Here is a 136,905-nt window from a genome sequence, read left to right as displayed (position 1 = left end):
TCATTTCAATTCAAAGTCTAGAAATGATACTTAAAATGTTTGAATGGATTGTGTGATGTTTCTTGATAAGTACTGATGCACCTTTGGGATAATGTATCAGGTACCAGTGCTTGAGCCTCACTAGAGATGTTTCTGGTCATTTCCTAGCTTCTTTAAGATGGCTGTGAAGTCTGTTGAGAGGGGGAGATCCAAACCAGTTCTATGAAGAGGGCAAGCATAGTTTGAAGTCTTGGAAAGCCTCACTGATGCTTAAATATGATCCGGTCGCATCCTTGCCTTTCTAAGAAGGCTATGAAGCTTGTTGAGAGGGGGAGTCCCAAACCGGTTCCATGAAGAGGTGAAGCTGAGGTGTGAAGTGTGCGCAAAGCTGTGAAGTGTTGCTGCACCTATTAGGCCGTGATCCAGAGCTTCTTGTGTCCAACCACACTGGTTCTAAGGCACAAGAGCTCACTGGCCAATCCCTAGGCTTTGGAGAGCTCTACTCTTTTTCCCTTGCAAGGTTTTGTCCCAATGGGTTTTCCTTGTAAGGTTTTTAATGAGGGAGACTCTTCAGAGTTCCAAGCTTGGCTTAGGATCTCCTAAAGTCAAGCTTGAGGGGGAGTGTTGAACTGAAGAGAAGACATCTAGAAGATGTTCAGAAGAGTTCAATCAAGCTTCAGAAGTGTTCTGAAGTAGTTATCTTGTGAAGTTAAGTCTAGGAAAGACTTAGACTGATCATGTGAAGGCTTTGGAGGAGTTAGAGAGAAGATGGCCATGAGGTGCAAAGCTAGGGCGAGTTGTACGGCCTAGGGTGATCCAAGAAGGTGTATGGGTCGACCATAGAAGATGTTTGGATGAAGGTGCAAATATAGGGCGAGTGTAGGGACCTCAATGCCGTACATCGACCGTACATCCCATCCGGTTCGACCAGATACTCGGATAAGCTTTGTTTGGTGATGTGCAATGTGTGGGCGTGGATTATCCTTCCTTATGTGACCGTTGGAGTGTTGGAGGCAAGGAGAATATACCAAAGGGATAAGATGAGCTGTTGGTATGAGCTGGAAAGGTAAAGATGCTTTACCTTTACAGCCAGGACACATCTCATCCATTCAATTCAAATGAGGCAATCTGAGCCATCTATTTGAATCAATCACGACCAGCTAGCACCAGGACATCAAAGACCAGCTTCCTCTCATCCTAGCCATCCATTCTATCTTTTATTTACAGACTTAGGATCTAGGTTTATGATATGAGTTGTGAAAGGCATATATAAGCCATTTGTATGCATTTTGTAATCTTCAAGAGAGTTAGGGGGATTTCCCCTTCTCCTTCATAGTCTTTGGTTATTTTGAATCTCTCAATCTCTATTCTCTGGTTACTTAATCTCTCAGTCTCTTTAATCTCTCAATCTCTCACTCAAAGTCTCTTAATCTCACGCCATTCTTATTCTTCCATCAGTCTCTTTGATTATTCTCTTCCATTGTTGAACAAGACTCAGTCCCAACCTGTGGAGGTTGATTCACCATGCCCACAAACAGCCTGTGCTCTGAAAACCTCACAACTTGTCTTGTCTGATCCCCCTTTGCGGTGTGAATCTCCCAAGAACAGAGTCATTTATCAAGAAGGAGTATTCCACTATTGTTGGACCCAATTTCGGTCAAACATTAATGAGCCGCGATTAAAGTTATGGGCCTTAAGGAACCGAAGCCCATAGCAAGCAATCGAGCTCGAAAGCGAAGGAGTCGAGGTCCCGGAGATCGCGGAGTAGTCCCGGAGATAGCAGAGCAGTTACAGAGATCACAAAGTTTTGTATCACTCGATCTAATTCAACTCATTGTATTCGATCTTATTCATCAATAAAGTCCATTTTTACCTACTGGAAACTGTTTAACATCGTTGTGTTCTAAAGATATCGTTGCCTACATCATTTGTCTTCCCTAAATCAAATCCCGATCAATATCAAATACTTAGTGTAGATTTTAGGTTCTACAACTATGGAGACGCACTGCATAATCTAGGTAACGAACAGCTCATGAAATCCAAAGGTAGATAGAACGCATTCAATAAATTCTCACTCTAATTTGTCATAAGCTTTGCTCATGTCAGATTTAACTGCTATGGAGCAATACTTTTTGGCCTTTGAAGTCTTCAGATAATGGAAAGTCTCATGGGTGATTAATACGTTGTCTGAGATGGCTCGATCAGGTATAAACGCTGATTGGTTCCGATATTACCACTTTAGTGGCTTTAGCCTCAAAGATATTGCGATACATTTTTGGAGTAGTCCAATGCAATGCTATATGCATTTTTTTAGAGCCGACAGGACAACTTATATGATTTATTAAAAATTAAAATAAATAGATAAATAAAGTTTCGTATACAAATGGATAGTTGTAGGAATATTACAATCTGGTGATCCACACAATAGAATATTGGTGGGATATTCGTTTTCTACACGTAAAAGGTCATTTTTGCTTGTGTACATCGCGATCCAAAACTATAGGACACTCTTAAAAGGCAAAATATAATAATATATTCATGCCATTTTTTTCCTAGACACATAGAGACATGCAAGTGTTTAATCATTGAACTATATAGTATAGTATGATTCGTTTGCTGAAGAAAAAAAGAACATATGCTTTGTTTTTTTTTGTATAAGCATCAAACGTTTCAGTTTATGATTGTGTCTATTACTAATATAGCACTATAGCAGGGGGAAAAGCTTTTAGAAGAATTTTACCAAAAAAAAGCTTTTAGAAGAAAATTATTATTACATCGGAAGAAGAAAAGTTATTATTACATCGAAATTATATGGATAAAATGATTAAAACAACTTAATCTTTAGATTAGGGATCGGAAAGCTATTGTAAGAAGGATTACCTCGGTACGGTTTGAAACGGATTACTCGGACTTAGTGGAAATGACTAAAAACTCGAGGGATTGACCAGCGTTCGCGACAGAGATCAATGCTTTACAGAGATTACAAGAGGACTCCGAAGATGTGAGGATATCTCATATTCCTCGGAGCCGGAACGGCTGAACAGACGCTTTAGCAAATGATGCAAGGACCAGATGCTATCTTTTTTCTCATATAGAACAGATCCAGACATATGAAGATGCTCTTAGGAAAATCGGCTCGTCTGTTCTCCACTTGAACTAGTTTAGATGGATAGACGGCAAGAAAAAAAAAAGAGAAGAGTCGTAAATGTAAACAATAAGCATCCTTCACGAGTATCCTAACGTGATTACATTCTCACCTAACTCGTTTCATTACAACACAAAACATATTTTTCTTTATGAACGAACACAAAACATTTTTCATCAAAGTTAACCTATACTTCTATGCGGAAATATCCTTTTTAGCACACATATATAACAAGCTACAGTGATATTTTACTATGAATAGTTGTATATTCGTTCACTTCTTCCATTTTTTCTCTTTAGCTAAAAAAAAATGGTACAGAGACTAATTAAAGAAGACAGTACAACACACGTTTAACACATTCTCGTTTCTTACCAAAGACCAACCATTTTTTCTCGTTGACATGTTATTATTGTACGTCGATTAGTGAGGCCCAGTGAGCTTCGGCTACAGTCGGATTAATCAATCTCAATAGAAAGACTAAAAGCCGTGAGGAAGTTTGCTTTTTCTTCTTCTAATTGTTTTGTTGTTACTTCAAAGGGAAGAATAGCTGTGTGCAGTGCTCTGTTATATTGTAAAGGCTTTGTTTGTCCGTATAAGGCTTATTTGCTTGCAAGAAGACTAGTGCATCTGGTATTCAGTGCGTGTATTGCGACCTTAACTTAGTCTCTTTGCCCGACACCAGGTTATATTGGTTATATTAAGAGTTTGTTGGGTTTTTCTGAACATTTCGGTTTGCTTAGTGATTGTACGTAAGCGCAGTTTTTTTTTGTTTATTATGGCAAATTTCTAAGTGAAAGCAAAAAGTGGGATGTTAACAGCGTTGTTTCGCCCAATCACCATCATGTAAGTTAAGAGGGAAACCGTTCAAAAATAATAATCGTCGACAGCAGGGTTCGAACCTGCGCGGGCGAAGCCCAACAGATTTCAAGTCTGTCTCCTTAACCACTCGGACATATCGACTTCATGTTGAAACCATATTATTACGAACATATTGTAATCCCGTCAAGAGGCAAATACTAATTGTGGAGATGGATCCTTAATTTGGTTTTATTTGAGTTAATTACAAATTGAAGTGTCATGTTTGAAATATTATTCTATTTTGGATTTATATGGCATTTGGCAATATAAATAAAAAAAGCACGACCATACACTTTCATGAAAACGAACACTGCAGCAAGTCCCCACGTGATTTAGCTTGAGCCTCTAAATCAAGAAGTGACAGCAACAAAATAAAATAGTAATAAAAAAATAAATGGATGGTGTAGGATCAAGGCCAAACCCACTCCACATAATTTTACACACAAGACCACCAACTTTTTGCCCGCCATGTGGACTTTTATCTTTTCCCTCTCTCTCTCTAAACACTGTCGCTATCTGAACTAAAAACCGATGAGCTCATCATTGTCAAGGAATCCGACGTCCGCCGAAGCACCACCATCGACGGATGCCGTGGCGGAAGGTTCGTCGAAGAAGGTGAGGAAACCTTATACCATCACCAAGTCCAGGGAGAGCTGGACAGAGGAAGAGCACGACAAGTTTCTTGAAGCGCTTCAACTGTACTAATCTATTGCTCTGTTTCTCCTTGGCATGATATATTTACGTGTGTCCTTAGAGTCTTGAAGCTTTCTAATCTTGCTTGATCATTTCTAAGCTAAGTTACTTATAGACCGAACCAAAGACAAAAGTATGTTAGGTCTGCTTCGTTGAGTTAAACTGATATGTATATATATAGTCTGATGTTTTAAGTTATTTTCTGTAGTAAGTAGAGTTAAACTTGTGTAGCAGCTCATGTTGAACTTTAATTCATGTTAAATGATAGTTGATATTTTATTGGAGTAGAAGCATGGTTGTCCTCTTTGTGTAAGAACTTTTCATTATTTTATTTTCTTAAATTCATTATTTTTAATGTAATGCTCAAACTGCTGAATGATATATAGTCTTATTGATCTGAGGCTGACACTACAAGAAAACACATACTTAGCGAGGAAATTTAACGAGGAAAAACAATCCTCGTAAATTTACGTCAATTTTACGAGAAACTTACGTGGAAAACTAAAGTCATCGTTATTTCCTCGTAACGTAACGACAAAAGTGTTTCGTCGTAAAGTGGATGTAATTTAACGAGTATTTTACGAGGAAAAACAATTTCCTCGTAAATACGACGTAAACTTTGCTTGTTATTTACGAGGAAATAGTTTACGTGTATTTAGTGAGGAAATTTTGAATCCACCAAATTAGCTTCCTTCCATACCCTCGGATGAGAGATTCAGGTATAAATTGGTTAGGAGTGATCAAAGTTACACCTCGAGGACGAATCATCAGTGGAGAAGAACCACCATTGCAAGAAGAACAGATAAATGAAGTCGAGGAACCTGAACAAGAAATTGATGACATCCTTCTCATTGATCCGCATAATCACGAGTACGAAGATCTTATCGATGATGCCACAAACGAAGCTGTTGAAGACGAGTTTAATGAAAATGATGATGTTTCTAGTGATGACGAGAATGTCGATGTATCTGATTGATGTATTTGTTTTATGAATAAGATGAGGGAGTTTGTTTTATGGATAAGATAACGTGGGGTTTGTTTTATGAATAAGGTAATGTGGGAGTTTGTTTTATGAATAAGCAAATGTGGGAATTGTGGTTTGGAATAGAAATAAAGATGGGGTTTGGAATATATGAAGTAGAAAATAAGGAATATGGGGTTTGGGGTTTCGGATTCTAGAGATTTAAACATAACACTTATTTTGGAATATATGAAAATAAGGAATATGGAGTTTGGGGTTTGGAATACGGGGTTTGGGGTTTCGGGTTTCGGGTTTGGGGTTTAGAGGTTTCGGGGTTTGAGGTTTGGGGTTTGGGGTTTCAGGTTTGGGGTTTGGGGTTTGGGGTTTGGAGGTTTTGGGGTTTGAGGTTTGGGGTTTGGGGTTTGGGGTTTGGAGGTTTCGGATTTTAGGGATTTAAACATAATACTCGTTAATTCCACGTAAGCACAAATCGTCGTAAAGACCACGTATAAGAAATCGTCGTAAATTCCACGTAGGCAGAAATCGTCGTAAAGACCACGTATAAGAAATCGTCGTAAATTCCACGTAGGCAGAAATCGTCGTAAATACCTCGTAAGCCAACGAGGAAATAACGACGAAATTTAAAAATAAAGATGGAGTTTGGAATATATGAAAATAAGGAATATGGAGTTTGGGGTTTGGAATATGGGGTTGGGGTTTGGGGTTTAGAGGTTTCGGGGTTTGAGGTTTGGGGTTTGGGGTTTCAGGTTTGGGGTTTGGGGTTTGGGGTTTGGGGTTTGGGGTTTGGAGGTTTCGAGGTTTGAAGTCTGGGGTTTGGGGTTTCAGGTTTGGGGTTTGGGGTTTGGGGTTTGAGGTTTGGAGGTTTCGGATTTTAGGGATTTAAACATAATACTCGTTAATTCCACGTAAGCACAAATCGTCGTAAAGACCACGTATAAGAAATCGTCGTAAATTCCACGTAGGCAGAAATCGTCGTAAAGACCACGTATAAGAAATCGTCGTAAATTCCACGTAGGCAGAAATCGTCGTAAATACCTCGTAAGCCAACGAGGAAATAACGACGAAATTTAAAAATAAAGATGGAGTTTGGAATATATGAAAATAAGGAATATGGAGTTTGGGGTTTGGAATATGGGGTTTTGGGTTTCGGGTTTGGGGTTTAGAGGTTTCGGGGTTTGAGGTTTGGGGTTTGGGGTCTCAGGTTTGGGGTTTGGGGTTTGGGGTTTGGGGTTTGGAGGTTTCGGGGTTGAGGTTTGGGGTTTAGGGTTTGGGGTTTGGAAGTTTCGGATTTTAGGGATTTAAACATAATACTCATTAATTCCACGTAAGCACAAATCGTCGTAAAGACCACGTATAAGAAATCGTCGTAAATTCCACGTAGGCAGAAATCGTCGTAAAGACCACGTATAAGAAATCGTCGTAAATTCCACGTAGGCAGAAATCGTCGTAAATACCTCGTAAGCCAACGAGGAAATAACGACGAAATTTAAAAATAAAGATAGAGTTTGGAATATATGAAAATAAGGAATATGGAGTTTGGGGTTTGGAATATGGGGTTGGGGTTTGGGGTTTAGAGGTTTCGAGGTTTGAGGTTTGGGGTTTGGGGTTTCAGGTTTGGGGTTTGGGGTTTGGGGTTTGGGGTTTGGAGGTTTCGGGGTTTGAAGTCTGGGGTTTGGGGTTTCAGGTTTGGGGTTTGGGGTTTGGGGTTTGGGGTTTGAGGTTTGGAGGTTTCGGATTTTAGGGATTTAAACACGTAAGCAGAAATCGTCGTAAAGACCACGTTGGATGAAATCGTCGTAAATACCTTGTAAAAGGATTTAAACATAACACTCGTTAATTCCACGTAAGCAGAAATCGTCGTAAATACCTCGTAGTGTAAAAACTAGAAAAAAAAGGGAAAAGGATAAAAATACCAGATTAACATGTGGCAAGACTTCCAGCAATTATAATACGTAAGTCTCGCCCACATGAATTCTAATATCTTATCATTTTCCTATTTTTTTCAAATATTTATAATTTGAATAGGATTTTACTCAGGAATGTGATTTCAGATAGGATGTGATTTGGGAGTTTGTGTGTGGTTTGAGAATGAGAGTTGTGGGTATATTTATAGGAAAGCAAGGCTCGTTAATTCCACGTTAGCAAAATCGTCGTTAATACCTTGTATATAAAAACACGGGCCTTTGCGATTCCTCGTAATTTCCTCTTATTGAAAAACACGGGCCTTTGTAACTGCTCGCTATTTCATCGTAATTTTACGACGAATTTGCGACGATATGTAATCTTATATATACCCCTGAGCGCTCACTCTTTCTTTCCTCTCTACTTCCTCTCCACCTCCTTTCCATTTCGTAGCAATGGTAAGTCTCTCTAATTCCTCTCTAATTTGGTTAGTTTAGGATAGATTAGGTGGTTAGTATAGGGAATTTAGATAGGTTTACGGATTTTATGTTATTTAGTGTTCATTAGGTGGATAATGTTGGGAAATATACTATTAATGTTAATTTTAAAAATTTAATTGGGCCTTGGGGATCACTGAGAGGGTGAGGAAGAAGTTTAACGCGAAGGCGGAAGTTCGCTTGTTGGACACGGTCTCCAACTGGAAGGGTGACTGGATCGTGAAGGGGTATGAGCGTGGCAAACCCGCTGAGCTCACCACGGATGTGTGGGATGGCCTCATCCGTTATTGGCGCCTTCCTGATTCCATTAGAATCGCCCAGGCTTGCTCTAACTCCCGTAACACGGTCGATGAGCACGGGAACGGGCCGATGCTTCACACTACGGGCCAAAAACCCCACGCCGGTGTCCGTTTGGAAATGGTAATTAAATATTTTATTAAATAATTTTTTAATATATATATTAATTTATTCTAACTTTCTTAACTGTTTTTTAGGCCAAAGAGACGGGACATCTCCCTTCTCTTATGGAACTTTACGAGAGGACCCACAAGAACAAGGCGGGCGTATTTGTAGATGGCAAGTCCGAGCAAATCTACAACGACGTAGTTGCTCGGGTTGAAGACCGCCAGACTCAGCTGACCCAGCAGTCTACCGACGGATTACCCGTCACCTTATCCACACTTGACGTGGATAAAATTTACGAGGAGGTAAATTTTCAAAAAAATTAATTTTTTATTATTCATTTAATTTAACTTTAAATTTTTACTTACAATATTTATTTTTTGTTTTTAAGGTTGTTCCTAAAAAAAAGGGACGGACGTTGGGTATTCGTTCTGTCAACGATGTTCCGAGAGCGACATCGTCTTATGATCAGCGACGGGATGATGAAGTCACTGAGCTGCATAGAGAGTCCGCTCAGTTGCGTAACGAGTTGACCGCGACAAAATCTCGTATGGGTGGAGTCGAGGGTTTCTTGGACGTTATTGCGGCCACAAATCCGGAATGGGAGTCCATGTTGAGGAACATGCGACAACAACATTCCATTCAAGGCGAGTCATCCGACGTACATAACGAGGCGGATGTTACGAGGAGGAGTGATGAATTCTACCGGGCGATGAACGACCCTTAGTTTTTTTTTTGGTTGTTGTATTATATAAATTCAAAACTTATTTATATATAAAATATTTTCATTTTGATTTATTTTTATTTTAAATTTTAATTTATTATTAAATTAAATAATTTTAATTATTTTTAATTATATTTTTAAATTCTGTAAAATTAATAAAAACGAAGTAAATTCGTAGCTAATGTACGACCTCTTTACTTGGAAACCTTACGAGGAAATGACGAGAAACAATTAACGACTATTTTACGAGGAAACATTTGCGAGGAAATAACGAGGAAAAGTTTACGAGTATTTTACGAGGAAATCGTTTCGTGGTTGTTACGTGTATTTTGCGAGGAAACTCTTTCAAGGTATTTACGTGTAGGTTACGAGGAACTCATTTCGAGGTATTTACGAGGAATTGTAGCGACGTCTTTGCGTGGAATATTGACGTGGTCTTTACGACGAATCGCCCTACTTCGTCTTTACGACGAAATATATTCCTCGCTAAGTTACGACGAATTAGCGAGGAAATATGTGTTACGACGGACGAGTAACGAGCAAACGCGCTTCCTCGCTATTTCGTCGTAAAGCCTCTTTTACGACGAAATAACGAGGAAAACCGCCCTCGTTAAGGTGATGTTTTCTTGTAGTGTGATAGTACTGGCCACTGTTCCTTAGGTTTGGTCGTGACTGGAAGAAGATAGAAGATTTCGTGGGTTCCAAGACTGTGATTCAGGTCTGAAGGAATAGCTTACCCTAAGTTTTGGTTGAATTTACTTTGACACGTTTTCAACTTATTATTCCTATGCTGCCTTCTTGATTTTACTATAGATAAGGAGCCATGCTCAAAAATACTTTCTAAAGGTTCAGAAAAACGGGACACTAGCACATGTACCACCCCCTCGGCCAAAACGCAAAGCAGCTCATCCCTATCCTCAAAAGGCATCTAAGAACGGTTAGATAGTTTTTGCAATACTCATTTTTAATTAACCTCAGTTTTGAGTCCATTTTTTCACACAGCTCAAATGCAACTTCAAGTTTCAACTTCTTGGGATGACGCATCAATGCTGCTAAACAGAGTAATTTCACCACATCAGGAACATGCTACCTTTCGTGGAGCACAAGGCACGCTCTTTAGTCTGTGTTTTTCAATTTGTTTCTTCTCTCTTCTTTTTTTGTAGTAGAATAGGCTTCATTTTTAGGACGTTTCATGTGCTTATTTATGGCATATAACGCCATCTGATTCAGCTGATATAGGACCATTAAATGTTAGTAGCCCTTCCACATCCGGTATGGGAAGCTCAAGCCGAACTATATCAGGTTCTGAGATTGTAGCAAAACAGCCTATGGTGGTGCTTCAAGGTAATCATTTGTGAACAGTTGTATGTTCTGTTCTTTTTTTTCAAACTATATTTTTACTGATGATTTCTATGCAGGTGTTCCTGATTTTGCTGAAGTTTATAGCTTCATCGGGAGTGTCTTCGATCCTGAAACGAGACTGGATCACGTTGAAAAGCTCAAGGAAATGGATCCTATAAATTTTGAAACTGTGAGCCAGAGCTTATAAAACTTTCAGTTTACTTGATGTACAAGCTTCACTAACTGTAGAATTGTTTGGCAGGTTCTGTTATTGACGAGAAACCTCACAGTTAACTTATCAAACCCTGAGTTCGAATCCGCTGTAAGTGTTACATTTATGATGACTTTGTCACAGTCTGAACCATTAGACTTCTCTAAGTCAATAGTTGGTGTCACTTCTTTTATATCGTTGGTGCGCTATTACCCTACCCTTGCGTGATCAAATACAATCTAACCTTAGCTAGTCCGACTATAATGATGCTGCAGAGGAAAGCACTCTCATTGTATGTGGTGAACACCGAGCTCCCAAGCGTTACCACTGGCTCATTTTTCCAGAACTCAACAAGCGATCTTAACAAAGGTATCAGCCATTAGTTACCAAGTAAGTCTTCTCTTCATCCTTCTCATGCATTTCAAATACAATGCATGAAAATATTAGAACTAGATATCTGCGTAGATGTACACGTCTATTAGCATCGGGCTGATTCAAAGGTCTGCATTAAGAGTTATAGAGTTCTCACTGGTAGTCTCAGTCAGTAGCTAGAGCTAGATAGATTTGTTGCTAAGTCTTTCGTAAAGAGTTTACATGTGATTCCCACCGTATCTTGCAGGTTTACTCGTCGGTTTTCCATGTTTAATAAACTTTTGAGTTATACGTCGTCACTCGGAATCACTATCTTGTCAATGAGTCAGGTCAGGTGGGGGATTGTCGATAGAGTGTTTAATACGGTTTGTTGTTTTGAGGAGAAGATACATGGGTGAAGTTTTTGAGCTTCCGGTTTTTGACGTGGACTAGTTCAGTGAATGGTTTAGGCTTAATATATATATATATATATATATATACAAGGGTTTCCCATTTTCTACTAGTTCTTGGTCTTCAAGCTGTGGTTGCTGGTTAGCGGTTGCAAGGCAGCCATATCCTCAGCAGCCGGTTAACTCGTGTACAAAAGATCTCTTTCTATTTTTGTTGTTGTTGTGTTTATATGTTCATCTGTTTGGTATATCGCTAGTTTGATTTTTGTTCTTCTAATCAGATTATATACTACATGTATGCTGCTGACAAGTCATCCTCAACAAAGTACTAAAAAAGCATTCAAATCCGGCAAAATAAATGATCTAAGAATTCTTGAATCACACATCTCATGGTTATAGGACAGAGTTATTGCCGGGTTGTGATCTTCCAGTAAATGACAAGGCCTGATTAGTAACACGCCTGAGTTCAGCTTTCACTGCTATAACAGGTTCCTGTCCAAGCCCTTCAATGAACAACAGAACAAGTAGGCGTGAGCTCTCCAGGCCCTGGTATATGTCCTCGTGTAAGAAACTGACCTTTAGTAGTGATGGCTGCTCCAGACCAGTGATATTGGTCCCTTATCAAACTGCTTCTGACCATCCTATTCTTCTTCTTCCCTGGTTCTCTTTTCACCATTGTCATCTCCATGCCGCCTACATTTACCAACATCCTCTTATCTTGTACGTTTCAAGTCACACTTGACATCATTATCGCTCTCTTGGTTGTCATCATCTCTTGACCTCTCCCATTTACACGGTAAGAACTAGGCCTGGAAAAAAAAAAAAACATAGCCGAAGATCCAAACCAAAACCAAACCTACATAGCCGAAACCGAATTTGGACCAAAACCTTCGAATACCCAAACACTTTTTATATTTCAATATCTGAATAACCAGACTGAATCCAAAATGAGAACTATATGTATAAAATATTAATTATCTACATATAACATAGCCAAGTATATATACTTTAAATGTCTATTAAAATATCAAAGTATTTTAAAAAAAAATATTTAAAAAGTATCTGAATTACCCGAAATTATCCAAAAATATTCAAAAGTATCCGGATATTTTATTTGAAATACTCAAAATAATGCCGAATCATCTAATTATTCGATAATCTCTCAAAATACCCGATAATTTACTCAAATTTTCTAAAATAACCAAACTGAAACTAGAACCAAATTTTGTTCTGGATGTTTTCCGGTACCTAATTTTATTATCTGAACCGAATCAAACCAAATCCGAAACTACTTGAACCGAACCCAAACTTAACCCCAACCGAAACAGATCATGAAGTAAATGGATTTTCTGGCTCTTTATCCAAACTATCTGGACTATGAAGTAACCTGAAAGACCCGAACCGAACCGAAACCGTAACAGTGAAATACCGAGACATAGTAGGAACTATGAATCCTTATCAAGTAAAAAATAAACTCGTAGGAATAATTGGGCTTTGTAAGGCCTATTAATTGGCCAATAAAGTAGTTGGGCTATATGGGCAATGGGCTTTATAATGCCCATTAATCAGTCCCTACTCAGTAGTTAGCTGAAACCCTAGTATATATGTGTTATATTAAGGCGCAGCTGCGAAAACCCTAGAAAGTCTCCAAAGAGTCTAGAGACTGTGAGTGAAGAGAGAAAATAACTCAATAGATCAAAAATGGCCGCCGCCGCCGCCGCACGTCCCCTCGTCACCGTCCAAGGCCTAGACGGCGACATGACCACCGATCAATCCTCCACCGTCGTCCTCCCCGACGTCATGACCGCCCCCGTCCGCCCCGACATCGTCAACTTCGTCCACGCCCAAATCTCCAACAACAGCCGCCAGCCCTACGCCGTCTCCAAGAAAGCCGGCCACCAGACCTCCGCCGAGTCCTGGGGAACCGGTCGCGCCGTCTCCCGTATCCCCCGCGTTCCCGGAGGCGGAACTCACCGCGCCGGCCAAGCTGCGTTCGGAAACATGTGTCGCGGCGGACGCATGTTCGCCCCGACGAAGATCTGGCGCCGCTGGCACCGCCGCGTCAACGTCAACATGAAGAGGCACGCGATCGTGTCCGCCATCGCCGCCACGGCTGTTCCCGCGCTCGTGATGGCTCGCGGTCACAAGATCGAGAACGTCCCCGAGATGCCTCTTGTGGTTAGCGACTCCGCCGAGGCCGTTGAGAAGACGGCGGCGGCGATCAAGGTGTTGAAACAGGTTGGAGCTTATGATGATGCTGAGAAGGCGAAGGATAGTATTGGGATTAGGTCTGGTGTAGGTAAGATGAGGAACCGTCGTTACATCTCTAGGAAAGGTCCTCTTGTGGTTTACGGAACCGAAGGGGCCAAGATTGTTAAGGCCTTTAGGAACCTTCCCGGTGTTGAGCTTTGCCACGTGGAGAGGCTTAACTTGTTGAAGCTTGCACCTGGTGGTCACCTTGGGAGGTTTGTGATTTGGACTAAGTCTGCTTTCGAGAAGCTTGAGGGGATTTATGGGTCTTTTGAGAAGCCCTCGGAGAAGAAGAAAGGGTATGTGCTTCCTAGGGCGAAGATGGTGAATGCTGACTTGGCGAGGATTATTAACTCTGATGAGGTGCAGAGTGTGGTGAAGCCGATTAAGAAGGATGCGAAGAGGGCTGTGATGAAGAAGAATCCTTTGAAGAATTTGAATGTGATGCTCAAGTTGAACCCGTATGCGAAGACTGCTAAGAGGATGTCTTTGTTGGCTGAGGCGCAGAGGGTTAAGGCTAAGAAGGAGAAGCTCACCAAGAAGAGGAAGACTGTCACCAAGGTAACTTCATTTTCATTTGTTCAGTTTGGGTTTGTCAAGTCGATTTATTGCAATTGTCTGTTGTTAGTTTGTGAGATTGGTGTTTACATTATATTGCTAAGATGTTAGATAATCTTTGCCACTCTGGTTTGTGATCATATGGGTCACTTGCATTAGAGATCTCATTTTTGGTATGAGTAACTAAGTGTCTTTGCTTTATGGTCTGAGTTCGTGTGGTTTGTGTCTGTTGAACTATAGCTTGTATTTGCCATACTTCAACAGTTGTGATGATATTCAAGTTTAGATATCATTTACGGTCTTAAATGTGTTCTAGCGGTGTAGTCTCATAAATTGCTAGTTATGAATTCGAGATGATCATACGTGTCATTTGCAATGGAGATCATTTGGGGGTGATTAACAAAATGTCTTTGCTTTCATGGATTGAGTTCGTGTGTTTCGTGTCTGTAGAAGTATGGCCTGTTCGTAGTTTATAACTCTGGTTTGAATATGTTAATCTGACAGGAGGAGGCATTGGCAATCAAGGCAGCAGGAAAGTCGTGGTACCAGACAATGATTTCCGACAGTGACTACACCGAGTTTGACAACTTCACCAAGTGGCTCGGTGCTAGCCAGTAATAATATCATCTGCTTGAAAACACTATCATGTTTAGGGAATGTTTTTGGTTTTATATCTGTTTTGTCTTGAGTTGTTGGATTATTAAGCTCAGCTATGAACAAGTTTCATTTCTCTTTTTACTCTTATCCTTGTGCTACCTTGTTTTTATCAGACAAATGTTTGAATTTAAGACAATGCTCAAGTTTTTATTGTCTGTTTAAATCTTGTTTAAATTTGGAAGCTTCGTTATGTTTTTGCTTTTAATGAAACATTAACCGTTCCATTATTATTCTAGTGAGAAATTCAAAATAATAAACAGTACGAAAGGACTTTTGAGTAAAGAAGACAGGATGTAACGTGGCATGGAATCTCCTGGAAAAAGGTTTGTATCGTTGTCTTCCACATGGTTTCCAGAAAGCGCGCCAAGGAAGAGTTAATATCGACCGTACATCTCACGTCTTCTCTAAAAGTTAACTGACACTAGAAGCTTCATTTCGAATCATCTCCCAGTTCTATAAATTGAATTGCAAAACGTAATGCAACGATCACAGTCTGTTCTAGTTATACATACAAGTCTTTCTTGGTTCGAAGAGAAGAGAAAATGGTGAAGAAGAGTTACCCGGAAGTGAAGGAAGAGTACAAGAAAGCTGTTCAGAGGTGCAAGAGAAAGCTCCGTGGTCTTATCGCCGAGAAGCACTGTGCTCCCATCGTTCTCCGTCTTGCGTATGATCCATCCCCTCTCTTACTCGTTCCAATCCATTCTCTGTCTTTTTTTTTTTCATTTATTTTTGCTTAGGAGTGATGATGTGTGTATCAGATGGCACTCGGCTGGGACATATGACTTGAAGACGAAGACGGGAGGACCGTTTGGGACGATGAGGCTTCCACAAGAGCTAGCTGATGATGCTAACAATGGTCTTGATATTGCTGTCAGGCTTCTTGAGCCTATCAAGGACTTGTTCCCCATCTTGTCCTACGCTGATTTTTACCAGGTAACATTTCAATTAATTTCTGAGTTTATTTCCCTTAGCTCTAATATCTAGCAAGGGATCCATCAAGTTGTGTTAATTAGGAGTTTTTAAGGTATGTTTAAGGGCTTGATCAACATATGTTTATTGGTTACTGTAGCTAGCTGGAGTTGTTGCTGTTGAGATCACTGGAGGACCCGAGATTCCTTTTCATCCTGGTAGATTGGTGAGTCATCAGTGTTCTACTTCTTTGTGATAAAACGATCAGATGTTTTGTCAAATACACCATCAAAGTGAAAATCCGCCTCTCTTTTGAATTCTTCTAAGCTTTGATTTAACTGATATGCAAACTTTTTATTTCAGGACAAAGTTGAGCCACCTCCTGAAGGTCGTCTACCTCAAGCCACCAAAGGTAAAGCTGTTGTAAAGAAAATTATAACAATATAGTCTGAATAATAGTGGCATATCAGATCATATTTACATAGTCATTGTCTCTTTTTATGTAATTCAGGGGTGGATCATCTGAGAGAGGTATTTGGTCGGATGGGACTCAGTGACAAAGATATTGTTGCATTGTCTGGTGGACACACCTTGGTATGTCTGTCTGCTGGATCAATAAATAACAAAAGACCTATGTCCTCTTTCTAAGTTTTGGCGCTTACTATTGTTTTACACTTTCAGGGTCGGTGCCACAAGGAACGCTCCGGATTCGAAGGACCATGGACACAAAACCCTCTCATTTTTGACAACTCTTATTTCAAGTAAGACAAGTTTCTCTCCTTAGGTTTCTTCATGCTCTGGATTTGCTGAATCAGATGCTCTTTGATGGTTGTTAAAACAGAGAGTTACTAAGCGGAGAGAAAGAAGGACTTCTTCAACTTCCAACCGACAAGGCTCTCCTTGAGGATCCCATCTTTCGTCCTCTCGTTGAGAGATATGCTGCAGTAAGTTATACAATTCATCATAGTATATATATATTGCAGTTTGGCCTTATCATTAATGGAAAATCTCCAAAATAGCATCTTTCTAAGTTTATATCACAAAAATAGCACTCAAAAACTAAAATGACCAAAATAGCACCTTTCTAAGTTTATCCTTCGAAAATTTTAATTTTTTTATTTTTCAAAATTTGAAATCTTATCCCAAAACCTCATTTCTCAACTCTAAACCCTAAACCCTAAACCCTAAACTCTAAACCCTAAACCTTAAATCCTAAACTCCACCCTTTAACTCTAAACCCTAAGTTTGTGACTTTTGATAAAACATTAAGTGCTATTTTTGTGACTTTTGACCTTAAGTGCTAGTTTACGAACAAAAACTTAATTTAATGCTATTTTTGTCTTTTTCTCTATCATTAATCATATTATAAAATATCAGGATGAAGATGCCTTCTTCGAAGACTATACTAAAGCTCATCTCAAGTTGTCGGAACTCGGGTAAGTAGTAACTCATGGAACCATTCTTTGATTGTCCTAATATAACGTCCTGCTCTTTGATTGTTCCTCATAAACTTTTTACTTACAAACACATGTTTTTGTTGTCAAAATCTGACCACAATGGCTCCAATGATTTTGGCATGTTCATGTGTGCTTGGCAGGTTTGCTGACAAGGAGTAATCTGGAAGCTGGTGGTGACCAGGTCCTATCTCGTAAATCTTGTTCCATTGTTATTGTAATCACATAAAAAAGTAAAACATAAATAAAAAAGGACTATGTATTGCTGCACTGGTATGCATTGGGCTATGAAATAATACACAATTCAGTTGATGGACACTTGTGTTAACACACCTTGAAGTACTATATTAATCAGTACTATACTAACATGATATATAGTATCTAGTTTTTCAAGATGTCAATAGAATCAAATGAGTATTCAATGGTAAAAACAGAGAAATTGAGAACGCAGGGAGAGAGAATACTCAAAAGTGTAAACTGAATCCAAACAGATTATCTTTGAGCAGAACAGAGGAATGTCTTAAGATATATCAAAATCCATTAACAAAATAAGCGTGAGAAGCAGTAGTAGAGACTCTAAGACCTAGGCTTCTCCTTCTTCTCCTTGAAAAGAGCCAAGAGTGAGACACCAGAGACCTTCACCACCTTGAATCTAACACCGGGAATATCTCCGACGGCATGACCTTTACGCCCAAACCCAGCAATCAACACTTCGTCCTACACACATTATTCAACGAGTCAAGAGACTGTAGGCATATATAAATTACCAATGAAATAACTGATCGCTGAGATCAAAACTTACATTCTCTTCAATGTAGTTCAAGCAACCATCGTTAGGAACGAAAGCAGCAATCTTTTTGCCGTTCTTGATCAGCTGAACTCTAGCACATTTACGAATGGCAGAGTTAGGCTGCTTGGCCTCAATACCACTGCATTGGTTAACACAAAACATGTCACGATCAATATTAATCAAACAAAAGGGAAGTAAGATGCATTGGGTAATTAGAGAGAGAAAGTGCAAAAGTCTTACATCTTCTCAAGGACGATTCCCTTGGCATGAGAAGATCCAGCAAATGGCTTCTTCCACTCATTGCCTTGGTGAGACTTCTTGTACTGCTTGTCCGCCCACCTCTGGTTTATCCTAAGCCTCTTCAGCTTTCGCCCAGCTCCCATACCACGTGTCTTACTGAAGATATTCAAAGACAAGACAACAACAGATTCAGACCAAACATATTAAGAGCTTTCAATAACACAAAGTCATAAAAAATTTCAGCTTTTGATCCCCAAGAAAAGAGAAATGCTATACACTGGTGCAAATCAACATTTCTATCAAGCTTAAAGACCAAAGAAGCGTCAACGATGTTAATAATCAAATCTCAAAATCTAACAGTTACAGTTCCATCACTAGAAGACGAATCAGAAGACAAAGAAACAACAATCCTAAACCCAACAACACATATAACATAATCACTGGACGAGATTGAGCAGAAGGGATCTAAGTGATGAAACGGTACCCCATGTTGACGACGGCGAGATAGACGGAGAAGCTGCAACTGCGAAAGGCTCGAGCTTTGAGTTCCTGAGAGAGAGAGAAACCCTAAAGCTAAGAGATAACTATATACGGTTGTCAATCAATTTCAGACCCGGTTTGGTCTATACCGGTCTGCTATTAATAATTCAATTCTACAGCCCAAATACTTAATTTCTAAAAATTGGCCCATTAAGCCCAATATACGAGAGAGAGAGAGAAGAAACATTCCTGTCCGAGTCACGTGCACCGACTACCCCACTACGACTATACCACTATCCGCCACGTCAGCAAAACGTCAAACTTTCTGAACAACACACCGGCCGTAGCAGGTAAAAGGCACACAAAGCAAAAAGCAAAGAGAGATCGCACGACACGCAACCGGTTCAGCCGGTCCTCTCCGTCGAAAACACGACATGCACGTCTGTCCATTTTTTTATTAAAGGCGATGTTTAATCTAACGGTCCATATTAGTTTATTACAACCAATTAAAAGAACAAAACAAAGATGAAAGAGATGAAGAGGTTCGTCAATGGCGGACTTGGTTAACTTCCGGTTACAACATTATTTTAATTAAAAGTAATATTATTTAATTATTATATTTAAATATAGTTAGAGAGAAAAAAAAATTGAGCTTGAAGTTCACGCTTGTAAAAGGTGTCAGTTTGCAGCTCACTCTCGCCATGTTCTCTCCTCTCCTCGCCCTCTTTGTGTGATTGTTGATGGAGGAGATGCGGAGAGGAGTGCCTACGTGGCAAGAAGAGTTAGCGAGTCTCATGGACGGGGGACTACAATACGACGACGGATCTCCCATCGGTCAAGATTCCAGGTCGGGTTTCGAGTCGTCGGTGGATGGATCCGGGTCCGGATCCGAATCGGCCGAGAGTTTGAAGGATCAGGTCACGGGGTTTATGAAGTCGTGGGGAGAGATGCTTATGGATCTCGCCGTGGGATGCAAGGACGTTGTGCAGCAGACTCTGGTCAGCGAAGACTCGGTCGTCGTGCGTAAGCTCCGTAAACCAGTTGCTAAGTTAAACTTCCTCAACGAGTACTTGCCTGAGGATCGTGATCCCGCTCATGCCTGGCCTGTCATCTTCTTCGTCTTCCTCATTGCTCTCGCAGGTACTGTCACATTTGGGGGTCTCGTTATCAGTGATTACTTTAAAGGTGTCTTTTTGCAATGTGATTTTAAAGCTGTGTTCTTGCAATGCCACTTTAAAGCTGTCTTCTTGCAATGCCATAGTCATACACTGAATAGTTATTCAAATGTCTCCTAGAAACAGTGTATTGGGAGTGAATCTTATAGAAGTTGCTGAGTTTGTGCTGTGTGCCGAGTGGGTTCAAAGCCTAGTGAAACATTGGCCTTAGGTCCCCAAATTTTTTAAAAAAATAACATAAAAATAGTTCTCCAAAAAATAGTAGACCTCCAAATTTGTAAAAAAAAAATTATTATATTGAAATATTTAATAAATCGCCTAGGGTCTTCTAAATCTCAGGGTCGGCCCTGTGTGTAGCTGACTTGCTTCTATGTATATGTCGTGGAATAGATTATGTTTAGTGGAAAGGCTTGTTTGTATGCTTTATCTGAAATTATCCAATTTTGAAATGCAGCATTAAGTTTTGGTTCTGACAATTCAACATCCGTCCCCGTGTTAAAGAAACTCCGTCTGCATCCTCCCGGTGCAAGCCGTGTAGAGCTTCCTGACGGTAGATATTTAGCTTACCAGGAGCTTGGTGTTTCATCCGACAGAGCTAGATACTCTTTAATCGTTCCTCATTCTTTTCTGTCCTCTCGTCTTGCAGGTAATGTTAAAAAATAACTTCTTTTTATCAGTTTCTGCTTCTTTACTAAATCTGATTTTACCTCTGATGAAGGTATACCTGGAGTAAAAGATTCGTTGCTCAAGGACTATGGTGTACGTCTAGTGTCGTATGATCTACCAGGGTTTGGAGAGAGTGATCCTCATCGTGCTCGTAACCTTAGCTCATCGGCTTCGGATATGATTGATCTAGCGTCTGCTCTTGGGATCGTTGAGAAGTTCTGGTTACTCGGCTATTCTAGTGGCAGTATGCATGCTTGGGCTGCGATGAGATACTTTCCTGAGAGAATAGCTGGTAACATTCCATTTTTAGAAATAACATTTGAATAGCCGGCAAGACTATATAGTGATCACTGCATAAAATGTACAGGAGTTGCAATGATAGCTCCTATGATCAGTCCATATGAGGCGAGCATGAGTAAGGAAGAGACGGCGAAGACGTGGGAGCAGTGGCTAAGAAAGAGGAAATTTAAATACTTTTTGGCTCGTAGGTGGCCGAGTCTTCTTCCTTTCTTCTACCGTAGGTCCTTCCTCTCCGGTTATCTTCAACCGCTGGATCAGTGGATGTCAATCTCATTAGGTGAAAAGGTAAGCCAGGGTCTTTTCCCCCGTTTTAGTATCACCAAATAGAGGCTATGAATGGTAATGTGCTGTTATTATTAATTGTTGTAACTAAACGCTTTTTATTTCAGGACAAACATGTGATGAGAGATCCAGTCTTTGAAGAACATTACCAAAGGAACGTGGAAGAGTCTACACGCCAAGGAACGGCTAAACCATTTGTGGAAGAAGCCGTGTTACACGTGTCAAACTGGGGGTTTAACCTTCCTGACTTCCGCTTGCAGAAAAAGTGTAAAGCCAACGGGGTACTCTCTTGGCTAATGTCGATGTACAGCGAGTCAGAATGTGAGCTTGTTGGGTTTGGGAAACCCATACACATATGGCAGGTTTGTCTCTAAAAGTATCCATTTTAATGATCTTTTTTTTCCGAGTTGTGAGTTTTTCTTTATTTTTGCTTTAGGGTATGGAGGACCGAGTGGCACCACCTTCAGTGACGGATTACATAAGCAGGGTTATACCAGAAGCAACGGTGCATAGACTACCAAGCGAAGGGCATTTCTCGTACTTCTTTTTCTGTGATGAGTGTCACAAGGAGATATTCTCTGCTCTATATGGAGAACCGCAGGGTCCAGTAGAGTTAACAGAAGAAAGAACAGAAACTCATAAACCGGATCAACCGGAGACAGGTTCATCCAACATTAGTACTACCTAAGGGTAAGTGAACAGAGTTATAGAACTATAGAAACACGTTGTTCTGGAACTTTCTTGCCTCATAAAGAACTGTGTAAATAACACCAAGAGGATGCTTTCTTGCTTTTTTCATTTCTTGGTTGAAACTTTCAAATTTGATATATAGGTTAAAGAACCATACTTCATTTTATGATCACATGTAGCACACTACAAAGAGTGCAAGTGAATAACTTATTTTTGAAGCGGCTATTTCAATTTCCTCTTTGTTTAGTTTTCTGTTGAACTAAGTGAAACAGTTGATACAATTCGAACAATCAAAATCTAGAGAATTTTTGATCCATGGACAATACAAAATCTCGGATTGGACCAGGAAAGCTAATACTAGAACAAAGACATGTTTCATTTTGTCTGAAACAAGACGTTTGTCTGAATTTATGTAAAGCCTACTTATTCACAGAAACCGCTTTGTAATCTGGCTGCTTCGCCTCAGTCAAGAGCACTGACCAAAGACAGCTTGGTGGCCAAGTAATGCATGAGCGCCCCATATGTATTATGGATATTACTGCGCGTTAGCTTGTTTCAATCGGTTCCAAAACCTTGAGTATTTTGCTTGACCAGCTTGGAAGACAATGAAGAATCAGTCTCTCTGGATGTTCCACAAGAATAGATAAACACCTCATTCATCGCAAGGGTACCTTGCAGTGGTAGTCCAACCTCTAGACCTAATAGGTGCTCCAAGATTAGCAATCAAAGATTCAAACATACATCCAGCGTTCCTTGACGGTTTGGCTGCAGCGCATGTCCGTACTTTCTTGAATGGTCTTTCCCGTTACCTGCAGAAACAAACCAGTGATCTATAATTTTATAACTATTACAGTTGATCCTGATTATAGAATTATTCGCCTAAAGCTTACCCGCAAACGCTTCCTACTTCTCCTTGCCTCTGCACTGCTCTTTCCAAACTCTTCAGCAGTAACCATGTTGCTTTTATCAGCTTCACAAACATTACTACTAAGTTGTTTGTCCGAAAAACAAACCTCAGAGAGTTGTACTCCACATCCTTTAATTTCGCAACAAGAGTCACTAGTGAATTTAATCTCTACATCCACTGGATCGTAGTTCAGTTCAGCTAGAGAATCATTGTCTTCGTTTAGAGGGAAACAACAGTCGAAGATAACCAGATGATTATCCATCTGACGCGGCAACTCTATGTCAAGCTGACAATCAGAGGAACGAAAGGAGCTCCTGTCTTTTCCTGTGAGGTGACAACTTATAATCCAGCTAGAAATTTTGGATTTAGGCTCGTTGGCATCAACCACAAGGCAAGCTCTAAACCCCAAGAGCTGTTTAGAGAGAGAGCTCTGAAGTAGACGGATGACCAGAGAGCTTCCGGTAGCTTGGTTGGTGAAATGTGAAGGCACTTTTCCACCTGGCAAGATCAGGTACTTGAAAACTGATTGTTGAATGAGAGCTTCTTGATCTAATTTGAAGCAGTTGATGAAACTGAGCGCTGGTAACTTAGTGTGAGTTTCCGCATTTGGGCGGTCAAGCCAGCTAGCATCAGTCAATGCGCCACAGTTTGAAAAGTCAACCTTCTCAAGCAGTTTCAGTTTGGAAATGTTTGGTGATATATAGTTTAACCTTTTGCATTCCCACATCTCTAGGCATACAAGCCTAGAGAAGTTCTCTATCCACCAAGGAACTTCTTTGATATCGGTTTGGTTTAGAATAAGAAATGAGATGTTGGTTGAGATATAAGGAAAACTCCTAAACCTTGAGGATCCACTAAGATCAAGCCGATACAGAGATTCCAGGTTGATGCCGGTAGGAAGAATTGTGAGCAGCGATTCACAATCATTCATATATAATTCATTGAGCATCTGAACAGAATCAGGAACTCCCACCATATCCTCAGGACATGTAGGTGACTGCACAAAAACAAAACAAAAACTTAAGTACCTATTGAGTTCTTTTATTTTGGATCCGCGGGTATCGGTTCGGGTACGGTCTCCTATCCGATACTCGATCGTGTACCCGAAGTACCCAAAATATTTTGTATATATTAAGTATATTTGGATATTTTGGATATATTTTCAGCATTACGGGTATTTTCCAAGTTTCGAGTTTGGTTTTCAGATAGATTTTCATATTTTTAAAAAATATTGTTTGGCTATTCGATTTTTTGGTTCAAGTTTTGGATAAAATTTCGGGTATTTTCCAGTATTTGAATATTTTTTGGGTTTTTAACTTTTCGGTACTTTTCGGGCGGTCTTCGGATATTTTTCGGGTATTAAGATCTTTTTCGGGTCTTAAATACCTGAACCGATCCGAACCGGCTACGTACTTGAAAACAATATGTATTTTAAATATGAATCCGAGTTTCCAAATATCTAGTTGAGTCTAAATCAGTGGTGAACCCATGATTGAATTTAACTTGGGTCAAAACTATGTACCTAATAAGGAAAAACATGTAAAAAGATGTCACCATGGGGATTTGATCCATGGTTCAGGGATGTCAGGTGCTGAACTTTGACACCCCATTTGTCAACATAGGTCCGCCATTGGTCTAAATGTCTAGGACTCGAACCAGATAGAAACTGACTCGAACTCAACCCGAATGCCTATGCAGCATTGTCAATTATTATTCTCACAATTTACCTCAACTTCTTCCCACAGTTTCTCGAGCTTGCTGCTCCGCATTCTGAGCACAATAAGATGTTCAGCATGAAAGCTCGAAGGCAAACATGGCAATGGAAATCCATCCCAACAAAGCAACTTAAGCTTAGGGGACAAATAATCGAGGCCTCCTGGTAAATGCAATCTGATTTGTTTATGCAAGTCTAGTGAATCCTTGTATATTCTCAAGAAACGGAGATTACGTAATCTTCTGAAGGCCTTCTTATCGATGCGTAACAGCTCATACAACTCTTCTAGATTCAACGATATACCAATAACCTTTTTACTATCCTGAAAAAGATGAAAACATAGAAGATCTCATACAACTATGCTACAGTTTTGTCACTAAACTAAGACTTTAATAGTATATAGAGTGTGTTATGAAAGGAGCACTTACAGAGTTACCATTAAATAGATCACAAACATCCTTAGAATCCACCAAGAACTCCCTTTCTCTAGGCTTCTTGGACTGTGTACGGACGATTTCTTTACCCATTTCTTGTACCAAACAATGTGTATGCACACAACTTCCTCTCTCATGTATGAGCGAGTTATCGATTAAGTTTTTAAGCCCAATATTAACATCCAAGCCACTATCAGCAAGTAACATCTTGATGTCATTGGCTTCCATACCACTGAAAAGACATGCAATGTGACGAAACAGTGCTTTATCTTCTTTGCAGCCTAACCCATCATAGCTAACTCTGAGTGCTTTCTCGATTTTCCCATCTGGTCCTTTCCGAAGCCTAGGCAACATATCTAACCAATCCTCTTTGTCCCTCCCTCGCAAGTACAACCCCAAAACGTTAAGAGCCAAAGGAAGATTACCCGCGAATTTGGCCACTTCAAAAGCAAGCTCGTTAAATCCATCGCGTTGGGAGTTCTCCCTGAAAGCATATGCGCAAAACATATCTAGAGCTAGTTCATCAGATGGGAGACCAACCTCGTAAATACGATCAATCCCATGAGCTCTCAGAACATGCTTGTCTTTTGTAACGACGAGAATTCTACTCCCACATCCAAACCATTGAGTTCCACCAACCAAGGAATCTAGCACTAGTTGATCACTCAAATCATCAAGAACTACAAGAACTCTCTTGTGCCTTAGCCTCTCTCCGACCACGCCTAAATGATGTATCTTTATATCCTTTTTGTTTAAAACCTCGGACAGGAAACATTCTTGCAAACGCAACTTCATGTTGTAGTCGTCTGGATTAGCTGTCCTGAAGATTTCCATAGTCTTCGATATGAAAGTCCTGTCTATGAAAATGCTACTTTGGAAGTGACGAGAGATTCGACCAAACAGAGCTCTTGCAATGGTAGTCTTCCCAATCCCAACGGGACCCCATATCCCAACCATCCTCACTTCCTCTAATTCCAACTGCAACAATACACTCATCTTAGCTATATGATCTTCGATTCCAGCAAAGTCAGCAAACTCCATTGACGGTGTTAAACTAACAAGTCTACCCAAAACATCATTGGTGATGTCGTCAATCAGATGTGCTTCGTTACTCCTGATAAAGACAAGGATGATGGTTCAAACCAGAAACAAGACAAAGACAAGTAGGCCTTGAAGTTCAGATTTTCGATTTGGATTCGGATCGGTTTTCATGGGATCCAAGTCCTTCGTATCTTAGAGATTTGGACCCATCTATGTACTTCTAAGTTTTAGTTTTTTTTTTTCAGCTTCGTGTTGGTTCAGTTTAAATATTTTATATCTATAAATGCCTGTCAAATTTTGGATATAATTTGGTCCCCTTTTTTACTAATCGAAAATTCGTCGACATTTAGGCAAAATCCGTTATATTTATCTAAAATTTTACAAAACAACGAAAATAAACTATTAATAATTGAAATTCAATATTTTTTAACTCTAAACTTAACATTTGAATTTTGCATAGTACTTGCAAATGTTATAAAAAAATTAAGGTTGCAAACAAAATTCATTTCAATTATATATCATAAATAAAATATCTAAAATAGAACACATCGAGTCATAATATGGGATATTCATGTTTGTAGGTGAGGTATGAAACAGTTCTTATCGAGTTGGGTCTACTCGAGTCTATTTTTCGGATCTAGGTTTATTCGGGTCACAAGTTCTTTTCGATTCCAGTTCTTTCAGATAGTGGAAATATGGATGCATCTAAATACTTGTAATTTTTTTGTTCAATTTCATGTCAGATAGGTTCGGATTTTCGGGTTCCAATAAAATGTCCAAGCCTTAAGACAAGTATCAAGAAGTGCAGAAGTATGTACCAGTTGTCAGAGTGATATCCATGGATATTTGCTACATGTGTCAAAGCTCCTTTCCATAGATCAGGCAACTCATCTGATCTGTTCTTGCAAATCATTTGAAACGTCTCTCCGAACTCGCCTGTCTGTTTCCTGACATGCGATGGTTCCAAACCGTAGAACACTGGAATCACCATTTGCCCTTTCTCTTCCTTGCATTTAACGATCTCCAGCAACTCGTTCAAGCACCAGGTGGAAGAGGCGTACGTCTTGGATAAGATAACGATAGCGATCCTCGAATCTCTGATCGCGTGTACTAGCTCCAGGCCGATGGACTGGCTTCTCTCGATCTCGTTGTCTTTGAAACAAGTGATTAGTTTGTGATCGAGGGATAAGAGAAGGTGGCTGAGGAATGTCCTACGGACATCTTCTCCGCTGAAGCTAGGGAAGACGTCGAATACCCAATTGCAAGAGGAAGAAGTGGCCATGAATGGGAGAGAATCAGAACTGAGATTTTGAGACGAGAACCATCAGCGTAGAACTGGAGTGTTAGATTTCACCATGAACGAACGATCTCCTCACTGGAATCACTCTCTTTCTGTCTCGTTTGTTTCGATTGTAGAATCAAGAAAGTATGAATGAAAGAATAAAAGACGCAAAGATTTGTTTACCCAGTGTTAGACTCCGATTTGGAGATCTTACTCACTGGGACCAGATCAGATCTAGCAATCCACTCATCAAAGAAGAATCAGCTCAAGAAACGAGCAGGAAGATCATCACGAGTTATATACTCTCGAATGATTCCGTTAGTTCTTTTACAGCTGAAGATAATAAGCCTTTAAAGGCATTAGCTACAACTTTGGAAACCTCTTTCGCGACTAGAGTCTTTCCAATAGCTTCAACCGGTTAATCTTCAATTCACCTTAACCAATCTATCTTCAACTCCTGCTTTAACCAAACACTTTAGAAGATTGTAATCACCTTCATTAACTTCAACATGGAGCTCACAGGCTTCGTCATGATTGTTTGTCTCTTTACCACTTGCGAGTAACAGAGTCGTGAGTGGTGGTAATTTCACGAGAGTTTCTCTGGGTCGAGTAACGACAATCTTGAGTCATGCCTATGACTTTAAAGAGTTTTCTCCGTACACAACTCTAATAAAATTGGGCCGCTCACGAGATGACAGTTGTGTGGTGTTATTGGACTGCCTCTTGAATCAATCAAGTTCAACACAAATAATTTTATATCCTTCATTTCGAAAAGGGAAATTTGACAGCTATGAAAAAAAACACTAATCACCTAGATGGTCATTTTCCCTAATACACCTGGTTTTTATATAATACTAGGGGCATGTCCGTGCGGAATATTGTTTTATTGTTGTTAATTATTATTTTTCGGATGATAAAGTTAGCTAATTATGTGATCGTCTTTATTTGCTAAGAACATTATTTGGTATTTTTATTATGTTATGTAGTAATACGTGATATGCTAACATATTATGTGTTTGTTTTTTTAATAGTGTGTTGGTGTGGGTATAATAGTACCTTATTAGTGGTGGAGTGAGTTTGTGATTTAATGCATATTGAATTTCAATAATTTTACATTTAGGCATTTGTTGAATTTAAGGCTAATAGTTTCAGGGTAAAAATTAATATTTTTTCTAATTATTTGAACATTACGTACCTTTTAAAGATGTTTTGTGCTCTCTCCCTATATTTTTACATTGAGCCGTCACCATCTATGCATTTCGTTTACCTTTCCGTTATGTTGTGATTCTCGCCATCACCGAAAAAGACTCACATATGTCCTCTTGTTTTTCCTCACCTTTTTCTCCTCTTTTTCCTTAGATTTCGGCTCATGTTAGGAACTGCATCTCCTTGGATTGGGTCAGAGTTTAATCGTCTTTGAAGTTGTTTTCCTCGTCGTTGGCTTACCATCGATAATCCCTTCTCGTCTTAGTTTTCAAGATATGGTTTTTGGTGATCTGACTTCTATAGCTCGAGGATGGCTCCGCGATTGAATGATTTCGTTTTGTCTACTCTTCCATCTATGTTCCCCCATCTCGTTGCAACTTTCATGGCTGCTTGCATCTCTGTGACTCTCCCTTTCGTCATGTTTGCCACTCCAAATTTGGATAGTGTTCTCCTCCGAATATGCTTTGTAGATTTGGAAGATTGTTTCTGGTCTCAAGTCTGGGCTCTGGTTTCTCGGGGGTTGGCTTCCGTTCTCCCTCACTCAGGTTGTTCTCTTCTTCCCTTGCTTCCCTTAGTATAAGTGTGTGGTATTAGTCTCTTGGAGCTTTGGTCCCTTTTATCCAGAGTTTTGTGGTTCTTCACTTGCATAGACGTCTTGTTTGTGCTTGTTTAGTTTGTAAGATGATTCTTACCTCTTAGCTGGTGGTTGTCCTTATTGTTCGTCATGTATGTTTCTTCCTGCTTTTTGGTGATTTTAGCCTTCTGTTGATTATTTTTCATCTAACCCGCTTTCTTGGTTCTTTGCATTGGTCTTTGATCACGCTCCTTTGTGTTCGAGCGATTGCTTTATCTCAAGATTATCTTTCGATATTTTTCTGACTTTTGATTGTTTTGGCCAAGACACTCAATGATAAAGTGGGGTAAGTTAATTTTCGTTCTTGATCGCCTTTGAGCTCTGGACCTTTATTGAATTAGTGTTATTTTGTTATTTTTTTTTTCTCTATGATTATTGAGGTTTTATGTTTAGATTATGTGTTTTGCTTTAGTTTGGTTAATATTAAGATAAATATATAGTTGTAAATGAAATAATAGAAAATAATAAAAAATAATAAAATAGCGAAAGTTTATGTTATTTTTAGCAGTGAATAAATTAAATATTAAAATACATTTATATTTTTTACTTATTTCTTAATTCGTTTTGCAATTTTTTGAACAATAAAATAGATTATCAAACTTCAAATGATGATAGTTAGTGTGAGAAAGATTAGATAGTGCATAATTAGAAAATAATGAACCAAATTGCAATGGTCTAAAAGAAGAAGGATCTAAAATGTAAAAAGACAAAAAAAAAGGACACATGTCAACAAACCCCCTTCCACATGTCATAAGAAGAGAGAAAAGTCTACTTTATATATATAGATAGATTGTCATTTTGTCTTTCTATCCTACCGGCAAAACCTGCAAACAAAAACAGTTTTCATTATTAATTATTAACAACAAAAATATTTCGTAGCCTTCCAACATTCACGTACCTTTTGCGAATTATTTTTTATTTGGTAAATCCATAAAAGTTTTGGGAAGAAGAAGTCTATTTTTGCAAAGGTTTTAGCGGTGATGGACAGGAAGCATCGGAGATTCGAAAATCTACATATGCGACGAGCAATTCTAGGCACAATACCAATATGACTGAACTCTTACCGACTTTCCATGTACGTTTTGTAGAAAATACTTTTAACTACTGTAAGTCACGGTTGCAATACTGTTCCATTCCATTTGACAATTTTATTATGTTCCATTCTATTTGACAATACTATTTTAGCATGTCCCATTCCACTTGACAATTACTAAAGAGTGTTGTATTTTGTTTAAAAATATAGTTTGTAATTTTCTTAAGTTAATATTTGGGTTTATGGTATATGGGTTTAGGGTTTACTGATTAGGGTTTAAGTTTTAGTATTTAGAAGGTGAATGATTATAGTTGGGGTCAGCATTAACGTATTTCATACATTAACGTATTCCATGGAATCATAGACATTTCACAATTTAATCAAAATATACTATGCTATTTATTTTGTTCTATTCTATTTGAGTTTAGGGTTTATATATGGGTTTATAGTTTAGTAATTAGAGTTTAGAGTTTATATATGGGTTGATGGCTTATATTAGGATTTAGGGTTTAGGGTTTAGGGTTCATAATTTCATCAATATATACTATGCTATTTATTTTGTTTCATTCTATTTGGGTTTAGGGTTTATACGTGGGTTTATGGTTTATATTTGGGTTTATGGTTTATATTTGGGTTTAGGGTTCATTGATTAGGGTTTTAGATTTAATATTTAGTATTTAGGGGTTGGGGTTGGGTTGGGATAAAATTTAGTATATAGAGATTAGATTCATATACTATTTGAGTGATATGAAATACACTATTTATTAACTTTTTATTTATTTATATGAGGTAAAGAAGTGTTTGGCGTAGCTGATTTACGTGAGGTGAAAATAATTGTGTTTCTCTTATCTATAACACCAAGTGACAACATCATGTACTCTTTTTTTTTTTTTTTTTTAACAGCAAGACATTCACAGATTCATATTGACTCTGTAAACCAAATCGGTAACTCCGCATCCATATGAACGACGAAAGACGGTTGTTTCCTAGCACTACGTGGCAAGCTATCCGCCCTTAGGTTCTCCGTTCGGGGTACATGGATGATGTCTGAGTTGAGAAAGCTTCTTCGTAAAAGCTTGATATCTTCCATGTATCTTTCAAATGCTGGTCATTCTTCTGGTTCTGAAACTATCTTCACCAATTGAGAATAATCCGTTGCAAACGTAACCTGAAATTGTCGTAAGTTCTTCATACATTCTATTACTCTCTGTTTCTTTCACCGGAAACTTGCTAATGAAGAGGATATAACCGGAAAAAATATGAGACAAAAGCTAATTAATTAATAACGTCAAAATCAATGCTATTTTCTTAATTTTCGTTCAAACTTTGGGTGCCGAGCAAATTCTCCCTTTCAAAAATAGCATTAATACATACACTTTTTTTTTGTGGACAACACATACACTTATTAGATTTCGTTTCCGAATCGAAATTAGAAATGTGTCTGTTATATATAAAATAAATTAAATAAATTATTTTAACTATTCGTGCGATATTGCAAATGATTAATTTGAGATTTTCATTCACATAACTTAATAACTTATATATCTTTAATTCTTTATTATTCAATACTAGTAAATTATGTTCAGATCAAATTCTATTGAATTTTATGATTGAATAACACTCTAATTTGCTAACAATTATTCAATCTGAAAGGATAAAATTTGTCCAGAAAAAAAACATAATTAGATAATCGAACTAGAATGACTTATAATTTGATTCCTACAATCTAATCTAGCTAAGAAACATAAATCAATGTCTGATCACCTTGTTCTTGATCCAGACCGATAACTCAGAAAACCACATTTGCTTTTGTCGATGGGATCAACCAATCTGACCAAAAAGGTTTCAAAAGGGAGAACCAGAGCTCTCGGATTTGCCAAGCATCATGTCTTTGGCTTCGTTGATCTTAGACGCAAGGTAATGGCTTCCTCCTGCGTCTGGATGATTAGCCACCATCACCCTCCGGTGCGCTTCCTTCACCTTCTCTGCCGCTACACTCTCCCTGTTTCATACCACCATGACACAATCTCAAACCACAATAATATCGCAAATGACCAAAAGAACCATATGCAAAACATAACAGTAAACCTTTTGAGTAAGAAAATAGCTAATAGTTAAGACTAAACGAACTTCTTAAAAACTAGTTTTGGCATAGCTACAAGAGTTCTAAGCCAAGATTGCTCGTACCATAATCAACACTGAGACTCTCAAAGTCAGCTCTTTTAATTACCAGAGTTAATAAGTGAGAGGCAAAGAGACCAAGAAACAAACCTAACGCCGAGAATGAGAGCAGCTTCTCTCCGAGTCATAGCAGCTTGGAAACCACCTTCGTAGAACTTGCGGAGTTTAGGCCTAGGTGGTCTTGCCTTGAACGCTTGCCACGCCTCGATTCCGTATTTACCAGCGTAAGCAGCAGCCGCGACAGCAACACCTGCAAGTATCGGTGCAACCTGGAAAGTACACAAGCACATAGAAGCAAGCATCTCTTAGTGATGAACCACACACAGAGAACACTATATGAAGACACTGTTTAGTAGTGAGTGACATAACAGAGCAAGCACAAGAACTAAACTTATCATTGTCAAAAAAAAAAAACAAAGGGAGATTCTTTTAGACACTCTAATCGAATCAAAAGGTGGATGCTTTCAGTATCATCAAATGATTTTTCCAGAATCAATCGATAAAGAGCTGAAGAAAACACAAAATAAGAAGAGAAGCATGTCAATTTACCATTGTAGGGGAGAGTTTTGAGAATTGATCTGTGAGATAGTGACACAGCTCTTCAACGTTGGATGATCTCGATCGATTTGAGTGAGGATTTAGGGTTTCGGCTACTTACTTCTTTGTGTTACCTGGACTTTGCGGTTGGTTATAAACCGTATGTCGAAACCTTCCAACTCTTTTAAGTAGGTTTTTCAGTTAACCGAACCGAAACCACTTGCGGTTATGTTGTCGTTTGGTTTTTCAGACGGTTTAATAGATAGTGAACCGATCAGCAACTTTATAAAATCCATCCGGTTTGACTTCGATTTTACACAAAATTTATTAATTTATATATTAATCTTTTTTTATTTCTCGGATATTGACGTTTTATTCATTTAATTTCATAACGAAAAGAAAAGAGGGAAAAAAAAAACAGAACCGGTTTGTATTCGGTTTTCAAATTTCTTTGTATGGTTTAATTCGAATCAACAATACTGAAGTGGTTTAACTCTTAAAGTGAAGTATGGTTTATGGAGCCCGTCTCAAAACTTTCATCAAAAGTATTACAATGCACAAATAAATCATCGTGACAGAATCTTGAAACCAACATTGCTTCACTTGCATATAGTTTCTTGATACAAATCTTAGAAAACCATCCTTGGCGCAAGAATATATACTATGGTCAACAAAAAAAAAAAATACCTCGGTTAGTCACTCGGCGTTCTCACTTTCTTTAGATTACTGTTTTCAACCTTGGGCGGGGCTGAGGATCGTCTAGCTTTGGGTGCAGGAGTAACCCGTTTCTTTGCTGGTGCTTTCTCAGGTACAACACCATTCTTTTCCTCTGTGGTTGCCGTGGTGGTGGCAGCAGCGACGCCTGATGAGCTCTGTGCCTTGACCTTCCCTCGTGTTGGTTTCGTTGGAACCATGTTGCGACGTCTAGCCGTTGAGCTAGATAACCCCTCGTCATCACTAACCGCTGACCTTGCAATGTTGTGTTTACGGTTCTTCTCGGAGCTTTTCGTGATTTCATCGGTGGTTTTGGATTTCATGGACGGTGGGATTGGTTTGCTCTTTCTCGGGTTTTTTATGGTAGATGTTGATGATGATGGTGGCACATTGGGTTGAGTCAAGCTATTGATCTTCTTACGGGTTGAAGGTTTTGTGGTTTCTAGTCCATGAGAGTTACGGTTGGTCAAGGTCTTAACCGATGACTTTTCGTTCTTGCTTTGTACTTTCTCCGAGCTCTCCCATGGCTTGTCAGCCATCCACCTTTCCAACCAGCTCCAACCCCAAGTTGGGTTGCTAGGATCCATGAACATCGTGTTTCCAGATCTCATGTTGCCCTTCAAGTGTTGCTACAAATATAAGCCGTATCTTTATTAGTTACTAGGCCGTAACCCGAAATAAAATGATATTAATCTACAGTTGTGATCATAGGCCTCAAGACTTTTAAAGCGAGAATGTGTGTACACATGAGAGTATGTACCTGATGTGTGAATGCATAGGCCAATGCCCTTTCTCTTCTCATCGTCGCCTCATACTTATTCAACAAACCTGCTTCGATTTGTTCCTTGGACTGATTGCTATCATTCCAATTACCCCCACTCTGGAGAAGAATGAACAAAGTCTTAGGATTAGGAATATACAAAAAAAAAAAGTGTAACCAGCCAACTCTTGGGATATATACAATAGTGAGACCTTCAAGCCTCCTAGCTCTTTGGCATGTTTATGAAGAAGTTGCTTATGGCGAGCCTGATTCTCTTCTGACATCCTGATTCTCCTAGACCGGATCTGCGACTGTACACGAGTGAGAGTCTGCATACATTTTAGTGTATGTGCAGCTTGCCGTTGTACAACCGGTCCTTCCATCAGTAACTTAAGTCTGGCGAACCTCCTAATCCCCTGGGACTCTCTTCTTGCCTAGCATTGTAGAAATCATAAAAGCTAAGGTCATATACTTTCCTCAAATTGTAACTCAAAAGAAAAATCAAACAACACATCTTGATTTTATCCATTTTTAAAACAGATGAATAGCATACTAACTAAGCACCATAATTTCTAATCAAAGCCAAAACTAGGAGTATGAATAAAACAAACATACCAAATGACCCCTAAATGTAGACTGGATAAAGATGGCAGCTGCTTCTTCCCTTGACTTCCCTGGAAACCTATCAGGTTTAGCTGCTGGAGGAACAAACTCAGGAGAAGATGGAGGCGAATCTACAATAACATCTTCTTCTTCTTCTTCTTCTGGAGGAGGAGGGAGAGGAGGAGGAGGAGGGAAGAGATTCTTCTTACGTTTGACCTTATCAACTCTGACCTCAAACTGTGGAGGAGAACTTCTGGATGAAGCTACCAATACAGGATAAGAGATCTCACTATTCTGATACTCAACCGATTTATGTTTCAGTTTCTGTAATCACAACATTTAAAAAAAAAAATTGATAATGGCACAAGAATATGAATCTGTTACATCTAACTCATTGGTACCTTTAAATCTTGGCTAAAAGCCTTCTTAACATTCTTCAGCCATTTCGCTTTCTTGACCATCTCTTCCTTCTCTTTCTGATCAGATGAAGATCACAGATTGAAACGGATTCTCAAAGTCAAAAACACTTAAAACTGGATTTGAAAAGGAACTTTCTATAGCCTGCAAACGGGAGAAGAAGTTGATCTCGGAGTTCAACTTAAAACCTTTAATGGTTATGTGCGACTTTCTTGGAAATTAAAATGCTAATAAGAATTTGAATCGGTCGACATTTTTTGATCTTTGCTAAATTGAAAAGAGATCCTCCTCACGTTGTTATCACTCTCTCTTTTCAAGCAGATAGTATTATTTGTTTGAGACCCCACTAACAGCTTGCCGCTCTTTTTTTTTTTATATCTACTTCTAACGACTTTTTATTATATGAGCGTAAACAAAACAAATTCAAGGAAAGAACTCAGTTTAAACATTGGTAATGATCATTATTGGTCTGAATTTTTTGCTTTGTCACAATATTATTGTATCAATGATTCAAATCCTTCACCTGCTAAAAGTTCTATGCCTACTACAATTTTGTTAAGTCTTCTTTGAAAATTGCATATTAGATTTTGTTGATAACTCCAAAAACACACATGTATGTATGAGAGAACGTGATTGTATCTTTTTCTGTATTTCTGAATCTATAATACATCGCGGAATCGTCAATAATCTCAAAAGCCTTTCTTAATCATTTAGCAGCGTATATCTACCCCATGATCGTTAGTTAATGGAATAATAATATCAGTTTTCTATCACATACGTGATACATACCAGCCGTGTGGTCGTTGTGGTATATGCTTCGATATATATATTTTTATAAAGGAAAAATCTCCAAAATAGCACATTTCTAAGTTTATATCACAAAAATAGCACTCAAAAACTAAAATGACCAAAATAGCACCTTTCTAAGTTTATCCTTTGAAAATTTTAATTTTTTATTTTTCAAAATTTGAAATCTTATCCCAAAACCTCATCTAAACCCTAAATTTGTGACTTTTGATAAAACATTAAGTGCTATTTTTGTGACTTTTGACCTTGAGTGCTAGTTTGGAAACAAAAACTTGATTTAGTGCTATTTTTCTCTTTTTCTCTTTTATAAAGTCCATTGAGCTATAATATCTTACACTTTTGATTAATATATTCATTTATATCTTGCTAATGCAAAATTGAGTATTTATTTTGAGAAAAGACCTTTACATAATGCACTAACAGGTTGTTTGATATGTATATACAAAATTGTATAAAACAGAAAAGATGAATCCAAAATCCAAACTAGTTTCATAATTTAAGAATTTCAAAATTCAAGATATAATATAAAAAGTCTTAGAATTCACACATTTTATCAGAAATTTGAGACTTGAAATTATAAAAATACAAAACTGACTTAAAAAAAAGTCATTGTGTCAATGTAGCAACCAAGAAACTTGAAGTTTACTCTTCTTGTTCGATTTTACTGTCTTTGGGTCGAGTGGATATAGAATCACGCTTTGGCCTATGCTTCTTCCACTTCTTCTTCTTCAAAGTCATGATCCACGACGGAACCTCACATCCCGATGATGTCATGGTGTTGGCTATGTTCCTTAAGAAAGGCACATCTTCTTCCGTGTAGAACGTTATCGCTTCACCGCTTCTTCCCGCTCTCCCTGATCGACCTATAACAACGGTTTAATAAACAATGATTACTTACCAAGATGCATTCACAAGAAGAGCATCAAAGTAACACAAGAAGTGGATACATACCAATCCTGTGGATGTACGCAGAAGCAGAATCCGGGAAGTCATAGTTGATCACGCAGTTGATCCCTTTGAAATCCATACCTCTAGCGATCACATCAGTGGCTATCAGAACCCATGTCTCGCCTGCTCTGAAGCTATCAACCGCGTTTTCTCGCTGCAGCATCCAATGGTTTAGTTCTTATTAGGTTCCAATCATCTCATACAATCTATATATGTGGAGAGAGAGAGAGATGATGTGTTACCTCTCCAGGAGGGAGATCGGAATGGATGACACCGACTCTGATGTCTTCACATTTCAGTTCATCGTAGAGTTGCTTTGCTCGTTCTTTGCTTTGCATAAAGATTAGTACCGGTGGATTCAGACTCTACAGCCATGTAGAAAAAAAAATTGTTTCACAAAAATTGATTTTTTTTTTTTGTGTTTCATGAAAAATAGTAAACTTAACGAAAATTAATTGACTTTATTAAATTACTATTGATTAAAACTTATTGCAAAATTGATAATTACAAAAGCGATACATAATAATTTATTATAGTGATTTAATGTGTACTGTTTAAGTAACTGAGCTTACCTGTGCAAAGCTTTGGCGAAGAGCGAGAAGCTTCCCTTCTTCAGTTCCAGCAAAAACCAGCTTTTGCTTGACGGTTTCAGATGCTGTGTTCCTGTATAAATGCTCAAATGTAAAGATCTTTTCGATGCAGGACATGTTGTGAAGTATACAATATTATATGTACTCACTTTCGGCCAATGATCACACGAACAGCATCGTGCATTATGGAACGTGCGAGCTCCTCAACGGAATCTGGCAAAGTAGCACTGAACAATGACCGTATGATCGAAGGGTTTGAACAAGCCTTAACCACACCATCTATTTGTTTCAACATGCTCTGCTCAAACAGCTTGTCAGATTCATCAAGGACAAGATACTCCACCCTGCATTCAACAGAGATTAAGGTAAAATAGGCAGTAGAAACTACACGTAGTTCAAATTCTAAATATATATGGTATTGACTTACTTGCTTAAGTCGATTTTTTTAGCCTTGATGGCTCGTTTAAGCCGCATGGGTGTTGATATGAGAACATCACACTGCAGCTTCGAGAAATCAGCGGTTTTGACGAGGGGTTTAGTCATTAACCTGATGTTGAACTTGCTTCCTTTGATAAGTTTTTTCCCTTCTCTAGCTGTTTGGGCGGCTAGTTCTCGTGCAGGAGAGAGGATGACTGCTCTAATACCATCTGTTGAATGGCGCTGAAACAACAAAAAAAGCATGGTTCAAGAATCAGAAACTGCGAAATCTATAGAGTAAAGAGAGTTGCATACCTTGAGTTTTATAAGCATGGGGCAAATAAAAGCAAAGGTTTTTCCTGACCCAGTTGGAGCACAGGCAAAGCACTCACGACCCTGGGATTAATCAAAAAAACACAACTCAAAACTGGAACAGATACTTTCTGAAAGGATTCCATCTCTACCGTAATGAATAAAGAAAACGAGTGAATAAAGAGCATACCGACAAGAGAATTGGAATAGCCTGCCTCTGGATAGGTGTAGGCTCTTTAAATCCTAGTTCAGCTAAATTGCGTAATATGTATTTCTTACAACCATACCTGTAACAAGACATCAAACACACCATAGCTAAAGCATGTCAATGGACAAAAGAGTTACAGTTTTACTTTCAAACTACTAATCCTATCTATAAGTATAATAAATCAAAAACTGTCAACGCACCTCGATGCCAACTCTGTGAAGCTTTTAAGCGGGGATGGAATGTTGTTACCAGAGACATGAATGTTGTACTGTTTCCTCGACAAAGCATCTTGCTGCCATTATCAAACAGAAACCATGTTACTTACACTCACTCTATCACTCTTTGCCTTTTTTAAATGAAACTCAATACGTACCTCCATCCGCCTGTAAAGCTCCTTCTTGGGATTCTCCAAAGTCTCATCCTTTGTGTCGTGCTCAACCTCTTTCCCTTTAGACCGCGACTTCTTCGAGCTCTTGAACACATCAAACCCTTCAACAGGCTCTATTTTTTTTTCCGACATGACAAAAAAAAAGTTGGATCAGAGTCAGACAATGTTAGCACAACAAACCAAGTCGTTTAATTTTTTTTTCAAGACTTTACCAGAATTAGCAGATTTTCGTTTCCTCTTCTTAGAGGAGGAGGAGGAGGAAGCTATCTTCTCTTGCTCAGGCTCCTCCTCTGATTCTTCTTCTTGCTCAAAGAAGCTCAGTTTCTTGTTGCGATCATCATCCTCCACCGTGCGATTCTAAAACACACAGCACTGTTGATTTCTAAAATAAGAAGAAAGAGCTGATGATTATTATACACGAGGTAGAACTAACCTTGAACTTGGCGAAATCTGGAGCGAACTTTTTCCGATTGAAGTTTGTTCCACCGAACAGAAAATTCGCGCTTTTCTCCATCTGCAAAGAACGGAAAAGGACCTGGCGACGGCGGCGACTCGGTGTCGAGAAGAAGACTCCTTCAGGTTTATTGGGGTTTAACAGTTAGGGTTTGGTATCTTCGTCGTTTTCAAATACTGTCGAGGGCAAATTCGTCATTTCGTGTTTTAAAAGCAAAAATAGGCCGAACCATTACTAAATTAAATGGGCCTTAAAGCCCAATTAAAACAAAAGCCCTAATATTTTTTTGGGTGGGGGGGAGGGGGGGGACGAACATAGGATACGACAGAAGCCCTAATTTAATTGTCCCACCGCTTGGAAATTCCAAGGGCAATATTTACGTGGTTCCGGAAAACCCACAATTGTTTTAGAAGCGGTTGCTTCTTTTGATCTTTGGATATGGCATGCGTTTTTTGGACCGCCGGGTACTTTAAATGATATCAATGTTCTTGACCGCTCACCTGTTTTTGATGATATAATACAAGGTCACGCTCCGGCAGTCACTTACTATGTCAATGGAAGGGAGTATCATTTGGCTTACTATCTCACCGACGGTATTTATCCGAAATGGGCTACTTTTATCCAATCAATTCGGGAGCCACAAGGGCCGAAAGCGGTTTTATTTGCTAAACACCAAGAAGCTATCCGAAAAGATGTCGAGCGTGCTTTTGGAGTCTTGCAAGCTCGCTTTGCAATTGTTAAAAACCCGGCACTTTTTTGGGACAAAGGCAAAATTGGGAATATTATGAGAGCATCTATCATACTCCATAATATGATAGTGGAAGATGAACGAGATGGATATACTCTGTCTAATCTTTCGGAGTTCCAACACGGAGACGATCCCGGAAGTTCACATGTCGATCTCGATTTCCAAACGGATATCCCTTCAAATATCGCCAATATGATGGGTGCTCGAAGTAGAATTCGTGATCAACATAAGCATCAACAACTGAAAGCGGATTTGGTTGAACATATATGACATAAATTTGGACATGATGAAGACATCAACTGAGTTCGGAAGTTTGTTTTCGAATTATTCTCGATTATTGTACTAATCTATATTTTCATGTTTTTTTTTAAATCTATGTTTTAAATGTTATCTTTTAATATATTTTATTTAATAAATAAATTTTATTAAAAAAAATATTAATTTTTTTAAGAACCTCGAATTAAGAAACCTCCATTGGACCGCTAAAAATGAAAGTTTCTTAACAGAGATCCTTAACCCCACTTAAAGTTTAATTTATTATTAAAATTTTTTTAAGGATCTCAAAAAGGGTTTTAGGGTTAAAGATGATCTAATGAGTTTGGTAAGAAAAAGATTAAATTTGGAAACTGGTCTGAAAAGCGGGAAACATGTGATGGTCTGACCCACCGCCGCTCAAGGACAAAAAAAATCTCCATTTCTTCTTCATTCTTCTCTCTCTCTCTGTGTCTCCTCGGGACTTTCTCCGACTCTGTTGTGTCGTTTTATACACTTCAAACTCAAGCTCTTTCTTGATCTACTTCGCTATTCCCCTTCTCCTATTTGGCAGAGATGTGGCAAGTTGTACTAGGAGCAGCCATTGCTGCTGGATCCACTGGTCTTGTAGCCAAACGCTTCTTCAACCCTTTCTCTCCACATCATCCCTTTCCCGAGGATCACAGCGAAGAAGAGCAGGAGCACGTCACTACTCCTGTAGGTATCGGGTTTCTCGGCTCTCCTTGCGAGAAAACCAATGGCGTTTTCCGGTTTAAAAGTTCCGGGTCTGCAGGGTCCGGATCCGGGTCTTCTCCCGGGTTTAGGAAGTGTACAGGGGTTACATGCAAGGTTAAGGTTCGTGGCTTGATGAAGCAGAAGAAGAATAAAAACAATGGTGGTGGCTCTGAGATCGAGAAGCGATCTGGAAATGTTTCCTTGAAAAAGCCGAGAACTTTGAGTGCTGACTCTGCTTCAAAACGTGGTGTGTCATGTTATAATAACAATCAAGGTTTGCGCTGTTTGAAACTCTGATGATTTATCTTGTTGTAATATCTGGATTTGTAACGTGCATGACGTGAACATTTGAATTTACATCTTAGTTAATAGCTCATAGCTGCGTTAATTTTGGGGGAAAATGTTTCAGGGGCATTGTTAGGTTTCGTTTCATAGACTCGTAGAGATTTGAGTGGCGATAATACTCTGGATGGGTAAACTTTTTTACTTCTAAGACTGCTATAGACTTTGTGACTATATTGACAGTAGATTGAATAAGATGGGCAATCATTAACTTCCTAGGCTTCCATAGTGAGGAATAAGCATGTATGTGTGCTTCCAAGGTGCTACTTCTCTTGCTAAAATTCTCGTAAAGACTTTGACTCGTTGGTTCAATTGATTTGAGGTTTGGTTGCGTCGAAATGTTATCCTTGCGGTAACTTTGTGCTTAATCAAATATTTTAGTTGGTTCCAACAAAATAGAAGATAATTAAATCATCACTTTCTCTTTTCAGATCATTCCACTTTCAGCTCGGCACTTGGTGTCTGCATGATGTACATGATGTCAGCAGAGAAAAATGAAATGAGTAAGCTGCATACAGCGACGGAAGAAACTGTCAAAGCCATCCAGGAGCTTAAAGATGAACTTTCTAGGATCAAATCTTTACAGGGTTTCAAATCCAGTGGCAAATCTGATCTCACTACTAAACCAGAGATTGCGAGTGGAGAAGAATCTGTCGACACTAAGTCAGGCAAGGATGGGGAATATGCTAGCAGCGTCCTAACTGAGGAACCGGAACACGAGGCGGTGGAAATGGAACAGTTGGAGATGGAACTTGAATCTGAGCTTCAGAAACTAAACTTGGCTGAGGTTAGTGTGTGTTTCTACTGGTACAAACGTTTGAAAGCTAATACTAAACTTTTATATTTTTATATTAGACAAGTGAACTTATGGAGGAATGTAAGGGGCTGATGAATGGATCCGAGTCATACCAGTGTGGTGGAATTTCAGCATCTGAGCTGGACAAGAAACTATGCCGCCTTCTTATTGAGCAACAAGAAGGACAGATCAATGAGCTTGAAGCTGAACTGCAGACTACTCAGTCCAAACTCCAAGAGAAGGAAGCTGAACTCCAAGCGCTTAAGGTATGCGTTAGACGCCTTACCGAGTTTCCCCTCTTGGACCGTTCAGGTACATTTGGTCTCCAATAATCGCTTGCTTGAATTGCTATTGGTCAAACTCACAGCGTAACAAATTTGTTGGTGTTTCCTCAGATGATGAGCATGAACAAGACATGAACCAGGAGCTCTCAGTTTCATGGAGCCAAGATAACCAAACTGATAAAGAGGAAAGGAAGCCGATCATTGGGATGAAAAGACCTATGGAGTCATGTACTCATGTTTAATTAGAGTGGCAACTTTATATAATCAGAAAACGTGCACAGTAAGTTCCTGTATAGACTTCATCTTGCAACACCAAAAGGATCCAGGTCTCTGAAGAATCCCATACTACCAGAAGTCTTCTTAGCCATGACTTGACTAGAGATTTAGATTGCTAGGTTTGTAGACTAGCTAGTTATTGCGGATGCGTGAACTTCTCTAAATGTCGTGTGTATCCTCAAGCTGTTTAGTGTGTGTCACTGTAGGCTTTTCTAAGTTAAATGTAAAAGATAATCTCAGTTTAATATTACAGTTTGTTATATATTGATTTGTGTTCCGGCCAAACACATCCCAACATGACGTTTAGTTTTCAAACAGCTATATCAAACTCGACATTACATTACCAAGCAAAGCTTATAGAGATGAGAAGCCATTGTCAATTCAAGAAACATCATATGCTAATTATCGGAACATTCAAAACTAAAAGAGTGTGTAAAGGTCTAGCCGTGCAAAGTGCGTAATAAGCAAAAGGATCGCATCCCAACTAAAGATGACAAAAGAAACTCTACTCGCCGGGAACTTGAACGCCTTTCTTCAGCTTCTCCTTCTTCATCTTCTTCTTGGAAAGCGGCTTCTTCTTCCTCGGAGGCAGATTCTTCTGCGCGTATGTGTAGAGTATGAAGTTTCCCACAAGGAAGGTCACTAGCAACCCTCCAATCACAAGAAGGACGATCAGTCCTGGGTTGAGCCCTTTGCTCTCTATTTTTCCCTGTTTCATTGTTTTTTTTTTCTTAGCAACTTCAAAATAAAATCCAATATGCAAGAAGAACACAACAAGATCAAGCCAAAGGACAGAACACAAAACAGATGCTTACTCTTGACACAATGTTCTCTTTTTTTTTTAATGCATGTGAAAAAATATATTTCAACCCAAAAAAAAGAGACATTTTTACAATGACTGCCTCTTTGTTTTAGGAGTCTTTAACTATCAAAAGTATTTTGAAAACAGAGCATTATCTCTCTAGCTTCTTCTCAAGACCAAACCAATGTTCAGAGGTTTCATGCTGTAAGAAAATGAGAAAAGTTGCAGACTTTGCAACATATAGACACAGATGATGAAACCAATACAGGTTTAATCCAAAGATGACAACTTTGGCACGATCAATCATACGAATGGATCCAAAATGATCGCAAATGATCTCGATTTAAGAAGCGGAACATCATATGTGCATTAGACCAAGAAGATCAGATTCTAAGCATGCAACATGTAAGATTGAAATGCCAGATCTAGCGATTCAGAATCACCGTGAGTAATTCACTAGAGATTTGATGATCTCAAGGAAACGAACAAGTAGAGAAACAAATTAACAGAGAGAAGGGAGAATAGATCTTACAGAGAATTCATCAGCCATAGCTGCGTTTCGGAGCTTCCGGAGATCAGCACCAGTCGCCGGAGACAATTGAAAGACTAGTTTTTTTTTTCTTCTAAGATTCAGCAAATAAATAAATAGAGATCACCGCAGCAGGATTATTTTTGTAATAAATAAAGTTAGAGGCCGAATTGTAAAATAATCTAAAATAGGAGTGATGATACATAAATAAACCACCGCTGCTGAATTGTTTCAATTTGCACGATGTTTTGAAATTTTCTATACAAATTTAGGCTGCAACTGGAATGGAGTTTTTTGGAATAAAAACTTCCAGAATGCTTGATTCATGTGCTTTCCAAAAAAAATTCACCAGTTACAACTAAAAAATGGAATGTGTATTCCATATCATTCCATAACATTCCAGAAAAAAAATAACTATCATTTGAAAAATCATTCCAAATCAAAAACGTTTTGGAATAAGTGGAATGCTGATTCCATTCCATTAAATTCCAGAAATTATAATTCCTATCATTCCATATATTCCTTTTAGTTGTTACCAGTTACACCCTTATTAAAATAATTGATTAAAATGTTAAAAGTTAATGTATAATTTTTGTTTTATTTGTTCAGAACCCTGTTCGGAAACTCGTTCGGTGTAACGCATACGGTTGGGGTAGGGCCTAGCACCGAATCATAAGTCGGAGATAAAGCGGCCGATTAATCGGCGCGTTGTTTTTGTTATAGACAACGTATTTCAACGATTATGTAGTAAAGTAAACATGGCGTAGTGGTTTAGTGTCTCTAAAAGAATGTGACAACCCAGGTTCGAAGTTCGGAGGGTGCGTCATTTTTCTTTTTTTAATATTTTTTCTTTAATGAAGGGCAAACATGTCATTTACCGTTCGTCTTCCTCTTTCTGTTTCTGGTTTTCTGCAGTTTCAGACGCAAAAGCTCGGTACTTTAACGGTTTTAGAAGCAATTTTCATAGGTTTTCTTCTTGTTTTTGCTAAAATTTCATTGATATTAGAGATATTATTCGATTTCTAGGTCAAAATGAACAAAAGTTCATTTTTTTTTTCAGATCCGATTTTTTGACCGCATAGCTTCAAACCGCTACGCTTGGTCACCGTTGAGCGTTTACTCGGCCGTTGAATCGGCTAGACGCGGCCGAGTTTTAGAATAGAAGTTCAGAATAACAATAATTAACTACTTTTAGTTATTATTTTTTTTGCTGTAAGCAAGTGATTTTGTTAAAAGTAAAAAAAAAAGTTAATTTATAGGTTATGCTAGTTTGGTAATATATTAAAATTAGAGGCCAAATTATAAAATAAAGAAAAGTATGGGTGGTGATAAATAAAAGGCAAATTTCCAAAATAGCACATTTCTAAGTTTATATCACAAAAATAGCACTCAAAAACTAAAATGACCAAAATAGCATCATTCTAAGTTTATCCTTTGAAAATTTTAATTTTCTTATTTTTCAAAATTTGAAATCTTATCCCCAAAACCTCATTTCTCAACTCTAAACCCTAAACCCTAAACTCTAAACCCTAAACCCTAAACTCTAAACCCTAAACCCTAAATCCTAAACTCTAAACCCTAAACCCTAAACCCTAAATCCTAAACCCCACCCTTTAACTCTAAACCCTAAGTTTGTGACTTTTGATAAAACACCCCCTATATATTAATTGAGAAGCATTTGAAAAATTAGAACCTTAATTTTGTATTAATTAAAAAAAACCCCAAATCCTAGGTGGCACTCTAAATGCCTTCTAAATTTCATTTCAAAGAATTCTAGAGCATTTAATATAAAGTATAGTTTAATCTAATGGTGTCACATTATTCCATAATTATATAACACTAAAGAACATTATATTAACCTAAAATATATGAAGTGTGTATTATTTCCTTAAATAAAAGCTACGGAATTACCTAATATGATTTACATATATACGGGAATTAATGATTATGAATAATAAAGATTTGATAACAATTTTTGCATCCTTCTTCATTTTTGTTTAAATTTATATTATTAAAAAAACTTAAACAATCACATTAACCATATAATAAAAAAATTAGATTTTTTCTTATATGTTATATTTTGAATTTTTTAAAATGACTTTAAATTACAAAAATGTGGAAACCTTTATATGTTACATTTTTTTTTAAACGACTTTAAAATACAAAAATGAGGACACCATATATGTTATATTTTTCTTATATGTTAGAATTTTCTTATATGTTATATTTTGAATTTTTTTAAAAAGACTTTAAATTACAAAAATGTAAGTTTTCCTTAAGTATACGACTAAAAACATTAAAATGACATGTATCAATTCGATGGTTGATTTGAAAGCTTTCAAAACCATATGGAAGATAAAAGTCAAAATAATTCAACTGTGAAAACAATACTGTTCACTTTGTTCAAGAATGTGTTCGCTGGAAAAAATAAAGTTTTTATGTCATATTTTGTTTAATGTCCACTAGAGAACATTATATTAACCTAAAATATAAGAAGTGTGTATTCTTTCCTTAAATAAAAGCTACAGAATTACCTAATATGATTTACATATATATGACAATTAATGATTATAAATAATAAAGATTTGATAACAATTTTTGCATCCTTCTTCATTTTTGTTTAATTTTATATTATTAAAAAAATAACCAATCACATTAACCATATAATAAAAAATTAGATTTTTTCTTATATGTTATATTTTGAATTTTTTAAAATGACTTTAAATTACAAAAATGAGGAAACCTTATATGTTATTTTTTTTTAAAACGACTTTAAAATACAAAAATGAGGACACCTTATATGTTAGATTTTTTCTTATATGTTATATTTTGAATTTTTTAAAACAACTTTAAATTACAAAATGTAAGTTTTCCTTAAGTATACGACTAAAAACATTAAAATGACATGTATCATTTCGATGGTTGATTTGAAAGCTTTCAAAACCATATGTAAGTTAAAAGTCAAAATAATTCAACTGTGAAAACAATACTATTCACTTTTTTCAAGAATGTGTTCGATGAAAAAAAATAAGGTTTTTATGTCATAATTTGTTTAATGTCCACTAGAGAACATTATATTAACCTAAAATATAAGAAGTGTGTATTCGTTCTCTAAATAAAAGCTACGAAATTACCTAATATGATTTACATATATATGGCAATTAATGATTATGAATAATAAAGATTTGATAACAATTTTTGCATCCTCCTTCATTTTGTTTAATTTTATATTATTAAAAAAATAAACAATCACATTAACCATATAATAAAAAATTAGATTTTTTCTTATATGTAATATTTTGAATTTTTTAAAATGACTTTAAATTACAAAAATGAGGAAACCTTATATGTTATTTTTTAAAAAAACGACTTTAAAATACAAAAATAAGGACACCTTATATGTTAGATTTTTCTTATATGTTAGATTTTTTCTTAGATGTTATATTTTGAATTTTTTAAAACGACATTAAATTACAAAAATGTAAGTTTTCCTTAAGTATACGACTAAAAACATTAAAATGACATGTATCAATTCGATGGTTGATTTGAAAGCTTTCAAAACCATATGGAAGATAAAAGTCAAAATAATTCAACTGTGAAAACAATATTGTTCATTTTTTTCAAAAATGTGTTCGATGAAAAAAATAAGGTTTTTATGTGATAATTTGTTTAATGTCCAATCCGATCAACCCATGATGGATTAATTATAGTTTTGTTCTATTATTTTTAATAAAAATTGATCCGATCTATCGGAAAAAAATTATATAATAACAACAAAAAATATTTTATATATATAAATAAAATGATCACATATATAAAAAAAACTATCGATAATATATATATAAATAAATTCACCTTGCGCAAGACGCATGTCTTATCCTAGTTAAGTACTATTTTTGTGACTTTTGACCTTGAGTGCTAGTTTGGAAACAAAAACCTGATTTACTGCTATTTTTATCTTTTTTTCGTAAATAAATATTCCACGAGGCTGTTATGCAATTCTCTTGCCGACTCTTTTGTCCGCCGAAGCACTTCTTCTCCAGCATTCATCAGGACACAAACAAGGGAAAGAGATACAAAAATTTCACAAAACGAATCAGAGATTATTATACCTGCTAGATCCGGAAGAAGAAGAAGATGACAGTGATCGACATTCTGACTAGAGTTGACTCGATCTGTAAGAAGTACGACAAGTACGATGTCGACAAACAGCGTGAGGCCAATGTCTCCGGTGATGACGCTTTCGCTCGTCTCTATGGAGCTTTCGATACTCAAATCGAGACAGCTCTCGAGGTTGATTACCCCTCTCTCCCTCTCTCTCTCTCTCTCTCTCTCTCTCTCTCTCTCTCTTATGTTTTGCATAATTGGATTCAAAGATGTGTGCTTTATACAATGTTGGCACATAAAGTTTATTATTTTTGGTGTGTGGACTTTAAAGGTGGAAACTTTGCATGAGTCTAATGAAAAATCTCGAAACTTTTTTATGCTGTGATCTTGATGAGAACGTTAAGTTTTTTTTTTTTTTTTGAATGTGGTTTTTGTTTGATTTTGCAGAAAGCTGAGCTTGTTACCAAGGAGAAGAACAGAGCTTCTGCTGTTGCAATGAACGCTGAGATCCGCAGGACCAAGGCTAGATTGTCTGAGGAAGTTCCCAAGTTGCAGAGACTTGCTGTTAAGCGGGTAAGTGTCCTTTCTCATACATTGATTCTACGTAGCTTGGTTGAACTTATATGATTCTTATTCTTAGGATGATATTTGTTAATGTGTGACTGTTTGTCATTAAAGCTTGTATACATAGCTGTAAACTCTGTTAAACAAAGTGTGTTTTATGGTAAATTAATCACATTCAGATGGTAGTCCATTGGCTGGAGAATTAACATGTGGTTGCAATCTTTAGGTTAAGGGCCTTACAACCGAAGAGCTTGCTGCTAGAAACGATTTGGTGCTTGCGCTTCCGGCCAGGATTGAAGCCATACCTGATGGAACAGCGGGTGGTCCTAAAGCCACCAGTGCTTGGGCTCCCTCAACAGCATCTCGTCCTGATATCAAATTTGATTCAGGTGATTCATTAACACAACTAGCTTTGTTCCTTATTGTATAGTGCTTGCACTAACTCACCTCTATTGTGGATATTAGATGGGCGTTTTGATGATGATTACTTTCAAGAATCACATGAATCTAGCCAATTCAGACAGGAGTTTGAGATGCGGAAAATCAAGCAGGCAAGTGATGTTCCATCTACTCTTTTGGTCGCTTAAGCTCTGGTGGTGTGTATATATTATATATGACTTTGTCTACTTGAGTATATATCAGGAACAAGGTCTGGACATGATCTCTGAAGGTTTAGATGCTTTGAAGAATATGGCGTCTGATATGAACGAGGTGCGTTTGTTAAACTCACTTCTCTTATTCAGTACTTGAGCTGATGATCCATGTCACGAACACTCTATACATGCAGGAGCTGGATCGCCAAGTTCCTCTGATGGATGAAATCGACTCCAAGGTAGGAGACATCGACCTTTTCTCTTAAACCATTAGTTGTATAATCTGAGTAACTTACTTAGCTCGTTTACAGGTGGACAGAGCAACCTCGGATCTTAAGAACACCAATGTTAGACTTAAAGATACTGTGAACCAGGTGATCTTTGAGCCTTGAAACTTTTTTTCTCAAACTCTCAGAGCCACATTGTCCTGTTGTTGATTCCTTTTTTATTAATACTGCAGCTGAGGTCAAGCCGGAACTTTTGCATCGATATTGTTTTGTTGTGTATTGTTCTTGGTATCGCTGCATACTTATACAAGTAAGTTTCTTATACATACAAAAAGGATGCATTAGATAGAGTGAAAAAAAGAGTTTCTTTAACGGAACGAACCTTCGTCCTTTGCAGTGTACTGAAGTAATGAGATGAACATGAACGGACCCTCTCTTGCCCTCTGCTATTACCGCTTCTTACCCGAGTCTGTGTGTGTGAGTGCTTGTTTCTTGCTGTATTTGTGTGATCGATCTTTAAGTGTCAAGACTATTGAAGTTGTTTTCTTCCTGCAACTGAGTTATTTCCATGTTGTTCAAGTCCATACATGGTGAATACATATCTTATTAAGTTTACCAAATTATGTAATTATATTCATTCATGTCCCTGTCAATGCCCCGTCAATCTTATTGTTTGGTCTGTGTTTGAGCTTTTCCGCCACTGTTCCAATAAAAGCCATACTGCATGAACATACTCCAAAGTCTAAGAAGCAGATTGTCTTCTTCTATGTGTGACTCTCTCATGTCGCCCATTGTAATTGCTTCAAAATTATTTGGTTGCTGCTAATTCTTTTGCCATTGCTGCTTCGGAAACTGGATATACGTCAATGTTCCAAGAAATCTTTAGACATAAATTAGGTGTTTTATACAAAATTATTGATTAGGCGGACGTCTAAACTGATTTATTAAAAAAAATTGGTATAGAAAAATCGTTTTGTTTAGTTCCTATTTTTGTGAATCGAAATGACTTTGAAATTTCTATATTATAAATTGGCAATCAGGACATTTATTGTTAACATGTTACACATGGATCAAACATGCATATACATGTATATCGATGGCCCATTCTATCCGTGATTGGCTACTCTTGTTTCAGCTGTTCCTCCTCCTTGCTCAGCATCATTCCCACTCCCACTATTACCATGAACTTGTATCTCCAAAAGCCTCTCAACAGGCTGCCTACAAATCGGGCATCGATTCGTCTGAAACCTCAACACCTTAGCACATCCACTGCACATACACTACACCACAAAGCACATTCACATCAGTCCACAAGAGAAACACAGTTCATCAATCAGCATTCTTAAAAAAAGAAACATTGAATCTTACTTACCATATGTCGACAAGGAAGAACAGTCGTGTCTGACGGCTCAGACAAACAAATAACACACTCTTTCCCCTGATCATCCCCATACTCATCCCCATCATCGTCCCCACCAACCGTATTCCCAATCCCATAAATCTCCTGCAACTCATACCTAGTCCCGTTGACCCATAGTATCTGCTTCACCACTCTTATCTTAACCTCTCCTTTGTCCTTCTCGTAAACCGCTTGCGTAATCTGCGCGTTCTTAGACAGACTCTCTTCACCCGAACTAACTGCTTCCGCCTTAACCGCCAACGGATAGACATCAGTCTCTAACGCTGCCGCCTTAAACAGCTCGGAGTCTTCGAATAACGACAAATCTATACCCGAACCGGGAGGCTGTTTGAACTTCTGACCAAGCCCTCTCTCGAAGTCCATTGTGATCGGTGGTAAAGTGTCTTCCTTTGTAGCTGTGAGGACGCATTGTTCGGTTTCTTTAGCAAAGAATATAACACTGATTCTGTTTTTAAGACAACACAAGTGGAGTTTTTGATCTAAAGGTTCGGCTTTTTTTTTTTTTTTATAATATAGTAAAGGTTGGGTTTTTATATACCTGCCGGAGACAGTTGCATCAAACGTGAAGGAGACGAGGACCCGACCCGGGTTATCCGGGTCGGGTTCGAGCTTTAAAGACTCTTTCTTTAGATTGACGTCGTTACGAATGGTCACGGCTTTCTGATGCTCGACGCAAGGAAGCTGTGGAGGCATCATGGGTCCGTAATAAGGATGCTGCGGAGGAGGAGGGTAGTGGATGTGATGGTGCTGATCGTAAGGCCCCGGAGGAGGAGGAGGGTAGTAGCCTGGATACTGGTAATTAGGGTTTGGGTACGGTGTAGCGGCGGCGAAGACGATGCGATTAGGTGGAGGAAGAGAAGGAGGCGGTGGTGGTGGAGAAGGAGAAGGAGAAGATGTTGGAAGGGTGTTGCTCCGCCGTTGTTGTCTGCGGCGTCTACCGTCGCCTCCGGTGCTGCTGCTGATGTTGCCCATGAGGAGAATGATCAGAAAAGGTGAGATTTTTATGGATCAAATCGAAGAAAGTTTGTGTTTTGATGGGTGGATCGGTGATTAAAAGGAAAAGCAGAGAGGTTTTCGATGAATTGAGAGAGAGAGAGAGAGAATATAAATTGGGGGAGAAAAGTGGGTAAAGGAGATGATGATGATGGGGTCCGTTGGCCAAGAAACTCCACCCATGAACCTACTTTGAACACCTTTCCATGGTGTTTTTATGTTACCAAGAGAGAGTTTTTTTGTTGTTTCTATTATTACTCTTTTGTTAATAATAAGGCGACGTTGAATTTATGGACTTTAGCTATAGAAAACATTTATTGATTCTTAATCATACTTTAGTTGCTTGACAAAATGTAAATGTATTTTTGATTTATCTGATCGCATTACCATTACGTATAGATTAGTTTGATCTAGTAACCTTTTTTGTCAGTACACACTACCAAATGTATTTGATCGCATCAACTTTTTTTGTCCACTTGTTCATTTTTAGAGTTAGCTTACGAGCGAAGAAGTTATCATTGCATAGTTTGCATGATTTGAGTTCTTTGTGATTTTCTACATAATGTCTAGTAGTAGACGTTGTCAACTTTCCCATTCAAGATTCATATTGCCTGAGTTTATAGCAATTGATTGGTTTATTCTTAGCAAAGTAAACTACGGTTTAGTTTATTGGTATTTTAAAGTTATCATGATATCACTTTGCGGCAACATAATAGCCCAACATAATATTCTTGTGGGTATTCGTATTTAGTCCGAAAATGAACGAACGGTTTGGAGCTCATATCAAACCTTTTTTTGTTGTCTTTGAATAATGGTGTATATACTGCTTTATCAAGAAAGAAAGAAAAACAATTGGTGTACATTTTGATTTGCTAAAATCTTATGCTTTTAAGAAAAGTAAAAGCTCTTAGAATGTATAATTTCTAGACCGATAAGCTAAACTTCGAATTTTTCAGATTATAACCACGATTCATTTACAGGTATGTATCAATTTTTTAATCAAAATATATCAGTTTAAAACATTTCATCTTCAGAGTAGTGCGATTCGAAATGAAAAATGAAGAAAAAAAGAGAGATATAAAATCGTATACCTACCCCCACTCGCATACACTTTCATTAAGAAAATCTCATATATGAATATGTACTATATCCTAATAAAGATGTTGTTATCATTACAAAATATATAGTGGGGAGATGGAACAAGTTGTGCATGTAAACCTTTTCCTAACTAGTTGTGAAAGAGAATATTTTTTCATTAAACTATAGCTAAACATTTTCTTAACTAGTTCTCTGACGATGCATGCATCTTTGAAGATAATTTGCAGAATAACATCTTCTTGGAATGGACCTATATGTTGTACTTATGTCAAACACACCTGAGTTATTGTCGATTCCTCATATATAAATAACAAGTTATCTTTTGTTTACTCGAAAGATATCCTTAGAGAGGGAGAGAGAGATGAAAAATTATATGTTTAGACCTATGCAATGTTTTAATTTTGATTTTGATTTGACTTATTGTTGTTTGATGGCACTAGCCGATAATTTCATCTGTAAGTCCTCAATAAGGTGTCACGTGCCATCAATGAATCCATATGAAGCCAAACGCTATCATTAGTATTTCATTAGAGTTTGTCGTGTGTCTGAGAGATGATGTTTTTAACATAACTATATTCTTAGAACATGCGCATTAAAGGTTTAAAGAAAAGAATCACACGTTTTACGAAAAAAAATATTAAAAAAAGCAAAAGCGATGAACTTGATTCGTTTCGCTTTTCCTGCGTGATACCTTTTTTCTTAAAGTTCATCACTGTAATGCGGATCCCACGACACGTGGCGGTCTGCGATTGGTCAATTTTTTTTAAAAAAAAAATCAGAAAAAAAAGAAAAAAAATTAATAAAAAAAAATTAAAAAGATGAACCCCAAAAGTGGTTCACTGATACTCTTGCTCTTAGCATTAACTTCGGAACGATGAACGTGAAAATGATTGATCAATCAGCGATGTGCACTTTATGCAAGCATGGAAAAAAATAGATGGTTTTAAATTTTGCATGTGGAACTAAACGAAGATCGATTCCAAAATTGATATAGATCAACAATTCCATAACATCTAGTCAATATACAGAAAACATTTGATTTAAAGATTTTGACTGGGCTGATGGGTTCACAAAAAGAAAACTACAAAACTATTATTATTTATAGAACAGTAATTGTTATGAGAGTTTTGTAATTGTTGATTCTCAACAACAATTACTTTCCGATCTATCACTACAAGAAAACATATTTATTACAAGGGTCATATTCCTTGTTAATTCGTTGTAATAGAAGGGTTACAACGAATTAACAAGGAATAGCGTTTCGTTGTAAAACGCCCGTCGTAATGCAAGATTCGTCGTAACTTCCATGTAACATTTACGACGAAATAAATTCGTTGTAAAAGCGAAAGAGAGTATTTCATCGTAGTTTCGTAGTTACGTTTCATCGTAAAAGACTCGTATATTTTCCTTGTAAAGTCGTCTTTAAGTACTTGTACAATTTACGACGAATTTACAAGTCTTTTAATGTAAAGTCCTTGTAATATTTACGAGGAATTTACAAGTATTTCCTAGTAAATTTCTCGTAAAGATTACGAGGATTTTACAAGGAAGTACTTGTAAAATCCTCGTAATCTTTACGAGAAATTTACATCTCATTGTCATATTATTATATTATTATGAAATATTCAAAATCAAAATATATAATTTATAAAATAAAATATTGAAAATTAAAATATTTTTTTAAAAAATATATAAATGTCATAAAATAATATTCAAATTAATAATAGAAAACAAAAAAATTGAAAAATAAAAAGCTAAGGGAGAACGCCATCGAAGTAGTTGTTAGAGGTGTTTCTTCCTGGAGAGTCTCGTACTTCATCTATGGGCTCCGTCTCGAAGAGTAGGATGAAGTCGTCCTTGTGGCTTCATTGATGAAGCTTATTCATACCGTCAGTTCCATCTTTTTAGGAGCCACCTTGAAAAAAGAAACATATTAATATAATTAATTACATAAAATTATAAGAAAATAAAATATATTTAATTTTTTTTTAAAAAATATCTAATCAGTCGTTTAAATGCCTCAACCTAATATTTGAATATAGTTTTGTTACCTAAAATTACCACCTAAACTAACCACCTAATCTAATTAACTAAACTAATCACCTAAACTAATTACCTAAACTAACCACCTAAACTAACCACCTAAACCTAAATTAATATTAAAAACAACATACCTTTGAGAGAAGGAGAGAAGTGGTTTGAGATGAATGAAGGAGGCATTCCTCATTCATGTTTCGAGTTTATATAAGAAAACAACATTCCTCGTAAAGTCGTCGTAATTTTACGAGGAATCTACCAGGCCCGCGTTTTTAGTGTTACGAGGAATCTACCAGGTCCGCGTTTTTAGAATTACAACGAATTTACAAGGAATATTTACGACGAATTTACAAGGAAAATTTTACAACGACTTTACAAGGAAAGCTTTACAATGAAATTACAAGGAAAGCATTACAACGAATTTAAAAGGACACATGTATTACGAGGAATCTACCAGGCCCGTGTGTTTTCTATTACGACGAATTTACTAGGACTATATCTGAAACCCCGAAAATCAAATCCCTAAACCCCAAAATCACTTATCTATTTACACCATACCCTTTTACCACATCATCCCCTTTATCATATTTTTTCTTAAACCCTAAACTCCAATTGAATCCTTAAAACGCAAGTTATAAGTACTATAATCAAACAACCACTTGATAGCAAATAATCAAATTATTCTGTAATCTCTAAACCGAGGGTGTGAAATGAAGTTAACTTGCTTGGCTTGAGAATGCTTACAACAAAATCAGTTTGGTAAATTTTCACCAAAAATAATGGTAACATGTTTCGTGAAAAAAATCCTTGTAAAGTTACAACGAATTCACAAGGAAAGCATTACAACGAATTTACAAAGAAAGAATTACAACGAATTTACAAAGACACATGTTTACGACAAATCTACCAGGCCCGCGTTTTTAGAGTTACAACGAATTTACAAGGGAGCATTACAACGAATTTACAAGGAAATCTTTACAACGAATTTACAAGGAAATGATTACAACGAATTTACAAGGACACATGTATTACAAGGAATATACCAGACCCGTGTTTTCCATTACGACGAATTTACTACGACTATATCTGAATCCCTGAAAATCAAATCCCTAACCCCCAAAGTCTCTTACCTATAACCTCATATCCCTTTTACCCCATTCCCCCATTCTCCCATTTATCCTATTTTCTCTTAAACCCTAAACTCCAATTAAATCCTTAAAAGCCAACAAATAATTATTATAACCAAACAATATACACTTGCATTAAGTCTTAAACTGATATATATATATTTTTTAAAATATTTAAAACATATATTACATCATTCTGAATCATTCGAGTTTTCAACAATATCAGTACAATGATTATCATCGCTTGCATCGAACTCTTCTTCACTTTCTTCATCCGTCATATCGTCGAAAAGATCTTCATATTGACGGTTATCCACATCAATTAGAAGGATGTCATCAGTTTGTTGTTCAGATACTTCCACTTCAGTGATACACACTTCTTCTTGCAAAAGTGATTATTCTCTAGCAACTATTCGTTCACGAGGTGTAACTTTGATAGCAGCTAATCAAGTTATTCCAAAATCTCTAAACCGAGGGTATCAGTTTGGTAAAGCATGCTTAAAACACGTTTTCACAAAAATTAATGGTAACATGTTTCGTCGTAAAAGCCTTGTAAAGTTACAAGGACTTTACAATGAATTTTCTCTTTCCTCGTAAAATCGACGTAAATTTACATGTAAATTACCTCGAAACATTTTCCTTGTAACTTTACTACGACTTTACGACGAAATTCAGTTTTGTCGTAAAATCGTAGTAATTTTCTCGTAAATTTACGAGGAATATATTTCCTCGTAATTTTTCCTCGTTATAGGCATGTTTTCTTGTAGTGTATGTCTTCTAGTCTATTTGATCCCTTGCTTTTATTTGATTGCTTATGTTATAAATCATGGAGTAGATTGCCATTAACCAAGACAAGAAGAGAAAGCCTTTCGGCCACATCAAGCCCAACCGCGGCCGCAAGGAGGAGAGAGAGTCGGCCAAAGCCTTAGCCGACTTAGGATATAGATAGTTTCCTTTTCCTATGTTTTAGTAGTTTTCCTATTTCCTCTTGGATAATGATATGTACACTTTTCTTTTATCTTTATCTTGAAATCCTTATATAAGGAACCCCCTCTTGATCATTAATAATAACATAGAAATATTCAGTCTCTAAACTCTCTAATTACAATACGTTATCAGCACGATAGATTTCCAAAACCCTGAGAAAGAAAAACCCCTAACCCTAACCTAAAATCCGTCACACATAAACCTTAAATCAGGCGCAACTTAAAATCGATCGGTCTCTCCAACCCTGAGGAACCAGACGACGATCCACATATCATCTTGAAGCTCTTGAGGATACGAATCCATCAGCGCAAACCGTTCGTCGATCCGATCTCAGACGCGCCCTCACTCGCAGAAACAATACATGGCGCCGTCTTGGTCTTTGGAACCCTAATCCGAACCAACAAGATTTTCTAGTCAAATTCAAATCCTTTGAAAGATAAGTTTATCATACCTTAGTTGTTTGATGATACCTTGTTTAGATTATGGTATTAATGTGATCTAATACTCCTTGTTTTTATTTCATGAGCTAAGAGGAGTTGGTGCAAAGATCTAATCCCGAAGAACCCTAACTTGTTCTTGTTTCCGTTCCGGCTCGCAAACACCTGATCAGCTAAAGCCCTTAAGCGTTCCTGATCTTAGACATTCGCAGCTTCGTGTACACAACAGAGCCAGCTCACGTTCGCATCACAGCCAGCTCGCAACACTGCTCAGCCGCTCGCGAACTCGATAAGAAGAAGATGCGTCTGTTCCAGCTCAGATCGCGTCCGACTACCTCAGCGCACATCCGCGACCATACGCCAAACCGTCCGAGATAACTCGCGACCCGATAAGGAGCCAGCATCCGTCCGCGTGCAAGATAGAGGTTCATCTGACTTTGGTGGTCCGGTTCAACCCTACAAAATAAAGGTAATTCGAAATCTGAAAACAAGAATCGAATTTGGTTGTTTTGTAAAGATTGAAACCTTAAAATATAATCTGTAAAACTAAAAGCCATAGGTTAAATAGATCAATCCCCTATGAGTAAATCGAAGCTCTATAAGCTCGATCTAAAACCTAAAAACGAGATTGATCCATTGATCAATTGAAATCAAAGTCTTAATGATTTTGAATCTCAAATCAAACTCCCTTGATCAAAGATCAAAGTTTTTGAAATCCCCTAAAACCTTAATTTTGTAAAATCGGTTTTAATTATGATTTGAAACTTGAGTGTTTGATTGATCACCTAGAGCTAAGATTAGGATTGTTTTAAAACTTGAATCTGAATCTTGTTTAAACTAAAACCCTAATCTGGAATTTTAAAATTCCTAAAGGCCTTGAAACCTTAAATCTCTCATTACTTAAAGCTTGAAAGATTGATTTAAAGAATTTACATATTGAATGAGAGTTAGGTTGCTAAATTATTTAATTCTAAAACCTAATAGATATGCAACTAAGAAATAGGATTGAATGCATTTAGATCTCGTTTTGTATATGGCCGTGTGGCCTAATACATTGTTCATACTTGCGGCCTTGTGCCCTTGATTGATTAAAAGCCGTGTGGCTTAGTGCATATTTAAGTGACCGTGTGGCCTAGTATCCGGATGGTTATATAAACCAGATTGCATCATGAACCGATCCTTAAGATCGTTGTATCACACCAAGATGGCCGTGAGGCCTAAGCATCACAATACTTGACCGTGTAGTCCAAGTATCATAAATAGACTTATGAAATCATATGCACTGATTATTTGAATTGGTTGCAAGAATTCTAAATCAAAGAATTGATTGATAATAAGATTTCAGATGCCGAGATTTGAACTCATGGATTATGCCATTCTAAATCTCTCTGGAGATAATTATCTAGAATGGGAAATGAACACTTCAATTGCCCTGAAGTCTAGAGGACTCGGGAAATGTATCATTGAAAGAAATGATGAAATTGAAAGTGAAAAATTAAGAGCCATAACTATTATGAGCCATCATCTCACTGAGGAACTGAGAAATTAGTATCTACATATTGAGAATCCTCGTGACCTTTGGACAAAATTAAAGTCCAGATACACTATGGTATTATTACCAAAGGTCAAACATGAATGAATGAGTCTCAGATTCCAAGACTTTGAGACAGTGGCCGAGTTTCACTTTGCCTTGTCCAGGGTCGTGTACCAACTGAGATTATGTGGAGAAGAGGTAACAAATAATGATTGTCTATTCAAGACATACTCCACATTCCATCCAGAACATTTGTTGTCAAAACATATCCACATAGAAAGAGGTTCTACCACTTACAATGACCTGATCTCTTGCCTAACGGTGATTGAGAATGACAAGGTACTAAAGAGGAGCAGTGAGATGAGATACCCTGATACAAATAAGACCGATATAGATCAGAATGAATCCAAGGGAGCCGTTTCCAATATAACTCAAGGAGTGGCCGGCATGTCTATTGACTAAGAGGGATCTCAACATTTTATTTTAAAGTCCTTGATTTGTGATTTGCTTTAACCTAATTGTCATTCACGATTTTATATATACAATGGAATTGGTTTTGAATTCATTATCTTGTCTGGTCTTACTTGAACGTATGAATGATTTTATTTTTGCCTAAAGGGCATAATACCAAGTAAGAAATCATGAAAGGGGTATAGTAAGCCTAGTAAAGAAACTATGGCTAAGACATTGCCTATAAGGCATTACACACACCCAATAATATGTGACCCATTGAGTTATGATAATATGGTTTCTAAATAGAAACAATGGGCAAACAAAAGGAAACAAGTTCCTTCAGATTTTGAAAGAAAAATTGCCTAAGACCTTATAAGAAAATGGTCAAAACTATACCTTATGATCTCTACTGATTTTAAACTATGCTACAAGATGAGTATGATAAGAGGCAAGAGAAGTGGTGACTATACTGATATATCCCACGAAATTTTACACTATATGGCATGATAGGATTAGCCATCCTAAAGTCTAAACTTGATGCAAAGATTGGAAAGGCACAGAGTTATCCCGTAAAAGATCTCACGTTGTGAAACATATACACAAAGGGAAACTCATTAGGCTTAATTGTCCCAAGCACCACGACCTTATAGTATGGTCATGAGGGGGAGAGAGAACAAACCCATGATCAATACTAAAAGTTCGTATACCACTATGGTCTAAGACCATGTTATATGGCTCGGTCATTACTCGGCCATAAAGGACCATTCCTCGGCCGTAGAGGCCATGATACAAACGGCCAAACCAAAGAGGCCATTACCCGGCTGAAGAGACCATGAAAATAAACGGCTCGACCGTGACTTGGCCGTGACTTGGCCGCATAGTGCAGGCTTGGCCGCACACAATCCATTACCTATAAAGGTTCGGCCAAGTAAGCCATTACCTATAAAAGGTTCGGCCATGTAAGCCATTATCTATAAGACTAAGATTCTAAAGTCTATAAGCTTGGGGACATTATGTTTTACATGTATAGAATGATCATATGCATCAGGCCATATAAGTGAGCATAGATATTCCCATCTCAGATTGAAAACGGGTCATAAACCAGACATACACCATCTTAAGAGATTTTGAATAAACCACCACATACATACATGTGTCGTCTAAGATGGAACCTCAGAAGAGGATTGGGAATATATAAGAATAAGATCTTCTCCATGAATTCAAAGGACCGTGAGCCAAAACATGGGTGATTAAAATAGTGGCCAGGTACGGATTGCATGAAACAAATGAATCCGAATATTAAAAGAGAAATATTATAAGCTGGATAAAGAATGTTAAAAGTACGAATGGTTTTAACCATCATTGTCTTGGAAAAGATCCTCGGACTAGAGATTATAATTTAAGACATCCAAAGAAAGATTATATAAAGCTAGCTAATTGAGAAGCTAATCGAAATACCAGACACTGACCCGAGAAATGACTAACCAGCTTAGCACCAAATGAATGTCCTAGAAGAGACATAATCTAGTTGCTATAGAGTCTGTACAAGATAGACCAAGTGTTCCATAAGATAAAGGAATCTCGGATAGAAAAGAATGGTGCATAGAAAACAAATCCGAGATTCATAAGGGAAACAAGACCAGACATAAAGATAAGGCTGGCCAGCTAAACATCTAAGGTACCAGACCATGTAACTTGGGGCGCCAAGCTACTAGGTAACAAAGGTCCTAGATAACGAAATCTCAAAGTGATTAGATCATGTCTGGAACATAATGGAACCATATGAAAGTATCGACACACATATGAATATTATAAAGATACATAAAGTTATAGCACTTGAACATAAAGAGATAAGCGAGGATCATGAACCCACGAATGAGTACTCATACAATCATAAAAGATCATAAAGAATAAAGATTAGATAAACGTGGAGGTTCAAAGTATCTAAAAGAGAGATGGGCGTATTGGCCATATACATACACAGAAACGCCATCTGATCAACCAGTGAAATAGATGGATCTTGTGAGAAGTAAAGAACCCGTGAGAGATGTACATGATCTAAGAGTGTTCATGCCTTCCTACTTAACAGCATTAGATTATAGCTTGTTACACAAGGTACTCACATAGATCAAAGGAACAGATTATAAGGAGAAAAACTCCTATGTGGTGGATGCTGCTACAGATTTTCGAAATTGAAAATGGTCTGGTCATAAGAAAGAAATTAGATACAAATGATGTAGTAAGCAACATATGGATCACTGGATAAGATGAAAGAACAGCTTCGTTCCTAAGCTGATTCATGGACTGAAACATAAGGCAGCTGCATATAGTATGTAAAAGAAATTGATCACGCATGATCATTGATCTTGGAGTCGTATAAAAGACAATCCAATACAGTCCATATATTTGAAATTCCTTGTGATTATACTAAACCTAAAAGAGGTTAGTAGGCATAGAATAAATCTATGTGGGTGTCCGTCTAAGGGCGTCCGGCTCTTCAGCAAAGAACGTCTGGCTCTTCTACTAGACACATCCGGCTTTTAAGACTAAAAGGCGTCGAGCCCTTCTTCATGATCACGGGCTAGTAGAGACAAAAGATCAATCGGATACAAATGTATTGTAGTCCATAAGCTTGTGAGAGCCGAGATCTATGACCTAATAATATATATTTCAGTGTGTGATATAATCCACAGCAACATAGGTCATGAGACACCATCAAAAGATGGATAAAGAAACTGCAATGTCCGAGATAAATACATATGGTATAGCCTAAAGCAAAGAAAGATCGATGACCATATGATGGATCATGAATATGTTCTGGCCAATAAGCCATAGTACGGTAAAATTATAAAAGCCATTGATATACATCTGTGTATAGAAGATACACCGAGACATAGGTTCATGATAACCATGTTTAGTACATTGTCCATGAGTACTTGGTTTATCCGACCATAGTAAAGAGTTAAGAGTAGACAATCACGTCTAGACTATGGACATATGCAAACACGATTTTCAAAGACCCAATAGTGATCTCCGAGGGCAATGTGATTCACATTGCTTAACACATATGCTTTACCGGGACACTCGATGTCAAAAGACATGAGAAACGACCTAAGAGGTCGAAGTGGTCTAGTTACGGCTTAGTAATGAAACTGGCCGATTACTTCCCATCCTATACATACAGGAAATATCTCGCACAAGATGCGTAGAATGTAAAACCTACACTGAGGTTCACATCAGGGGGAGTAGTGCGTGTTGTACTCTTTTTCCTTCATCATAGTTTTGTCCCATTGGGTTTTCCTGATAAGGTTTTAATGAGGCAACATGAAGCGTACTACAAATCATGTATAGTTATGGCATCCAAGGGGGAGTGTTATAAATCATGCAGTGGATTGCCATTAACCAAGACAAGAGGAGAAAGCCCGTCGGCCACATCAAGCCCAACTGCGGCCACAAAGAGGAGAGAGAGTCGGCCAAAGTCTTAGCCGACTTAGGATATAGATAGTTTCATTTTCCTATGTTTTAGTAGTTTTCATATTTCCTCTTGGATAAGGATATGTACACTTTCCTTTTATCTTTATTTTGTAATCCTTATATAAGGAACCTAATCTTGATCATTAATAATAGCATAGAAACATTCAGTCTCTAAACTCTCTAATTACAACAGCTTACGACTTTTGCAAGAGTACTTGAATTGTTAATACCCTCCCAAATAATGTAAACTGGGTAGCTGTCCGCGAATTCACGGATATAAATATTGTATGAATATATATATATATATATATATATATATTATGTATGCAATATCATAAATTTTGAATAATAATTAGAAACAAGCAGCAAAATATACCTTAACCCCCACAGACACAATTTCTCGGACAGCCTCTTAATCAATCCACCTCAAGACAAAACAGAGAGAAACAAATCAAAAAACATTCTGATTTTTTTAATTATAAATGATAATTAACAGAAAGAGAACCCGTGTGATGCCGCTTGATCAATTCCACTAAAAACACAACAAATCATAGCAAATAAGATGATTTATTAAGATTGAGGATGAAGAATCTAAAGACATGCATGCAGCTTTACCTTTCGATTCGCCTCAGCCGCAACAGTCGCCAGTATAGATCGTCTCAGAGAGCCACCGATAGAAAGAGATGTCGCCGTTTCTTGCCGTCTTCCAACGACGACAAGAGCCACCGATAGAAAGGTCGCGGTTTCCCTTCGTCGTCGAGACCCACCGATAGAGCTGTCGCCGTTCCATCGAGGAGAGCCACGGAAAGGGAGAGAATCACCATCGATTCGCCTTTCGCCGAGAGAGAATAGAAACCGAAAGAAAGAAAGAAGAAAAGAAAAAAAGATGAAACGGTTTAAGCGTGTTTTTTCCTTTCCCCAGTAGAATCGCGACACCTGGCTCCAAGGACCCGTGCCTTTACGCTCGTAATTTAGGGACGCCCCTTGCTTTAGTCACATATTTCTTTTAATTAAATAACCTATTTATGTTAACAACCCCACTTAAAAACACACCTATAAACATGCTCTAAGAACCTACTTGCAAGAGATTTCATTTCCATTAGGGCATCATTAGTTTTTGTTTGTACTTCAGCCCTAATTTCATGAAAACGATAATAATATTTTTGTTACAAAAATAATTACTTGATTCCCGGAAATTAATGGGAAGAAATATAGGGTTTGGAACATGCATGGTCCCCTCTACGATCCGAGCTTTATATTCAGTCTGTCATATGTAATTCGCTATTTACACCTTACACTGTATATATAGACCTTACACTGTATATATAGTGCATCTATTGAATTTTTTATTAGTTCGACGTACCATAGTTAGACATTTTTTTTACTGTATATATAGACCTTACCAGTCATATATGATTTTATATAACTATTTTTATAAATAAAATAATGAAATGACATACTATATGAACTTCAACTTTTATGGACATATTAGGATAGGATAAGAACTGCACCTTGCGCAGACGCATGGTGAGTTTATTTGTATATATTATCGATAGTTTCTTTTATATATTTGATCATTTTATTTATATATATATAATATTTTTTGTTGTGATTATATAATTTCTTTCCGATTGATCAGATCAATTTTTATTAAAAATAATGGAACAAAACTATAATTAATACATCATGATTGATCGGATTGGACATTAAACAAATTATGACATAAAAACCTTATTTTTTCCATCGAACACATTCTTGAAAAAAATGAACAGTATTGTTTTCACAGTTGAATTATTTTGACTTTGATATTCTATATGGTTTTGAAAGCTTTCAAATCAACCATCGAATTGATACATGTCATTTTAATGTTTTTAGTCGTATACTTAAGGAAAACTTACATTTTTGTAATTTAAAGTCGTTTTAAAAAATTCAAAATATAACATATAAGAAAAAAAGCTAACATATAAGAAAAATATAACATATAAGGTGTCCTCATTTTTGTATTTTAAAATCGTTTTAAAAAAATATATAACATATAAGGTTTCCTCATTTTTGTAATTTAAAGTCATTTTAAAAAATTCAAAATATAACATATAAGAAAAACATCTAACTTTTTTATTATATGATTAATGTGATTGTTTATTTTTTTAATACTATAAAATTAAACAAAATGAAGAAGGATGCAAAAATTGTTATCAAATCTTTATTATTCATAATCATTAATTGTCATATATATGTAAATCATATTAGGTAATTCCGTAGCTTTTATTTAAGGAAAGAATACACACTTCCTATATTTTAGGTTAATATAATGTTCTCTAGTGTTATATAATTATGGAATAATGTGACACCATTAGATTAAACTATACTTTATATTAGATGCTCTAGAATTCTTTGAAATGAAATTTAGAAGGCATTTAGAGTACCACCTAGGATTTGGAGTTTTTTTTAATTAATACAAAATTAATGTTCTAATTTTTCAAATGCTTCTCAATTAATATATAGGGGTTATTAAAAATATAATTTATAACTTCAGATATTTTGAAATCAGTAATAAGGTTTCCATAAATTTGATGTAAAAATAACCGATGAATATTTAATAATAACAAATGCTTGTGGAATTATATATGTAATCATCACATTAACTTTTCTAACACATGTTATTCATCTTCTTCGGACTCTTTTGTTTTTCTCGTCATCATTTCATTTTTTTAATTAAAATTTTGCTAATTGTTTCCTATTAATGTTTTACATATTTTTTTTCCAAATATTTATTTCTCTCTCTAAATAATAATACAAAACATACAATCAATGAACCAAAAATCTATTTTAAAATTTTTTTCAATCATAACATTACATTATTCAGTATATTATTTGACTTAAATGCAAAACATTTTTTAAATCAAAGTCCTCACATGTTCCGTTAAATATAATCTGTCAAATCTTCAAAACCTAATTATTATTAAGTATATATGGACATTATAAGAGATTAATCATAATTATAGATGCTACAATATTTTTATAAGAATATGAAATCATTATATCAATTTCTATAAATTGTTTTATATTTATTATTATATGTTGTATATAAATATAAAAAGAATTGATCAAATATTATTACACTTTTTATAATTTTGAAATTAGCTATCACTAATATTTGTAATATCATTTAGGTTATTTGGCAAATGATAATAATTAGCTTCAGATTTATTTTTTATTTTATATATAATTAAATCATTTAAATTATAAAGAGTTGTGCTCATTATATTATGTAGTTTATAAATATATATAAAAAAAATTATCAAACGGTATTATACTTTATATAATTTTAAAATTAGTTAACATAAATCATTATTTATAATATAATTTGGATTATTTGGCAAGTGATGTTAATTATTTCTAGGGCAAATCTCCAAAATAGCACATTTCTAAGTTTATATCACAAAACTAGCACTCAAAAACTAAAATAACCAAAATAGCACCTTTCTAAGTTTATCCTTTGAAAATTTTAATTTTTTTATTTTTCAAAATTTGAAATCTTATCTACAAAACCTCATTTCTCAACTCTAAACCCTAAACCCTAAACTCTAAACCCTAAACCATAAACCCTAAACCCTAAACTCTAAACTCTAAACCCTAAACTCTAAACCCTAAACCCTAAATCCTAAATCCTAAACCCCACCCTTTAACTCTAAACCCTAAGTTTGTGACTTTTGATAAAACATCAAGTGCTATTTTTGTGACTTTTGACCTTGAGTGCTAGTTTGGGAACAAAAACTTGATTTAGTGCTATTTTTGTTTTTTTCTCTTATTTCTATTCTAGAATTATTTTTTATTTAAAATCTAAATTAAAATAATAAAATTAAAAATTATGGACCAAGAAAATTATGAGAGTTCACAAAATGATGGATTTAAATCAAAAGAGTAATATGGGTCCAAAGGATAAAGCACACATGGACTATAATTGATTCAAATCAAAAGGGTAAGAGGCCCATTTACGAGCCCAACAAAATTCGCACATGTGACCGCCATAGTTCTTGTTCATAAGCTTCTGATTATGATTAGGTGTGGGCATGCATATGAGAGAACTCATGTAAGCAGACTTCTTGCCAGATGCTCCCGAGCTGTTGCCAGTGCTTGAGTTAATGTCTGCAATCCCAAAACGTAAAAGGGATGCGACGTTTTAAGTTAAGCAAACACACAAAACCCAAGTGATCCAAAACTAAATCAAAGACTATAAAGAAGATGCTCTGGTCACAATGTCATCACCTGTTCAGAGAGCGAACCGCTAGCTTCTGTGCTCTGCATTGCTACTTTCCCCGCAATGACGTTAGGGTCCGTTTCAAGTACCACCCTTAAACACATATTCCACAAGCCATAAACAATCAATAAGCTTAAGACTGAGCATATCAAAGCCGTGGAGGGATAAGATATTAGACTTGCTGCATACCCCTGATCGACCATTTCATCCAGGCAGAGAAAGATGAGATCCAAGTTCTCAAGAGCTTCCATCTTTTCCACATTGTTCCTGGTAAGGAAAAGAGGATGCAGCAAACATCAACTGTTGAGATCGTTTATTACTAAATAAAGGAAATATTCGATTATTATTTTATAAGGTCTAGCTAATACCTCAGAAGAAGTGCAACAGCATCGAAAAAGCCTTGAAGAACAGAAGACAAGACGAGCTCGTTCTCATCTTCGCCACCAGTAACAAAAAAGTGAAGGTCTTGGGCGAACTTATACACAATAACATTACTGTCCAACAGTGTGATCTCAGCTGCACATAAATGTTAAACCCAAGCTTAACAAACATCTATAAGCGACTAGAACATACAGTATGTATCTACACAGACCATGAAAGAAAAATTGCTTAAATGAATCATACGTGTGTGTGGTGTTTACCTTCAGTGCGAGCATTGGTCTTAGAGGTCTTGGAGAAGACAAGTTTCTCGAAACTCAACTTGGCAGCATGAGTTGACCAGTCATCGGAGTAGTACTTGACAGCCACACGCTTCCCTTCAGAGTCTAGAAGAAGAATGTTCTTCACCAAAGGACATGAATCCTTATTCAAATGTAATACGCACAGTCAGTAGATCCACAGATCATGCTAAAGATTGCGGCTTTAGCAGATAGAGTCACATGCTAAGAATGTTCAATGAGGATATGCACTTACATTAGTCCCGTGAAAGCCTGACATTTGTTGATAGATCTGAGTTATCGTCACTGCAAACACAAAAAAAGCAGATGACTTTGAGTGATTACACCAATCAAAATCTCAGATTCAAATCAAAGAAAACACGAATTGATCGATACAAAGCTCCATACAAACCCTAATACAGATCTCTACAATGCACTGAATCACAATAACGAAATTTCGAAGTACGATTGAAGATCTGAGGAAGCGATCGTAATCGAAGAGTCAAGGTGAGCAACGATCACCGGAATACAAGATCGGAGTCGGATTGCCTTTTTCGAGAGAGCGAACACTGTGCAACCTTTCGTCCTCTTCGTCGTTTGTTAGTTAGATCTGAATTTGAGAATTTTGAATCTGGCCGGTTATGATAACTTGAATGGTTCGACCGGATCCGGTTTTTTATGAATTTTGAAATGTTATACTTAATAACCGAGACTGCGCGGCGTTTATTGTTTTTGGATTTGAACTACGTGCCGTTTTGGAGTTTTGACGAATATAAACAGTCTCGCACTCTCTCCACTGTCTGAACCGAACCCCACTCGAAGAAGTGTCCTCCCTTTACCAGATCTGAATCTCTTTCCTTCACAACATCATCATCATCATCCATGGCGTCCTCTGATTTCGATGGAATCCTCTTGGGAATGGGAAACCCGCTCCTCGACGTCTCCGCCGTCGTAGACCAAGAGTTTCTCAACAAGTAAGCTCAGATCAGATCCATCTCTTCCAGATTGTTCTCGTTCCGATCTTGATTGTTTACGTAGAGATACTCCTCTGATCTCTAATGTTTTTTCCTCTGTAATGGTTGACAGATACGACATCAAGTTGAACAATGCGATTCTCGCCGAAGACAAACATTTGCCCATGTAAGTAAAAATAAAGATGAACACTTTTTTTTATTACAATCAAAGAGTAAATTTTGTAGCCTTTTGATAAATGGAATCTTGATTTAAGTCAAGAATAGAATTTGGATTTTTTTTTTATGTGACAAGTTTATAATGCTGTCACAAAAGTCTGATGATTGTTATGACTGTGATTTTTTTTTCTTAGGTACGATGAGATGAGCGAGAAGTTCACTGTCGAATACATTGCTGGAGGTAATTATTAGTTTTTTTTTTTTTTTTTGAAACTTGGTGTTTGTTTGATTATGATATATATTCGTTTTGATTATTTTCAGGTGCTACACAGAACTCAATCAAAGTGGCCCAGGTAAAGTGATGGTTACGTCCTTATTCTCATAGAGTTACTACTTCTTTGCTAAATGAATTATACCACACTACAGTGGATGCTTCAAATCACTGGGGCAACCAGTTACATGGGATCCATTGGTAAGGACAAGTACGGTGAGGCAATGAAGAAGGATGCCACAGCAGCTGGTGTCAATGTGAGTCAGTCTTTGCTTTCTGTTTATCAATGCTAAGTGTTAGCTTGTTTCTGCTTTTAATTTGCTGCTGTTTTGTATGCAGGTCCACTATCATGAAGATGAGTCAGCAGGTACAGGAACTTGCGGTGTCTGCGTTGTTGGTGGAGAAAGGTCGCTCTCTTTCTCTTGCTTATCATTATTAGCTTCAAAAGATTTTCTTCTAGGGAGTTGTATTGATGTATGTTTCCTTTTTTTCTCAGGTCTCTTATTGCGAATCTTTCTGCTGCTAATTGCTACAAGGTTGAACACCTAAAGAAGCCTGAGAACTGGGCTCTCGGTAATAATAAACTCATCTTTTCCTACCTTGAGTTTGCACTCTGAGATTGGATAGTTTCACATTTGTTTTCCTTTCCTTGGCAGTTGAGAAGGCCAAGTTCTACTACATTGCTGGATTCTTCCTCACGGTGTCACCAGAATCTATTCAGTTGGTTCGTGAGCACGCCGCTGCAAACAACAAGGTACACAAAGATATAATCCCTTCACCAAAACGTCATCTTCTATATGAAAGATCTCTGATGATGGATTCTTACTTAACTGACAGGTGTTCACCATGAACCTTTCTGCTCCATTCATTTGTGAATTCTTCAAAGACGTTCAAGTGAAGTGCCTGCCGTAAGCATTACCCTAATCTTATTCCATCTTATAGTTTCCTAAAGCAAGACTCATGCATGCGATTCTAACCAGGTACATGGACTATGTCTTCGGCAATGAGACGGAGGCAAGAACCTTCTCCAGGGTTCACGGATGGGAGGTAAACATCCATGGTTTGTTTCACCCTGTTTTTTTTTTTTTTATTGTTTTAACAAAGACAGCTTTGTTGCTAATCTTTGTGGTTGTGTTTATACAGACCGATGATGTTGAGCAAATAGCAATCAAGATCTCTCAGTTGCCTAAAGCCACCGGAACATACAAGAGGACTACTGTGATCACACAAGGCGCAGATCCAGTGGTTGTCGCCGAGGATGGAAAGGTGAAGAAGTACCCAGTCATCCCTCTCCCCAAGGAGAAGCTCGTTGACACAAACGGTGCAGGTACATGATAAGACCATATCTCTCACACGAGCTCTAGTTTGGTACCCTTCAGTCCTAGGCTGCCGCTAGATACAGTGGAAGCTAAGACTTTAAACACCACAAACCCTAGTCAAGTTGTAATAACCAGATCATGGTTTGACCACTTTTTATTTGTGGTTCATATAGGTGATGCGTTTGTGGGAGGGTTTCTTTCGCAGCTGGTGCATGGTAAGGCGATCGAGGAGTGTGTCAGGGCGGGATGCTACGCTTCAAACGTAATGATTCAGAGGTCTGGCTGCACTTACCCTGAGAAACCAGACTTCAACTAAAGCTGAAACTCTCTCCAAGCATACTACTATTATCCCAAATAAACGTCAGTAGTATCACATTTTGAGGCTTTGATCTATTAAGTGTACGGTTTTCTTTTTTCACAAAAACTATGAAGTGAAGTGTGTTTTGGCTTGTTTTTTATCATGCTTTTAATAGAATTTTTATTGATAAATAAAATATTAGAGAAAATAAATATCATTACGATACTAGTGAGTGACATATCTCCTATATATTAATTGAAAAACATTACAATTTATTTTTGTAGCCACGTGTTATCACTATATGTTGGTTCATTTAATTATATAATAAACTTTTTAATAAACTCACCGTAAATGCATTATTAATGTTCTTTATTATTTTCTTAAATAAAAGTTACGAAATTGCCTAATGTTGTTAAAATATATATGACAATCAATGATTTTGAATAATAAAGATTTGATAAAAATTAGTGTATTTTATATCATATTTGTTTAGTTTTAAATTATTAAAATAAATTAAAAAATCACGTTAACCATATAATAAAATTTTATGAATATGTTATTTTTTGAATTTTTTAAATGCCTATAAATTACTAAAACTGTTAAAAGTCTCACATTTAAATTTTGTGATCTATGGTTTAAAATTTTTGTTATGGAAAAATAAAATGATTAGAAAATAATATAAATAAAAATTGTAATTTATTAAATTATTAAGATTAAAAGAGATATATATATATATATATATATTTATACCATTTTAAATTAAACTATATATGAATTAAACAATCAGTGATTTTGAATAATAAAGATTTGATAAAAAATAGTGTATCTTCTATCATATTTGTTTAGTTTTAAATTATTAAAATAAATTAAACAACCACATTAACCATATAATAAAATTTAAAATTTTCTGAATATATTATATTTTGAATTTTTAAAAACGACTATAAATTACTAAACTGTTAAAAGTCTCACATTCAAATTTTGTGATCCATGGTTTAATTGTTTTGTGATCCATAGTTTAAAATTTTTGTTATGACAAAATAAAATGATTACAAAATAATATAAGTAAAAATTTTAATTTAATTAATTACTAAGATTAAATATATAAATATATATATATCGTTTTAAATTAAACTATATACCATATAAAATACATAAATATTTTAGTTTTAAAATTTATTTTGAACAATTTTTTATAAAAGATTTGAACAAACATTGACAACTATAAATTACTAAAACTATTAATCCAGCAATGAAAATTTTGTTATCAATAATTTAAAGTTTTTGCTATAAATGATACAAATGATCAAAAAATCATATGAGTAGAAAATATCATTTAATAGACATTAATATTAAAAATACACTATGTATGTTAATATCATTTAAATTTAATTATAAATTCCTATCAAATAGAAACAAAAAATATTTTTTAGATTAATAAAATTGATTTATATGGTCGCACCAAGTTAATTATATATGTAATACTGATTTTAGTTATTCAATAAATATTTATTATTTCATAATATGTAAAAACATATAATACATAAAATAATTCATATATATAATACTCATTGTTCCACCAAAGCCAAAGCTTAAAATGTGCATATTGTTCATGGCTTGTTGCATCTTTGTTTAAAATGTGCACAAGTTGTAATCTGTTTTTGGTAATTAAGCTCCACCAAAGCCAAAGCTTAAGTTATTTATTTTTCAATATTAAGAGTTTATATTCAAATACTTATAAGGTCTGTGAACTTTTTTAAGTTGGATGATTAGTGACATATATAATTCAAGTTTACAACATTATATTTTAAAGAGAAAAATAACTCATGAGCCCAGTTCCAGTTTGTTTTTCTGCAATAATCATGACTTGAGTCCACATTCACATTCTATATAAAAATATATTGTTATTATTGTAGTTAAGACCATTTCATAACTTGTCTCTTAAATCGAGTTCAAGTTGGCTTTCGTTAAACGAATTCTATTGGATACTTACTGTATATGCTAAACAAAGTTCGTAGAACCTCTTTTTTAGGTCGGTGCATAGAACAAATTCTACAGAATGAAATGATGGGGGTATATAAGGATATGACAGCTTTGTCTCGTTTGGGATGTTTCTCGTAGTAGGGTAGGAGTTGGACCAATATAAGTCGTTGAAGTCTGTTTACTTTTGACCTTTTGAGTATCCAATAACTTTGACTTTTCCTTCTATTCTAAAAACTGTAATGAAGTTGTGATATTTGAGGGTAAGCTATATCAATTTCTTTTTATTAATTATGGTATCTTGCCAAAAACTAACGAATCTTTCAGAAAAATAGTATCGACGACTAATTCGATTCTGAGTTCTCTTATAAGATTTAAGACATTTTTCTATCTTTGTTCGGCCAAACATCAATAACTTAGTTTTAAATTTAGAACAACATTTTTTTCTCAAATCCACCTCTTATCATAAGGCTGTCAATGCTTGGTTAATAAAATTATATCACGTCGAATACAATGTTCAAGTTGTTTTTGTAGAAAATATAAAACTGGGATCAAACCGTTAACTTAAAATTAACCCACTTGGTGCAAGCAACACGACAAATGTTGTGTTAGTAGAAAATAAGTTAAGTTACCAAGGTTTAAGGTTGTTCAACAAGTGTTACAAGACTTGGTGATCGTGGTCGAGTGGTAAGGAGACGGGACTGAGACGCCAACACGTTTCAGGTTCGATCGACCTGTTGCGCGAAACTAAGTCACAATTATCCTGGTCACCTAACACGGATATGGACCTATGCTTTACGGCTCATTTGAATACCCGGAGAGAGGATCTATCCGTGGGCTGCACCTCCCTTTAGGGATTAGTCTGGGCCTCTCCATGGGCCTGGGATACCCCTAGGTTAATCAAAAAAAAAAAATGTTACAATTTACTTGACCACTTTTAAGAAACCGAAGATTTTTTTAATTGATACTGTATTTTTATGTGTGAAAATGTTAAACTTTTCATTAAGTTTATGTAATCAAGGTTCCAAGAAAATTTGGGAAAATCTCCTTGGTGACTCCCAAGTTCCCTTTCACTAACTTCCCCATTGCAGATCTCATGATAATTTTATAAATTATCATAAAATAAGTCTGATAGAGAATCATATGCTTACTGGCATTAACAATGCAAAATTTGTTAATTCTATATTAATTTGACATTTGAATCTCATAGCATGCAGTTTCTTGCAATATATGTATTCAGTCTTTTAAAAGAGCTCCAACATGTTCAGTTGTCTGTCATTACTCATATACATTGTGGTTAAAATTATGTGTTGTAGTTCTTTCACCATCATCTATTGTGATCTTATCAAACATTTTTCTAATCAACAATATGTAGAGTACATACTTGAAATCAAATGTTGATGCAACAACGATGTTGAAATATAAGATAAAGAAACAGTAAATTATATCAACAAAGTTACTCTAAAACGTAACAACTACCAAACCCCACACTTTTACTACTTAATAAAATCATATTACAAAAAAAAAAGGATCAGATATTCAGATTCACTGATTTCTTGGCTACTTTTTCAAACACCTTAACGTTGAAAATGTCAAAGGAAGAAAAACGTTTTTCCACAATTCCTTTTTTATATAAAAATATATTCTTTTTAGAAAAATTATACAATATACAATCATTTTATTCTCTCCTCTCCAATAAAAATTCTTTCTTCTGCTGACTTGGCTACTATCTGCAAAGACTTTTTGTTTCTGCCGTGTGACGTCGTCTTCACCTTCTCTTTCTTCCAAGCTTCTCTTCTTAAAAACCACTCTGCGTATCTTTTCTCAAAGACTCAAAACCACGATCTCTTTCTATCATAACCCATTTCAAATAATAATCATCTTCTCTCCCTTCTGGCCTTGAACTTCATCTTCTTCTGATAAAGTTTCGATCTTTCTGTTCACAAAGTAACTTCAAAGGTGAGTTATAATCATCTTCTAGCTATGTCGTTGTTGGGTCTTAGAGTAAAGGAACTAACTTTCGAAATTCGATTACTTCTAGCTTCAAGATCTAACAGTTACTCTGTTTTGGTTGCAAAGGCTTTAACTTTGTTTATGTATCTGCAGTGGAGAAACCTCGGTGGTATAATCTCTTCTCGACAATGAAGTGTTTCAAGTTCTCTAGTGGTGACAAGAAAGAGGAACACAACAAGACTCCCAAGTCTGTCTCACTGACCTCCAACTTCTCCGACCGCGACATAAACCGAAGCGGGTCGGATTTCAACTCTCGAGATGCCTCTGGGACGAGCACGGAGTCGTCCATGGGGAGGAAGAACTCGTACCCTTCAACGTCTGCTAGAGAAAGTAATCTCAGAGAGTTCAGCGTTACTGATCTCAAGGCTGCGACTAAGAACTTTAGCCGCTCCGTTATGATTGGGGAAGGAGGGTTCGGTTGTGTCTTCAGGGGAACAGTGAGGGACTTGGAAGATCCGTCGATTAAAATCGAAGTCGCGGTTAAGCAGCTCGGTAAAAGAGGGTTGCAGGCAAGTCTCTAGTCTTGTTCTCATGCTTTATCAGTTATGTATACCATTAGGATAAATATTAGACCAAAAAAATCTAATATATATATTTGGTTTAGTGTAACTACAACTTTTGGAGAGGAGCTTTCTCGAGAGAGTTTAATCCCAAAAACGGACAATATCGTACTAATCGAAGGGATAGGCTCTAGTAGAGCATAGAATGTGCATTTGGTCCGTCGCAACCAGAGCCGACCCTGAGATTTTGGAGAGAGGGAGGGGGGGGAGGAGTTATAGGCGGTTTAAAAAAGATTTGGGCCTAAACTTTTTTTAACAAATTTAAGAGTCTATTTATATATATTTTTTTGAAAATTTTAGAGCTTTGAGTCGAATGTTTCATCCGGCTTGACCAATGACCGGTCCTGGTCATAACATATATGTCTAATGTTATAGACGGTTATAGATTTGGAGGGGGGGAAGGGTTATAGACGGTTTAAAAAAGATTTGGGACTAATTTTTTTTTTTAACAAATTTAAGAGTCTATTTATATATATTTTTTTGAAAATTTTAGAGCTCAAGACGAATGTTTCATCCGGCTTGACCCATGACCGGTCCTGGTCATAACATATATGTCTAATGTTCTATTATCTCATTTGTTGTTTTTTTGTTTGCAGGGGCATAAGGAATGGGTCACGGAAGTGAACTTTCTTGGTGTGGTTGAGCATTCAAACTTGGTGAAGTTGCTTGGTTACTGTGCAGAAGATGATGAACGTGGGATCCAACGGCTTTTGGTTTATGAATACATGCCAAACCGAAGCGTTGAGTCCCACTTATCCCCTCGCTCACTCACAGTCCTTGCTTGGGATCTAAGGCTGAGAATCGCTCAAGATGCAGCTCGTGGTTTAACATACCTGCATGAACAAATGGAGTTTCAGGTAATGTCATCACTCTGCTACATTATGACTTGAATTGATCTCATTGATCTCTCTTTACTGACTTTGATCTCTATTGTTTTTTACAGATAATATTCAGGGACTTTAAGTCCTCGAACATTCTCTTGGATGAGGACTGGAAAGCAAAGCTCTCTGACTTTGGCCTGGCTCGTTTAGGTCCATCTGAAGGACTGACTCATGTTACTACTGATGTAAGTTCTCTGCATTCACTTTTTTAGATTTGAGTAACAGCTATGTTTTTGCAATATTCTACAAATAGCCTAAATATAGCCGAAACAATTTTCTTTAAATCCTATTTATGCAGTCGATTTAAACTGTTTTAAATCAATCTAAATTAGGTTAAATGTGGCAAGCTAAACAATAATGTTAGTGTAAATCCACAAATTTGTCTAGTTTATTTATTTTTGTAGTTTATTTATTTTAGTAGATATATGTTTTATAATTCATCAAAATAATTTATAATTAAACACAAAACCTAAATATCTAATGTTAACGCTTAGTCTGTATCTATACCAATCTTGCCTAGTTGATATTAGTAGTTACCGCAATTTCTTAAACACTGTGTTTTGTAACTAGTTACTTTCTCTTTGTTAGGTTGTAGGTACAATGGGTTATGCAGCTCCTGAATACATTAAAACGGGCCGTCTCACATCCAAAAGCGATGTGTGGGGTTATGGAGTGTTCATCTACGAGCTTATCACAGGGAGGCGACCAGTTGACAGGAACAAACCTAATGGAGAGCAGAAGCTTCTAGAGTGGGTGAGACCTTATCTATCAGACACAAAGAAGTTCAAGCTCATATTAGACCCAAGACTTGAAGGGAAGTACAATCTTAAAGCAGTCCAGAAGCTATCAGTTGTAGCCAACAGATGTTTGGTTAGGAACCCAAAAGCACGTCCCAAGATGAGTGAAGTGTTGGAGATGGTGACTAAGATTGTGGAAGCGCCTTCAGGGAGTGGTACTAGCCCGCAGCTAGTTCCATCGAAGAGTCTAGAGACTTCTAGAGATGTGGGAGGGAAAAAGAAGGTTTTAGAGACGAGGAACAATGGTGGTGGAGGAGGTGAAGGAGGTTGGTTTGGCAAGTTATGGAACCCAAAGGCAGTAGGAGCTTGTTGATTGCTTGAGATTTAACTTCTTGTTACAAACAGAGAAGTCTCACAATGGGGATCAAGATCTACCTCATATACATATTTTATAAATGAAGATTTTGTGAAAGATGCTGAATGTTATAGTTTAATGCTTGTAACCACAGCTGAGTTGGCGAGATATGTTTATATAGCTTATCAGGACTCGGGAGTTTTGTTCCAAACATGGATAAAAACAGAAAACAATCGTAGTTTTACATTCGTAGTTAAAGTATCTTTTATATTCTTATGGAATGTTCTAAAAATCAGTATAGGTTATAAACGAAACAATTTTTCTAAAAATCTGATTTATACGATCCAAATCGGCATAGGCCCAAACTGATTATAGCCAAAACGGTTTTTTTAAAGTTCAATTTAAACGTTCTAAATTGGTTTAAACTGATTTAAATTATTTTTTTAATATGTTTAATCATTAATAGTGTTAGTGCAAATCTATAAATTTGTCTAAATTTTTTTGTATATCTAAATCTTATAATTAATCGTCGTAATTTTATAAGTAGATAAACTAATATAAATGTATAAAAATATATTAATATTTGTTAATATATAAGTTTTGCCTAGATCTGAAAAATCCGGTTAATGACTAATTTTCTATAAAGCGATTAGTTACCGTCTAACTCTTTCTTGGACATTGTTTTTAAGTATAAAATTGGAGTTGTTACTTACATAACATAATTAGGGTACAGGTTCGAGACAAAAAGGAAACAATAGGGGTCGGTTGTGATATTCTAGAAAGATTAGAAAAAAAAAGGAAAAAAAGTTCTATCTTTTCCAACAAGAAACATAGAGAGATATTAATCTGCGACGATCTCTCTTCTACTCTTTCAGATCCCATTCTCACAATCCCCAAATCCATCTCTCTCAGAGATAACCCTAAAAGCTCTCAAACTTTCTGAGAAAACTCTCTCTCAATCGCTAATCTCGATTCCATCATGTCGAACCCAGCTGAATCTTCAGACTCGTAAGTGTACCCAGATCTCCGATTTTTGATTATTCCGATTTCTCGATTAGGGTTTTGATTGATCTAGTCTCTAAATCTCAAAGCTTGATCCTTTATTGTTTTTCAGGAAATCGAAGAAAGACTTCAGTACTGCTATTCTGGAGAGGAAGAAGTCTCCTAACAGACTCGTCGTCGATGAGGCCATCAACGATGATAACTCCGTCGTCTCTCTCCACCCTGACACCATGGAGAAGCTCCAGCTCTTCCGTGGCGACACCATTCTCATCAAGGTTGGATCTTTTGAAATCATTAAAGAGACTTGCTTTTTGATTATAGTGTTCTTTGTGAATTCTTATTTGGGTTTTGTATTCTAGGGAAAGAAAAGGAAGGATACTATTTGCATTGCTCTTGCTGATGAGTCATGTGAGGAGCCAAAGATCAGGATGAACAAAGTGGTTAGATCTAACTTGAGGGTTAGACTTGGAGATGTTATCTCTGTTCACCAGTGCCCTGATGTCAAGTACGGACAGCGTGTGCATATCTTGCCTGTTGATGATACCGTTGAAGGAGTCACTGGAAACCTCTTTGATGCTTACCTCAAACGTAAGTTGTCTTTGAGATATTGTTTACAGTTATTAATTGATTTTCTGATTACAATTTGATTTTTTTTTTTTTCGATAGCTTATTTCTTGGAGGCATACCGCCCCGTGAGGAAGGGAGATCTCTTCCTAGTCAGAGGAGGAATGAGGAGTGTGGAGTTCAAGGTTATTGAGACGGATCCTGCTGAGTACTGTGTGGTGGCTCCGGACACTGAGATTTTCTGTGAGGGTGAGCCAGTCAAGAGAGAGGACGAAGAAAGGCTAGATGAAGTGGGTTATGATGATGTTGGTGGCGTCAGGAAGCAGATGGCTCAGATCAGGGAGCTTGTTGAGCTTCCCTTGAGGCATCCACAGCTGTTCAAGTCGATTGGTGTGAAGCCACCGAAGGGAATTCTTCTTTACGGACCACCTGGGTCTGGAAAGACTCTGATTGCTCGTGCCGTGGCTAACGAAACTGGTGCCTTTTTCTTCTGTATCAATGGTCCTGAGATTATGTCTAAGCTGGCTGGTGAGAGTGAGAGCAACCTCAGGAAAGCGTTTGAGGAGGCTGAGAAGAACGCGCCTTCGATTATATTTATTGATGAGATTGACTCTATTGCACCGAAAAGAGAGAAGACTAATGGAGAGGTTGAGAGGAGGATTGTGTCTCAGCTCCTTACGCTGATGGATGGGCTTAAATCTCGTGCTCATGTTATTGTCATGGGAGCAACCAATCGCCCCAACAGTATTGATCCAGCTTTGAGAAGGTTTGGAAGATTTGATAGGGAGATTGATATTGGTGTTCCTGACGAGATTGGACGTCTTGAAGTTCTCAGGATCCACACAAAGAACATGAAGCTTGCTGAAGATGTAAGTTTCTGATTCTAGCTTTTGTTAATTGTAATACTTAATGAAGCTAAGTTCATATTTTGTTTTAATTGTTTCAGGTGGATCTTGAGAGGATCTCAAAGGACACACACGGTTATGTTGGTGCTGATCTTGCAGCTCTGTGCACAGAAGCTGCCCTGCAATGTATCAGGGAGAAGATGGATGTGATTGATCTGGAAGATGACTCCATAGATGCTGAAATCCTCAACTCCATGGCAGTGACCAATGAACACTTCCACACTGCTCTCGGAAACAGCAACCCATCTGCACTTCGTGAAACTGTGAGTATTGACATCACTGCACTAAGAACGAGATCAATACCTGTTATTTCACTTGAATCTCATTCCAAACTTTATTCGTTTTGCAGGTTGTGGAGGTTCCAAATGTTTCTTGGGATGACATTGGAGGTCTTGAGAATGTCAAGAGAGAGCTCCAGGAGACTGTCCAATACCCTGTGGAGCACCCAGAGAAGTTTGAGAAGTTCGGTATGTCTCCATCAAAGGGAGTCCTTTTCTACGGTCCTCCTGGATGCGGTAAAACCCTTTTGGCCAAAGCTATAGCCAACGAGTGCCAAGCCAACTTCATCAGCGTCAAAGGTCCTGAGCTTCTCACCATGTGGTTTGGTGAGAGTGAAGCGAACGTCCGTGAAATCTTTGACAAAGCACGCCAGTCTGCTCCATGTGTTCTCTTCTTTGACGAGCTCGACTCCATTGCCACTCAGAGAGGAGGTGGAGGCGGAGGTGATGCCGGCGGCGCAGCGGACAGAGTCCTGAACCAGCTTTTGACCGAGATGGATGGGATGAACGCTAAGAAGACCGTCTTCATCATCGGAGCGACCAACAGACCCGACATTATCGACTCTGCTCTTCTTCGACCAGGAAGGCTCGACCAGCTCATTTACATTCCGCTCCCGGACGAGGACTCGCGTCTCAATATCTTCAAGGCCTGCTTGAGGAAATCACCCGTTGCTAAAGATGTTGACATCAACGCTCTGGCTAAGTACACGCAGGGGTTCAGTGGTGCTGATATCACTGAGATTTGCCAGAGGGCTTGCAAATACGCCATCAGAGAAAACATTGAGAAGGTAGCGTTGTTGTAATTCTCTAAAAGTTGAGATTGGTGTTGAGTCCCTCGAGTTTGTTACTAAGTTTTGGTTTTGTTGTTGCAGGACATTGAAAAGGAGAAGAGGAGGAGCGAGAACCCTGAGGCCATGGAGGAAGATGGAGTGGATGAAGTGTCTGAGATCAAAGCTGCACACTTTGAGGAGTCGATGAAGTATGCGCGCAGGAGTGTGAGTGATGCAGACATCAGGAAGTACCAAGCGTTTGCTCAGACGCTGCAGCAGTCTAGAGGGTTTGGTTCTGAGTTCAGGTTCGAGACTAATGCTGCTGGTTCAGGTGCAACCACTGGAGTCGCTGATCCTTTTGCCACCTCGGCAGCTGCTGCTGCGGACGATGATGATCTCTACAATTAGTGTGATCAAATTTATTATCCTTTTTATTTAAGTTTTCAATCGGATTCTCTCTCTACTTTCAACCTTATGTTTCTTAAAAAAGTTATCGGAATTATGTTCATTGCTTTTAATTAATGTACTCTCTTCACTCTTGTTCATTCGTACTAACCACCAAGGGAACACTAAAGACCACAATCTATCCTATTTCTCTTCGATTTTTAGATGTTTACCTATTATGTTCATCAATGTTGCATTTGAATAATTTGATAACAGGCACGATGATGTTCTCTACAGCTAAAAGATCCATCCCTATTAAATTTTATGTTCTCAGAGGAATTATCTTTTGGAAGACTAGGAAAGTGATACTGATCCTTTCCTTGGTGTTTTCTTTTCTAAGTTAATCAGAATCGTTTGTTTGACATTTTAATCAATGTTCTTTCTTATATTTGCCGACTCAAAATCGCTCACATATCTTATTTTTAATATATCTTCTTGATCTATAAATCTCTCCATTTCTCATATTTATTCGTAATATTCTCAACCCTGATACTCAAATTTCTTATCACTTTTACCATTACTTCTCCTTTTTCCTGTGATCTTCTTGGTCTTATTTCTACCTTTATTCTCAAAATTCAAAATAGTATTTCCATTACAATTTTATAGTCAAGATATTGAGCAAATCCTCTTTCCAATTGTGTCTATCTTTATAAATTTTGATAAATGAATACTTCTTTTCATTTTTCTAGGATTTCATCTCGGCTGCAACCAGAATGCTAAATTATGGAATGAAATTGTTTGGAATGCATCATTTCATGGAATTCCAAAAACTATTTACCAGTTACATGGAAATTTTTTTAAAATCAATTCCACGTAAACTTTAAAAAAAATCCTTTGTAAATTCTACTCCAATTGTTCCATATTAAAAAGGCTCGTGAACGTGTGGAATGATTGGAGTTCCAATTCCAATTTCAGTTTCTATTCCATTTTTTCAATTCCACATATTAATATTCCTTTTATTTCATGTATTCCTTTGAAGAATAACCAGTTACCGCCTTCTTCTTAATCCAATTCTTAGTTTTTAGAACTTAAATATTGATACTCAAAATCTATAGAAATATTGTAATATATGTTTTCACCATCATTTTTGTATTCTCTCTAATTAGAATATAAACATAAATTATAAAGAATTGATTGTCATTTCTTTCTCTATCGCCGTTTCTTTGTTTTGATTTAAAGAAGTTAAAAAGAAAATGGTCTCTTTTTTTTGTCGACCTTGCTTGTTAATGTTTCCGTTTTACTCAAAATTTTGTTTTCTTAAGGTTATACTTTTCTCCAAAATTTTTTTTTATCTTTGTTTTCTCCTCGTTTTATCTTTGTTTGTTTGATTTATAATACATCAGAATGCTTTGGTCGTTAAAAAAATTATAAGGTATTAAATTTAAGTATGATTGTTTGCCAAAATTATGTGAATACAAGAAAATATAGAACATAAAGATCTATTCAAGAAGTTGAAAAGTAAGACCAAAAGCTGAAAATAGAAAAAGTGAAAAAATGGAAAACATAAGAAAAAATAAAGACTAAATAAAAACATGAATTACAAACTATGAAGAAGAAGAAACTTAGACACAACATCTCAAGATGTACCACAACTAAAAAGATGAACCACTTTTACTATGTAAAAATATGTACTTATGATGTAATGAGCTATAAATTAGATCTTTATAATATATACATCTTTAAATATTTCAATGAAACTACACAAATCTGGCATTAATTATATTTTATATTAAAAACTACTTATAATTTAGCTAATGAGTTGGTCATATAAAGGTGTATGCAGATTATGTTCCCTTCATCGGGATCTACACTAATGTATCGACCAGCATACACCAATATACCTGGAGATTGTCATAAAATTAACAAAAAATCAGAGAACTAGGACGTTAACCGCAATTAACCCTTTATGCTTAAAATTCAAATGCAATAGTATAAATGCTTACTCCATTCACCTTTATCATATTCTGAAAGTAGTTTTTCGATATGCCACTTTAATGTCTTTCGACTCTTTTACTTCTCAGCAACAATAGCATTTGGAACAGAGGATCTCACTACCAGCTATCCATAATTATATATATATATATATATATATTAAACTACATAATTAATTAATTATAGTCCACCTAGGTTTTTAAGTAAAAGTCGTCAAAATTTTAGATGTTTTCTTTTGAAAATAATTGTACTAACTCTACACAAATCTCACATTAATTAAATTTCATATAAAACTACCTAAGTATATTGACAGTAAGAGTGTAACAGAACAAGATAATTAAGCTAATGAGTTTGTCATAAGAATGTGTATGGGTTGCTCTAAATTTCATCTATATATGGTTTATTTATTTTATGTTATAATTCCTCTTTTTTTTGCTAAAAGATAAATAAAAATATTGATTATAAACTGATTTTAAATATTTAATTAAAAATGAAAGGGATCAATATTTAAATTATGGTTATCAGCTTAAAAAAAATGGAAAAATAGTTAGATTCGTGACTGACAACGAGATTATTTTTGACAAAAGGTGCAGCAGGTAATTACAGTTTCCGCCTTTTATTTCATATAAATAATGAAATAAGTTATTTTATATATGGTTGATTATATATATATATATATATATATAATACTGTTTGTTTTCTCCTCCTGCTTAACTAATTAAATTGAGCCCAATAACTTAAAATCCCCTTTTGTTGTCATCACACGCAGTATTAGGGTTATGTTTCCCACGCGACAATGGAGGTCCCTCGGAGTACGATTATCACTGGCCAATCCCTGGTGAAAGCCACCGCCATTCGCGTCGATTTGCTTGCAGCTCTTCTCACCTGCCTTCTGAGACCGACACCGTTACGAAACTTTACTGGATTCAATTATTGTCATTAAAATTCTAATTAATTTTCATCTCCCAACTCCTTCCACGATTTGACATTCAATACTGTAAGTTTCTTCCCATAAAATTCATTGTTTCATTCTTCTCAATCGTTAATTTAAACATGTTCTTGAAGAGAGATGATAAGCTAGCTGTTCCATTGGCGTTTGTGCAGAAGAAGAGTAGGAGTAAGAAGAAGCGAAATGGCTAAGTGAAGTATGAGAGTGGGGAAGAGACTTCTTATGAGAAGGAGGGTTAGTAGTAATGAATAAGTATTATTGTATAAAGCTATGTCGTTTTACTTATTGCACTCTATTAAAAGGGGGAGTGTCCCTTATGGAAACCTTATCTAATGATCAAATAACAAACAATATTCTCTCTTATCCCTTTCTCTCTCTATTCTCTCCCCTTTCTTGTGACAAGATAAGCGCTTGCTTATCAAGAGACTTAGACAGCTGGCTAGCGAAGAACATGTCAGTGTCTTTTGTTTTGTTTCTGTATCAGGTATCAAAGATCGTAACTTTTTAGGTCACCTTACTTCAACTTTGCAATTAGGCTGATGTTGGTTGAAATGAACTTTATTCATGGTTCTGGGTTGTTATTCTTTTTTTATATGAGGTAGATATCTTTTAAGATATTCAAATTACCATGAGATTACATAATACACTCTGTTTTATTGTATTTCTATGTTTTGTTTGTAATATACGAACGACTGCAATGTAGGAGGCGCCGTGATGTGAAGATGGTAGACTCATCAAAGACAGAAAGTAAGAGCAGTTGAAGATTTATTTTTCTTTGATTAGCAAGTTTTGTGTTGTTTGATTTTTTTTCGTTTATTTCTGGAGGCTTAGCCAGTCTTGATGAGTTTTATGTTTTGGGCAATGACAAACTAATTTGTAATTAAGTTTTCTGCAGTGAGTATGTGTGTGTAATGCTTATTTCATTCTGTCTCTAAACTTATTTCATTCTTTCGGAGATAGATTCAATTTCGTTTGTTGATTAGGTTTTTCTATTTACATGTGTTTCAGGCGACTCTCATACATGCCACCGTGAATGTCCACTGTCTGACCACTTTCAGACATCACCTCACACGGGTTCCATGTTCTTCGTCAGCGGATTTGATGTGACTGGGTGCAACCATAACTTCAGGCTCTCAGGCTCTCAGACTCTCCTCTGGCAATCTGATTCAGTGATTCCACCACTCTGGATGAGATGACCGAACCGGTGAACCCCATTCCTGAAGAACGGTTCAGATCGGCAATCACAGTGAGTTGCTTGGTCTAGCCAACACAAAACCCACCTTCCAGGTAAATACTTCAGCTTGTTGTTTCTCCCACTCTCATCTTTGTAACCAGTGCGCTATTTCAGTTGTTCATCATCTTGCAGACATAATTGGTGAGCTCACTGCTGTGAAGAGCAATGTATGTGGCCCTCCACAGGGAAAAGAACGTGTGATGGCAGCCATCAAAATCGATAAGTAACTTAGGCCTTTAGAACTTTCATAAATGATGGAATTTAGTTTTCATAATAGAGCATGTGCAATTCATATTCTGTTTTCTCCTTGGCAGTACGTCACTGTGAAACTTAGTTTGTTTGACTCGCAATCTGTTGCGTTTCACAACAAACTAAAAACCTTACGAGGTGAGGTTGTAGTTTGCTCCTCTGTTCTACTTGCTGATTTGAACATATATAGATGTATCACTTGGAAAGGTAGTTTCTTCCCTTAAACCAAAGACTATCATCATTATTTGTTTACAGGAGTGATTTTCAGAGGCTGATGAGATCAAACAGCTTGAGGAACTAAAGTATGGACTGGCGTTGTTTTCTCGGCTTTTAGTTTAAGTTTATTTTGTGCAGAATAGTATTTGTTGCTTTGATCATCTCCTTGCATTTTGATGTGACTAAGTGTGTAACTCTCAGGAGTATCTTTGTGATTTGTTTTTTTTAATGGAATGTACCATTTCATAATTGTAATGCTTACTTCTTTCTTTAATATATGGATGAGATGTGACCAAATAAATGTTTAAATATGATTCAATCATCTCTTTGTATTTATTTAAGGACTTCGACTGTGAAGTTTTCCTAAATTAAGTAAGCAAATTAAATGACTATAAACAATCTATGGTCTAATATATAATATGCTAAATTCTATACATTTTGACACGGTAATTTTTTTTTTTTTGCCACCGAAGGGATAGAGACATGACATGATACGGCGGAGGAATTTGCAGTAAAGGGTAATTGCCACATGAGGTAAATTAAAGTGGTGGTGTTTTTTTTTTTTTGCAACTTTTTTTCTATTTAAAACATGAGAAAGAAAAAAACAGGCTAGCCAAGTCTTAGTGTTATGGGCTACAGCCCAGTAAACAACACATCAAGTTACAAAATAAGTCCAAAAAAGGGGGTTGCGGTGATGAAGAGTTGTTGTTTTTCCTCCCAGCGATGCAAACTAGGTGGAGGACTTGATCCATAATTGATACATGGCTGAGGCCGCAACAGGATTTGCGTCACGAAGGCTGTTGATTTTGTTCCTGATAGTTCGATCCATCGTTGCGGCTAAAGAGTCTACAGATCGGTAGTTTTGACGATGAAGTCTCGAATTCCTCTCAACCCAAAGGGAGTAGATCACAAGCTTCCAAACCAAGCAACATAATCTTTTGTACCACGCTGGCCCCGTGAGAGATAGTAGCGCCGAGATCATTGAACCCCATGACAACGGCATGGTTAGACCAAGGCGCATGGAGAAACTACTCGAGAGAGAGACAGAGTAGGAGCATTCGATCATGAGATGATCATGCGATTCAGCAGTAGTGGAGCAAAGCAGGCAGTTTGGGTCCACATTCAGACCCCATTGTAGTAGCCGATCTTTAGCGGGGAGACGATTGAGAGTAGCTAGCCACGCCATGAAATTGTGCTTTGGGATTCCGCCTTTACTCCAAATGATCCGGCTCCAAGGTACTTTGTTGCCATGATTCTTGAGTAATCTGTAAATTCCACCAGTGCTGTATTTTTCCCAAACTGTATTGTCTACACTCCAAATTATAGAATTCGGTTCTGTTGTCAAAGTGAGAGATGAAAGTAATGCTTGAACCGTAACCTGCTTATCGGATCTTTCATGTCTAACTCGCCACGTTCCATTCTGATAGATGTCTTGGAGGGAAGCACCCTGAGGGATGCCCATTGAGTTGGAGATAGAGGGTGCCAAGAACGATGAAATAGCACCCAGATGAGACCAGTTATCAGACCAGACACGCACAGAGGCTCCGGAACCCACTTTGACATGGATCCAGATGAAAGCTAAATTCCTAAGTCCAAGCAATTTTTTGACTAGCCAAGGGAATCGCTGCTTCGGTTTTATTACCCAGAACCTAGAGAGGTTACCTCCAAGGATTTCTTCGACGAACCACACAACCCATATGGAGCCTGAGGTTTTAAAGAAGCCAGACGAGTTTTAATGTACAGGCTTTGTTCCAGGCTCTCAGATCTCCACAGCCCAATCCTCCTTCATCCTTTGAGAGTGTTACAGTTTCCCAAGCAACCTTTGCTGAGTGGCCAGCTTCAGACGAGCCATGCCAAAGGAAAGAGCTACAGAGGGAGTCGATCTTTGTGATGCAGGCTTTGGGTAGAATGAAGGTTAAGGACCAAAAAATTGTGATGCCATTGATAACGGTATTGAGCAGTAAGAGTCTTCATGCATATGACAAGGTTCGCGCACTCCAGGAGTTGACTTTGCTCTTGATGAGTTGGATCAGCGTGGCGCAGTGGTGCATAGATAGCTTCTGAGACAGGAGGGGGACACCTAGATAACAGACAGGGAGTGTGGTAGCAGAGAGCTGACAATTCTGGGCAATAATGTCAACTTGATCCTGAGGGGCTCCGCAAGATACAAACGAAGTTTTCTGGAGGCTGAACTTAAGGCCAGAATGCGCAGCAAACTCATCCAAAATAGCTAGGATTGCTTGGACAGAGCTCAGTTTGCCGTCCGTGAATATGAGAAGGTCGTCGGCGAAGCAAAGATGGGTGAGCTTTGAGGATGAGCATTTAGCCTGATAGCCAAATTTCCCTTCCTCTGCACCTCTGTTCAATAGCTGAGAGAGACAGTTCATAGAAACAACAAATAGGTAAGGGGAGAGTGGATCACCTTGCCTAAGTCCACGACGCCCTTTGAAGAAGCCTTGCACAGTCCCATTGTAACCGATTGTGTAAGATGGAGTGTAGACACAAGGTTTCAACCAGTGAATGAAGATTGATGGGATCTGTAGAGTGCTCAAGCAGATGAAGAGGAAATCCCAATTTAGAGTATCAAACGCCTTTGCTATATCAACTTTCAAGGTGAGTCAGGGAGGGCCAATCTGCTTGTGATAGCCATCGACTACCTAAGTGGCTAAGATTGTATTTTTGACAAGAAGGCGGCCTTGCACAAAAGCAGTTTGGTTGGGGAGGATAAGTTCAGACCGAATGGGCTTAAGCTTGGTGACAAGTATTTTTGAGATGGCTTTGTAGAGGGTGGAGCAGTAGGAGATAGGACTGTAGTCAGTAACGGCTGAGGCACCCGGGTGCTTGGGGGCAAGGGAGAGGATGGTGGAGTTTACAACCGCAGGCAAGAACCTAGTTGAGAAGAAAGCACCCATGGAGGAGAGGACTTCAGGACCAATGATCGGCCAAGAAGCTTTAAAGAAGCCAGAGGCGAGGCCATCGGGGCCTGGAGCCTTATTTGGTTTTAGTCTGAGGAGGGTCTTGGTGATTGTTTCCGGTGATGGCGAAGCAGACATAATGGCGGTTTGTTCGGGAGAGACACGAAATGTCAGAATAGAAGCAAGCCATTGGGGAGTGGAGATCGTGATCGGCAGGACGTCTGGTGCTAGTATACTCTTAAAGTGCGAGATTGCAAGCTCACCCATAGCAATAGGGTCCGTGATCAGTGTACCCTTTGGCAGAAGGAAGGAGCTGATGGTATTAACCGCATAACGGACCTTCCATATCCGATGAAAGTAAGAGGTATTTAAATCTCCTTCCCTTAGCCAATTAATACGCGATTTTTGCCTGAAATATGCCTCCTCAATAGCTCTGAGAAATTCCCATTTATCATGGAGCTCTTTCTCTTTTTCAAACAACAATGTAGTAGGTGACTGAAGAGCTTCTGCCTGCACAAGTTTCAACAAACTATTAGCTATAATCACTCTCTCCTGAATTTTTGAGAAATTTGCAAAATTTAATTCTTTGAGCACTCGTTTTATTTGTTTCAGTTTCCAGCATAGCTCTCCAAGAGTGGAAGCAATGCTACCGGCCTGAATCTAGAAGTCCTCCACAGTAAACACAAATTTTGGGTGTTTGGTAAGGTAATTGAAGAACTTGAAGGGTTTGGTTCCAGCTATGGGTAGGGGGAGGCTAGATCAAGGACACACGGCGAATGGTCAGAGATGTTGGGGGAAAGGAAATTGGCTAGGCTGTGGGGAAAGGTGGAGATCCAAGGTTGATTTACCAGTTGCCTATCAAGTGTCTTCGCAATAGGTTGAGTGTGACATTTGTTTGACCAAGTGTTTAAGGGGCCTTGATAACGCAGATCAAACAAGCCCACTTGCAGGAGGCAATCAGCAAAATCAATCATAGGAGGGGTGAAGGCGGCTGCTGAGGTAGAGGAGTGTTCAGATGGGTGAAGGATTTGATTGAAATCTCCTCCCACCGCCCATGGAACAGCATCTAAAGAGAGAGTTTGATGGATTGTTAGGAGGTCTATCCAGAGATCTGTTCGTTCTGCAACCGTATTAGCTGCATACACTGCTGTATATACAAACTTCAGGGTAGAGCTTATTGTGACTTCGCAAGTAAGGGTTTGACGGGTTTGGTGTAAAAGATTAATGACAGCAGGGTGTTTCCAAATGATGATAATACACCCATCTTCATCAGAGGCATGATTAGAAGCGAAGCTCCAACCCGGGCATAATTTTTGCATTAGAGAAGCCAAATTTTGCTCCTTGATGTGTGTTTCCAAAAGTGCACCAAAAATGAGATGTTGAGATCTCAACCATTGGCTAAATGGCGAGTGCTTGTCCGGATCAATTGTTTAGTGAAACTTGAATGTTTTATGAAATCGTGGTTGCTCCGAAGTATATTGTTAAAGGTCTTAAAGTCTTCAAAGAGAAGTTAAAATTTTTGAGGATCGTTGAGGCAGAAAAATAATATTATTAAGGGAAGCTATCACTCAGACAGGTTGGGGGCAGCTGCTTAGCTCAAGACTCGGACGGCATAACTCCAGAAGACCTCAGTTTCAATTTTGTCTCGGATAAGACTCTGTCTGAAAGCTAACTTGCGGATAAAGTCAAACAATCAATAGAACATGAAACTAAAAAATACCTAACAAACAATGATTATACCATTTTTTCACATGGAAATGAGACATTAATCCAAATCATGCACGTAGCACGGACCCGCCATAGTATATATATAGCCAAATTGCAATTACTATTAGCACACAGATGCTGACATGAATGCATAAAAAGAGAAAATGCTAATTAATATGTATAGATGTGCAAATCTGGATTACTTTTAAATCAAATATAATTTATTACCCGGATTAATTATTTTGGTCAAATATGATTTTGCTACCTTTTAATTGAGTAATAATTCAAAATGTCTTTGTGTGTTTTTCATATATATACTAGCAATAGTGATGAGAAAATGTTCAGTACGAAATAAACAAAAAAAAATTAAAAAAAAACATAAAAATCATTTATTAAATTTTGCATCATGAAATCTGCTACTTTGTTTGTGGTTTCTTGTGTTCTCATATTTTTCGTGCTGCCCAATACAAAAGGTAATATATATATATATGGTTTCGATTAGAAAACATTTTGATGGTATACGTTTTATAAAACTTGTATTTATTGCATTATCAATTTTATTATCTACCAGCTAATATTTTGTTGTTGATATAAAATAGTGGAGGCAGACGATTGTGCGCCACAACTTGATTACCTTCACAGCGGAAAATGTGATCCAAATGCAGAGAAGGCTGCCAGGCAATGCGTATCCGAAATTCAAGACAAATGCTATCCTCGTTGCAGTTGTAGAAATAACGAAAGTGGACACCAGTGTACATGTTTTCATAAATGAATTATACATCGATATGATTTACTGTATCTTCATAACGAAAATATATTTAATAAAACTTAGATATTAATCCATAGCGTAGGTACGAAAATAATATATATATATATATATATATATATATTCGTACAAATATAATATACACAATGACGAATACTGATGAAGAATATTTCGGACATATGAATGATTTTTGATTAACCTATAATATTTCAGATTAATTAAAAAAATATATATTTCAGATCTATAAGTGGTACATATCAATCTACTAGGAGAAGTGTCGCTTACAAATAGATTATCTTTTGGATATGTAAATGCACCAAAAACAAAGGTCTACATCCGTATATGTATTCATGAACAATGTCATTTAATTTCACGTAATAGTTAAATCGTGTTGGTGTCACAAATCTCTTTTTTTTATTTACCATTTAGCCACAGGGTCCTACATGTCTAAGACCAAATACTACGTGGGTTTCTTAAAAATAAATGTTTTGGTGTTTTCACAAAAACACATTAATCATGCATAGTTTTTTGAAATTATCAAATTCCAATGCTTTTTAATCAATGGTCTTTTAATAAATCCAATTAATTTTATTGAAAATTGTAATTTTTATATAGAAAACATAAAAAATATATCTTTGTGAAACAATTTTTTTTCTAAAACTTATTCCATCTGTTCCTAAATGTATGATGTTTTACAAAAATTTTGATGTTCCAATATATAAAATGTTTCATTCTCCTAGATAATTTTTATTTTATTAAAAATTGTGTACCGAATCATATTTTGATAGTTTATTTTGTAATTGGTTGAATACCATTAATTTATAGTTTTAATGATGCTTTCTAGACAAAAAGTAGTTTTATTAATATATGTGTTTATATTTAAACATCTTATATTTAAGAACAGATGGAGTATATCTTAATGAAACGGAGGGAGTAGTATTTTTAAAATTTTAGTTTTTACTTGCTTGTGGCAGTCTATTAGACCTAATACTACGTAGGCTGCAACTGGAATGCAGTTTTTTGGAATAAAAACTTTCAGAATGCTTGATTCATGTGCATTCCAAAAAAAATTCACCAGTTACAACTAAAAAATGGAATGTGTATTCCATATCATTCCATAACATTCCATAAAAAAAAATAACTATCATTTGAAAAATCATTCCAAATCAAAAACGTTTTGGAATAAGTGGAATGTTGATTCCATTCCATTAAATTCCAGAAATTATATTTCCTATCATTCCATATATTCCTTTTAGTTGTTACAGTTACACCCGTAATAACATGTTGGTTAAACCGGTATAAACAGTCTTTTAACAAAATTTAAGATATCAAAGAGACAGAACATCATGCTCTTTCTTTGGTTTCAAAACATCGAACAAACACAGTCGATCATGCATCCGTTGTCCTGTCACTTTCAATCGCGTGCCACAGTCCTCAGCAACACATATACACATAAGAGTAAATATAATGACCCGAAATAACTGAATTTAAAATATTGACCCCGTAATATACATATAAATGTCTATCGAATTATTCTTTCGTGTCTTTGTCATTTTGTATTTAGATACTAAACAAAATTAACAAGGCTATTTCGTGACAGTAATAATTTAACTTAAATCATTTGGGTATAGTTAGGGACTTAGGGTTAACCATCGTTTGAAAACGGTTCGTTATTGTAAGAATTTTTTTTATCCTTTAACCAAATAAATTAAACAAGGTAATATGTTTTAAACCAGATCAGTAAAAATTAAACTATTTGTTGTTGGGCCCACTCGAAAGCAGGAACCTCCAAAAATAGGCGTATGCCACTTAGCGTGGAGAACACACGGTATTCTTTAGTAAAAGGCGAAAGAATAGTTAGCTTTGTGCTCACCACATGGCTGCGTGATTATTTACGGAGACGAGAGAGTCTCTATTTATAATATTTATAATACAACTTCTGCTGATAACTTCAATCCGTTTTCCGATGTGGGACTCTCGAACAAAAAAGCCAAAATGGCGTTTACTTATTTGCAACTCTTCATGGGCCTTTTATGAGCCTATAATAATTTAGGCTTTGAACAGAAATGATGTCACCTTCTTTTAAGTCGAGAGAAAACCGATTAGTGAACCTGAACCAATAGATTATTTCTTGCCAAAGAACAAATAAATGGTTTTCTTCTACTAATCTACTGCAATCTCAGGTGTGGAAACCGAAATTCGCACTGTCGATTTCCGTTTAATTAAGAAAACTAAAAAAAACTCTAATTTCCCAGAGGTCCCGGATATCTTGCTAATACCACACGCCAAACAAATCATAACATGATAATGACAACGATAAAGTATAAAAATCGTAAGAAGAGAGCAAATAGAAGTCTTATTCCGAATCTGCGTTTGAGCGTTTACAACAAGGTAAGTGTCTGGGCTCTAAGAGCTGTCAACGAGATTCCTAGTTCTACCAACCCTAAAACGGCTAAACCTAGTTGAGTCGCAGCTCGAATAACAAAAACGGAAAATTGCCTAAAATTGCTCTAAGTGCTAAGTTTGCTCTCAGAAAAGTCCTCTCCTCATGCCTCTCGCCTAGGACCCCTTATATACTGGCTCCAAGGTCGGTTTACGCTTTTCCTCTTATGCCCTTAAGCCGCCATAGCATAAAAATGGAGATATTCCATTTTGTCCGATCTTCGTAATCATCTTCCAAATTTCGTATTTATCCGCGGAAACTTGACATTTATCTTTCCTTGCGAACCAAGCATAAACCGACATGCGGTTTACGGGTTGTTGGTTAAGAAATCGTAAGTTGGGCCTCGAGTCATGTCTTAGGTCCCTTTGGACCGTCTTCCAACTCGAAGCGTTTATTACGGCTTCTTTTGATAAAGAATGAACTTTCCGCGGTTTTTACGGTAAAGTTTGAGAAACGTTCTTGTTTGACTACGGATGTTCGCAGCCAAAATTGTTGTTCCTGTTTGGATGCTAATAATTTGATTTGCGATCGAGGAATTAGGATTGAGGTGTCGCGTAAATTTTTTCATGGGAAGAAGCGTTTTCCTGCATTGTGCGTTGTGAAGTGTTGGCTTTCCGAGATCTATTTCGTGCATTTTTTAGGATGTTTCGTATAGCTCTAGAAGCTTTGTTACGGATTTTTCCTTACATGCCGCGTATTATGGGTAAAACGTTGCGGGCTTAAAGTGAATTGTGGAGCGTATTGAACTCGGTCAATTTTCGAAAAGTTTAGATCCTCCTTTAACCATTTGGTTGTTAGGACTGAGTTTCGTTACGAAGAATTTATCATATGACTTCCGACTGTAGGCTATACAATAATTATTCTCTTAATAGTCACGCGACGTTTTTAGACAAATCGTAGATTGTCGTTTAGCCGTTAAGTGATGGAGCTATGGTTTCTCAGATAGCCAAGGATGTTGTAGGTCAAAGATTAGACCATGGTACTTTAACATTTAAGGTCATGCTAGTTTACGATTGTCCTTAAAGGGGATGGCAAATATTGGTTTGGACCTTTAGTGGAAGGCGTAATTGACCGAGGGCCAAAGAGCGCTTGTTGAGATTGATAGGCCAAGTTTGCCGGGGTTATCCATGCTAATATGGCCGATAGTCGTAGAAAACGATTCTCCGCTCTAGGTTTCAGTTATGCAACGAATATTTCGTATAATAAGACCTATAGTCTTATGAAAATCGAATCTTTATGCTTGAGGAAGACGAAGCCCAAGAGGTTTGCTACATAACCAGTGTGGAGTCAGTGGCGGGACGACTGCCTTCTCGGATGTGACCGAGGGAAAAGAAAAACATAAGCCAGCGTGCCGCATAGTTGTTCATAAAGCATGTTATGTTAACTTTAGAAAGTTTCTTCGTAAGAATTGGTCTGATTGTACGAAGGATTTTTCGCGTAAGTAACGGGGACCGGTTTTACGAAGGTTGTAGATCGGTCATATGTAAACGTATGTTAAAGTAGCGTTATTTCTGTGGGTTTCACGAGAAACGTTTCTGCTGTGATTTCGATCCTAGGTGAAAGTTTCTTGGAGTTACTCATGGAGTGTTACCGAAGTTTATTTCATTACGATCTAGTCGCAGAACGTTTTTCATAGGTTTTATGAAAGGATTCTCATGACCCATTCGTTTCTGGAACGAATTGGTCGACCAGAGGTGGATCTAGCCACCATCGGGAGGAAAGCGTCTCTTTGTGCACGATTGTTACATCTATTTTCGAGTTTTCTTCGTCACAAATGTTTTCGATGCTTTTCCGTGACTCACTTGGTACAACGGAAACTGAAAGAAATGCTTTGGTGATTGAAGATTTCTCGTAGAAATTTTTAAGCGAAACTGGCTTTTTAAAACAGGAAAGAGCTTCAATACTTTGGCTAATCGTCGAGTTTCAGTTTGATATTGGTATATGTTTTCTGTACGCATGATTGCGACAAGAAATGATGTATAGTCTTTGAGATTATGTTCATGATCGTCTGGATATGTTGCTAGCGTTTAGACGAATTTTAGATCGTCGTTTGCCTATTTGAGACGATTTGCAAAAGTTTTTGAAGTTTGAGAGTATACGAGTATAGTATACGTACCTACTCCCTTTTTTTTTTTACGAAAGAAAACAGTTGAACCGATACTTTGAAGGGTTGTGTACGTTTCTTCTTCTAAGGTTTGAAATGATCAATAATCCTGGACGATTTAAAGACGACGCTGGGACTGTGATTTGGTTTGTTTCCACTTTGACGACTTGGAATATGTCGGTTCTGAGAAAATTGCTAGAAACGAATCGGTTTTAAGACGACGTTCATGTCTCTAGTTTTTTCTCTCTTTAGATAGCGAGCTTGATATGCGTGGCGATCGTTTCTCGATTTTTGGAGAGTTTAGATCGGTTTGCAAGATCTGGCTGAACAGTTATGGAATGATATATCGAGACAAGAAAAATCGCCTAAGACTTAGTTCGCTAGACTATCCACCTAGGTTTTACGTTTCCTAAAGTTCTATGGCAGTCTCAAAGGCGTTTTTATTTCTTAGTAATTTCCTACAAAAATTCCAAGACTGATTTCAAAAATTTCAAGTCGGAAATACCTTAGTTATCTCGACGACGCAGTTTTGTCTCTTCTCAGTTTTGCTTGCTTATTTCCCCTTCCTCTTCTCGTGTATGTTCGCCATTTTCGATATTGGTCTTTATCCTTTAAACTTGACATTTATCTTCCGAACTTGGCTGTTATCTTCTCCTTAGATACGACGTCAATTTTTATAAAAAGGTTCAATGTAATCGTATAGTTGAGGCGGCTAAGGTGTTAAGTTAACCGTTACCGTTTTATACGATTAATATGAATCCAAGCGAGAAAACAAGTCTTTGCGGGTTTTTTTTTATCGTAAAGTTTCAATGGTAACTCCAAACAAAACAAGAGACGTTTCGATCGAGATTTGAAGGAGAAAACAAAGATGGAGGTAAGGGCGAGTAGGAGCAAGTGAAGGAGTTTAGACAAGTCTTACTTGTTTTTGTCGTAAAATCTCAACGGAAACTCTGATTGAGACGAAACGAAAAGCGTTTCGATGAGGATTCAAAAGAGAACCTAAAGGAGGACCTTTCTGAGGCCTTACAGGTCGCTATGTATCGAGTGAATGTCTGACAGGCCGCTACGTAGCGAGTGGAAGCAAGCCAAGAAGAGTCCTACTTGTTTTCGTCGTAAAATCTCAACGGAAACTCCGATTGAGACGAAACGAAAAGCGTTTCGATGAGGATTCAAACGAGAACCTAAAGGAGGACCGTTTTGAGGCCTGACAGGTCTCTATGTAGCGAGTGAAGGTCTGACAGGTCGCTACGTAGCGAGTGGAAGCAAGCTAAGAAGAGTCCTACTTGTTTTCGTCGTAAAATCTCAACGGAAACTCCGATTGAGACGAAACGAAAAGCGTTTCGATGAGGATTCAAACGAGAACGCAAAGGAGGACCTTTCTGAGGCCTTTCAGGTCGTTATGTAGCGAGTGGAGAGTTGGCTTGAGCTCGGTCGCTACGTAGCGACCGAGCTGTGTTCGTGCTCGGTCGCTACGTAGCGACCGAGCTGTGTTCGTGCTCGGTCGCTACGTAGCGACCGAGCTGTGTGCGTGCTCGGTCGCTACGTAGCGACCGAGCTGTGTGCGTTCTCGGTTGCTACGTAGCGACCGAGCTGTGTGCGTGCTCGGTCGCTACGTAGCGACCGAGCCTTGTGCGTGCTCGGTCGCTACGTAGCGACCGAGATTGGCTAGAGCTCGATCGCTACGTAGCGACTGAGCTGTGTAATCGATTTTCTGCGCTTCCTTTTTCCGTGATTAACCTAGGGATTTTCTGCGGTTTTTGGGAGAACAAGTTTTACCTTCCGAAAAGTTTTTGGAAAACGTGTTTTGGTAAAACCCTTACGCATTGAAACTTTTTTAGCTCGGAAATGAGCCAAACTTACGGGATTTGATAAAATTTATCATTTTCCTGTTTGTTTAGACAGGGAAATCGCAAGCTCGTCTCGTAGCACTTCCTGTTGGCAAAAAGTCGCGGCTAGGTTTTTTTTTTTAGGCACTATGGCGTTTGCGTAATCGTTGGCCATATGCGCAGTGGCGGCTGGGGTTGTCTTACCAGCGTTGTTGCGAACTGCGATTTTGTCTTTCGTGTTTCCAGACATTGTTTTGATCAAGCGTTTTGTGGCTGAGAGTTAGATTGATCCGTACCCCCCTCCTTCTAGCGCCAAACTGTGGAAACCGAAATTCGCACTGTCGATTTCCGTTTAAATAAGGAAACTATGAAAAACCCTAATTTCCCAGAGATCCCGGATATCTGCTAATACCACAAGCAAAGCAAATCAGAACACGATAATGACAACGATAAAGTATAAAAATCGTAAGAAGAGAGCAAATAGAAGTCTTAATCCGAATCTGCGTTTGAGCGTTTACAACAAGGTAAGTGCCTGGGCTCTGAGAGCTGTCGGCGAGATTCCTAGATCTAGCAACCCTAAGACGGCTAAACCTAGTTGAGTCGCAGCTCGAATAACAAAAACGGAAAATTGCCTAAAATTGCTCTAAGTGCTAAGTTTGCTCTGAGAAAAGTCCTCTCCTCATGCCTCTCGCCTAGGACCCCTTATATACTGGCTCCAAGGTCGGTTTACGCTTTTCCTCTTCTGCCCTTAAGCCGCCATAGCATAAAAATGGAGATATTCCATTTTGTCCGATCTTCGTAATCATCTTCCAAATTTCGTATTTATCCGCGGAAACTTGACATTTATCTTCCCTTGCGAACCAAGCGTAAACCGACATGCGGTTTACGGGTTGTTGATTAAGAAATTGTAAGTTGGGCCTCGAGTCATGTCTTAGGTCCCTTTGGGCCGTCTTCCAACTCGAAGCGTTTATTACGGCTTCTTTCGATAAAGAATGAACTTTCCGCGGTTTTTACGGTAAAGTTTGATTGATAACTTAGAAATGGCGGGGAATGTGTGATGGGTTTGCTACGGTATTCTGGAGATAGCATCGAAGGGTAGACGAGAATGCATGGATTGATATCATATCGACGTTTCGGAAGAGCTCGGTCGCTACGTAGCGACTGAACTTTGGTTCGAGCTCGGTCGCTACGTAGCGATCCTTCTCGAGTTCTTGTCCGATGATTCGAGTCTCTTCCGTAAAGGTTTTCGTAAAGAAGAATCTATTTCGAAAAAGTATTTGTCGAAGAAGTTTCCTACGTTTTTCTTCTTCGGGGATTTGGACGTTAACTTCGTCGTAACCGTTTTCGACCCCAACAAACTTTCAGACATTGATTCCGTCGTGACCGATTTTGACCCCAACATCAGGTCATGTTTTTTTTTATCTGTAGAAGTTGGGAAGAATCCCATAAGGTGGATCAAAACTTTCATTTTTTCTTTGGGCGTCGAACTACATGTGAAGTCAATTTAGATATAATACAACCACAGAAGGTGGATTTCATATACTAGTGTACTATTCAAAAAAATAAATTATACTACCTGCTATTATGGTGCAATAAGATTGGAATGAATGTCTCAAAGAAAAAACTCGTAGTCCTAGCAGTAGGTACGATGATACCGGGTCATTAAAAAAACTTGTTTGAAAATAATTAAAACTTTACTTTTTTTTCATGTAGATCAAACCATGTTAAAATAGATGTGGTTTAGGAAACCTTTTCTACCGGCTCGTACCTGATTTTATAGTATCAAAAATTGACAAAATATATATTTTAAATATTGCATATACTATATTAAGTTTTTTCACTTTTCCAAATATATATTTTTTTTTTGAAACACCACTTTTCCAAATATTAATAGTGAATTTTAAGCAATATATATATATATATATACATACATTATAGTGAATTAAGTTAAGTTTTTTGAATATTTGAAGAAAATGTGCTTAAGAAGTTAATTGATTAAAACTTTGCTAGAAGATTAAACTATACTAGGATAAGACCCGCGCCTTGCGCGGGATTAAGTTATTATTTTTATTATATTTTGGAGAATGAAACAATAGTTTGGCTTCATTTGGATTACGGGTGTTCAACCCGGATATCGGGTTAGTTTCGGTTCGGTTCGGTTTTTTCGGTATTTGGTTAGTAAAATATAACTACTATTCTAAATCAATATTTACTTTGACTTTAGTCTTTCACATACTTTTGAAAGATTTCAACTGGACGACTAAATTGATCAGCCAATCTTGTTGTTTTAAATCATTAGTGTTTATATATATATATTATTTAGTTTGAATATTTATTAAATAAAAATTCATATGCGTTATATTTTATGATCATTTGTAACTTATTATAACAAAAAAATAATCTATTGATCACAAAATTTTCAGAGTGTGAATATTCAAATTTCTAATAATATATAGACATTTTGAAAAATTCAAATATAACATATAAGAAAAAATATAAATGTTTTTATTATATATTTAATGTGATTTTTTAATATCTTTCAATAATATAAAATTAAAAAAAGAACTAAGACACAAAATTGTTATCAAATATTTATTATTCATAATAATTAATTTTCATATATACGTTAATCATATTAGGTAATTTCGTAGCTTCTAATTAAGGAAAGTGCAAAAAAAATTTTGGTAGATTATTTATCAATTAGATAGTTAGTTTAATAAAAAATATAATGTAAGTCAAGATGGACCAACCTATTTTTCTAAGAATAGTATATTTTATATAGTCATTTATTAAATGAGAATTTATAATCATACAGTTCTATGATCATTCATATCATTTTATAACTGAATATTTAAATAATCGATAACAAAAATTTCAATGTGAAATCTTTAATAAGTTTATAATTTATAAATGTTTTTGAAAATTCATTGAAAGTTTTAATATTAAAATATTTATGTAATCTTATGGTATATAGTATAATCTATATATATATATAAATATATATGTTTTATTATTAAATGATATTTTTTACTCATATGGTTTTAAAATAATGTGTATCTTCTTATAATATTAAATAAAAGTTCATATTAATACAATTTTATGATCATTTGTAACTTATTATGACAAAAAAAATAATCTATTGATCACAAAATTTTCAGAGTGGGGATATTCAAATTTCTAATAATTTATAGACGTTTTGAAAAATTAATAATATAACATATAAGAAAAATTATAAATGTTTTTATTATATATTTAATGTGATTTTTAAATATATTTTAATAATATAAAATTAAAAAAAGAACTAAGATACAAAAATTGTTATCAAATATTTATTATTCATTATAATTAATTTTCACATATACGTTAATCATATTAGGTAATTTCGTAGCTTTTATTTAAGGAAAGTGCAAAATATTTTTTGGTACGTTATTTATCAATTCGATAGTTAGTTTAATAAAAAGTGTAATATAAGTTAAGATGAACCAACCTATTTTTCTAGGAATAGTATATTTTGTATAGTTATTTATTAAATAAGAATTTATAATCATACAGTTCTATGATCGTTCATATCGTTTTATAACAAAATATTTAAATCATCGATAACAAAATTTTCAATCTGAAATCTTTAATAAATTTATAATTTATAAATGTTCTTGAAAATTCATTGAAAGTTTTAATATTAAAATATTTATGTAATCTTATGGTATATAGTGTTTAATATATATATATATATATTTATTTATTTATTTTATTATTAAATGATATTTTTTACTCATATGTTTTAAAATCATGTGTATCTTCTTATAATAAAAATGTTAAACCAATTGATCATTAATTTTTAACATAATAATTTTAATAGTTTTAGTCATTTATTGTCGTTTTTAAAAAATCAAAATATAACATATACGAAAAAATCTAAATTTTATTTTTATAGCTAATTTGATTGTTTAATTTATTTTAATAATATAAAATTAAACAAAAAATGATGGAGGAGATATACATTGTTATCAAATCTTTATTATTAAACTCATTAATTGTCATATATATATTAGTCATTTATGGTAATTCCGTAGGTTTTATTTAAGGAAAGAAAATATCATATCATATCATATAGTTTGACCAACTTATGTATCTAACAACATATAAAAATCGAATGTGGACCTACTTATTTTTCAATTGAATGTAATTGACTACCTAATTGAGTGTCACCTATGCATTGGGGCCTCTTTTAATTAATACAAAATTGAGGTTACATCTTTTCAAATGTTCCTCAATTAATATATAAGGGATAACTATAATATTTGTATCTCGAGGAATAAGCATAGAGTTAATTGGTGTCTGTATACCTATTAGACATTTATATTGGCAAACTACTCATGATTTCTGGTTAATAATTTCAAGACTATAATACCCCTAGACACTCTGCGCAGCTAAAAGCGTTGTTAGTCTCGTGGACATGAAGTGATTATTAACTCGAATTGAAACGAGTTTCTGCATTGATGGTGTCCGTTCGACAAGACATAATCATATAATCTATGTTGTTCCTAGCCTATATTCCCTAACCCCTTCTCATTAATAATTTCAAATTATGTGTTTAATTAACTTTTGGGAAGATTATGGATATTTTCAAATTCGATTAATATTTTTAAATTATGAATTTAATTAACTTTAGAGAAGATCATGGGTTTTGGTAAATAGTTTGTCGACTTATACATTGTTTCATACATGGTTTATTAGCTAATAAATGTTTTGGTAAATAGTTTGTCGACTTATACATTGTTTCATACATGGTTTGTTACTTGATAAATTGGTAGATACATAGTTTGCGAGTTGATACATTTTTTAATAAATTGTTTATTATCTGATAAATTAGTTTGTTACATGGTACATGTAATTTTAGCGTATACATAGTTTGATATATCAAATTATTAATAAATGGTTGGTATGCTACATAGACTTTTTTTTTTTGACGTTTAATCTCACTCATTCCAATATAGAGTTCATGACCAATGGTCGTACATAGATGCATAAACTAAGCACTGCAAACATACACCAGTACAAAGAAGGAAAAAAAACAGTATATGTCGATGCCAGTAGGCACCAAAATAATAAACCTGATACCAGTAGGCACCAAAGTAATAAACCTTGAACCGTCAAGGTATAAAAACCAGCTGAAATGAGACCACCATGGTATTAGTCTACCCTTTTTTTTTCTTTCCTATCAACTAGTGGACTAGGGAATTCTGCAAAGTCTTGTTAAAGAGCTCCCAATCTATTGAAGCTACGAGACCGGCATGGTTGCAATAGATAACCGTCGAAGTAGAACCTCTCCATATCTAAAGAAGATATGCTACTGGACTGTGAATGGGCTCTTCGCGCGCCTCTGATGCGACTCCACACCCTGATGTCAATGGGCCTTCCACACGCCTCTAATGTGACTACACACCACAGACATGACAACCGAAGCCCCACCAACAAGATCCTTCTTAGTACAACCGGAATCCATGAAAAACCACCACACCACACCACATACATTAGATCTAAAAAGACCAGCATAGGTGAAAACCGAAATGGGATTCTCGGAGATTTGAGTCTCTATTTCGTATATGGATCCATATCTTCGGGGGAGAAGGCAAGAAGCCACACACCACGCACAAGATCACAACTGAAACGAACATAAATTGTATCTCTTTCCAGCAACATCGAAGAACATACACCTAAGAAAAAATTAAACTTGAAAAGGATAAGGATAATAGGAGACCCTCTCACGGTACCGGCGAGAAGCGCCGGACCGGAGAAGGCCTCAGATCTGAGGAAAAAGTTGAAGAGGTAGGGGAGAGGAAGAAATCGCCGCTCTAGGGTTCACCGTAATATCTAATTGTATGTTATTTCCAAATAGACTTGTTGTTATCTGATAAAAAATTTGTTACCAGGTACATGGTCTGTTACCTGATATATAATTTGATATAAAAAGTCGATAGAAGATTTTGTTACCTGGTACATGTTATGTTAGCTGATAGATAATTTGTTATCTGGTACATGCTATTTTAGATCATATATAATACTATGTCTTAGCGGTTACAAATTACATTAGCTGAAACTTTTACGTGTTGTCGTTGTTGTTAGACGGATTGGAAGATCCCCCAAATATATTCTTTTTCATATGCTCGTAGTTTTTCTAAATTTGAGACTAATGAAGAGAAATTTGCAGGACATATATTTTTTGGCAAAATTATAAATATCATAAAGAAATGAGTTAGTCATATTGTTATATTATTGTGGAGACATAGTTTATTTGGTCGTTGTGTAGAGAGATAGTTTGTCCTAGTAATTCTTTTTATATTGTTATAACCATATTGTTAATTATTTTCCTGCATTAGTTTATCTTCATAAGTTACATTTATCTAAATAATATACTTGTAAATATGGATAAAAATCATGTGGTTAAATAGAAGTGTCGTAGCACAGTGGTAACTACAGCCATACTATTATACACGCGACCAAGGTTCGATTCTCAGAAATGCAAATTTGCTGTCAAAATAAATAAATCATGTGGTTAAAAAAGCTCCGGCTGTAAATTTACGACTTCAAACACTACTTTATTCAGCTGACACATTTTTGCTTTCTACCGCGTCAGAATTGGCAGCAAAAGCTTTTATCATTACAGAGAGGGTAAAATCGTCTACTCATGACTTAAATGCCATATACCATACCATTAACATCAATCAGTGTGTAGTTAGCATATATAGACTTCCATTGGGTATATTTAACTAATCGTCTCATAATCATATTCTAAAAAAAAATTCTACATTCCTGTCACTCGGGTAGTTTACATACCTGATTAAGTGTATAGTAAATAACTCGTTATAAACCTAAATTTTGCAGATGTCATCATATGAATCATGAGTGTATACTACTAAAAAAGGCAATCTAGTTGAATGGCATATTCCATAGGATGATCCAAAATTCCAAGCATATTCACGTAAGACTCCCCTTGATTCCAGCATCATCTGCTTCCACTAATATATATGTATAGAAGTTTTTAAAAAAATATTCCCAACACTCTCTTTACAGTACTATACGATTATTCCCCTTATGTGTTATTGTGTATTTTGTTATTCAGCATGCAATATATAATAACTACAAAATAAATACGTGTATATGTACCAAAATAACATAATGCATCCATCTATGATACAAAAGGAATATCCTTTATAAAGAACATTAACAAACATGATATATATTGATTCATTGTTTTAAATTTTTAATAAGCTGTTTTCTTAGAAAAAATATGAAAAAGTAATGAGAAAAAGTGGAAAGAACACTAAGACGGGTTTTCGGTGTTTCTTTTTAAATGTCTTCATGACCATAGACAAACCAAAAAGTAGCACAAATCAAAGAAAAATAAATAAAAATCTATAAATACCCCTAGCAAGCCTCCATTATTGAAACCTTCTCTTAATTTGGCAGAACACCGCAAATCAAAAGAGAATGGCCATCCCCTAAGGTGAAGAAGAGAAAAACCTCTGATTTATCTTAGAGGTTTATATCTTCATGGGGATGGCCTAAAAAAGGAGATTACTAATTAGTGTCTAGTTAAAGTGATTTTGTGTGCTTGTAAGGAAAGTGTTTTAAGATATGGAGCAATGAAGACTGCAGAAGGCTGATGATGGAGAGACAGCAAGTTTTCTTTATCTCCATCTAGAAATTGGGCAACTTCTATCCTTTGGCAAGCTTCGGTTCCCCTCGGAGTCAGCAGATTATGAACTACGTTGTAATATCTCTCTTATCTATGTTATGTTTTCTTTATCATGTTTGTAATGTATCCACTAACATGGTGTATGTTCTTTGCGTGAGGAATAAAAAGAATATTCGGATTTGAGATATAAAGTTCGAGCGTTAATTAGTTTTGTTGGAGAGGGTCTAATATATTTAGATAATAATAGTCACGCCAAGTTTCTTTTGTCAAAACGTTTTTCCAAATATCTTTAGAACAAATCCATGCAACTAGTCTATGTTCAAATTCTACTTATAAAAAAAACATCTATGTTCAATTTAACTGAAAACTAAAGTCTAAATCTTGAGGCATATAGCTTAGCAGTGGATTGGCAAATGAAAGGCTCTATCATAATTTTCTAAATATAAAAAGGGCTCTATAAAAATTCAAAGACAAAGGAGATTAGATTAGATTACATTACATTACATCATGTAATTACATACCAAACAAACCCAAATGTCTCAAAGAGTGGTGCTATATAAATTGGTGGCGAAAGAAAGACCTTCCTTGGATAACACGTCAAGACTCTCAATGCAATCGTGCTACTTTAGGAATGGCCTTGTTCTCCTCTGGATTTCCTCCTTCTCGACACACTCCAACTACTCATTCCACAAGCGTAAAGAGAGAGCAAGAACACTACAAAAGTCTCTGCATTACCTCCTTGCTGGCTTCGCAGTATTCCCCAGTGACCTACCACTTCTATCTTCACCAGACGCACATTTAGTGGCCAAGGAACTGCTCACAATCTATTCCATCTTCTTGAACCAAGGCCAATAGCTAGCTGATGTTCCAACACTGTTCATCCTGTGCCTTTATGCTTATAACAAACACGTGACTGAACCAGACTTGAATCATAACCAGATAATGAACCAATTTCTTATATTTAACAGAAATGATATGTAGTTTAATAAATATGTTTACATAAGATGCACCCGTGGCCTAATGGATAAGGCGTTTGACTTCTAATCAAACGATTGTGGGTTCGAGTCCCACCGGGTGTGAAGGTTTTTCTTTCTTTTTGACTCTTTTCATTTATTTCAGTGATAAAATTCGTCCTTTTTTACAGCAGTAGACGGTAATAATTTTGATGTAACTTCTACAGTTAATCATTTATATACGTTTTTCTTTCTTTTTGACTCTTTTCATTTATTTCAGTGATAAAATTTGTTCTTTTTTACAGCAGTAGACGGTAATAATTTTGATGTAACTTCTACAGTTAATCATTTATATACGTTTTGGCTCTATTTAAAAGAAGAATGATTTGCTGATATGTCGAAAATTTGATCAATTTAGGACCAGATCATCACGGGATTCGAAACATTTTTTAAGAATTTTTTTTCATGATTTGGGGCTTTTTTGCCCACGTAAAAAGCCTCCAATTTTTTTGGGGCCAAGACCAATGTTTTAACCGGTTGTGCCCAGATCAACCCCTAGGCATCCTCATCCTGAGCGATTTGAATAATATGATATATATTTGCATACAAATCTACAACAGAATTGGTTGTTAGATCAAATTTATTGGAAGGTTAGCCCTCACATCATTTGCTGAAAGGTATCCAAAGTCTACAGATTATAGCATAGTGACTGATAAGAGCTTGTAGGCAATAAAGGTTACATATTGGGCTAGCGTAATAGGCCCGTGACATAAAAGCCCATCTAACAGACCCGAGACTCACAGATTTTGTTCCAACAGAGAGCTCAAGAACAACCACGGACGCAAGCAAGACTCCCATGGCTTCTACTACTTCCTTGGATTTGGTCTCTCCATCAGAGCTTTAAACTCAGTGCATCAGAAGCTTGAAAACTGTGTCTTCACTTACCAAGACGTACTCGTATCCAAGAACTTGAGCTCGGTTTCTGAACTCCACCATTTCTTGCTCCGGCACTTGGATTCCTACCAACACATTCGCGCCTGCACCACCCTGTTTTGAAAGAAGGAAACATTGTATAGTAAAAAAAGCCTCAAAGTTACAACAAAGCTTTCTTTTAGTGTAATGGTGAACTCAGAAATAAACCTCTGCACGGTAATGGAAAAGGCTAATGTTCCAACGGGGACTGAAAGAGTCCAAGAAGTTCATCAGAGCACCCGGTCTCTCTGGGAAGGTGAATTGGCATAGAACCTCTTCTTCAACACTTGATCTTCCACCCATCTGGAAATATACAAAGTGTGATTCACATAACCAAACTTGCATCAATCAACGGGAGTTATCAACTTAAGGGACGCACCAAGTAACGCAGGTGATCTTTAACTAAGTCACTGCTTGTAAGGTTCCTAGTTCTGAGCTGAGAAGATTCCATTCTCTTCTCTAGTGCTTTGAGCTCTCCGGGTGTGTGCACTCCAACACTAAGCAACAATACACAACACTGTCCAGATTAGAAGACGAATAACAACGAATAAAGAATATTTTTTCAGGAACAAACTTGCCTGTATAGTACAACAGATTCCTTTTCAGACCCACATCTATACTTGAACTCGGTTATGTTCATTGCCCCAACCTGCATCGATCAAATGTATTACATTAACGGGATTAACTGCTAAATGCTGTAATACCAAAACACGCACCAGTTCACAGAATTTCTTAAAGCTTCCAGGCTTTTCCGGCAAGATAGTAGCAAGAACAGCCTCCTGTTGCCTACCGACATTAGCCAGCTCCGTCACAATCCTCAGCTTGTCAAAGTTCATGTTTGCACCACTGGTTATGGCCACAACATTCACGTCCTTTAGCCCATAATATTTACAGTACGCTTCAGCTCCAGCTATGGCAAGCGCACCTGCTGGTTCCAAAATGTTCCTTTGCTCCTCAAACATATCCTGTAGAGAGATAAGTATATAATGATCATTGCTTGTGCAATTGCTTACAAACCGTATCACAAGCGTTGTTACCTTTATCGATGCACAGATAGCATCACGAGTGACGAGTACAACACCATCCACCAGCTTTCTGGATATACGAAAAGTCTCTTCACCAACTACTTTAACCGCTACACCATCTGCAAACCCCCCAACTTGGTCTAGTATCACTCTCTCGCCGTGATGCAGCGACAGCGCCATAGTGTTTGCATCAGCTGGCTCTACACCAATGATCTTCACCTGCATAACCCCACAATAAAGCCACAATAAGGTGACAACACCAAAGCAACAAGAGTACAAAAGAGTTGCACACTGTACCTCGGGACAAACTCTCTTCACGTAAGAAGCAATACCAGCTATCAAACCACCACCACCGATGGGGACAAATATAGCATGTAACGGACCTTTAGCTTGCCTTGTGATCTCCATCCCCACAGTCCCTTGTCCGGCGATAACATCAGGGTGATCAAAAGGAGGTATAAACGTCAAACCTTCTTCCTCAGCTCGTTGCTTAGCAAATGCTTGTGCTTCATCATACGAATCCCCAACAAGAACAACCGTCGCACCCAAGTTCTCCACAGATTGCCACTGTTTTTTTGTTTTTCATAGACCAATCAGATACTAACTTCAGATTCAACAAGGATTCAAAGACATCACCTTGATCTCTGGAGTTGTACGAGGCATAACAATCACGGCGGTGCAGCCGAGTTTGGCAGCAGACAAAGCAACTCCTTGAGCATGGTTTCCAGCTGAGGAGCAGATGACTCCTTTCGCTAACTGCTCAGCTGGAAGCTTCACCATCATGTTGTAAGCTCCACGTAGCTTAAACGAGAACACCTGAACCATCATCAACCACACAGATACACACTTAAAACGTAGCCTCAAATTTTATACATGACTCAGCAAAAATAAGTGTTCTAAAAATCCGTCTACTCGGGGTCTAAACATCCGTCTAGTCAGCAAATCAGAATTAAACTATATTTTAAACAATTTTTAAAAATATAGTCTATGCTTTTGAAAAATCGGCCTAAGAGTATGATTAATGCGGATCTCTAAAAATGGTGTTCTTAGTTTTTCTTAGTTAAAAGCTAAGAGACGTTTCATATATTAGACTAAGAACTCCAGCATAAGAAACCCGCATTAACCCGAGTTTTTAATTTGGAGATCTTAACTCATTTGACTTTTTTTTTTTTTTTTAACACTTTTCGTTAGTCGGCTATTATATACAGTACTTAGTTTTTCTTAGTTAAAAAAACGGTTCTTAGCCGAATATAAAAAAGCTAATAACTGCAGCCTAAGAGCCCGGGTTAGTCATGATCTAAGCTCCCGACTGACTCCTACTTCTGACCTCCGTCTTGAACATTAAAAATGAACTCTTTCAATGTGAAATCAGAATCAGAGTGAAAATGAAGACTTACAGGTTGCAAGTCTTCTCTCTTGAGAAACAAGCGAACACCTAACCTCTCCGATAGCTTCTTCGCCAAGTGAAGTGGCGTCTCAATCGCCACGTCGTAAACCTTCGTGGAGAGTATGTTCGTCAAATACTCCATCGCCTCCGCGATGCTCCCGTTCTCGGGATCGCTCGCACGCTCCGGAACCGCGCTGAGGTAACCGGCGGGGTACTGGAGCGAGCTCGGAGAGACCTTGAGACGTGGCTGAGGAGAAGCTAGAGGAGCTACAGACGTTTCGTCTCGGGTGATAACGGCAACCGGAGAAACGTGGTTTCGAGATAGATTGATGCCGATAACCGGTTTTAACCGGAAGTTGCGGTTACAAGGAGGTAGGGGAATGCGGTGAAGGGGTTGACCTAGCATTTGGGAACGGAGAGAGGAAGGAGCCGTTGGAAGCCTGACGGAATCCATGGCGGCTCTAGGGAGAGATTGTGGTAGGTGGTGGCGGCGGCAACAAAACTATCTGTGACTCAGATTGATTGATTACTTATTCTCTATAAACGCACAACTTTTAAATTTTTAATGCGTTATGCATTTTCTGTCATGCATTGCATAACGACAAATGCATGTGATGGAACATCAACATGTTGTGGGGAAAAGGATGGTTTCCTCTAGTGGTTCCACCTTGATTTTTTCACTTAGTTTTTAAAAAATTAAAGATTCAAATAATGTTTTCCACCAGTAATCACTTTTTTATTATTTTTCTTGCTATTTAATCCGGCGTGCATTAGTTTTTTCCCCTCTAATTTGTAATTAATTAATTACACACCACTGGGTCTGAGTCACTGACACTTTGATCAAGGTCTAACTTGTGGATGAGAATTCCAATTTTATCCATTTCACTATTCCTCTATCTGCCACACACAGTTGAGCGAGCTCAAACCTCATGAGAAGAAGAAGGACTAGAATGAGAAAGCTCTTGGACTCAAGACAGAACAATCTGGTAAGAGTAACAAAAGAACAGTTATCTTAACAATGAAACTTATTTACCCTCACTCTTCCCTCCCTCCATTCCTTTTCCATCAAGCACACTCTCTGTTTCTCTCTATTCACCATCACGTATTAATTAGCATTTGTACGTTTTGAATCCATAAACCAAGACAAGGAATCCGGCAAAAGCATTGTAAAATTTGATCAGAAGAATCTGTTTAGTGGATAATACCCAGCTAGTAAGGACCACCTCTCATCTCTTATTGCTCTCTGTTCCTATACTTTCGTTCTTTGCAAAAAGCATAAGGTGATAAGATACTTTACTTAAAAATTAGGATCTAAACGCTGGAACCCCCCCCCCCACCCAATGCCTGTAGTTATTTTGGGACTGTGATATCTAGATAGATGAAGTTACAAAATGTAAAATTACCTACCAAAGTAGATTGGAGGGTTCATCCATTACATCAGTGATTAAAAGTTGTAGAGGCCAAGGGATTTAGCAGGCGTCTTTGCCTGACCGCCTCTTGCATTAGCCGTCCCGTGCCTGTATGGATTCCTGGCGTTTGCTGCTTCGGTTACCGTCACAGACTTCTTTATCTTCAAAGCCCACAACAAGAGAAAAACTCCAATATATAAGTTGTTTTCCTACTCAGTTGCTTAATACGGGTTGCTATTACATCATGTGTGCTTTTAACGGTAATAACTTACAGCGGCAAGTCTCTCTTTGTGAATATCTGTTGTCAGCTGCAAATCGTTATCAAAGAAAAGAACCAAAGGCGTTAGGAATCTACTTTGGGCAAGTTGATTACACAAAAAATATGTAAAATGATTCTTACTGGCTTTCGAAATGTCTTGATCTCGTCACTGCTAAAAGCCTAAAACCAGGAGGCCTGATATTCCAGTTCTTTCTACATTTAAGGAAAAGAGATACCAAACCGAGATTAAACGTTGTAGCTGGAAACAGAAATCAAAAGAAACATGCACACTATAACCATCAGAACTAACCAACATGGAGCAAGATGTCCTTAGCCTCTAGAGTATCTGACTTTCTATGCTTGGCTTAAGAACAGCCAAAAGTTGCGATCTGGATAAAAGGAAACACAACAAGCTGTAGTTAGAGAAATAAACCCATCAGAGGACAGAAAAATTTACTATTAATCACAATATTCACATATAAAGTGTTGGAAAATAAAGTGGTGTGAGCTACTTACTGACTCCACAAAGTCTTCAGCAATATCAGCAAGGATGGCTGCAACCTCTGGATCTAATTTCTCTGACGGATCAATCTGTGGATAGGCAAGACATACTAAATTCAGAAAATCAATGGATATCATGCAGGGAGCTTGAGTGCAGAACATCAAAGGCGGTGCGGTCTATACGAAGGGGGTGCCAAAGGCGGTTTCCCTTGCGCTGAAGATGATAACCACGGTTGATTAGTTGCATGCAAGCTTTGTTGTGCTGCACCAGTAGATCGGACACCCAGGAGAACCAATAGATGAAGGTCGCATAAGGCTTTGCCCTCGAAAGTTCTGCCGTAAGAATAATAAAAGGAGTTAAAGAGTTTGCAAACAAAGTTCATTAAGAAGTTTATAAAAGGAACACAAAGTAACAATGAAAGAAAAGATGAACCAATTCAAAATGATCAACACGGTTATGCTACAGTTGCAGTCAGATAACATTGAAAGAAAAGAAAAGTCGGGGAAGATTTCACAAGGTTAAGTGACTAAACAGTGCTACAATAATCAAGCTCTGGTATATCTGTATCAGTATCGCCAAGTGATGGTTACCTAAAACTCTATTCAGCCATAAGAACACACGAGAATAAGAACAATTGTTTTGCTAGTGAGTCGCGTAGAGACTTCATATCTTAGCATTTCAAAAATTTCGAGCTAATGAATGAGGCAAAAATTTCGAACACACGAGAATAAAAACAAAGTTGTAGCATCTTCTGAGCTATAACAATCACAATTCTTTGAAAATTCACCTGCGGGAGACTTGTATTGGATGCAGCTTCTGGCATTCCGACTGTTCCACGACCCGACCCGCCGTATTGCTGCCCAAAAGATCCCGGGAAAGCAGAAGGCGGAGGCTGAGAGGGGCTCGGAATCGGGGAAGCTGGAACGCCAATCGCCATACCACCTCTTTGCTGCCCACTAATAGGCAAAGAAGACGACGAAGAGGACGCTGGAGCTGATGAGGGTATGAGGAATGTTGTTGACATGGTCTCGAGTACGACGGTGGAGGATAGGTTGCTGCTGTTGTGTCGAGGGAGATGTCGGCGACGGCGGGGTTGGAGAAGAAGGAGTATAGGATTAGAGGAAGGCCGTTGCTGAATCTGTGATAAAACGGAGGGTTTCGAAGTCGTCTCCGACGATTGTAACGGTGTTTCCGGTGGCTGAATGTGGAGGGAGCTGATATCGAGTTTATACAAAATCTATCAAACCGGAAATACCGGTATGGGATTATGCTAAACCGCATGAAGAGAAACTCTTCCCTCCTTTAACGTCTTTTTTTACTCGTAACATTTAATAGCATCCGCACCAGCGGTTTTAAAGAGGTTCATGGGCTTGGGTTCATAGGCCCAGAAATTAGAAAGAAAAGATTAAATGGGTTTAAATCGGTGATTCGGCTCTTGCGAGTGAACCCGTATGATACGAGTTCAATTGAACAGGCAGTGGCTACGCGTTATTGCGTCGAATGCGAGAAAAATAGGGTTTCGCGTGAGAGGAATCATTTTCTCTTCTATTTTCGAAAGCTAGGGTTTCTTTCTCTCGGAGGCGATTTCTCGTGCGACGCAACAGCCGGAGATTTTCTCGATCTAATCAACGTCGGACTCTCTCCTAGACGATCTCAGGTCAGTATCGACTACTTTGACGGTTTGATTGAATCGATTTGGGCTCGAAAGCGTTCTCGGTTAATGAAAATCGATTTGGGGGTTTCGATGTAGGGTTCGAAATCGATACGGAGGTTTCGATTTATGGTTTGAAATCGTAATGCGGGTTCCATTTAGGGTTCGTTTATCGGGGATTTGAAATCAATTTGGGGGTTTCTAGTTAGGGTTCGAAATCGAGTTTCTAGTTTCGATTAACCGTTGATTGCGTTCTAATCTTTGCTTTTTTTGGTACAGATGGATCCCGCATAAGAGAGAAGAGAGACAAAGAGGCACAAGGAGTTCATCAATATGCAAGGATACGTGGCTGATTCAGAATACGGGATTCCGAGAAGGTGTCCCTGTGGTGGGAGAATCATTGACGAGGTTCGGGGAAGGACGACTATGACACCCTTCCTGGGAAGCGGTTCTTCACCTGCAAAAAGTACGAGGTAAGCGCTTCTTCTCAATTAAATTCTTTCCATTTATTTTTGTTTTCAAACGAGATTCTCATATGTGTTTTTGTTGTTAACAAGGCGGATGGGTTTCATTATCGTCAGCCTTGGGTGATTGGTGTACAGGAGCATATCGAACGCCTCACTAAGCGTGTGGAGGACGTTGAGCTGGTGATCAAGTGGGTGCCGGAGGTCAATAATCAGATTGAGAGACTGGAGGTAAAGTGACTTCCAAAATTTTGTTTTAAATTTGTAATATTTTTCTTTATTTTTTATTAACTGACTAACACAGTGTGATTGTTGTTTCCATGTCCAGGCAGAGGTTAAAGCCCTCAATCAGGAGGTTGATAACCTCACTGAGCAGGTTTATAACCTCTCTGTGCAGGTCGCGGACTTGGAGAAGCTCTGCTTTGACTGAAAACAAAAGGTAACACTGAAGCTTAATTAGTTCGAGTGCTAGGTAGAGTTGAACTTGAACTGAACTAGGTAGTTGCGTAATGAATGTTAATGAATGGTTGAGTTTCAAATCCGTGTAGTTGTGTTTTGGTTGGTTGCGTAATGAATGGTTGAGTTTTAAAAACTGATTTGATGTTTATTGAATGCTCTCTGTGTAGTAGTAGTTGTCTAATTAACTTTAATCAATGTTTGGTAGTTAGAGTATGTTTAATTTTTTTTCCTTTCAAAGCCAAAACTAGTTTAAAATCATAGGTAATCCACATCTGAAAACACAAACCAAATTTTAAACCCATTTATCGAAAATCAAAATGGATCATTTTTCCCTTAGCTCTCCCGGGTTGGTTAACCTACTAGCTTCCCAGAGCAGTCAAACAATAAAATTAGGGTGTTTTGAGGTTCCTAAACCTGCGTCAAAGCGAAAGTGGACAACCAAAGAAGACGTTGTGCTGATCAGTGCTTGGTTGAACACCAGCAAAGATCCAATCGTGAGTAATGAGCAGAAGACAGCTAAGTTTTGGAAGCGAATAGAGGAGTATGTCAATGCTAGCCCTCTGCTCATTGGCTCCGTTCCTAGGGAGTGGAGTCAATGTAAGCAGAGGTGGGGAAGGGTGAATGAGCAGGTGTGCAAGTTTGTGGGAAGCCATGAAGCCGCTTTGAAGGAGCAAGCGAGTGGCCAAAATGAGAATAATGTCATGAAGGCTGCCCATGACATCTTCTTTAATGACTATCATGTCAAGTTCAGTCTTGAACATTGTTGGAGGGAGCTTAGGTTTGATCAAAAATGGAGATCACACTCATTGTCGAAAGATGGTGCAAAGGAGAAAAGGAAGGAACCTGCGGAGGAGGTGCCTGCCGAGGAAGATGTTAGGCCTCCTGGTGTTAAGGCTAGCAAAGCAGCCAAACGCAAGAAGCACGCGAATGAAGCAGCTTTTGATCAGATAGAGAGCATATTATCTGTCAAAAAATAACATATCCAAACAGAAAATCCTTAATCGTTTGCTAGCAAAAATTGAAGATACACTTTCTGATCAAGAAGTGTTTCTAAAAAATAAACTCATTTCTGAAATGCTTTGATTTGGTTAGTGGCTTTAATTTTTTTTTTTGAATTTTTGAGTAGGTTAATGGTTTATATGAACTTGATGGCATTTGATATCTGTTGAATATGTTTTGCTTTAAGTTTATTGAATAAGTTTGAATCTGTTTTGCTTTGCAGGTCACGGGTTGCTTGTTCTTTATCTCGGTTTCTTTAGGTATCAGGTCACGGGTTGCAGGAGGTGGATGCTTGTAGTAGTAGGTAATGTCAGTTTGATTCACAGGAGAGTGTAGAATTTTGTATCTTTCTACACTTCTTTTAACTTCATCAGCTTTAATGGGTGTATGTACGCACAGGTTCTGTTTTCTACTCACGGGTGTATGTACCCACGGGTTCTGTTTTGTACTCACGGGTGTATGTACCCGATCAACTTGATTCACGGAAATGTAAAATATGTCTCTATATATAAACTATGTCTCTCACTTCTGTTTGTGCAATTCCTCTTTCACTCCTCTATATATAAAATATTGTTTGATTCTTCTCACAAAACTATGATCACTACACACTAGCTTGGACTCTTCTCAACCATCACCACACTTTCATACACTTTCATACAACCATCACCACACTTTCATACACTTTCATACACTTGTCAACCATCACCACGATTTTTCTCACTATCACCACACTTTCATACAATCATTATCTTCTCCACACTAGCTTTGATTCTTGTCAACATTACGATCACTTCTCCTTGTCATCAACCAATCCATAGAGGTTAGTTCAAAACTTTTCTTCACTGTTTTTTACATATCCATAAGTTTTTATAAGTTTTAAAGGAAAAAAAAATAATGTTGTTGTAAGATAGTAATGTTTTTGTAAGTTTTAAAGGAAAAAAAATAATGTTGTTGTAAGATAGTAATGTTTTTATAAGTTTTAATGAAATTAAGTTATTGAATTTAAAAATAATATTTTTAAGTTTTAAATTCAAAAAATGATAAAAGACAACAATACATACCATATAGACAAGAAAAAAAAAATTAATGAAAAATATCTAGCCCTAATCAAAAAAAAAATATAATGAAAAATTAAAAGAAATAAAGAAAATAATAACAGGATTAAATATGATTTACAAACCCCCTTTTGCCTTTTGTAGGAAGGAAAAGAGAAATAAATTGCTTCAACAATGTCTTCTTCATCAAGTGATGAAGTAGATGAAGCTTTAGAAGAAATGGTCGACCAAGTAGTTGATAATTTCATCGACTCAATAGTTGATGGTCAAGCCAACAACCCGAAGAGACGAGCTTATATCGAAAGAAATCGGGAACGAGGACACAATCAACTATTGAACGACTATTTCAAGGAAAATCCTACATACCCACCGGAAATGTTTAGGCGGCGTTTTCGAATGAACAAGCCATTGTTCTTTCGCATTGTCGATCGCCTAAGTAGTGAAGTTCCATACTTTCAGCAAAGAAGAAATGCTCACGGAAGGTACGGGCTATCTGCACTTCAAAAGTGTACGACAGCTATACGTATGCTAGCATATGGTCAATCGGGAGATACATATGACGAATATCTCCGACTTGGTGAAAGTACAACACGTTTATGTTTGGAAAATTTCACTAATGGGATAATACAATTGTTTGGAGATGAGTATCTAAGAAGACCTAATGAGGATGATCTTCAACGATTACTCGATGTTGGAGAGGTACGCGGGTTTCCAGGGATGATAGGCAGCATCGATTGTATACATTGGGAGTGGAAAAACTGCCCAACGGCTTGGAAAGGTCAGTACACACGTGGTTCAGGAAAGCCTACAATTGTCTTAGAAGCTGTAGCATCACAAGATCTTTTGATATGGCACGCATTTTTCGGATTACCAGGTACCCTCAACGATATCAATGTTCTTGATCGGTCACCAGTTTTTGATGACATTTTACAAGGTCGAGCACCTAAAGTTAAGTTCAAGGTCAACAACCACACTTATCGTATGGCCTACTACCTTACTGACGGAATTTATCCAAATTGGTCAACATTTATCCAATCCATCCCACTTCCTCAAGGTCCTAAACCAGAGCTATTTGTTGAACGTCAAGAATCCACCAGAAAAGATGTCGAACGGGCTTTTGGAGTATTGTAATCAAGGTTTTCAATAGTTAAAAACCCAGCTCTACTATGGGACAAGGAAAAGATAGGAATGATTATGAGAACTTGTGTCATATTGCACAATATGATAGTAGAGAACGAACGAGACGGTTACACTCAAATTGATACATCTGAGTTCGAGTCAGGAGGGTCAAGTAGAAGTTCCAGGGTGAAAAGGAGAACAAGTTTTAATATCGGTAATATGTTAGGCATTCGCAATGAAGTTCGAGATTCAGAGAAACATGATCGTTTGAAAGCTGATTTAGTTGAAAATGTATGGAAAAAGTTTGGTAATGTAGATGAATAATCTTTGTATGTTCATGAATATTCTTAATGTATTGAATAAAAGGGCGCCGCGTCTGTACGGGCGGGCGGAATGAAAAACTTTTAAAATATTTTAAAAATTATTATATTTTATTCATGTATTGTCAATATATTGAAAACTTAAAAAAAATATTATTTTATTCCTACGAACTCTTTCTTCAAGTTCACCAATGCAGGAACACAATAGATAGAAGTTCATCACTATTCATCATCCCACTAAAAAAATATAAAAAATCCTTATGAATCCCAAAAGGGTTCATTGATCGAGATGCTCTAATCACTTTAACTCAATTTTGTCCATTATTCTTTGTAGCCCCGCTTGAATGTACACGTTTCATTATTCTTCATTATTTTTCTAAACATTTAATCATAAATGTAACTCTTCAATAATTTTCTTTTGTATGTCGTTTGTTTTTAATCTTGATACGTTTTGTTGTAAAAGAGCCATTCAAAGTTAGAACGCGTTACATATGTTATGTTCAAAGTTACATATCAATCAATTTATTAATTATAAGTGTCTATAACCATGCATTGGGTACGTCTGTGGAGTGGAGAAGTGTTTATATAGCCTTAAAAGCTTGCTGCAAAAACATACTTGCATGCATTGACTTTGATGTGTGTTGTGTATTTTGAGTCTTTTATATTTGGAGAAGAAATTGCCAAGTCTTAAAGCTGGAAAAGTTTCTTTAGACGTTATGCTCAAGAACACATAAAGATATATAACTTATAAGTTGCATAATAATATAATCTCGTTTAAGAGAAAACATCAATGTTCATTAGACATGACAGGATTAAATCTTTTCTTCAAAGTACCAATCTGCTCAAGACTCAACCCAAAAGCTTTCACAAGCAATTCCTCATTAATCCCTGACCCAAAAACAACCGACGGTATCTTCTGAATCCCGGGGCTTTGGCTATTAAGTCCTCCTAGAATCGTGGCCGTAACATCTCCCACGTTCATCTGAAAATGCACTAGCCCTTTTGGGTACACCATCATTTCTCCCTCTTCCATAACTTTAGCGTAGACTTTATTGTTAGAGTCCACAAAACCGGAGTAAACCCGTCCTTTAACCACGTGGGCTACCTCCGTGGCCCTAGGATGGTAATGTGGCGGGTTTATAGCTCCGGGTTTGAGATCAGCCCGGACAAAAGACAAACCCAGTGTGTTAAGGCCCGGGAAGGTTGTCGGGTTTACGGGGACTGTGGCTAGCCCGGTCTCGGAGAAGTTTCCAGGGGTTTTAAAGCCGGAAAAGATGAAATCTTCGGTGGTTAGTTCGGAGGAGTTTTTGCATGGGAGGTTTGTGGAGAAGGAATGGTGATGAGGAGATGTGATTGGTTTTGGTATACAGAAGTCTTGGATCGGGTCGGGGTCAGAAGCTAATGTGAAGCAGACTCTGAAACAGACAAGAAGAAGAGCTTTTGTAAGAAACATAGTGTTTGCTTCCATCTTCTTTGATTTTGAGGCGTGAAGGAGACTTGTCTTGTGTCCGGTTTATATAGGCATTTATAATTTATTCGAAGGAAGCAAATGAGAATGTGGTTAAACCGGCTCAAATTTGGGTACACTATATGCAAAAACATTGAAAAATAGTTTTGGTTTTGATCAAATAGACAACAGTTCTGAAAGTGGTTAAGCTGGTATGGCTTGATTGATAAATTCAAACTTAGTTACCATTCTTCCAAATAAAATTATGTGAATGAAATTTCAACTCAACACAGGTAATACCAAATTACTAATACATGACATTAACCGGAGTAAAAGGCTTCGATCCCGATACACCCGCGAAATATTGTGATTTGGTTAAGGCTTAACCAAATTAGCAAAGAGTCATGATGTGGTCAGATAGGCTGAAACATAGGCACGTATTAGGCGTGATGTTTGCGCATTCCATGACGCATAATTACATAATATTCAAAATGATGCATTGTTGCCTACGCTTTTCGTTATGTGTTTACAATTGTATTACTAGTAAGGCATGCCTAGACACATGAACATCGCTTTTTGGTGGTAAGAGCTTAGAAAGATAGATTAGTGGGCCAAATATCTATTCAGAGCCAATTATTGTTCTTATTAAAAGTTGTTAATTATAGAGATTCACAGCCAAATTTTAACAATATAAAATACTAGAATTTGAAGATTTTTTTTTTCAAATGATATATATAGTCGAGTTGGTAAGTCATCTTTAGTAATCTCTTACATAATCCACCGTAATATCACCGAGTAGATATATACATCTCAATTCTCAGAAAAAGTGACTGAGAGACAACGATGTCTGAAGGGCATGTGATGGACTACTGGATTTGCTTGTGAATGAAGTTAAAAAAAAAACAAGACATATAATGATGAACAAACAATATTTCCCACTTTCCTATCATCATTATGTTTTGTATATATCTATAGTGTCTTACATATACTATTTGCTGTGATTGGGAACAATAGGTAACCAGAATTACTCGTTAGTGTACCCAAAATAGCTTACTCTATATGTTTTTGTTGACTTCTTCGAAATGTTCATAAACCAAAACGTCACGGCTGCATTTCCCTGATGCAATGAAACACTTTTAATTGAATGTACATAACATATAACCATCCTAATATGCAGAAGAGTTGATACATATAATAGTGCAAGTTTTAAAACTAGGTATCTAACAAACGATTTCTTGTTACCTTTACCTAAGTATGTTTGTATGTTACGTAATGCATTGGTTATATAACAACACCAGCTTTTTCTTTTCTACCGTATCATTCAAAACAAGTGATCAACCAATGTTGTTTAAATCAAGTTTTCATCTTCTCTTCCATAGGTTTCTTACTTCCCTAGCTACTCCCCCATCTCATTAGTTCAATGCTAGCGATTGACTTTATATTTTGTTGCTAACAGGTTAGGAAAATGAAACCAAACTTTTGGCTATTACATTTAAAGCCGAAGTGTTTGCTATTACATTTAATAGAAACCCAAAGTTTGGCTATGACATTTATTTTAATATACATCCGTACAAAATCTAGTGGGCCTTTGGTGCTATATCGGACTCCAACGACCAAACAAGATGTATCGTTTGAATGCAAGATCCCTATTTTTTCTGGGAAAATTGCTAAAACATAGCTATTTCTACGGTATAAATTCATTTTTTACCATTTTTTCTCCTTTTTATCCTTTTTTTTATATTAAAATTAATGAAATAAATAGTTTTAAGAATCAAAAAAATTATTAAAAATATAAACAATTAATAAAACACCTATTTACACAAAACACATATTTTTTTTTGGTTGAAAAACATAATAAATAATTTTTTCAAATTACGTTCTACTAAAAGTAGAATTCCTATTCTACACAAAACGGGTGAGTAGAAAATGAATTCTAAAATAAACATATCCATCTACTTTTTTTAGAACGTACAATCTACTTTTTTTAGAACATAGAACCTACTTTTTATGGAGTATTATAAGTTATCAGGAATGCAAAATCTAAACCATACACGAACGTCTACAGAGTATAAAAATTACATTCTGAAATTTTGTTATGTTTTACACAGTGTTACATTCTAGAAAATACTCCAACCTCTTCTTTAATCAAATCAAGAGTCTACGGCTTTTGGTCTAACCACTATCCATGTTCTATTGCTCTATTAGTTTTCTTATAGATTATAACTCATGATTGTGGATATAAAAAAAATCAAAAGAAAAAGGAAACTGAAATATTCATAGTCTCAAAGAGGTGTTTTCATAAGGTTTTAATTATAAAACCAAAAGATGTTAGTAAAATATATTATAACAATATTTTGTCAGAAAAATATAAATTATTTCAGATTAGTAAAAATGGCTTTATTTTTTTTTTGAACAGGATCTCTTTAGAGTTTGAGACGGTACTGATCCCATTTGACCAAAAAAAAAACAATGCAAGCCCATACCTCGAAGTTCTACAATCTATGTTTGTTTCCATATGGAATATGAATATCCATATACTCACCCGTTTCTATGGAGGTATACTTTTTTTAAGGGAAAAAAAAAACAGATTTAGTTGTATTTATCAAGATTTACATTATATTAGTTTCAAATTGGTATGTGTAAATTACAAAACAAACCATATATAATTTTACATGTCAAGTATAAAACCAAAAACTGTAGAGAAAGTTCTCTGTGATGAAAAATTTACAAAATAACATACGCATAGATCTCCATATCTCCATATACAATTGTTTTATCAAAAAAAAAGGAAACATTTATGATTAACAATACCTTATACCTATATCATTTCTTACTAGATAACGTTTATATTGTTTTTATGTATCTATGCAGTTATTATACGAACTTGGGGGATTCATATGTAAGTATGGATGATATTAATAGGACATGGTGAACCTTTAAATTCACCCCACCCTTTAGAACTAATCAAAGTGACACATAAATTATTAATTAAAAAATATTAAATTAAATAAAAAATAACTACAAAAAATAAAAAGAGAAAAAGACAAAAATAGCACTAAATCAAGTTTATGTTCTCAAACTAGCACTCAAGGTCAAAAGTCACAAAAATAGCACTTAATGTTTTATCAAAAATCACAAACTTAGGGTTTAGAGTTAAAGGGTGGGGTTTAGGATTTAGGGTTTAGGGTTTAGGGTTTAGAGTTTAGAGTTTAGGGTTTAGATTTTAGGGTTTAGGGTTTAGGGTTTAGGGTTTAGAGTTTAGGGTTTATGGTTTAGGGTTTAGGGCTTAGAGTTTAGGGTTTAGGGTTTAGAGTTTAGAGTTGAGAAATGAGGTTTTGGGGATAAGATTTCAAATTTTGAAAAATAAAAAAATTAAAATTTTCAAAGGATAAACTTAGAAATGTGCTATTTTGGTCATTTTAGTTTTTGAGTGTTATTTTTGTGATATAAACTTAGAAAGGTGCTATTTTGGAGATTTGCCCAAATAAAAATGCTAATTTTAACGACGCTAACGCTTCCAGCTAAATCCTAAACTCTAAATCTTAAATTCTAAACCCTATACCCTAAATTCTAAACTCAATTCCAAACACCTAAACCCAAACCCTATACCTTAAACTCTAATCTTAGACCCTAAACCCAATTATATACCCTAAACCAAAAACTAGACTATAAACCTAAACTCTATACCCTAAACCCAAGTCCTAAACCCTAAATCCAAACCTTAAACATAAATTATATACCCTAAACTCAAAACTAGGCCTGAACATTTTAACATGGACCAGAAGACCCAAGCCGGAACCGATCCAAAAATATCCGACCCGGAACCGGACAAAAAATCTACAAGTACCTTTTGGGTCTAATTTTTTTTTATCCGAAAGAACCGGAACTGAAAAGGAACCGACCCGAATAGACTCGGACCCGAAAATAACCTATCCGAATAGATCCAACCCGATAAGAACCGATTTGTACCCGACTTAAAAACATGTATATCTAAAACTATGATGTTTTTGTGTTCTATTTTATATATATTATCTTATGATTTAGTTGAAATATCTTTCGTGAACAACATTTGTTATTTTTTTAAACATTTTTAAGTAATATAAAACTTTAAAATGTAAAATTTAGAGTTTTAAAATGTTTTATTTTAATTATTAATAGTTTTATTTAAGCTGTTTTGTAAAATTTTAGATATATATGATAAATATTCAACTAAAGTTGAAGGAATTGGGTATATCATGTCATTTTCAGATCCTAAATATCCGAACCCGACCCGGATCCGATATGGACCCGAAAATTACAGGTATTTTATGGGTATTTTAATTATAGACCCGAACCGACCCGGACCCGAGAAAAACCGATCCGAACCGAGAATTTCTAAGTACCTATTGGGTCTAAATATTTAGGACCCGAAAAGACCCGGACCCGAAAAAAACCGGCCCAAACCCGAACGCCCAGGCCTACTCAAAACCTTAACCATAAGTTCAAACGGTAAATCTTAAACCCAAACCGTAAATCCTAAACCCAAAATCTATACCCTAAACCCAAATCCTTGACCTAAAACCCAAACGGTAAACCCTAAGCCCAAAACCCAAACTTAGATGCTATAGGGTTTGGGTTAAGGTTTACGGTTTGGATTTAGGGTTTAAGACTTGGGTTTAGGGTATAGGGTTTAGGTTTATAGTCTATTTTTCGGGTTTAAGGTATACAATTTGGATTTAGGGTTTAGGATTATGATTTAGGGTATAGGGTTTGGGTTTAGGGGTTTTGATTTAGGTTTAGAATTTAAGGTATATGGTTTAGAATTTAAGATTTATGATTTAGGGTTTCGTTACCAGCGTTAGCGTCGTTAAAATTAGCATATTTATTTTTTTTAGCTATTTTTATTTAATTTAATATTTTTAATTAATAATCTATCTGATACTTTGATTGGTTCTAAAAGTTGTGGTGAATTTAAAGATTTACCCTATGGGAGGAACCTAAATTTTGTTCATATTAATATCAATATTCATCATATCTAAAAAGAAAAATATATTAAATTTCCATCTCTTTCACGGTAACAAAATTTCTGCCGTCACCACTCAGAGGGCAGGCGCACTAAGTGCCCTACAATGCAAGCAAAGGCATAATCAATGGTTTATTTAATAGCTATTTATATTATCTTTTGCTTAGAGCACCAACGTCCACCATTCACTCTAAGAAAAGCCTCAAAATATTATATTCTCTACCCACCCTTTGTGTAACCTTTTTGTTGTCTTTACCTCGCTACCTTCTTCTGAGTTTCCTACATTTATTCTTCGTTACCAAGGAATAAAAATAAATAAATAAATTGAAGCATGCTTCATTGGTGGAACCCATTCGAACCCACCATCGTAAGCGCTTTAGGGTTAGTAGACAAAATGGACCACACTAGCTACCTCAAAATATCAACTTTGCTTAAGCTTACGTAATCAAGATGGAAGAAATAGGTCTACATGTTTAAATGTGTAGCCTGTATTGGGAAAGTAGTAAAGTATCAAGTCGTAACGAGTGTTCGGTAAGTTAATAAATGCATTAACGGTCCATTTTCTTTTTGTCAAAACAGTAAATGACGTCGAAATTATTTTAGGCAGACCTCAATACAACTTCGTTGGGCGTCACACGAAATCAAGTTTGGTGAATAACCAAAATAGGAAATTAAAATTTAGATACATAAACCAAATTCAAGCGTACAAGGGAGTAGTTTGTATTCTGTTTCGGTTTTTTTTTTTGTTTCTGGAAATGCTTACGTAAGAGGATATCCACGTTTCTAAAACTCAGTTCTTATTGTGTCAAAAAAAATGGTTGTGTTTTTACTCGTGAATCTCGTTTCCTAAAGAGAACTAGAAATGAGAGACTCAAAATACCAAAATAATTCAAGATATTACATACGCATGCTAGCAATTGAAAGAAAGAAGTAATATTCAATGTAAGAATAATTATAGAAAACAAGTTGTGCTTCGCATTTGGAAGATGACATTCACTCATTAAAAGTCATTTCGGCTCCTTTTGTGGTGGTCCTAGTGGCTCCACTTTTAGATATAGGTAAAGCCTCCGCTAAAAATAACCTTTGTCTTTTTGTAAATATCAAATTATTATTACATTGTAAATGGTTTGTAACAGTAGAAACAAGTGTGTTTAGATGTGTTTACTAAAGATATAACTAGGAGAGCACCACCCGGCGCCCGACCACACCCCACCACGACATATACTAGTGGCCTACCAAGTTAATGGCATTTTTCGTAATATTCGAAAATACAAAGGCATTTACGTATCCCCAAATTCTATAAATATCAGACAAATCTCCAAAACTCCACAAAAATCTCAAAAGACATATTTACACAAAAGAGACCACAAAGTAAGGGAAAAATATAAAGATGGGGAACTGTATAGGAGTGGAGAAGAAAGTGATAAAAATTATGAGAAATGATGGAGAAGTAGTTGAATACAGAGGTCCCATGCATGTTCATGACATCCTCACCCAGTTCTCTGGTCACTACTCTCTCTTTGATTCTCTGTCCAACAGTTGTCATCTTCATCCACAAGCTAAGCTTCTCTGTGGCCGTTTCTACTATCTCATGCCAAAGCAGAATACCACAGTCAAGCATAAGAAGACAAAGAAGAAAGTCAGGTTTGCAATTCCAGAGGTAGAGAAACAAGGAGATGGATTAACAGATTGTGGTGACAACACCAAGGAGAAGAGTCCTGGTGTTGTGAGAGTGAAGATGGTTGTGAGTAAGCAAGAGCTCGAGAAGCTGATTCAAGGAGGTTCAGTTCACGAAATGGTCTATAGAAGTCTTGCTAAGCAACATCTGTGCCATGATGATGATGCTGCTGATGAGGGTCTTAGAGGCTGGAGACCTTTGTTAGATAGTATTCCTGAAACTCATTAGCCTATTACATGTCCATATCTTACATATATATATGACACATACATAGATATATACATAGAGATTCCTTGACTGCTGATGTCCTAACCCTTATGATATTAGAGATTGAATCTTCTTATTTTGGAACGTGATTAAATCCAATCAAATAGCTTATATTAGTATGATATATTCAGCATTTCCTTCACAAGGAATCTGTTATTGCCTTGAGGGATCAGGGATTGCTGGTAAAACTGATTACAATTTTATGCGCAGCTGAGATCAACACTGTTGGACAATAATATTATTGGCTTTGACATGCAGAGTCTTAAGCTTGTTAAAAAACATTTACTAATGCATAATAATTACCATTACGATACTACTATAATAAGTGGCTTGTTCAGAGATCTACAGTCCCTTTTCAATACTATTAACTTAAACTATTTTTCAGTACTAAGAAGTTTATATTTACGTTAGGAACCGAACTAATCAGAAAATACTGCTTATTTACCTACTTTTGTCTTGTCCCTCTCACCACCACCACCGTTGCTCTCATCAAGCCCTGCTCCAGACGCACTCTTTTTCAGTAAAGTCCAGAAGGTTTCAATCCATCTTCTCAAGGGACCAGACTAGGAGTTTCCTTCTTCTGCTGAGAAGATGTATTGAAGTATGACGCTTTTCCGAGTTCTTGATGGTCGTTGAAACTGCCAGTTTCTTCGCCATCGAGAAACCAAAACCTTCCTTTGTGAGAATATATTATTTGTTTGGTTTAAATCAAAATATTCAGATATATGTATGTAATGTTTGATTCAATTATTTCTATGGTTTGATTCAATTATTTCTTTTAAATTATATTCAAATTTATTACTATTTTTTTTCTTATTTTTTTCTTATTTTTTAATAAAAAGTGGATTATATTTATGATATTTACGCAATAATAGTAAAAGAAAACAATTAGGTATATGCTTTTCATATTTTGTTTTGGTATGTAACTATTAAGTATTCTTGCAAAATTGACATATCAAATTTAATTATTTCATTTCCAATCGTATAGAGGCATTGACATTAATGCTCCCACATGAATTCATCTCTTCCAAACGCGGATCTCTTGTAGATGGTGGTTTTTTCTCTCAAAAGAGCAGGGGAACTCACTGTCTGAGGAGTTAATGGATGCGGACTTCGAGACGTAAGTATTCTAGAGAAGTTCTCAGATAGTCTAGGCAATACATTTCTTTTAGATGACACTCTGCAGAGAATGTTAACATTTTTTTGATAATCAAGAGACTAAGAATGAGTTCAAAAATCTAACCAGAACAGAGAAATCTATATAATACAGAGTGTTGAACAACGTCTAGCATCTATTTATAATGTTGTCACTTGGAGCGAACTATATGATTTTCTTTTCAAAGCCTATAGGCTTATGATAGGCATCTCTAGTGGCTTCTTATAAGCAAAGGAAAGTTCACATAGTTGTGGGAGAAGAATAATGGTTTCAAACCATTTACTACCCAAGTAAACGCGTTGTCTTCAACACAACTAACAGGTTGATTGTTTCTAGTTTTTAGAATAGTTTTTGGTTTTTGTTTTTCCATAAACCAGTTTTCACCCAATCAACCTTTTTGAAAAATGATTTTCCTAAAATCTAGGGAAACTAGTTTCTTAAATAACTGTCAATTTCTAAACAAAAACCAAAAACCAGTTTTTCTAGTTTTCTTGCCAAAACCCTTTTATACATTTATGCATTATTACAAATTGACTTACGTAAGGCATTTTGGTGCTATGGAAAAAACGTAAGACACTTTATCTAAGGCATTTTTGATTGCTAATAATAATTCATGAGCACATCTATATAATACTTAAGGCACACGTAAGGCATATTACATATTCTTATTATAACACAGTTTAGTTTTAATAAAATTATAACAATATTTGAATAATATTTTATGAAATAATAAACTGATGGTCACATTTTTTTAATATAGTAAATTACATCTATGCTAATCATAAAAAAGCTTTATTGTAATAAAAATATTATAATATTTGAATGTTATTTTTATCTAATAATAAACTGATGTAAAATAAATTACTCCTATACATATAAATAAAATATATTTTTTTATTTGAAGTTAGTCATCACAAAAAAAATATATTGTTGATACATATAAGCTATATTTCCTTTTTTTGTTTTACTTAGTATTACCTAGGACTAGGACTAGTATTTTTTCTTTCTTTTACTCTTAATAATATTTTCATTTTAATATTTTTAAAAGCAAAAATCAAAAACCAAAAACTAAAATCTAAAATCACCATTCAAGTTTTTCAAAAAAACTAAAATCTACTGCAAAATCAAAAACCAAAAACCAAAAACTAAAAACCAAAAACCAAAAACCAAAATCTAAAAACCAATAAAACAATCATCACCTAATTAAACTTAGTTTAACGCTAAATAACACAATTGTTTAGTTGACATTGATAAATCTACCTAGACAATTCCACATTTCGTCATATGTTGAACATCATTTTGTCTAGTTATTATGAACGGTTCATATCTCTATCTAAATTAAAAAAATAACTTTTTTACGTTTGAACTATCAACACAAAATATTTCAATATCTGAAAAATTCCTACTTTATTCACGAAAGATCATGTTTTCTCTGTTAAGAAACACACTATCGTTTTTGTTATAGAAATCTATTCCTCTCTGAATAGATGAAAGATCATAATGACATAAAGTGACTATATAAGGAAAAGGACTTCAAATAACTTACTTGGCTAGTGGCTACATATTTTATCGAGGCGAGAGTTATCACATGGAACTACAGTTTGATCTGTGCATCCACACAAATGTTTACTCTATTTTTTATATAAATATATTTGTTGTAAGCAGAGAGTGTTATACTATTGATAGCAGTAAAAAAAGATATTGTTTGAAAACATGGAATATATTAAAAAAATAAAATAATGGGCTTAGATCTTTTTATGAAGATGTTCTCTTAAATGTTATTTTTATTAACTTTATTTTCATATAAATTAATTTTAAATTAATATTTTTATTTGAAATATGTATATAAGGTTTAAACTTTGTTTTATGATTAGTTTAGACAAAACATGTTTTTAAGTAGTTAGATTGTGTCATTTTCGTATATTTTAAGGCTGATCCAGATATATAGTCTCTATAATGGATTTCTAATTTTTCTTAATAATCTAATCCCATTGCTTTTTTTTTAATATATTGCTATCTATGTTTCCAAACAATATTTTTTTTTACTTCTATCCATGTTTCCAAACATTTTCTAAAAGTATTTTTTACTTTAATAAGATAGATAGAGTCAACTAAAGTTTTAAATAGTTATAATGTTTACCGGTTTAGAATGCTGCACATACAATTTCTATTCAATGTTGGTTTCACAAAAAAAAATCAGATATATTATTTACAAGAATTTTTTTCAAAACATTAAGTAGCTTTAATTGAATTTACGTTCATGTAATTTTTAATGTAAAAATATATTTTAAATAATGCAATTCTAAACTGAACTTAAACAATATTTTTCAATTTTGGAACTTTTTATATAAATTTTATAAGTGACTTTTCTGTTTTCAAAAACTCACAAACCCCAATAATAAACCAAAACAAACAAAGTTGAAATATAATTAAAATAACTATACAAACAATAAGAAACTAACTACACGAGATTAAAATCAACAAGAATTTTAGAAACAAATATCATAGAAAAGTTGAATATTCTAAAAAATAAAATATCACAACTCAATAACTCATAAATAATATGCATGCTTAATTAAAATAATATAAAATATAAAACTTAACTAAACAATAATATATATTAATAGCTATTACAATTTAGTTTTTTTTTTGTAAATATTTATTCACATGTATAGAGATAGACAGATAGTCATTTGAATGAAGGTGAGATCGTTGATGAGAAAGATGTAGTTGAAAAGTATCTGGTGGAAAATAATGAGATCTTTGCTACCGTCTAGGGCTGCAAATTTTATCTGATATTCGAATCAGAAGCCAAATACAACCCAAAAAACCTTAACCGAAATTTAAAACGACATAGAAAAATACATGAATGGATATTGAGTTAGGATAGATCAGATATTAAAACTCAAACGGGTAATAATTAATAAACGAATATCTTAAATAACCAAACATATGTATGCTTAACCCTATATTTCTATTTTACTTTACTCAATTTATTCAAAATATTTATATGCATGTGACTGAGAATCATATAATATCCATATAATTGCAGAGAAAATGATTTACTATTCACTTAAAATGCATATCAAGTTTTTTGTTTCGTGCATTAACAAAAATTGTATTCAAATTTTCAAAACAATAACTACATTAGTGTTTTTCTATTTCCAAATTTTTGTTTCCATACCTATTAATCGTTCAACTTATTAAAAATTTATGTCAAGTTAATTGTAAAATTTAAAGTATAAGAAACTTCAGTAATGAATAATTTGAATTTTTTTTCAAAATTTAAAATATCCAAATCTGATCTGAAATAACCAGACAAGAACCAAAAATATCCGAACCCATTTGGATATTTAAAAGTACTGAAATACCCGAAAATTCAAAATACTTGATCTGAACCCGAATACCCATACCTACCGTCAACAACATCTTGAGGTTATATCATTCTGTTTTAGTACTAAATATTTCATATGTTCATCATTATGTCCAGTTATTATCAACAGTTCAACTCATGGTCGATATGCAACGTTAGAGACTACATAAGAGGATATATAAAATTGTGTAACAGAGTAATACAAAGCTTAGATGAGGCTTCTTATGTTAATAAGATAAATCGCCTAAAAAGTCAATTGGTAATCATGAAAAAGTGATATAGAAACAATTGGATCTCTGTAAGATTACTACTCTTTAAGGAGCCCTTTTTCAGATTTGGTAAAGAACTATCATCTCTTTAGCAATCTGAGTACATCTCCAACAAGATGTAGCGATCCAGTGACCAGAACCTGTTGCATGGAAAAGAAAAACACAAGAAGAAGACAAGACCATATAAGTTAATGCTCTTTTCTACTCTACAGAGTCTGAAGTAGATGATGAATATAGCTTTTGACTTTACCTCTAGTTTCAGCGAAGGGTTTCGGCGTACGCAATCTCGTAGCCAGTTTATAGTCAATGGAAGTGAAGGCATTACAGCGCTTGAATGTGTCCCTGCAGGTCCACCGCAATGAGGTGCATCTCCACACAGGAAATCATGAGGTGGTAAGGAGGTTATTCCATCAGGGTTCAGTGTATGGTCAAGCGCAGCATCTGATTAGTCACACCAGACATATATGCTCAAGATTAGGTGTATAATCGATTTAACAACAAAGACAGCGAAAGTTAAGCTTTTACCTGTTCCTTGGATAGATCTCTCCCAGAGCTTCTGTAATCTGAATTGCCAAGTCAAATCCTTTCTACGTGTATCTAAAGGAATAGCTGATGCTCCTGAAATAACTTTGTTGTAAGTTGACATGCTCGGAACGAACAGTGCTCTTGAGAAATGAGTGCCTGAAAATGTTTTAATTCACCAAAAACATTAACAAAAAAACTACAAAACAAGAGTATTATTTGTTTTCAGATTACCTGAGGAAGCGCAAGTGGTGACAAGCTTTGGAAGTAAAACTTGAGGGTCTCTCACTTCCATGCAGTTGAACAGAAGAATCTATTAAACAAAGAAGAGCTCTTCACAAGTCAGTTCATTAGCAATACCTTTGAATAGAGAAGAAAGCAAAGTCTTGAGTACCTGTTTGGAGACTCTGTTGAAGTCTCTACCTAACTCCCCATTTCTCTTGTAACCATTGACAGGAGTAGTAGATAAGCTCTTGTTTCCTCTAACTGCAGAAGAGAACCAACGGCCACAAGCCTCCATACTCTCTGGACTGTGAGCTCCATCCAAGTAAAATATCAGATCACCTGACGAGTCATGTTGGTCTGATACTAGATCATGAACAACTTGGGCTCTCCCATGGAGACGTGCCGTTGCAAGACCACGGCAAAACGCCACCGGCATATCAGTTTCATTGCTCCCCTGTGAATAAAAACCCACCAGAGGAGAAAACAAGATTCAGCAAATAAAAGACATTAGAAGTTTTGATAAAAGGTTTTAATGACCAAGAGCAAAAAAACAAACATTTGGAAATATCTTGTCCCAGTTGCCAGTTCTTTGAAGCCAGCATCTTGAAAGAGAAACAGCAAGACCTGCATTTACAAGCTGGTGATCCCCAGACAAGCCAAGTGCAATTCCATTTAGCTTTTTAAGGTCAAGAGGCGCTATTACTTCCAGAGGAACCTGCAACGCAGGTTAATCAGTATTTAGAATTTATTCCTTGTAATTCGGTTTCCATAACAACATAACTAAGCTCTTATCAGACCTATCCTTTTGTACTTTAATTAATACAGTAGAACTAATAGTGGGAGTGACTGGAAAAAGAATGATATATAAAATCTATAACTATTAGTTACCTTAAGGTTATTAGCTGTTTCTTCAAGAACCTCCATTGCTTCAGAGAGTTGTGGTACTGTGAAGGCCGGTATTTGAGGCTTTCATTAGCGTTACAAGAAAACAGAGTAAATCAGAGAATATTTAACATGAATCTGCCAATTGGAACTCTTGAAACAAGTATATTGCATTTATAGAAGTCTAAGAAAAAGCAAACCTTTTTTGGAAAGAGCTTATTAAAAAGTCAGAAGGTACCTTGAAAATCCCAGCCTTGTGAAAAGCAATGTCAGCTAACGTATGTCCTGTGTAGAATCAGCATTGAGAAATTGGAGTTAGCAGAGTGAAGCGTTAGAAAGAAAAAAACAATTGCCTGATGATCTGAGGATAAACAGTGTGGCATATACCCAATATATCCATATGATCCATCCCAAGAGAAGCAATGCCGCAGACAACAGGCTTTTGAATCTGTAGTTTAAATTTTCCATTTTAATGAAAACAGATGTCCAACATTAAACAAATATGACAGTAAACTCAGGACATAAGAATCTCAAAAGATGCTTACCACGTTTGTGGAGTCAAGTTTCCCCCCAAGCCCAACTTCAATGACAGCAACCTCAACCTATCAGGAACATCAACATCCAATTTTTGTCAAATACGTAAGGTTCAGTACAAGACTTATCGGATAACATAGTTGGTAAGTGAAATACCTTTTCACCAACAAAAATCTTAAATGCCAACACTGTGAGGAACTGAAAAAGAGGAGGCATGGTAACACCATCTACAGCTTTCTCCTGCAAATAAGAAGCTCACGATTAGATCTTCACACTGTTTGCTCATTATCCCTCAGATCAAGGCAAAAAACAGTAGTAAGGTTCCTTCTCCTCTCATTCCATAACAAAACAGACTCAAAATGGCAATTCGTGGCAGAAAGTAAGCAATGAATAATACTTAAAGACTATATCCAATTATACATCTCAAACTGGAACTATTGAAGAGTCTTTTACCTTTAGTAACTTCCAACATTCCCAGAAATACTGTAGAAACTTTTCCTCCGATATATCCAAGCTGGAAAAGAGAAAACAGTATTTCAAATAGGTCTCAGTGTTTGTTCACGTAGCGTTGAACATCAATGTAATGGTGAACTTACCCATCTATTCGGAATCTTTCCCTCACATCCATCAGGTGAGGAGATGTAAACAATCCTGTTCGAAACCCACAGTTACGTAATATTGCCTCGCAGAATACACATGTTGAGCCCTGATAAAAAAGACACAAGGCAGACAAATAAAAATCAGAAGCTGCTTATGGAACCCTGAAACACATGAATATTACTTCCTTTCATACGCAGGCATAAGCTACAATAATGGTCATGAGAATTTTCAAACTTTCAAACAATTATTAGTAGAAATTACTCAAAATTGACTCACCAAATGAACTGCGTTTTTTCTGTTAAGTGCAAACTACTCAAAAATTGGAAACAATACTATCTCACATAAAATATAGTGCTAACAATTTCAAGTTAAAGTTTCAAATTCCAGGACCTGTAAATAAGCAGCAAAAGTTATATAAAAAGAGCAATCTACCTTTCCCTTTGTTCCGGCGACATGAATAACTTTTAACTCTTTTATTTTATCCTCCAAGCCCAAAATCTGTATTGTCAAAACCAAAACCGCAGACAAAACTCTCAGTATTTAGATTAAGTTACATAATATTCATGTCACACTTAAACATTGAAAATATTCTCAATTGTCTTTGTATGCTTTCTGTTTTATTTCATCTGAGCTTATTATGCCTATTCTAGAAAGAAACACCGAGGAAACGTTGACTGTAAAATGGATGTGTCACCTTGAGATATGAGACGACTTGCTCAAGCTTGTCACGACTTCCTACGGTAGGTGGGTCGCCACGTCGACGAGAAATAAGAGTGGAGAGCGCGTCCATGGCATCATCATAAGAAGATAAAGCCGCACTATCTGCCTTCTCTTCCTTGGCACCCATATCAGTAACAGAAGTCTCCACAACTTGTATTGATTTGCTTGAGTACCTAAGACCTAGAGACGCCAACAGAAGAACAATAAGTCCCAGGTATGAAACAAGTGTAAGCAAGTGAATGGTGCATATACACTTACTACTGTTGAAATAAACACGATCCCGAGGGCCTGAAGGTAAACTTTGAGAGACCGGCGTTGTTTTATTGAAGAAGGATTCTCTTTTGTGAGAAAAGAATGGAACTAGAGGTGCTCCGCACTTTAGAAGCCCGTTCACATAAATGAGCATCAGGGAATGTCAAATCTGCAACCAGAATATACTTTGGTGAGTTGATAAATTTGTTCTTATCTACCATTCATGACATAGTTCAGTCTCAAAACTCAAAAGCACAACGTGACTCCCTATAACAAACAAATAGGCACAGCTCATATTTGAAATCAAATTAACAAGCCAAGCCAAGCCAAGTCAGCTCTTGAGTTTTCTAAATAACTCTTCACAAAATTGCTGATACAACTATAGTTATCTACTTTAAGCATTCATTAAAGCCTCAACAATTAGATAAATCAAAAATAGAAAACCTATAAAGAGGAACACTCACATCTATTCAGCCTCAACCCCATTTACGAAGCAAGCAAACAAACAACCACTTGAATTGATTGCATCAAAAAAAAAAAAAAAACAGAACATAGCTCTTACAAGTAAAGTTGTCTACTTTAACCATTCATTAGCCTACTCAAAGTCTCAACATTGAGGATGCTAAGAATCAAGAAACTCCATAGATACAATCTTAGATTAAAAAAAAACAGTAAAGAAGAACACTCACATCTATCAAGACAAGACACCAACCATGGAAAGCTTTTTCAATCACTTTCAAAGACTCTTTGTGTGTGTGTGGCTCTTCTTATTGCAACGTATATCAAATCGCTTCCAGAATTTGTGGAATGCGAAAAAACAAATCGGGGAAGGATGATGTTTTAAGGGTTAGTGAGTGGGGGGCTCACCACTCAGCAGCCATTGCCGAAAAGGGAAGAAGACGACAGCTCCACTCTGCACCACCTACCTTGATTTTCGAATCGTCCGCGTCATCCTCAATTTAAAGCCATAAGATATTAATCTCTTTTTTTTTTCATTTACGCTCAGAAACATAGTTTTTCTGTTTCCGACAAGAACTATTCCAAAACCAAACCAAATTTTATTAAAACTTGGAGCCCATAAGAACGGATCCGGACTGAACCTAAGGCCCAAACACCAAGACTAGTTACACACACCTAAAGTAATCTGATCAAACCCATAACAAAAATTATAATATTTATTTATTTTTATTCTTTTTGAGAATTGATAAATTTTAATTTTGCTAACTTTTTTGTTTGTTTGAAAAAGGGCTTAATTTTGCTAACTTGATCATTTCGAAATTCAAATCATTTTAAACTAAGGACACTAGTGGAGACAGAACTAATGACTGTAATGTAATACTCCTTCCGTTCCTTAAAGATATATATTCTAGAGAAAAATTTTGTTTCAAAAAGATCCATATTTTACATTTTCGGTACATGTTTTATTAACTAATTGAAAACTTCAAAAAACTTAATTGCACTAATTGATTTTTTTATTGGTTTAAAATTATGGGAAAAAAATAAACACAAAAAATATGCAAATTTAATGTGTTTTATTAAAATGTGTGAAAAAACTAGAATATGAATCTTTTAGTAACAGAGGGAGTATGAAC

The 136,905-nt window shown here is 36.4% G+C and overlaps 21 protein-coding genes, 1 long non-coding RNA gene, 3 other non-coding genes and 1 pseudogene across 34 annotated transcripts; 13 read left to right on the top strand and 13 right to left on the bottom strand.

The window, feature by feature from the left end:
• Positions 1-4,002: 4,002 nt before the first annotated feature.
• On the bottom strand, positions 4,003-4,084 carry TRNAS-UGA. The gene has a single exon. It is a non-coding gene; the product is annotated as a tRNA-Ser (tRNA).
• Positions 4,085-4,513: 429 nt separating this feature from the next.
• On the top strand, positions 4,514-11,800 carry LOC106427884 (protein REVEILLE 8-like). Its single transcript, XM_048744076.1, has 8 exons — positions 4,514-4,680; positions 9,843-9,900; positions 9,996-10,119; positions 10,413-10,526; positions 10,601-10,713; positions 10,786-10,845; positions 11,010-11,124; positions 11,354-11,800. The coding sequence occupies exons 1-7, from the start codon at positions 4,514-4,516 to the stop codon at positions 11,115-11,117; spliced, it is 744 nt and encodes a 247-aa protein (XP_048600033.1). The 3' UTR covers positions 11,118-11,124; positions 11,354-11,800.
• Positions 11,801-13,122: 1,322 nt separating this feature from the next.
• Positions 13,123-15,115, top strand: LOC125580385 (60S ribosomal protein L4-1). The gene is made up of 2 exons (XM_048744780.1): positions 13,123-14,306; positions 14,808-15,115. Exons 1-2 carry the CDS (start codon positions 13,197-13,199, stop codon positions 14,919-14,921), a joined length of 1,224 nt encoding a protein of 407 aa, XP_048600737.1. The 5' UTR covers positions 13,123-13,196; the 3' UTR covers positions 14,922-15,115.
• Positions 15,116-15,268: 153 nt separating this feature from the next.
• Positions 15,269-17,639, top strand: LOC111199406 (L-ascorbate peroxidase 2, cytosolic). Its single transcript, XM_048744781.1, has 9 exons — positions 15,269-15,624; positions 15,719-15,893; positions 16,030-16,095; positions 16,233-16,281; positions 16,381-16,463; positions 16,551-16,630; positions 16,711-16,813; positions 17,247-17,305; positions 17,467-17,639. The coding sequence occupies exons 1-9, from the start codon at positions 15,503-15,505 to the stop codon at positions 17,483-17,485; spliced, it is 756 nt and encodes a 251-aa protein (XP_048600738.1). The 5' UTR covers positions 15,269-15,502; the 3' UTR covers positions 17,486-17,639.
• Positions 17,640-17,762: 123 nt separating this feature from the next.
• LOC111213198 (40S ribosomal protein S23-2) lies at positions 17,763-18,991 on the bottom strand. The gene is made up of 4 exons (XM_022714883.2): positions 18,838-18,991; positions 18,354-18,509; positions 18,126-18,252; positions 17,763-18,040 (listed from the first exon to the last, which is right to left on the bottom strand). Exons 1-4 carry the CDS (start codon positions 18,840-18,842, stop codon positions 17,900-17,902), a joined length of 429 nt encoding a protein of 142 aa, XP_022570604.1. The 5' UTR covers positions 18,843-18,991; the 3' UTR covers positions 17,763-17,899.
• Positions 18,992-19,364: 373 nt separating this feature from the next.
• Positions 19,365-22,171, top strand: LOC111213200. The gene is made up of 6 exons (XM_048744779.1): positions 19,365-19,973; positions 20,463-20,654; positions 20,727-20,966; positions 21,042-21,259; positions 21,364-21,618; positions 21,693-22,171. The coding sequence occupies exons 1-6, from the start codon at positions 19,574-19,576 to the stop codon at positions 21,942-21,944; spliced, it is 1,557 nt and encodes a 518-aa protein (XP_048600736.1). The 5' UTR covers positions 19,365-19,573; the 3' UTR covers positions 21,945-22,171.
• Positions 22,172-22,206: 35 nt separating this feature from the next.
• On the bottom strand, positions 22,207-27,916 carry LOC111213199 (disease resistance protein RPS6-like). The gene is made up of 5 exons (XM_022714884.2): positions 26,861-27,916; positions 24,996-26,115; positions 24,581-24,889; positions 22,837-23,850; positions 22,207-22,755 (listed from the first exon to the last, which is right to left on the bottom strand). The coding sequence occupies exons 1-5, from the start codon at positions 27,322-27,324 to the stop codon at positions 22,678-22,680; spliced, it is 2,985 nt and encodes a 994-aa protein (XP_022570605.2). The 5' UTR covers positions 27,325-27,916; the 3' UTR covers positions 22,207-22,677.
• Positions 27,917-31,776: 3,860 nt separating this feature from the next.
• On the bottom strand, positions 31,777-33,088 carry LOC111213201 (mitochondrial import inner membrane translocase subunit TIM14-2). The gene is made up of 3 exons (XM_022714886.2): positions 32,928-33,088; positions 32,469-32,647; positions 31,777-32,199 (listed from the first exon to the last, which is right to left on the bottom strand). The coding sequence occupies exons 1-3, from the start codon at positions 32,928-32,930 to the stop codon at positions 32,043-32,045; spliced, it is 339 nt and encodes a 112-aa protein (XP_022570607.2). The 5' UTR covers positions 32,931-33,088; the 3' UTR covers positions 31,777-32,042.
• Positions 33,089-33,320: 232 nt separating this feature from the next.
• LOC125580384 (protein IQ-DOMAIN 1-like) lies at positions 33,321-35,808 on the bottom strand. The gene is made up of 5 exons (XM_048744777.1): positions 35,394-35,808; positions 35,005-35,316; positions 34,602-34,823; positions 34,390-34,509; positions 33,321-34,258 (listed from the first exon to the last, which is right to left on the bottom strand). The coding sequence occupies exons 1-5, from the start codon at positions 35,451-35,453 to the stop codon at positions 33,608-33,610; spliced, it is 1,365 nt and encodes a 454-aa protein (XP_048600734.1). The 5' UTR covers positions 35,454-35,808; the 3' UTR covers positions 33,321-33,607.
• An 876-nt stretch (positions 35,809-36,684) lies between these two features.
• LOC106427949 (DEAD-box ATP-dependent RNA helicase 57) lies at positions 36,685-39,684 on the bottom strand. Its single transcript, XM_013868672.3, has 12 exons — positions 39,513-39,684; positions 39,292-39,436; positions 39,065-39,192; positions 38,892-38,983; positions 38,674-38,770; positions 38,487-38,567; positions 38,182-38,414; positions 37,904-38,098; positions 37,737-37,827; positions 37,407-37,529; positions 37,168-37,318; positions 36,685-37,079 (listed from the first exon to the last, which is right to left on the bottom strand). The coding sequence occupies exons 1-12, from the start codon at positions 39,591-39,593 to the stop codon at positions 36,859-36,861; spliced, it is 1,638 nt and encodes a 545-aa protein (XP_013724126.2). The 5' UTR covers positions 39,594-39,684; the 3' UTR covers positions 36,685-36,858.
• A 1,260-nt stretch (positions 39,685-40,944) lies between these two features.
• LOC111213197 (protein POLAR LOCALIZATION DURING ASYMMETRIC DIVISION AND REDISTRIBUTION) lies at positions 40,945-43,230 on the top strand. Of its 2 annotated transcripts, none has more exons than XM_048744776.1 (4): positions 40,945-41,542; positions 42,042-42,397; positions 42,466-42,672; positions 42,802-43,230. In XM_048744776.1, the coding sequence occupies exons 1-4, from the start codon at positions 41,110-41,112 to the stop codon at positions 42,823-42,825; spliced, it is 1,020 nt and encodes a 339-aa protein (XP_048600733.1). In that variant the 5' UTR covers positions 40,945-41,109; the 3' UTR covers positions 42,826-43,230. The 2 variants fall into 2 exon arrangements, with proteins under 2 accessions (XP_048600733.1, XP_048600732.1); XM_048744775.1 differs by having other exon boundaries at positions 42,466-42,718.
• A 5,056-nt stretch (positions 43,231-48,286) lies between these two features.
• Positions 48,287-50,429, top strand: LOC125580383 (syntaxin-71). Its single transcript, XM_048744774.1, has 9 exons — positions 48,287-48,590; positions 48,852-48,977; positions 49,195-49,357; positions 49,434-49,519; positions 49,611-49,679; positions 49,756-49,800; positions 49,873-49,935; positions 50,022-50,098; positions 50,186-50,429. The coding sequence occupies exons 1-9, from the start codon at positions 48,435-48,437 to the stop codon at positions 50,196-50,198; spliced, it is 798 nt and encodes a 265-aa protein (XP_048600731.1). The 5' UTR covers positions 48,287-48,434; the 3' UTR covers positions 50,199-50,429.
• Positions 50,430-50,791: 362 nt separating this feature from the next.
• Positions 50,792-52,687, bottom strand: LOC106427951 (probable E3 ubiquitin-protein ligase LOG2). The gene is made up of 3 exons (XM_013868674.2): positions 51,747-52,687; positions 51,161-51,653; positions 50,792-51,068 (listed from the first exon to the last, which is right to left on the bottom strand). The coding sequence occupies exons 1-3, from the start codon at positions 52,178-52,180 to the stop codon at positions 50,895-50,897; spliced, it is 1,101 nt and encodes a 366-aa protein (XP_013724128.2). The 5' UTR covers positions 52,181-52,687; the 3' UTR covers positions 50,792-50,894.
• Positions 52,688-67,192: 14,505 nt separating this feature from the next.
• LOC125580382 (coatomer subunit zeta-2-like) lies at positions 67,193-68,901 on the bottom strand. 3 transcript variants are annotated; one of them, XM_048744770.1, is made up of 7 exons: positions 68,815-68,901; positions 68,522-68,571; positions 68,251-68,410; positions 67,978-68,125; positions 67,799-67,876; positions 67,618-67,702; positions 67,193-67,497 (listed from the first exon to the last, which is right to left on the bottom strand). In XM_048744770.1, exons 2-7 carry the CDS (start codon positions 68,543-68,545, stop codon positions 67,438-67,440), a joined length of 555 nt encoding a protein of 184 aa, XP_048600727.1. In that variant the 5' UTR covers positions 68,546-68,571; positions 68,815-68,901; the 3' UTR covers positions 67,193-67,437. The 3 variants fall into 3 exon arrangements, with proteins under 3 accessions (XP_048600727.1, XP_048600728.1, XP_048600729.1); XM_048744771.1 differs by having other exon boundaries at positions 68,788-68,878; XM_048744772.1 differs by having other exon boundaries at positions 68,678-68,861.
• Positions 68,902-68,999: 98 nt separating this feature from the next.
• On the top strand, positions 69,000-71,511 carry LOC106427976 (adenosine kinase 1). The gene is made up of 12 exons (XM_013868701.3): positions 69,000-69,239; positions 69,352-69,405; positions 69,590-69,636; positions 69,717-69,748; positions 69,822-69,923; positions 70,006-70,073; positions 70,163-70,239; positions 70,323-70,420; positions 70,504-70,574; positions 70,647-70,713; positions 70,810-70,993; positions 71,159-71,511. Exons 1-12 carry the CDS (start codon positions 69,148-69,150, stop codon positions 71,299-71,301), a joined length of 1,035 nt encoding a protein of 344 aa, XP_013724155.2. The 5' UTR covers positions 69,000-69,147; the 3' UTR covers positions 71,302-71,511.
• Positions 71,512-74,962: 3,451 nt separating this feature from the next.
• On the top strand, positions 74,963-78,085 carry LOC106427977 (serine/threonine-protein kinase PCRK1-like). Its single transcript, XM_013868702.3, has 5 exons — positions 74,963-75,222; positions 75,370-75,785; positions 76,433-76,693; positions 76,780-76,902; positions 77,306-78,085. The coding sequence occupies exons 2-5, from the start codon at positions 75,405-75,407 to the stop codon at positions 77,825-77,827; spliced, it is 1,287 nt and encodes a 428-aa protein (XP_013724156.2). The 5' UTR covers positions 74,963-75,222; positions 75,370-75,404; the 3' UTR covers positions 77,828-78,085.
• A 473-nt stretch (positions 78,086-78,558) lies between these two features.
• Positions 78,559-81,873, top strand: LOC125580381 (cell division control protein 48 homolog A-like). Its single transcript, XM_048744769.1, has 7 exons — positions 78,559-78,817; positions 78,924-79,086; positions 79,171-79,399; positions 79,478-80,244; positions 80,322-80,543; positions 80,630-81,346; positions 81,431-81,873. The coding sequence occupies exons 1-7, from the start codon at positions 78,789-78,791 to the stop codon at positions 81,734-81,736; spliced, it is 2,433 nt and encodes an 810-aa protein (XP_048600726.1). The 5' UTR covers positions 78,559-78,788; the 3' UTR covers positions 81,737-81,873.
• A 2,588-nt stretch (positions 81,874-84,461) lies between these two features.
• On the top strand, positions 84,462-86,649 carry LOC125580380. Of its 3 annotated transcripts, none has more exons than XR_007318136.1 (6): positions 84,462-84,701; positions 84,809-85,137; positions 85,357-85,400; positions 85,662-85,940; positions 86,020-86,274; positions 86,392-86,649. It is a non-coding gene; the product is annotated as an uncharacterized LOC125580380 (long non-coding RNA). The 3 variants fall into 3 exon arrangements; XR_007318137.1 differs by having other exon boundaries at positions 86,020-86,279; XR_007318135.1 differs by having other exon boundaries at positions 86,020-86,649.
• A 3,672-nt stretch (positions 86,650-90,321) lies between these two features.
• LOC125580101 lies at positions 90,322-106,002 on the top strand. The gene is given in 5 exon segments (XM_048744075.1): positions 90,322-90,380; positions 105,766-105,787; positions 105,790-105,874; positions 105,877-105,980; positions 105,982-106,002. Coding segments are annotated over 5 exon segments (291 nt in total).
• LOC125581159 lies at positions 93,506-93,622 on the bottom strand. Its single transcript, XR_007318870.1, has one exon. It is a non-coding gene; the product is annotated as a U5 spliceosomal RNA (small nuclear RNA).
• Positions 106,003-106,818: 816 nt separating the features above from the next.
• TRNAR-UCU lies at positions 106,819-106,891 on the top strand. Its single transcript has one exon. It is a non-coding gene; the product is annotated as a tRNA-Arg (tRNA).
• A 496-nt stretch (positions 106,892-107,387) lies between these two features.
• Positions 107,388-110,695, bottom strand: LOC125580379 (threonine dehydratase biosynthetic, chloroplastic-like). Its single transcript, XM_048744768.1, has 9 exons — positions 110,160-110,695; positions 109,399-109,578; positions 109,060-109,329; positions 108,775-108,981; positions 108,454-108,702; positions 108,316-108,386; positions 108,117-108,234; positions 107,906-108,040; positions 107,388-107,812 (listed from the first exon to the last, which is right to left on the bottom strand). Exons 1-9 carry the CDS (start codon positions 110,601-110,603, stop codon positions 107,672-107,674), a joined length of 1,815 nt encoding a protein of 604 aa, XP_048600725.1. The 5' UTR covers positions 110,604-110,695; the 3' UTR covers positions 107,388-107,671.
• Positions 110,696-111,578: 883 nt separating this feature from the next.
• Positions 111,579-113,647, bottom strand: LOC106351156 (annotated as a pseudogene).
• Positions 113,648-119,073: 5,426 nt separating this feature from the next.
• LOC106351155 (germin-like protein subfamily 3 member 2) lies at positions 119,074-119,892 on the bottom strand. The gene has a single exon (XM_013790973.3). It carries the CDS (start codon positions 119,852-119,854, stop codon positions 119,174-119,176), a length of 681 nt encoding a protein of 226 aa, XP_013646427.2. The 5' UTR covers positions 119,855-119,892; the 3' UTR covers positions 119,074-119,173.
• A 6,182-nt stretch (positions 119,893-126,074) lies between these two features.
• LOC111213561 lies at positions 126,075-126,856 on the top strand. Its single transcript, XM_022715348.2, has one exon. It carries the CDS (start codon positions 126,226-126,228, stop codon positions 126,739-126,741), a length of 516 nt encoding a protein of 171 aa, XP_022571069.2. The 5' UTR covers positions 126,075-126,225; the 3' UTR covers positions 126,742-126,856.
• Positions 126,857-131,469: 4,613 nt separating this feature from the next.
• On the bottom strand, positions 131,470-136,292 carry LOC111213562 (folylpolyglutamate synthase). Of its 5 annotated transcripts, none has more exons than XM_048744763.1 (17): positions 136,026-136,292; positions 135,320-135,482; positions 135,036-135,241; positions 134,774-134,839; positions 134,338-134,447; positions 134,195-134,255; positions 133,898-133,981; positions 133,753-133,809; positions 133,595-133,655; positions 133,446-133,492; positions 133,214-133,291; positions 132,882-133,040; positions 132,495-132,779; positions 132,335-132,413; positions 132,104-132,259; positions 131,829-132,019; positions 131,470-131,718 (listed from the first exon to the last, which is right to left on the bottom strand). In XM_048744763.1, exons 2-17 carry the CDS (start codon positions 135,465-135,467, stop codon positions 131,659-131,661), a joined length of 1,848 nt encoding a protein of 615 aa, XP_048600720.1. In that variant the 5' UTR covers positions 135,468-135,482; positions 136,026-136,292; the 3' UTR covers positions 131,470-131,658. The 5 variants fall into 5 exon arrangements, with proteins under 5 accessions (XP_048600720.1, XP_048600721.1, XP_048600719.1 ...); XM_048744764.1 differs by having other exon boundaries at positions 136,181-136,279; XM_048744762.1 differs by having other exon boundaries at positions 136,003-136,253.
• Positions 136,293-136,905: the final 613 nt, after the last annotated feature.

The sequence above is a fragment of the Brassica napus genome, chromosome C1 (assembly GCF_020379485.1).
Source record: "Brassica napus cultivar Da-Ae chromosome C1, Da-Ae, whole genome shotgun sequence".
Taxonomy (NCBI): domain Eukaryota; kingdom Viridiplantae; phylum Streptophyta; class Magnoliopsida; order Brassicales; family Brassicaceae; genus Brassica; species Brassica napus.
The sequence above is the reverse complement of the archived record's forward strand: the minus strand, read 5'-3'. Positions and strand labels throughout refer to the sequence as shown.

Coding starts and splice junctions, on each gene's coding strand:
- LOC125580383 (XM_048744774.1), top strand. CDS start 48,435: ATGACAGTGATCGACATTCTGACTAGAGTTGACTCGATCTGTAAGAAG. Junction 49,358..49,433: donor TGATATCAAATTTGATTCAG/GTGATTCATTAA, acceptor TGTGGATATTAG/ATGGGCGTTTTGATGATGAT. Junction 49,520..49,610: donor AGATGCGGAAAATCAAGCAG/GCAAGTGATGTT, acceptor AGTATATATCAG/GAACAAGGTCTGGACATGAT.
- LOC106427951 (XM_013868674.2), bottom strand. CDS start 52,180: ATGGGCAACATCAGCAGCAGCACCGGAGGCGACGGTAGACGCCGCAGA. Junction 51,654..51,746: donor GATGCAACTGTCTCCGGCAG/GTATATAAAAAC, acceptor TCTTAAAAACAG/AATCAGTGTTATATTCTTTG. Junction 51,069..51,160: donor TTCTTCCTTGTCGACATATG/GTAAGTAAGATT, acceptor TTTGTGGTGTAG/TGTATGTGCAGTGGATGTGC.
- LOC125580379 (XM_048744768.1), bottom strand. CDS start 110,603: ATGGATTCCGTCAGGCTTCCAACGGCTCCTTCCTCTCTCCGTTCCCAA. Junction 109,579..110,159: donor AGAGAGAAGACTTGCAACCT/GTAAGTCTTCAT, acceptor ATGATGGTTCAG/GTGTTCTCGTTTAAGCTACG. Junction 108,387..108,453: donor TTAAGAAATTCTGTGAACTG/GTGCGTGTTTTG, acceptor TGATCGATGCAG/GTTGGGGCAATGAACATAAC.
- LOC125580385 (XM_048744780.1), top strand. CDS start 13,197: ATGGCCGCCGCCGCCGCCGCACGTCCCCTCGTCACCGTCCAAGGCCTA. Junction 14,307..14,807: donor AGAGGAAGACTGTCACCAAG/GTAACTTCATTT, acceptor TTAATCTGACAG/GAGGAGGCATTGGCAATCAA.
- LOC111213198 (XM_022714883.2), bottom strand. Junction 18,253..18,353: donor GGAATCGTCCTTGAGAAGAT/GTAAGACTTTTG, acceptor TAACCAATGCAG/TGGTATTGAGGCCAAGCAGC. Junction 18,041..18,125: donor TGAACTACATTGAAGAGAAT/GTAAGTTTTGAT, acceptor TAATGTGTGTAG/GACGAAGTGTTGATTGCTGG.
- LOC111199406 (XM_048744781.1), top strand. CDS start 15,503: ATGGTGAAGAAGAGTTACCCGGAAGTGAAGGAAGAGTACAAGAAAGCT. Junction 16,096..16,232: donor CTTTTCATCCTGGTAGATTG/GTGAGTCATCAG, acceptor TTTTTATTTCAG/GACAAAGTTGAGCCACCTCC. Junction 16,282..16,380: donor TCTACCTCAAGCCACCAAAG/GTAAAGCTGTTG, acceptor TATGTAATTCAG/GGGTGGATCATCTGAGAGAG.
- LOC106351155 (XM_013790973.3), bottom strand. CDS start 119,854: ATGGAAGCAAACACTATGTTTCTTACAAAAGCTCTTCTTCTTGTCTGT.
- LOC106427949 (XM_013868672.3), bottom strand. CDS start 39,593: ATGGAGAAAAGCGCGAATTTTCTGTTCGGTGGAACAAACTTCAATCGG. Junction 39,437..39,512: donor CAGATTTCGCCAAGTTCAAG/GTTAGTTCTACC, acceptor TGTGTGTTTTAG/AATCGCACGGTGGAGGATGA. Junction 38,415..38,486: donor CCATGCTTATAAAACTCAAG/GTATGCAACTCT, acceptor TTGTTGTTTCAG/CGCCATTCAACAGATGGTAT.
- LOC125580384 (XM_048744777.1), bottom strand. CDS start 35,453: ATGGTCAAGAAAGCGAAATGGCTGAAGAATGTTAAGAAGGCTTTTAGC. Junction 35,317..35,393: donor CTTTTAGCCAAGATTTAAAG/GTACCAATGAGT, acceptor TTGTGATTACAG/AAACTGAAACATAAATCGGT. Junction 34,824..35,004: donor CTACATTTAGGGGTCATTTG/GTATGTTTGTTT, acceptor CTACAATGCTAG/GCAAGAAGAGAGTCCCAGGG.
- LOC111213199 (XM_022714884.2), bottom strand. CDS start 27,324: ATGGCCACTTCTTCCTCTTGCAATTGGGTATTCGACGTCTTCCCTAGC. Junction 26,116..26,860: donor GGATATCACTCTGACAACTG/GTACATACTTCT, acceptor TGTCTTTATCAG/GAGTAACGAAGCACATCTGA. Junction 23,851..24,580: donor AACTGTGGGAAGAAGTTGAG/GTAAATTGTGAG, acceptor GTTTTTGTGCAG/TCACCTACATGTCCTGAGGA.
- LOC106427884 (XM_048744076.1), top strand. CDS start 4,514: ATGAGCTCATCATTGTCAAGGAATCCGACGTCCGCCGAAGCACCACCA. Junction 4,681..9,842: donor TTTCTTGAAGCGCTTCAACT/GTACTAATCTAT, acceptor ACTGTTCCTTAG/GTTTGGTCGTGACTGGAAGA. Junction 10,120..10,412: donor TCAAAAGGCATCTAAGAACG/GTTAGATAGTTT, acceptor CATCTGATTCAG/CTGATATAGGACCATTAAAT.
- LOC111213200 (XM_048744779.1), top strand. CDS start 19,574: ATGGAGGAGATGCGGAGAGGAGTGCCTACGTGGCAAGAAGAGTTAGCG. Junction 20,655..20,726: donor TCTGTCCTCTCGTCTTGCAG/GTAATGTTAAAA, acceptor CCTCTGATGAAG/GTATACCTGGAGTAAAAGAT. Junction 21,619..21,692: donor AACCCATACACATATGGCAG/GTTTGTCTCTAA, acceptor TTTTTGCTTTAG/GGTATGGAGGACCGAGTGGC.
- LOC106427976 (XM_013868701.3), top strand. CDS start 69,148: ATGGCGTCCTCTGATTTCGATGGAATCCTCTTGGGAATGGGAAACCCG. Junction 69,749..69,821: donor ACTCAATCAAAGTGGCCCAG/GTAAAGTGATGG, acceptor ACCACACTACAG/TGGATGCTTCAAATCACTGG. Junction 70,240..70,322: donor GCCTGAGAACTGGGCTCTCG/GTAATAATAAAC, acceptor TTTCCTTGGCAG/TTGAGAAGGCCAAGTTCTAC.
- LOC106427977 (XM_013868702.3), top strand. CDS start 75,405: ATGAAGTGTTTCAAGTTCTCTAGTGGTGACAAGAAAGAGGAACACAAC. Junction 75,786..76,432: donor TCGGTAAAAGAGGGTTGCAG/GCAAGTCTCTAG, acceptor TTTTGTTTGCAG/GGGCATAAGGAATGGGTCAC. Junction 76,694..76,779: donor ATGAACAAATGGAGTTTCAG/GTAATGTCATCA, acceptor TGTTTTTTACAG/ATAATATTCAGGGACTTTAA.
- LOC111213562 (XM_048744763.1), bottom strand. CDS start 135,467: ATGCTCATTTATGTGAACGGGCTTCTAAAGTGCGGAGCACCTCTAGTT. Junction 134,840..135,035: donor AAGTCGTCTCATATCTCAAG/GTGACACATCCA, acceptor TTGACAATACAG/ATTTTGGGCTTGGAGGATAA. Junction 133,982..134,194: donor AATGTTGGAAGTTACTAAAG/GTAAAAGACTCT, acceptor TCTTATTTGCAG/GAGAAAGCTGTAGATGGTGT.
- LOC111213561 (XM_022715348.2), top strand. CDS start 126,226: ATGGGGAACTGTATAGGAGTGGAGAAGAAAGTGATAAAAATTATGAGA.
- LOC125580381 (XM_048744769.1), top strand. CDS start 78,789: ATGTCGAACCCAGCTGAATCTTCAGACTC. Junction 78,818..78,923: donor CCAGCTGAATCTTCAGACTC/GTAAGTGTACCC, acceptor ATTGTTTTTCAG/GAAATCGAAGAAAGACTTCA. Junction 80,544..80,629: donor CATCTGCACTTCGTGAAACT/GTGAGTATTGAC, acceptor TTCGTTTTGCAG/GTTGTGGAGGTTCCAAATGT.
- LOC111213201 (XM_022714886.2), bottom strand. Junction 32,200..32,468: donor GCTCTCATTCTCGGCGTTAG/GTTTGTTTCTTG, acceptor GGTATGAAACAG/GGAGAGTGTAGCGGCAGAGA.
- LOC125580382 (XM_048744770.1), bottom strand. CDS start 68,545: ATGTCAGGCTTTCACGGGACTAAT. Junction 68,411..68,521: donor CAGGCTTTCACGGGACTAAT/GTAAGTGCATAT, acceptor CATTTGAATAAG/GATTCATGTCCTTTGGTGAA. Junction 67,703..67,798: donor GATGAAATGGTCGATCAGGG/GTATGCAGCAAG, acceptor TATGTGTTTAAG/GGTGGTACTTGAAACGGACC.
- LOC111213197 (XM_048744775.1), top strand. CDS start 41,110: ATGTGGCAAGTTGTACTAGGAGCAGCCATTGCTGCTGGATCCACTGGT. Junction 41,543..42,041: donor ATGTTATAATAACAATCAAG/GTTTGCGCTGTT, acceptor TTCTCTTTTCAG/ATCATTCCACTTTCAGCTCG. Junction 42,398..42,465: donor AGAAACTAAACTTGGCTGAG/GTTAGTGTGTGT, acceptor TTTTTATATTAG/ACAAGTGAACTTATGGAGGA.